A 140,932-nucleotide genomic window follows, 5' to 3' on the forward strand; every position below is an offset into this window, starting at 1 on the left:
TCAATCTACTTTTTCATGATATTCTAATTTTATGACCAGCACCTGTATATTTGTGTGGGACAAGTTACCAATTCTGAAGGCTCGTCTAAAAAACATGAAACGTCAAACTGGAAGGGAAAAAACACTGAGTGGATTAGACATATTATAGACAATGCTTTTATATAGAAGCTACTTCAGTAGGAACTTAATTCCCATAGCTTGATAGCGTCTGTACATTTCTATTTTCTAACCAAATTCTTTTGTTACACAAGTAGCACATAAGTAGCACATTGTGCGTCAGTGTCCTCAGTGATGGTAATTTTAGCTGCTGTTCCCTCATCAGCTTACAAATCTGCACTCAGCTGAAAAGTGCAGACTGATTTAACACAGAGAGTCTTTCATGCTTCCTTCACTCGTTAAATTGTAAAAGTATCTATCCTGCAGTGTTTATTTTTGACGAGTTAAAATTAGAGGTGATATTTCAGTTTGTGAGATGGACAAAAGATAAAACTTAGTTTCACTGTAACTAAATCCCGTCTCGCTACACAGTCCTGTTTTTAACTTTAATAAAAACATTTGAACTTATTGTTAGTCCAACAAGGATGTAACAAAATGTTTCTTGAATTTAACCCAATAAGATTATCGTTTTAACAAAGCAGGGGATGAGCTTGTTCTGCGTCCGGCGCTCAGAGATCACAAACAGCTGTCATCTCGTCTTTTGACATAAACATCCAACCGAAAATGATTATCAAAAATGCAAACTCATCTTATACACAACAGCACTTTTCTTTTTCAACTGAGAACTGTATATATATGGGAATTATATATAAACTGAATAAAAAAATTACCCTTTTTAAATAGATTTTTAAAAATCTTATTTGAACTCTCAAACATTCTTGCACTTCCAGTGACACAACTGGAGCTGGGAGGGAAAAAAACCCTTTCAAAAGACAAATGTTTGAATAAAAAAAGTTGGGCAATAAAAACCGACAATGAAACAGAGCTGACCTCGTCTCATCTGCAGGCAAATGTTTGTTTGACCTGTGCTTGTGTGTCGTGGTCAGTGAGGAAACGTGCATACTCTCAAATAACAGGCTCCAAAAGTGCAAGAAATGTACGTCATCTCTCCATACTCAGCACCTACAGGCATTAAACAAGAAGATGGCATTAGACTGAGTTTGAAATACACATAAAAGTGGAATGGAAAAGAGGAAGTTTAAAATACTATAATAAAAACACTGCTGGATGTTAAAAAATTAAGTGAAATAAAAAGTGTGCTCTAAAAAAGCAGCTTTAGTGTTGTATCAGAGAATGGAGGAACATTATTAGAATTTGCAGCATTGATATAAATATATAATATGTAGTATTACTGCTTCTTTGTACTGCACAGTATTACCTACATAATTTCACTTACAGCTTTGCTTCCAAACTCCAAATTCACTCAAATGTATAATCTTCAACTTTTGGCAGCTTTTGAACATTTAAACAGACAAGAATATAAAAGGAGGTTAAACCACAAAGTTTATTATAAAACACAGATTTGTTATTTGAGCAGGCTATTGAAGCAACATGAACAAAATGATACATATCAATGTATCTCAAAAATCGCAACAGGACTTCTAAAAAACGTGAAGTAATAGAGCTTCAAAGGAGTAATAAAACACATGAAAGAATCAGGGAATTTCATTAAACTGCTGGATCACTTTAGATTGTAATCTGAATCTGAATTAAAACTTGATTGAGGTGATGTTGATTTGGAAACTCAAACATCTAACACACTTTCGGTGTAAACAAAAACTCAAAAGTCATTACTTCTCTTGCTTGACTCTAAAAAAAAACGAAAATACAGAAGGTGTAACACTTCTGCTGCTATGTCTTATAAAAATAAACCTCTACCTAAAAAAAAAGGTCAAAAATCCTTAAGAAATTAGTAAAAATCCCAGAGAAGTATAACGACTTGTTAGTGTTTTGTATCAGAAGGACTCATCATCTGACTCACCCAGAGATCTGATCTGCTTCAGAGCGGCCCTCCCAGGATAAGTTTTTCTCTCTGACCTTTCTGACCCCGACTGACTGACTGTCACCAGCCGTCCCATTCCACGATTTCTTGACCTCACTGACCCCACAGACTCTGCCCTGTCACTAATAATCTCACTGAGGCTGTCAGACGAACCACCATGGGACCCGTTGCTCTGGGTGACGTGACTGTTGTTGAAGCCGTTTTCACGGGAACTGTTGCTTCTGTAAGAGCTGGCTTCGCCCCTCCGGCTGCTCGGTTGAGTCTGGAAGGTTTTTCCCAGGGAAATGTTATCAAAGGACTTGTTGCTACGGAAACTGCGCTCAGACCCTGAGTCAGGCTGAATATCAGGCCTTAAATATTGATGCGGTTCCCCTTCTTCATCCACAACAGGGTCTCTTCTATCGCCTCCAGCACGACTAAAGGTCACGTCTAGTAGTCTGTCTTGATGCAAGGGATCCCTGAGAGGAGGTGGAGATCTGTGAGTGGGGGCGTTCACTGCTCCACCAGGGAGATTAGGCACCTAAAAACAAAAACAAATGTGGAGGTTTGCTGTAACTGTCAAACAATGACATTCTCAATCCATTAATAGTACAACCAGCTCATTTTTTTTGGCTAGTAAACATACAATACTCTAAGAAATGTTCAAACCACAAGGTTATTTTTATAAACTTAGTTCTGAGCAGTAACGTTTAATTTTTACTTGGAGTCTAAAAAACATTGGAAAAGAACATACAGCTGCCATTAAATCAATCGATTGTATCTTGTTTTCAACACGTTTCAGTTCAGCTGAATTACAAAGCAAATCCTAATGAAAGTACTGAGGTAAAACTACATACTGATACAAGGCTACACGCCATAATAAAATACAACTGGTAAACAGTAGCTCTCAATTTAGTTTGTATTATAAAAACTACAAAAATATTTCTCAAGTTGTGCGTTACGCGCCCTTACCAAAGGTGCAGCATCAGTCTCTGCCTGAACATCCCTGAACTCCCCGATGGTCAGTGACGCTGCACCATCCAGATGTGGTCCTACTGTGGAGGAGAGCTGAGGTTTTCCTAGAGGCTGGAAATCCGACGTGTTAATCCCCGCCACCGAAGCTAGCTGCCCTAGGCTACGTGAAGAAACACAACTCACTAAAATCACCGAAGATCCAGAGATAAGATATGCACTTTGTTTAAGAAATACTGCAAAAGATGCTGAAATAAATGACAAAAATAGGTGCATACATAGATGCAAAGCAAATGAAAACTAAAAAAGGTTCTCAACGATGTAATAAAAACTTACACTAGAAACTAGAATCAATAGGAAAATCTTAAATATACCAAAATAAATAAATGAATCCAGTTTGTCCCTAATTTACTTTGGCTTTGATAGGGAGATTTTGACAATGCATAGTAGTTTTAGGGAAGCAAATAAGACCTTGTCAATAGTGATGATATTACAAACTTTATGACAAACATAAAATTGGCCAAATGAGTGGAGTTTCTAGAAGTGAGGCAAACTGGGATCAGAATGAAACTGTTGGCCTTTTACCAGATATGCAAATGTTTGGAATCCAACAACATCATGTAGTTTCATTAAGAGGATATCAGAACGAAACTGAAGTGAGGTCATTCTTTTAAAATGCAGGTTTACAAGACATGAACCTTATTATTTTAGAAAATAAACTTGTCATCTTACCCAAAGTCATATGAGAGGATATCTGTCATCTTTTATCATTTATCCTAATCTTCTTACAGTTGAGCCATCATGCAGCTCAAATATTAAATGCTCCATGCAGCAATTTTTGCCAACAAAGCAAACATAAACGCACAAATACCGACATAAAAACATAAAATTGTAAGCACAATCAACATGTTTCAGCTACTAGTTGGCAAGATACAGTATGCCTTTTAAGTGCTACTTCAACTTGCAGCCTCTTTGGACTTAAATAAATGAATAAACACGTTGAATGTTCATGATAAACTTTTGTTCTTGTATTTTAAAAAAAGTAAAGATATGACAAAATAATTTAATTTAATTTAATTTCATTAAATAAAATTAAATTAAATAAAGAGAAGTGACCCCACAAATAAACACAATGACCAGTGATAAGTAATAAAACCAAATGTTCAAGAAAAAGCCTTCAGCTACGAGGACACCGCTGAGTTTAGAGGAACAAAGAAAGCCCATAATATTTACGACTACCCACCCAGCATCCTTGAGGAGATCCAGAAAGGCATGGAACTTGGTAAATGAGTTCTCAATGCTCTCGAGGACTGCCTCATCTTCCAGAGCACTGAAAGCAGGTGGTGCAGCTGCAGAGCCAACGACTGAAAGTGCTTCTGACAGGGAGCGGTTGGCATCATGAAGTCGGGAATTCTCCAGTTCATACTAAGGAAAAAAATCACAGCACTCTTTAATCAAAACTGATAGTTTCAAATGCATTTCTGTCTTCAACAAACAAACTGAAAAAAAAGGTAAAATTTTTCAGGTCTATTTACCTCCATGAGCCTTGACTCAGCTTTCAGTCGCGCCCTGTGCTCTTCTGCCAGCCTTAGACGACACTCTTTCAGCTCCATCTACAGGACAAACATGAGAAGACAGGCTCAAATTAAACAGCTCCTCGGTCGACTTCTAAAACCAGGCAGCTTTGAGCAAAAACGCCTTGAAATTATTTTTATTTCTGATTAACATGTCTGACCTGAACCCGCTCAAAATGTCGTCCGGTGATCCTGTCCTGGAGACGAAGAGAAGACAGCCTCTGTTCTACCTGCACCACCACGTCTTCACCCTCATCACTGTCCTCTTCTTCCTCTGAATCTGACTCCACAGTAACCTTTACAGAAGCTGCGCCCTATTGCAAAACACATGCCGTATAATCCATTGTAGAGGGGTAAATCTAATCCAGTACCGTCTGGAGAAATATTCTTTAAAGGAGTTCTTGTCCAGAAAAAATCCTTGCAGTGAATGATCCGAAATGCTCTTTGAACTGGATTAAGATCATGTTTTAGCAATGTTCATAATAAGCTTACCTGAAAGCTTTGGTTCTTAACAGTAATTCCAGGAGGCATACCTCTGAAACAAAAGTGTCCAACATAAGTTTAGTTCCCATGTGACCAAAATATCCAGATCACACTTTAGTTACTGTACATTCTTTAACTTTTAAGAAAACATCAAACACTCAAAAACTAAATTACACAAACCAATCAGTTACTTATTTGAACTGTAACTTCACTGCTGTAGCTTCACCTCTGGCGTCCAGCCCGTGCAGCAGCTCGCCACGGCACATAGGAGGAGTGGGAACAGGACGTCTTTGTCGGAGCAACACCTGAACGCCGTCCTCCTGTAGATGTTCCTTTGTGAGTGGCTGAACCAGAGAGAGAGAGCTTGTCAACAACTGGGAAAAATCACAAACACGAAACTTTAATGCCTGCAAGGAGTCTTCTATATGACAACAGGTGCATATTACAAAATTCTACTTTCTTCATTTTACAAAAAGTGAATGAGCTTGAACAAGTGACGCTATTAAAGACATTTGTCACTGAGATCTGAGAGGGTTCAAATCATTTAAATAGTTTGAAACTAGAAGTAGATTATGTAAAAGATGGGAAGTGACTTTGTTTTCCGTAAATTCTCAATTTAACTGTTGAAATGAAAAAATAAATAAATAAAAGTTTGTTTGACACCTCAGTGTCTTCACCTGAGAACGATTTAATTTCTGTCAATTTCTTAGAAAACAATTCACTGACACTAAATGACACGGCTTCCTACAGAATATTGATTCATTTGTTGTCATTTTCACTCTCTTCTCCAGACAAATTAGAAAACTGGCGCTTTCATCACGCTGCTAGTAGAGCTTCTTCTTGATCTGCGCACCTCTTCTTGCATAAATCGTTTCATTTTGTTGTTTTGATTTATGTGCAGCTTATGTGTAAAGTTTATAGCCGAGTCTGTAAACTAGCTAGTGTTGCTCACACCAAGAACACTGTTTTGTAATCTCTCTTTGGAAAGAGACAGACTTTAAAATAGTATAAGCCATTCCTGTCAGAGTAGGTTGTTATTCCTTCAGTAAAAGATTACCAGGTGAATGCTTGGTGAATTTATAGTCACTACCACAAATGTCTATAATCTGTTTTGATTGACAAGAAACATTGATTACATCCATTTGGAATCACACTCAGGAGCCTATGCTTCTATGAGAAATAAAAAGACTGCACGTACCCATTTTAAAAGCAGGTTTTCCTTTTACTGTACTGGGTATGGCTCGCCTTTTTGGACCAGATATTCTTGGTGACTCTATGGATTTTGGTTTGATCCAGCAGTACTGCAGCACAACAGGAAGAAGACATGAGATGTACTAGGCACCGCTGAAGACTAATACAAAACAGACAAGGAAATGCTAAACTCATTCCCTTAAATTAGGATTTATTATTTCCTTGGTATTTGAATGATGACATTACCAGAAACTCACCTCAGGTGACTGACCTTCTGCATTCATTAGAACTTTTTCTATCACAGTTTTAATGAGGACTTTGTCTGTCAAAAAAGACAAAGTATTTTTAGTTTTATAAACCAAATATAGAATTTTCCCAAGAGAATACAATTCTAATATTTAGCAGCTAAATTGTTAAATTAAAATCTACCAATGTTCCACCTAGATGCTCCATAAGGTTCACACAATATTAAGTGTTGCTTAGAATAAAGCCCATTAACAGACTTACCGACTAAAGGGTTATTACGAATATCCAGCACACACAGAGAAGAATTAGTTTTCAGTGCCTCCAGCAAACGACGAGCTCCTTCATTGGACAGACCACACCTCTGAAGATCCACCGCTGTTAAATAAGTCACAAAAACAGAAACCCTGAGCACAGTCCAACAAATAGTATAACCGTAACTAATTCAAAGTCTTGTCACCTTTTAAAACTATGTACATCTACTAACCTTTAACCCAGAGGTCCTCAGCCAACTCATGCGCAAGAGCAGCTGCCCCTCGATCCCCAATCAAAGTGTTAGAGTTAAGGGTGACACGACGAAGACCTCCCATCCCCTCGAACTGTGGCAGTCGGTACCTCAGGGACTCTGCCCATGCAGTGCCATGCCTCTGCATTCCCTGATGCTTAAAACAAAAACAATGTGTGCATAGATGTGCGTTCGTTTTGAGTGCTGATAATTTCTGATATAATTTCACATAACTGCCCTTATAACACATTATAATTATAATGGTAGTTAATGTTTAAAAATATCTGATATTACACCTTAATAATGTTGGCCATATGCTCTGCCCCTCTCCATGTAAGACTGCATCCCGTGAAATCTATTGTCCTGATACTTGTAGAATACTTAACACTTTGGCAAATGGCTGGAACATAAGGAAACAAAAGTTAGGAAAACAACAAACTGATGCACAGGAGAACGTTGTGAAACTTCTTAGATTTACAGTACATACTCTCCAAGCCTTCATCAGAGATCGGACAGTTAGCCAGAGACAAGTTTTCCAAGGAAGGGCATTTTGCCAAACCCTGGAACAAGAGAAATGTAATGCTTTTTTTTCTTAACTCTTCAAATAAACAATTGTTCGACAATGTTTTTGCTCAGGTTTTACATCCAACACATAATTTAAAAAATGAGCGGTAAACCACAGTTTTCAGTAACCACTCTTAACAAAAGGTGGTCCAGAATTATTCCTCAGACTTTCTAAATTAGTGAAAAGCTAATGAATGGTGTCTAGAACATTAATACTGACAGAGCAAATCACTCAGCTTGTGTGTTTTTACTTTTGTTAAAGTGATGAGGTCCCTCTCTCTCAGCGGAAGTCCATTTAGTTGTAGAGTCTTGAGGTTGGGAGAGACAGTCAGACACTCTCTTAGTGCTTTGCACAGTTTAAATGTCATGTCCTTGGAGCGAATGGCTGGGATCTTCCTTTTGAAAGTAGACTTATGGTACCTTTTATCTAAAATTGATAGTAATAGAATTTGTGTTTACATGTAAAATTGGTTGTCATTAAAGATTATTTTTGTAATAAATGTAATTACCATACAGTGGCTGTAAATTATACTTTAGTGTCATTCCTTACCTACATCTCCAGAAGCTAAACTAGCTGTGCTGCTTATTGCAATGTGGTGCAAGTGTTTGTTGATGGATATAGAGTGGAGAACAGGTGTCCAGTCTATTAATTTGAGCCTGTCTCCATTAAAGTCCAGCATTCCTTTGTCAAGGTTCGTCTTAACAGCAGGGAGAGGAACTGAGTCCTGTCGGGCGCAGGCAAAGTCATAGTACGCCATGAAGTCATGAGCACCCTGCCGCCGAATCTGAGCACCATCTTGAACCATCTCTCACCTAGTAAACAAACAAAAACAAGTCATGACACTCACCTCAACGTTTAAAAGACCATGAGCTTTTATTCACTACCAAACACTTGTTTATTGACGTTTTGATGTCATAAAATGACATGAAACAGCTGTCTCATTTTAAACCCTATTTGTGTTATTGTTAACAATGCCTTCAAAACGTCTTGCAAACTATAAACACTTTTTATTAAAACGTATTACAAAGAAGATGCTCAAAATCAGCACACCAAATATCAGAAGATTGCGAGTGGTTTATGTACCGTGTACGGATCAGTAAAATATATATATATTTCTACTTCCATGTTCACTTCACTTTAATATTTGCCACAAACTGATGTTAGCTAGCTAAGCTAAGCTCCTGGCAACCGTTGTTTTTTTTTGTGCCGTTTCTAACGGAAACGTTCCTAGCGGGATTTAGACACTTTAATAAAGCGCATTAAATAGACATAAAAAGACACTTACACGTATAATCCGATGCTCTAACAGCGACACTCTCAAGTGTGTTTTTGTTTTGTGGACTATTTACAACTTCTGCGGTCAAGTTGTTGTGGATTTTTAACGACCGCTTAAAAGTGGCGCTGTTGGGCTAACGGAGACCGCGCCCACTTTTCTTCCTCTACGTATTGCGCGTGTCTCCATCGAAGAGCTGCCGCCATCTACCGGTAAAAAAGTGTAATTTCCTAAAATAAAACGGGCATTATGCTAAACTTTAGTTATAAAAGTTATTAAAACAGCTTTTTTGTGATAAGTTAATTGAGATGCTAAGTAAACTGAATATACGAAATTCTTGTATGTTGTATGTTGACAAGTTATAAACATTTTTTTAAAGCAAACGAGATCTCCATCATTTAAAAGTTTTCATAACCTCTATTCAGGATTTAGCTGAAGGACTGAACATGTGTATATCTATTCCTTGTATAGAAATCATGAACATTTCTATGAATACTAACTTGAGCTTCTAATTATACACTATTGATAATCTTATATTACATATTGGTGTGGATTAAATCAGTTTCCACTTTTCCTACTCCTTTTCGAACAGTTATAACAGTGGCAAACACAGTATTTTTTTTCCTTCTTCTTCACTAATTTTATTGTGTTTTCTGATTTTGTATGGGTCTTTTTGTGTATGCGTGTGTTATTATGGACCGTTTTAACCTGTTTAAAATTAAGATGTTCAACAGTATGTTTAATACAAACACTTGCTGTCAGTGTCTATAGGGCACACAAGTGTTTAAATCTGAAATGAACATAAATCCACTCATTGATGCAGAAGCTTGATGTTGTGGATGTGTTCGTACCCCCTCCTTATTGCACAATGAATTACCTCATCACTGTCTCGGCATTCTCGAAGCCCATTGGCTGACGCGAATGTCAATCAAACGCCTGGTTCGCCCTTTTCCAGGAATCCCAGCCCCCTTTGGAGATGTTGGGATCGGGCGAAACTGTACACCACCACCGTGAAGGTATCTCTTCGTTGACTGCGTTTAGCACGCTTTTAAAACCTCGGACACACCGTATATATAATCGGAAGGGCCCTGACAAAGATTTCTGACTACATCAGAGGTATGTAGTGTTATTTGTAAACCTTTGTGTAACAATTTTGGCTAACTGGAGTTTGTTTATGGCCGCTATTCGGGGCTAGCAGAGAGTGTTTTTCCAAACATCAGTGGCCTGTCTTCATGCGTGAACCACTCGCGAAGGAATTTTTTAAAGAACTATAAATTCAACTTAACTGTTATCCACATAGCCATTAAAACAAAGTCATGAAATGACAGCTAAAATCTCAATTTCATGCTGTACTCTGAGTGTTTTCTTGTGAGACTAGTCTGCTCTTATCATTATTATCATCATGTTGCCCAGCTGCTAATGCTAATGATTTAAAACGTCCTGGGATGATGCAGTCCGGGCATGACTGCTACAAAAAAGGGTATCATTGCATTAAATAATTGAAAAATAAATATTAAGCCTTACTGTTATCAGTAAGTCAAAACATGTTGTTAAACCCCTTCAGGTTTATGTGGGATGGCAGTGTTTTGTTGTGGCAAAGACGGCTTTAATTATTTTTTCCCCATTTCTTTTAATTACACATTAAGGTTTTTCAATCATAGGTGTGGGTTTCCTCTCTTGGTCTTACAAAGACAACAGTGTTCATTTTTACACCAAGCTGTGGAAATATAGCTTTAAAAATTAAATAAGCTCTACAAGAAACCCTTTCCTAAAACCTCTTTACCTTTTGACACCATCTGGGAGGTTTTACTTTATAGTTTATTTTAAATGATTTGATGTGTTTATATTATCTATTTATTGTACTTTACTAGATAAAGCTGGTATGGTACGGCGCGTACACAGAAGAATAGCTGTTTTTCTTTCTGTAAATGTGCAGCATGTGCACACAGGGGAGCTGGGTGGGGCTTTCTCCAATAATTTAAAGCACTCATCTTGTAAAACCTTGTTTAAAACAAACAAACAAGTTCCTGTTCATCATGTAAATCAGAACAGAAAGAGTCCAATACTTTGGCAATTATTTTGGCTCTGAATATCGAAGCGAGAAGTTCTGTATGTGTTGTGTTTTTAAAATGTCAAACGGTTGTAAAACTTGTATAAAGATTAAATGAGGAGGGGGGGCAGATGAAATTTAATATTTTACAACTTTTAAAGTTAAATATTACCTGATCATTGACATTACTGGCCGTAGGAGAGCGTCGCTGTGAGGCTGAGGTTCGGCTTCAGATGGAAAGATGTAGGGGAGTTGACCATTCACTGAAAAAATGTGTGTGTGTGTGGGGTGAGAATAGTTCCAGCAGTTTGAGAGAAGACCGTCTGTTTTCTAAAGTTAAAATAAATCCAGGGATTTTATGATAAACCCTCTGAATGATGAATAGAATTGAGTTTGTACATGTCTGTACTGAAAGAAAAAGCCTGGAGACCAATATTTCACATCTTAATCTTCAGAAATTTTCTAGCATTTTAAACTTTTATTTAGTGTTTCTTCTATTTCAAATAAATGTATAGTTTGGCAAAAGGTCATGACCTATTTTGTACTCCTATTATAGTCCCTTTTATAATAACATGCCAGCTGAGTACTGAGTACTCTGCTGACTTGTAGTAGTTCCTAATACAGGATAGCTTATTTAGTAAATGGTCATTTCAGAGCTTTAAGTTCAAAACCGAAACAATTTAGGTGGATCAGAAAATCCACTTTCCTCCTGAGACAATGTAACTTTACAGAGGAGGTGGCTGATTGTTTAAACCTTTTCAAATATAATTTAAGTAGATTAAAAATCAAGTAAAATCATTTAAGTTATCAAAGTCTATTCAGATCTCACTCGTTTTTCTTACTAAATCTCCCTAAAATGTAAATAAGAGCTAATTTATACATTTGACAAGCAGAAAGGATGATTATTTTTCTGTGTGCAGACTGTTGATCTGGTACGAGTCAGCACAGAAAACTCTTAGCATTAGTCAAGGGAGCAGATTAGATAAATGCTGTTCACGACTCATACCCAGCAGGACAGTAGCTGCCCTGTTGTTCTAATTTGTAACCAGTCACTTAACTAAGTTTGTTCTGGCGGGGGAGAAAAAAAGAACAAATCTGGTTCATATTTTTCTTGGTTGCGCTCTAATTTGAATGTAGATTGTCTGATTTTTAAAGTGAGTTGCTTCATTTCCTGACGCTTCCTGCTGCATTCATAAAGGATTCCATGGAATAGGAAAGAAGGAAGGAAACAGTGTTTGGTTCCCGGCCAAAAACTACACACTGAGGACTCGATGTCCTTTTTTCCACTGAGGTCACAGCGCCGACGTTTCACACGGACGCTTTCATTTGCTCACTTTCCCTGTTTTCCAGTGCTTCTCTCGGCAGCTTCTGGACTTCCTCTTGTTTCATTCAAAGGTCAGACATAATTAGCAGCAGCTTCAGCCCGTGTTTTGAAATATCCCCACGCTTATAGTACACTGATTCCACTGCATGCTTATTTAGTTGCTTCTCGTGGTCATCGAATGACAGGGTAATGACAGTGCTGCTGAGCGTAGGCTGAGAACTAACACAAAGCTTTTCCCTGAGTTTGGCTGAAGAAATTGCTCTCTGAGGTTTGGATTGTTGATGAAAAGGATGGATGTAATAATACGTTGCTTTTCAGGTGGGTTACTGTTTATACGGATAGACAAACAGAACTATTTTAATCATAATTGGGTCTTTCTGTGGGGCAACAAAGTATTAGATTGTAAAAAGTTTTCAACACAATCGGAGAAATGTGTATGTTGTGTTTCCCGCCTGGAGGGTAATAATCAGCAACGAGAATGAAGTCAATTAAGGAGGGTTTCCCCATTTATCCATCCGCTGTCAATTCTACAACTGTCGACCCAAGTTTAAGCACCACTTTAGGCGAACAATCCTACGTAAGACCCTACAACATTACATGCAATATACTCTTAAAGTAATACTCCAAGCAAGATCGGGGCTCAGATGTTTAAAGTTAACAGCAATATGGAATGTCTGTATTCTGGGAAGTGACCCGAAAATGAAAAGGACATACAAAAATAAAAATAGTTAGTCCGCCCTCACATATAGTAAGCAGAAACAAAACACAATCCAAAAGCTGGGCGGACTAACAAAAGAAAAACACAAACTCTAAAGGATAGCAAGAGGCAGTGATAGAACTGCAAAAACACAAAATACTAAAATGACTAAATGCTTATAATAAATACTCTAATCAAATCAATATAAAACAAATTAAAAACACTTTTTACCCGTGTCGCATAAACCAACCCTCAAAATCAAATCCAAAGGATCTGGTGTAGCCCTAAAAACAACAGTATAAAAAACAAAAATATACACTGCCATCTGATTTAAAAACACAAACATCTAAAGCCTACCTGCAGCGTAGAATAGCCACACGCCCAGACCATGCTACAAACCAGAACGTCACTCGTTGTGTGGCCCTACATAAAAACACCACATCGGCACATGTTAAATTATTAAAACAACCGATTTAAAACAGTTTTCTACCACAATCACCAAACAATGGAACGCATGGGCCCGCACACCTGTTCACACACACCTGGTCACACACACGCAGGACACTGACACTCGGCCACAACCCTGCCTGCTTCCCTTTGTATGGGAGCTGATACCATCAGGGGGGTGCGACAGCGACACCTTGTGGTGCCACCTGTTACATGTATTGAAAAAAATTTGTCAAATATTGTAGTGTCATTGGGTATTTTATTTTCTTTCACGTTGCTGGTAGTTTGGAGTAGTTTTGTAGTTTAAGTCTACATTTTAGGATGTAATTTGGACGGACTGGAGTGTTGAAATGGCGTTTAGATTTGATTGTAGATTAAATATTAATTAATTGCTTTACTAATGTTTCCTACTAAAGAAAAATGTGCGTGTGCTGGATACTGTTTGTCAGGCTAAATAAAACCACTGTTTTGCGCTAGAAAATTGTAATAGTCGCTCGATTTAAAAAAAAAAAAAAAAAAAAAAAAAAATTACTCTCAATTCTTGTTCAACATATAAAAGACCAATAGAGTAACTGATGATAGACCTGTGTAGACAGTGACAGATGCAGCCAGGTGTTCTGCCAGTAAACACGCATGGTGGAAATGTTTGCTTTTGCATATACCAGTAACTGTATACTGTTTGATTTGTGCAATCCAGTAAATGCTGGAAAATGTGCCAATGCACACATTGGCAGTCTTTTTATTTTTATTTTTTAGTTCAGTCTGTTGTTTCAAAAATAGGATTAGAAGCGGCACACCTATTAGTTTTCTGTGGTTGTTTTTTTTTGTTGTTGTTGCTTTTTTTTAAGTAACAACATTATCTTTGTGGGTTTTGTAGCTTGCGGTCACATTTGTATCAGCTGCATGGACAACAAGCAGAGTCCGGTGAAGAGGTATTGATTTGTGTGTTGCTGGTGTGTGTCTGTAGCTATCACTTTCTTGATGAGATTTCCCAGAATCTGCAGCTGTTGCCCCCCCCCCCCCCCNCCCCCCCCGGCTTCCCATCAAAACGCGATGTTTTTTCAAGACTCTAAGGGGTTAGAGGATACACTGTAGGTCGAGTAGCATTTCAGGCTGGTGTGAATGTCTTAAAAACAATTTTTCTTGGGGATTCAAAGCCACTAAAACACAACAGCGCTTTTGTGAGAAGACCCACAAGAAGTTTTTTTGGCTTAGGTAACATAAATGTGCCAAAGTACGGCTTCCAACAGCTGTGTTTGTGCCCTGCCTCTGGTTTTCAGCTGAAGCTGGTTTAGATTTTAGCAGGAGCGTACAAGAACGCTTTTATATTTAACCAGGAACAGCATTCACACAGCATTCTGGTGTATTTCTTTTTGGTTCTGCATGTTGAAACAAAGAAGCCATATTAAGACTAAGCGAGCTGACTGTGTTCTCCTCAGTATCCCGTCCTTCAGTTTGGACATGGCCGTAACATGGCCGAGACACGAAAGAAAATCAATATCTTTGCATGGAAACTCAACACTTGTTTGGAAAATCTTTAAGTTAATCTATGTATGGTATATCTCTGAATACCAACCCTTTAAAAAAATAATAATAAATTTATTGTTTTATAATGTCCAAGCATGGGAAATTTAAAAATTCCTGCAGTTGCTGCAAAATGCCAAACGAAAAGAAGTGTTGCTTTTACAAAAACATATTGCTTTGGCTCCTTTTGTGTAAATAGTTGATCAGAAATGGTTATAGTTTCCAGCATGCTGGGAATCATTACATTTTATCCCATGATTTGCACAGTTGCCACACTTTAGTTAAAAATTAAGCCGAATCAGGTTTTTCTTATAAATATGGTGCAATCACAAGAAATGAGTGGAGGCTTGCATATTTAGGCTGACCGTAATCCGTGTAGGTAAACGTTGCAGGATCTGACAAGCGTTGAATCTCAGAGAGCATGATTGGGTGGGAATATAAGGGGACGACTAACCGTCAAGAATAAATGTCAGGGATCAAGCAGACATAAAAATGGAGCTCGGCTTTCAAACACAATTTTGCGCAACTTATCATAGACAACTTATCATAGTTTATCAGTTTAACCTAACCTGTCGTTTTATCAACAAATCTGAGCATAAATGCAAACCAATACATAAGAATTGTTAGACTTTTGGCTGTTTCTGTAGGTAAACAATCAGAAGTCGTAGTTGGCAGCCGTTTACAAATTTTGCTCAAAATTTTTCTAAATTTAAGAACACATTAACCACAAATAAGAGAAAATAAAATTGTTGATTTTGTTCATGATTTTTTTTATTGTTTTTGACTGGTCTTCATGTCATTACAGTGAGTACCTTTTTAAGTAACCTAAAAGTCATTATGTCCTCTAACACCATAATATAAACATACTTTTGCAGCAATGTGTTTGTTTGTAAGGCCTCCTCTCCTGTTACATTATAAAAATACAGTCAGAAGAGTTTTTTTTCTCTCACTGCTTTAAAAGGGTTCGTAATAAGGTCCTAAAAAAGGCAGGATGACAGAATTTTAAAAGAATTTCATTCTTGTCTCGTGGTTTGTCACTGTTAGAATGATCAAAATGCTGTCATTTAAAAAAAAAAAATCTTTAACAGTGTGTCTCTTATCTGTTTGTAAACCAAATGTCTGCAGACACTGATAGGTTATGAACCAAATGCAGAAAAAGACACGTGATGTACTAAATTAATTTCCAGTTGGACAAGGAACAAGCCTTACAGGAATACATGATGTTTTAGGTCAGGTTGAGGCTTAATTTGTCAGTTAGACTTTGTGTTTTTGTTTTCAGTAAGTGTCGTTACTGTAATGGGCAGGGATGTGGTTTACAGAAATGTTTAAAGCCTGTCCTGGCATGTCTGAGAAGAAACCAGGCAAACTGCGAACATCTTAGATTAACAGAAAGCAAAACTAAATGCAGTTTGTTTGTTTTTTTGGCACATGTAGTGTTTCATTTTTTTGGACTTTTGCATGTTGTGTTAACTCTTTTTTTTTTTTAATGTATATATAACGATCTCACAATGAAGGCGTTTTGTAATAAGATTTTCTGTAATTCAATGTTCATTCTGAGTCTGAGCGCCTTTGTCTGTTTTTAGTTAGGCATTTTCCTTCACTCTTTTTGCAGTATTGTTGCAGTTTTGTTTTGTTATTTTCATTGTTAGGATTTATACCAGTTCAGCTGAAGCTGCAATATTGTTTCTGATCAATAAATTATTTGGTATAGGGGCAGGCAGGTAATGTTTTCTTCTTTTGTTCCCAAATAACAGAACTTGGACACTAAAAATATACAGACGGTAGATGAGCATCAGTTAACAAAAGTAAATGGTGGTTTGCAGTAAGCTGTCTGTAGCTGTTGCTCCTGCATTGGTTTTTTTTTCCCTTGCTCAGTAATTGGCTAAGTATGCGCAGACATGGTCAATTTATTATTAAGTGGCAAATATTAGCAGGCTAATTGGTCGGCTGCTTAATTAGCTTACCTCTAAATTAGATGTTTCTGGCATTGTCAAATTAGCTGAGTGATTGAACCGTGTAGGTTTATCAGATGGACTGAATTTAGATGAAGGAGGACTGGTTCTATTTTTGATGCCATTTTTTGCACATTAGCAGAAATGTAGCACAACAAGAATGTGGAATATTTAAGCGGCGGCGCAATAAAACCTTTTTTCACCCGCTCAATTTAAAAGCAACCAAAAAGTTCTGATCAAACCAGGGAAATCAGCTGTCCACCAACACCAACATAATGAACACTTTGTAAGAACAGAAATGTAGGTATTCTGAACAGAGAAACATGCGGCTTACAGGAAGCCATCTTTGAAAAATGGGGAGAACTGACATGAAGCGTAAGCGTGACCCTCATGTGTCACCTTCCCAACACAGCATAGCTTTGACTTTTCTCCTCAGGAACTTTCACCGCCATTCACAGATTAAATTATTTGACTTAAACTTGTCACGTCTTGCTCAGACAGGGAGACACAAGGGACAAGAATGCTAATACACAGGATAGTCAGGTGGGTCAGTGAAACCCACAAATGACTTCCAGTGACTTTCTTTTAATATCCCAATGTGTACCGTTTATAAGAGTCCCATGCGCTGAGGGACAGGGGTAAAAATCTTTACGAACAAAGGAAGGAAGCCCGGTAACATGTTGTTTAAGCAATAAGGCACTGACTGGAACAACCCTCGTCTTTACCACGCTCTGTGCTGTGTTCCCTTCTTATAGAGGATTTGTAATTCTTTCCATTGTTTCAAGTATTTCGGCCATGTTTCCTGTCTGTCATCCAGCTTACTTATTTTTATACCTAGACTCATGCAGGTATTTATTTTTAGAATGGGCCCAAGGTTATTCCAGTCTCTGTTTTTCACTTCATCAGAAAACAGTTAAATTTTGGCAATGTTTTTGTTTGAGATGTGTTTTTGCAATGCAAGTTTTATATTTGATCTTATTTTTTTAATCAGTGATTTATTTTTTTTCTTCTACAAAATAAAATTTAAAGTTAAATGCAATGATTCCATATCTTTCCAGGCTTTATAACACCATTTATAAGCTTTAAAATAACAACTTTTGACTTGTGTGTTTAGCATCTAATCTGGCAACAGCGCCCAGAGTGGTACTTTTTTTTTTTTTTTTTCTTGTTGACTTGAAATGTTTCCTGGCAGTCTCACTTGTGGGTTTGGTGTTTGTTCATGAAAGTAGTGTTGCAGAGATTTGGAACCAATGAGCAGACACCAGCCTCCCACCGTAATTTAACGGTGTAAGGAGCAAACCTGCTAAACCTGTCGGTGCTGTAATACTTTGAAGACTTGAACGTTATGTTTTATCACACCCTTACTATAAAAAGATCTCGCATGAACGCTTTGAAATTGTTTTCACGCCGGATGCCCTTCCTGCCACAACCTGGGCTCAAACCTGCAACCTCAGGATTACAAGATTGCGGCACTGACCACCGAGCCACCATGCGAGTTTACTGAGGCGACCCCTGAAAAAGGGAGCAGCCGAAAGAACTGATCTTTTACCATAAAACGATCTGAGTTAAGAATCATACATGTCCAGGAGCTTTTTTTTGTGGTTGTATGCAATATTTTTCCAGGTATCCCTTTTAAGATAACAAACTTTAGTGTTACATTTATTTATTTTATGTAGTTTTCTATTTTTGAAAAAAATCTCTTTAGTGTTCAAACACATTCATGATGTTTCTGTGTTCTGTGGTCCTTCCATTGGATTCTGTTTTTGTTTCTGTTGTAAAGTGCTTTGGATCGCCTTGTTGCTAAAAAAGTGCTATATAAATAAATCTCACTTCACTTCACTTCCCTTCCTTACAGGGCTCTTCTGCCTGTGGCTCTCAGGATGTCTTAACGTGGTGTCCCTGTAGTTGAAAGGACCTTCAGATTAAGATCAGAAGACCTTGACTCAGACAGATTACAGTTATGTCTCGTGGAAGCTCCATTTCCCCGTCAAAGCCCGACCGTGACCTTGTCTGGCTCATCTGTGTTCTTCTTGGCATTTCTGGTCTAAATGCTCAAACTAATATTGGTAAGAGGAGTTTAATTCTCAGCTTGAGAAAATGTAAAAAAAAAAAAAAAAAAAAAAAAGGATACAATTTAAAGATGGAAGAAATATCTTTGATTCCATTGGATTTTATTAGTTTTAAATAGAAACACTCCAGTCTGTAACTTCTGATCATTTTGTTTTCCAGTCCTTACAGCGCCCCGCCAAGTGAGCCTTTCACCGAACTTCTCCACACAGCAGCTCTCCGTATCCTGGCTGGGAGGAGCAGCCACAACCTTTGACCTTATCATCCTAAGAACTGAGTTCAATGAAACTGTCTTCTATGTAAGTACATTTTTCTGTTTTAGTTTTATTCTCAGGTTTCTTAACATAATTTAGTTGCATTTTTTTTTTTTCAGATTTTGAGGCAAATTTGGCATTAACATTTTAGAGTGATCAAAAATAAAATACTTTACATTGTTTTATATTTAGTCCATACCACTGTTATTTGCAGGTAAAAGTTCCAGTAAAGAAATGTGCATTCATGCACTTTAGTTTACTGTTACTGATTGGGCCAAACCTTAGTACTAATAGAGTTTATCTGACCTGTTTCAGTTTATTAAGCAAACAATAATTCAGAGTTTCTATTCCTACTCTAGCTACAACTTTCACTTCCAAATATCTAGCATTTCCATGATGTTCTGCCTCATTCTGTGTAATATCTGCAGGAGACGGTGTCTGCAACAGTGAATCGGGTGAGCGGTCAGCACCAGTGGACTTGGACCTCTAAAGAACCTCTGGAATGTACATCGCTGTCTGTCAAAATCTGCTCCAGAGATGGCCAGACAACAAGCGAATGGAGCGAAACTCAGATACTTCAGGGTCAGTTGAAGAGTTAAAGCACTGAGGTGTAACGGCACACGCCAGCGGTGCCTTATCTTTTTGTTTGGGATTGACTTTTTTTTTTAAACTATTTTCTTTTTCATATAAATGCATCCAGCTGTAGACTCTGCTTAAACTGTATTGTTTCTGTTTATCATCGTCTCTTTAGGATATGATCTCCCCAGTAAGAGGGATTTCCAGATGTATCCCCAGGACAGAGTTGTTCCTGTCGGGGCCAACACAACCTTCTGTTGCATAGTGGAGGAGGGGAAGACCCTTAAAAGAATCTCCTACGGCTCTACAGAAATGGTTGTGAAAAATCTGAGTCGGCGAAGTTATGCAGTTACAGCGGTTAACCAGGGACCATCTCGTCCATCAGGAGCAAATGTTATTTGTCAACTAACAGAAATTAATAAAATAATCGGAGCCGTCGTGTTCGTTGGATGTAAGTTACATTTGCACGTGAATGGTTGATCTAAAATTGGGTTAAATGTAAAATGAAGGAAGTTGTATTCTACATTAACCTCTTCAGTGAATTAATGTCGTTAAAGGGAGTTAAAATCAGATATTGTGACATATTTTATTTCATCTGATACCTTTTGAACATTGCAGAATTGGTCAGAGTAAACATCAACATAAATTGTTTTCTTATACATATGTTCTGTATATATTAAAGAATAAAAACATCTACATTTTTAACTGTACCTCTCTCCAGATCCACCACTGCCCACTGATTTTGTCTGTCAGACTCATGACCTACAGACCTCTGTGTGCCAGTGGAATAAGGGACGAGATACTCGCATGTACGGCAGACGACAAACTCGCTACTACGTAAATGGCAGGTACGAAGTAGCACTCAAAAAGTATTAAATTTTAAAATATTTTTTGTTAGAATTTCCTGAATATCAGAGATTGTTGAAAGGCATGAAAAATGTAGACATTCAAACCTGGTTTTGCAAATTCTTTTACTTGATTTTATCACATCTTTTGCACACCCCGACAACCCCTTTTAAAATACAATCAATTGTCAAGACTATTCTTGTTTTTAAAAGATAAATAAAATCCCACATTTATTCAAGGATTTCTCCACACTGTCATTGATAGTGTTGCATTCAAGTACCATGTATGTAGGCACATTTAGATGACAAAAAGTTATGCATAAAATCATACACGACTTCTAGATAAACTGTTATAATGCCCGTTTCGTTTCACAACATGCGTAAAGAAACCCCACAAATGTAGAACTGTCACATATAATAAACTGGAACTGGGAGGGGGACATCCTACAAAATATAAACTACAGTACAATTCATTTTTCTTGAATAGTCTGTCAACATTTTAGCAATTTGGAGAGCCAAATGGGATACACTCTTAACTGTTCACACTCACATTCAAAATGCTACAAAAAAATAAAAAAGTTATTAAATATTCTGTCTATATTTTAGGAAATGATGTGCCATCAAAGAGGTGGTTACAGTCTGTCACTAAGCACTTTAGATAATGGCTCTATGTTATTATAGCTTCATCTGATTAACCCTTAAAAAATGTTTTTGTACAGAAAATAACAGTGAGAGGAAGATGAGAATTATAAAGCTTTTAGTCTGAGTAACTCTGTTTGATAGTCATTGGCTGTCTTCCAGACCTTTTACAGGAATGATCTGAAAGCTGGCCAGAAATATGCTTGTGCCCTTTAGTCTAGTTTAGATAAAATTTTTTGAGGTGATTATGTCTTAAATATTGTTATAATATGTCTTTTTTTTTCCTGGTTCCCACACATCTCTGTTTGCAGAAATTGCACTCCTCCACAGAGGTGTAGCCTGCCTGAGTGGTACGGTAACTGGACTCTGGTCGCTGTGAATCCTGTTGGTCAGTACAGCCTTACTGACTCGGCTGAGCTTAGTCACAGAGGTAGGCAGCTGCTCCTGTGAACTTCATGTGAACTGATTGTGATTTGATACACAAGTGGAAGGGGGAAAAAAACAATGCTTCGAAAAAAAAACGGAACATTTTTGCTCCGGATTTGTTATTATTTTTCTGTTTCTCCTCAGTGTGTCCAGTAGCACCAGTTAAACTGAACCGTGTCGTCCACGCCTGGAACGCAACCGTCTTCTGGGAGTGGACATCTGTCAACTACTCCTCCCTGGCTCTTGTCTGCCAGGTGGAGCTAACTTCCCAGGGATACAAAACAAAGGTAAGAGTTTGTGTGTCTCCTTCGTGTATGTATTTATTTTCAAAGCATTTATGGGTTTTGGTAATTACGTCTGATGTTTTTGTCCAGCGTGTCTTCTCTGGTTCGGGTCTCCAATCTGTGGTTCTGTTAGACCTTCAGCCCAATGAAAATTACAGCGTTCAGGTTCGCTGTGGATCCCAGAAGAACTTCTGGAAGTGGGGAAACTGGAGTGAAGTATTACCCTTCACAACCAAAACCTATGGTAAAGGATTTAGTTAAAATATTACTATTATTATTTTGGCATAAACCTTAGTGAATGATGATTTTTCTTTGATTAATTTATCAGTATGTTGTTGTTGTTTTTTTTACCAATTAAAGACTTTGCAAATGATCAACATGGTTAATCTTGTCATGCTAATATTATTGAGTAATTGCTGTTAAAAGTAAAATTGTACTATTTGGATCATGAGCAATAATGCTGTATTTAAGTTCATTTGTATGTTTTTTTTGTTTGTTTTTAGTTCCAGACGCTCCTGATGTGTGGATGTGGATGAACAGAGACAACACTGGGCTGGTTGTTTGGAAGGTAATGTTCTTTCTTGTTTTTATCAATGAATATATTTGATGTAAAGGTTTACAATTATTAGGTAATTCTTTTAGGCTGTTGTGTACATTTTAGTAGGATGTAGTATAACCTGTTACTGTCTTTGCTGCCAGGTGACGAACAGTGTGTTGTCATTTTCTCTCAAAAACATTTTAACCCTTCTGAATATCCACCATGAACATCAGATAAATTAAAAAGGGGTTAAAACTCATTTCTGCTAAATTATGATTTCTTTTAGCGTCCAACACCACAGCAGAGCCACGGTCAGATCACGGGTTTTGAAGTTACTTTATGGAACGCTGAAGAAAATCTACAGCGTACACAAAGCCTATCGCCGGACGATTATTCTTTGCCAGTAAACCTCACACAAATGGCTTCGTTTAGCAACGATAACGAGGTCATAGCAACCGTCATTACACAGAACGTGGAAGGGTCGTCTCAACCTGCAAGTGTACCGCTACGCTTGATAGGTATGTATAAACAGAGTGTGATGCGTTTTGGATACAAAAAGAGGGATATAAAAAGATTTAATTGAAGACACAAAATTTAGTATTTTTTACCCTTTGATTGCAATAACATGAGTTGGTCTTACATGCAAAACACTGCTGTCCTGTTTAAAATATTAACACAGTAGTGAATTACTTATGAAAAGAAACTATGGACAGTTATACATTCTTTTTTCTTTTTTCCAGATATGGACCCCCCTGTTTTCTCCAGAACAGCTTTTACCGACAGTGGTTTTCCTCTGACCTGGCAGCAGAATGCCAGCACCACATGCAGTTATCTGATCGAATGGCTTGATGCCTCGTGCAGACATGACTGCCAAGTGGAGTGGATTCGAGTGAACGCTGGAAGCACTAACGTCTCTATTGAGACAGGTATGTGGGGCATTCAGGCTTGTGAAAGCATACAGTTTTCCCAGCAAGATTCAAAGGAACTGTTTGTCATTTTTGCCGTCTTTCCCAAATGCCAAAACACAAATCATACCGTAACTACTTGTCAAAAGAAAGTTGTACAATTTGTAATTTTATTATATAATACTTGATAATCATTCTTTTGTCATCAGACACATTCCAACCTGGTGTGAGATACAACTTCTCCCTCTACAGCTGCCCTTCAAGTTCACCACTACTAATTCAGCGCTGGCAGGGATACCTGCAGGAGCTGGGTAAGGGTGGAAAACACTCTTCTCAAGTCTAATTCTGTATTTTAGTCTTTATTTCCAATCTTTGTGCTACAATTCCAACCCTTCTTATTTGTTTTATTGTCTTTATTTCTTGTGATCTTCGCAGTCCCGTCCAGTTCTGTCCGTCTGTCAGTCAGTCAGCAGGGCTCTGATGCAGTCCTTACCTGGGAGGAGATTCCTCTGGCCGACAGAAGAGGTTTCCTTCTGGGCTACAATGTTTACATCAGTCATGGTTCCGAGCTCTTACCTCTTGGTAAATGTTATTTTAAGCAGCCGATCTGTTCAAGTAAAGGGCTTGAAAACGGAGATATTTGCAAACTTTTTTTTTTTTTTAAATTGTAGGCCAGTTTTGTTTCCTATTTGTCTTACTGTATTTGTCTTCTTTTTGTTTTTCCACCTGCCCTTTCAACAGCAAAACTGTCAGACCATGGAACAAGGAAGTACATTGTAAAGGATCTCGATGTAGGCTCCTATAAATTTACGGTCAAGGCCTACACATCAGCAGGCGAGGATACAGGCACCACCGTTTCCATTATGATGGAGCCAGGCAGTACGTGTTCAAATCATTCAACTACGTGTAGCTTTTAATAACATTTAGTTTCTGTTTACTTTTTAAAGCTACAGAATATGTTCTTGTAAAAAAGATGTTTACATATATCATAATTGTTGGAATATAAGACAGTGTTTTACTTTGTAAATTTTAAATATTTCGTCTTAACAGGTGAGCTAATCCTGAGCATTTTGGTGTCTTTGGGAATAGTAACATTATTGTTGTCCATCGTTTCCTTCATTTGCTGCAAGAAGAGAAAATGGTGAGACTTTTATGTTTGTGCCTAGTATCGTTCTTAAAAGATGAGAAAAATACATGCGAAGCTACATTACTTAGGGTCCAAAGATATCAGTCATTCTGGAGAAAACTGTAACAATTAATGTTTTGTTTGTTTCAGGGTAAAAAGGGCATTCTATCCAGATATACCTGAGCCTAAGCTGCCCGGTGATTGGTCCAGGACTCGGGTACAGTACCAATCTAAACCAGTCTAACAATTAAAGTAGAAATGTTTTTTGATCATATCTTGTGAAAATGCAATCTAATGGGCAAAATACTTTTTTACTTCTCTCTTTCAGGGGCCTTTGGATGTGAAGCCGTCTCCCCACAGTATGGTCCACATTGTTGAAAAGTCAGAGCAGGATTCTTTTAAGGACGCCCTTGTTGTCATTCCTGAAGAGGAAGAAGATGACGAAGGGCAGGGCATTGGAGACGAGCCAGTTGACACTGATGAGCCACAGTCGTTACGCTACTACAACCAAATGGTGGATGAGCGCCCAATAAGGCCACGTTTTCCTGACTCCTCTGTTTCCTCTGCGTCTTCTATGGATTCAGCAAGCACAGATGTGACGTATACAGGGATCCAGACGTCCTGTTCTTCTCTGGTCTTCCAGCAGGATCCACAAAGTGCATCTGAGGGCCACCAGCCTGATGCTGATCACTCTGTCAGCTGTGGGAGTGGAGGAGGGGGGTACCGTCCTCAGATGCACCCCATAGCTTTGAGTGATAACATTGGCCTAGCTTCACCTGAGCCTTTGCTAGAGCCCCAGGCTGTTAGTTCTGGGGGCTACAAACCCCAGAACTCCTGGCATATTGACTCTCCTACTGAAGAGGAAAGGAACGGCCTTGCCCCCTCCCTTGGCTCACCTGTCTCCGTTGCCTCCACTCAGTTCCTCCTCCTTGATGAAGAGGATCACAGTGAGGAGAAACAACAACCGCCATCATCGGCAGCGACCTGGCTCAGCAACCTGCTGTCATCTTCAAAACCGTAATCTCATCTCATTTTTTCTTATTAGCAGACAGGCAATGGGAGTTAACAAAAAAAACTGTCCTTTTCTGTCACCACTGTCATGTAACAAGAAGAAAGAAAGAACCGTGTTTTCAGATGTAGCACAGCATTGTTGTAACTTGCATTTTAACTGCAGTTTAATGATTCTTTTAAAAGGTGTTTATACTAAAATTATACAAATATATTGTTACATTTCATCCAAATATAGATCAAAATGTATATAATGCAGAGAAAGTCTATCCTGACATCAGGTCTCTTTAGTTTGGTTTTACCTTTTTGCTCGTGTTTAATGTACCCCCTGGAGACAAAGTGGCTAACTCCCCTTTGAGAGCCTTTTTTTGTGACATGCTGTAATGGGCATTTAATTATAGTGAATGTTATATTTCAGCTATGTAGGTTTTAGCTTGCATTTCAAAAAGAGGAGTTTCAAACCCAGTGTCAGTAACAAAAGGATAGTTCATTTGTAGAAAGCAAACCATTACAAAAAGCTGATAAAATATAAGGGGTAGTTGGTGGCAGCTGGAGTGTTTGTGAAAGGCTGTCTTTTGTGTCTTTTCAGTGTTTGACGTACCGTCTGCTCTGTCGGACCCCATTAATGCATTTTTAAACCAGGTCAACGTGTTAAATGGACGTTGGCCGAATCATTGGCAGAGAGCTGCCTGATTAGCTGTTTGATGTCATGAATGAACTCGGGAACAGGCAAATGTGACGTTTACTGTTCTGAAGCTTACCGAAACCGTACAAGTACACATCGACCTATATCCCAGTGTTTTGTGTGAAAATGCCTAACCGTGATAGAATTACGTGGGATGGAAAAAAAACTGAATAAATTATAGCCCAAACTTATACACTACATTTTTAAATCGTTTACCTTGTGGAATAAATTATAGACTCCTGCTCCGTTTGTGGACTGCACACTGTGCATAGTTCTTTTCTTTTGCGCAGGTATGGTGTTGTATGCTGTGAATGGTTGGAGGTTGTCTTTGTTGTGTGTTCAACTGCAATCTTTTCTTCTTTTTTTTTAAATCAGACGAAGTGTCTAAAAGAACCTTAGGATAGCAGATACCCATTACAATATATGTGGCTTCCACCATTGGTGTCATCTTTCACTGCTGTCAGCTGACGAGGCACTAAAAGAAACCATGTCAAGTTGCTGTAAAAGGAAAAAAAAAAACCAGTACTGAAGCAGCTTCCATTTCTAATTACTGTTTTTTTTATTACTGTCTAAATTTTGATGTATTTTTTTGAAATGCACTTAGAGATCATTTATTTTTTACACAAATAAAGGAGTGGTGCTCTCTGTTATGGTCTGGAAATCTGAACTCATCAGATATACACTAATATAAGCTAGAACATCACATAAACTGATGTAATTTAATGAACAGATAGATTATTGTGGAGTATTTCTGTTTAGTTTTCTTTAACCTGTAGTGTTTATTTCAGGCCAGTGTCGTTTTTTAACCTTGCTTGATATGCTGTTAAATAATTTTTTTATTCATGCTATCTTTTGTGTGTACAGTGAATAAATTTTCATGATAATATAATGCTTCCAGTGATTTTCACCAGATCCCTTTTTTTTTGTTTTTTTACTGCCTTACCCCTAAATGTTTAAAATTTTTAAAAAAAAAAGCAAATTTCAAAATGCACTGTATGAAGCGCATGGATTTTACTGGAGTGTTTTGAGACAAGGACTTGTGAGCAAGTTTTTTGCTTTATTTTAAAGAAATTTTTTTGATAAAGATGTCTACACTACCTTTTTTATTTTTTTTTATTTTTCTTGTCTCTTGAATGCAAAATGGCACCTTCTGGATTTTAGCTATTGGGGGAAAAGGGACCAAAGGGAAAGCAGGTGTTGGGAAATGAGTTTGACAAACCTTTAAAGGGATCGGCATCTCTTTGGGACTGTGTGTTAAACACATTTTATGACAAAACCCTAAACAGCATTCATATATGAAGTTGGTTTCTTTGACATGGTCAATTTTCTGGATTTTATTTTGTTTGTTTGTGTCACTTTGTGTTTCAGAGTCAAGCCACAGATTGTCTTTTGTGGCTGACAGTGCCTCCAGCAAACAAGCTTTAACTTAAAGTACTGTGACATAAATGATTATTTACTTAATTGGATGTCTTCCTAGATTTGGTGGGCAGTCGGTTCTTTTTGACAACTTAAAAACAAAATTAAATGCATCTGAGTTTCTACTTGTTGAATCAGGAGAAAAAGCTCAACTTCATACCAGTTAATTTGAGTGTTTAAAAATGGCTGCAGATTGTTTTTCCTTTTGAAGATGCAATCCTAAACGAGCATTATTTTGAAGAATATGTGAGATTATGTTGTACAAGATTTTTGTAATTTGCACCTTTTTTTTTTTTACTTTTCCCTAAGTATGTTTTATGTGACTAACAGTACATAAGTTTAATTTTCTTCTTTCTTTCCGACAAAACAAACAAAAATAAGTAATTAATGGCATCACAAAGTTCTATTAGAACATGCTTAATGTGCTGAAACACAAATAGTTTCTACAAATATTTATGTACATTGAATTAAAAAAAATTAAAGTGCCCTTTTAATAAATTGCTGTGTTAGAGAATTATCAATTTGCCAAAATACTCACCATCCATACTTGGCAAATTGCAGGCATTTTTTCTTTCGGTCTTCTTTCTTTTTTTTTTTTTTTTTGAATAACCATTAGAAATAGTAGAAATAGGTCATTTCCATTATACTGGCTCAGTATATTTTTGTGAAATTGATGCATGCTGTCTAAACAAGAAACACAAAAAAAGTGGCTCGCAAACTCTTAAAATCCTTGATCATGTTACACACAATATAGCTTTAAAACACTAACACATTGCATGATGACAAGGCTTAAGAACTTTGCATCTGTTTAAAAAAAAAGTTTTTGTTTTGAAAGTGATGTAAAATATTTTGAAGATTATTTTAGTAATGAACTGAACAGACCACAAATTGCCTCTGATTGAATATATAAATGTTAGCATTACCAAAAGTTGCTATGTTACTTGTTTAAAGGCAATAAAGTGATTTGTCTGGACATTTGTCACTTTGAGAATGAGGTTATTTTTTCTTTAATTAATAAAGAATTGAGTGTCGCCATCTTGCCCCGTCGTGTGTCCCTAGGTAACCCTGTTTATGCGTCACCATGGTAACGAGACGTTAGTTTCATACGGTAGCGTCCAAGTGTTTAGCCGTTACTGGTGAGCTAAAAAAATGACTTTACTCTTAATTAAATTAAGTTTAAAGTGAAATTTACTACACATATACGATGTCAGATATATTGTGCAAGTGGCTGAATCAGGAGCTGAAGCTGTCAAAAACTTTAGGTATGTGTGACTGCGGAAATCATCGCTCTCTGTCGTAATTAAGCTAATGCTAACTCTGTCATTGATGGGCTCGTTGTGGGATTAAAATGTGTTATTCTGTGTTATGTGACAGACAACGGGAAGTCAGCGCATTTTATTCAGATGTTATGAAGCATAGATTAAAAACATGTTCGGCTGAGCCCAAAATTTCAATTCGTTTTGAACGTGGACAGAGCTCCACACATTTTGACATGGTTCACGGTATTCACAGACCCCAGGAATTTTGCCAAGGATTTTTCTAATGGTTACCTGATTGGGGAAATTCTTCACAAATACCAGATGCAGACTGATTTCAATATGTTCCTGAAGAGGGAGTAAGTTGGTCTTTTTCAAGTTACTCAAGAGAGGTGTCTAATCCTGCACCTAATTTATTAAAGTTAATCACATGTTTTGTTGTAGTACTTCCATCTCCAAGGTGAATAACTTTACTCGACTTGAGCCTACTTTAAAGCTGCTGGGGATCTCCTTCGACATAAACACAGCCCAGGATCTGATGCAGGAGAAGGAAGGTGTTGCTGCTCACCTTCTTTACCAACTTTATGTCTCACTTGAAAAGAGGAAGAAGGCAGAAATCAGCAGAACAATGATGGAAATTAATCAACCCCCAGGCAGAGCTCTTCTGCACAAAAAGGAGCACGAGATCTTCTCCTATGTAAGATTTATTTGTAGTATGTGCATGCAGTTAAAGGCTGTTGTCTGTAGATAACACAGTTTGAATCAGTTAAATAACTTCTTGCTCCTTATTGATGATCAAAAGTTTAGTAGGATTAAAATAATTTTCCTTTTACATAGAGGCTCCCTCAGGTGGTGAGACGTGATTCAGACATGAAGCTTCACAAAATTGCTCAGCAATTTGAGGATAAATGCCAGCAAGTGATCGACAGATCTATGGAAACCCAACCTATTCAGCAGAAAAGACCACTCAAAGTCCACGATAAGAAAAGAATGGAAAGTAGAGAGAAGGTACTGAAGAACTTCCAGAGTAAAAATATGTAATTACAGAATGTATATAAAGCTGTCAGTTTACATCTTTATAGTTCTTTCTCAGTGATGCAGTGCAAAGTTTTAGCTCTTTGCAGTAGTTTGTTGTTGAACAGTATTGTTATTTTATAATAGCAACACATGCCATGACCCATGTTGAGCAAGGAAGGTTTGTAATGTTGTAGGTGCTTCCTCAAGATCACAGCGACGTGACTGCTAAACAAACTGATGTGCCAAAGCCGTCTTCCTGTACTTTACATTTTAATATAAAGCAGAGACAGCAGCAACACAAAGAAAGAGAAGCCCAGGTTTGACCAGAATACAAATACTTATGTAAATAATATGTTACTTTTACAATTTACATCGTTTTGGTATTAATGCTTTGCTTTCATGACATTGTGTTCATGCAGCAAGTTCAAACTGAAATTGCTCTGTTTGAAGAAAAAAAGAAGAAACTTGTTACTTTTGGCTTTTCATGCTCCTCAAGGTAAGGGAAAAGGAAACCTTTCACTAAATTAGCACTGAATTAGTTTTATTGCTTTGCTTTTAAAATGTTTTATTAGCTAAATTTACTTTTACTGCATGAAATTTTCATATGCAAACGTTTTTTTTATTTCTAGTTGTCCACTTTTCCATGATTGTTCTCTTGATAGCATCGAACAGGACTGTGAAGGCCTTGGAAGTGAACAAAAGTTGATATTACAGTCCAATAGCGAGTATATTCGGGAGATCCGACGGCGATTGAAGGAGAATGAAATGACTTATGAGCAGAGGCGAAAAAGGGTTGACAGATTTTTGGTGGAGCAATTTATGGCTCTTGAAGCTCAGCAGGTGAAACTTTAAATTTACCTTTTTGTGAAGTCACTTGTTCATATAAAGACTGAAAACCCACAATAGAATCATAAAAATTAATTCCCCATAATGTGGCCTTATTCCTCTATTCATTTTTAGAACTTGAAGTAAATATGAGTTAAGAAAGCCTACATATTATTATCTTATTTTTTACACTTGTTATTTAACCCTAAATGCTTACTCTACTTTAGGAGGTGCAGCGAGAGGAGCAAATGGTGAGGCGTCTGACACGTCAGACGAAACAGGAACAGCGTTTGGCTGCTCAGCTGATGCAGATACGAAGGCAGAAAGAAGTGATTCTGGAGAATCGCCTTTTCAGAGAACAGCAGCACCAACAGAGAAGAGAAAAAGACTTCCAGGAAGCTCTGGACAGGGAGGCGGTAAGCTGGATTGCAAAAGAAAAGGAATGATAAACTTTCTTTTTTGGCTGTCTTAGCGATTGCATGGGTGGTGTCACAGGGAAAGTAGGAAAAAAGACACTTTTTGTGATGTGTATGTACAATTTTTTTTCGTGGTTAACACTTTGCTTAAAATGAAAATCAGCAACTTATTTTAAGCAGACACCAGAAACACAGATGCAGTATTCTCGTTAGTGCAACAATATATCACTCCAATATAATATAATGGATTTTGGGGAAAATGAGGCTATGTTATAGATTAAGGATTCATATTACAGTAGCAATATTACCTAACATTGCCTGTAAAGTAGACAACAGGGAAACCCCTTTCTTTATTCTTGCTTGTCTTGACACCTGTTTTCAATAATAATAATAATAACTACAACAGTCACTTTTATATACTTTAAAACTGATGTAGTTATAACATCAGTGAACAGTTATGCCGAGCGTCCTCCTCTGAATCCATCTTCATGCCTTGGTCTGGTATAGGTTTTGGCTCAGCAAGCTAAGTTGGCCCGTGAAGAAGACATCAAAAAGGAGCTTGAACTCAGTAACAGGATTGCTGCTGAGCGTTCTCTGAGCAGACACAAAAAGCATTTTGAGATCTGCAAAGACATTTTGGGGCAGATAGTGGACTTGGCAACCAAGATTGGAGAATATCGTCAGCTCACTGAGAAGTATGTAACACTTTCTTTAAAAAAAATGCATCGTGAATATACATATTTTATACATATATAGATATTTTGAACATCCTGAATCCTAAATCCCATCTGAAAAATGGAATTTAGGAGGTAAAGTTCAAATTGTTTATCATATTCACATTCAGTCTGTTTCAGATTGCAGTTATTACTCTCTCTGTTTCCTGTCATAATGAAATATGATATTTTTGCATATTCAATGTGCACTTCCCCCACAACTCTTGGTGATCTCTATTTTTACATTATGTGCTACATGATACTGTTTGTTTTCCACTTTTCTAAACATGGTTAGGCTGGACATTTCTGTTAAATGTTAAAATAAAATTAAAGAACTAGCTGTAAAATAAACTATTTAATTAAGATGTCACATTACATGCAATATAATTCCTTGTTCAAAGAGTCTGAACCATTTTCAGATATGTTTTCTTTTCTCAATCTTATCTTGGTGTCATGTCGTTCTTTATGCTGTTATGTTCAGTTTAATTCCAAAGAAGCTGATGAAAGAATGGAAGGAATCTTTCTTCAGAAGTCTGCCTCTTTATGAGCCCCGCAGCCAGCCAGAGTACGAGTTGTCCACTTCACAAGACCCTGCAGAGCTTAAGAAACAGAAGATTCTCAACAACCTGGATTATGATGAATACAGTGTGAGTTTAAAACAAAAGCTTAGTAATTTAAAAAATATTCACTGTCCATGTTTGTTTATATGTGGTCTGTTTTTGTCAATCATATACATTTTTCTATACAAATATAGACCAATTAACTAACTCTAGTTGCAAACATTGATAAACGTATTTTATTTCTACTGAATGCAGCAAATCTGATTTGCTTTTGGTTTTTAGAATATGGTAGGTGAATGGGCTTGGCCAAAGGAAGCAACTGAGACAAAATTACCACCAAGCCCCAGCAACATTCTTGTACACGTTGTTCAGCGACTGGAGAAAATTGTTTATCCACCCGTTATCAAATCATCCTCCCCTTCATTTGCTCACACTCCCATCAAGGCCTGCATACTGGGCAAATTTTGCTCAGGCAAGACTACCTGCCTGGCTAAGATTGCTGAAGGTATAAAATGTAAACAAGTCTTTTCTGAAAAGATTTATGCTGTCACTGAAAAATTAATGTTGAGTATGTGTGTTTCCCTACTTTAGCACTTGGTATTTGTGTTTTATCGACTGACACACTGATTGAGGAGGGACTGAAGTCTTATAAGAATGAAGAGGAGGTAAATCAGTAATTGTGCTGTTAATATAAAAGTATCTTTTTCCTTTAAGATAAATCCATAGTTTTGATTTTAAATGATTTTCAAGGACAAACTTACAATTTTTCATTCTGAAAAGTAAAAACATTTGTTCTTTAGTTTATTGTGTCTGTATGTAAAGAAAAATGTAACTTTTTCACTTTTTTTCATATGGCTTTTATACAGCTACCTACTTGTGCAACACAAGGAGTCACTGCCGAAATAGATATGAGGAAAGAAAATACCATCCCAGATGAGCTGTTAGTGGACGTTATGGTAAAAGCAATCAGGTAAAGCTAACAAATGCTGTGATACAGTCTATAAAATGTACCTATTATTTATCATGATGCTATATGCAATTGTTTTCCTTTTTGTGACATTTTTTTGTATTAAACTGAATGGAACAACCTTTTTTATGTATAAAAATAAACAGGAACCTTAAAAATACTGAAATAGTTGCTATGCCCTCAATAGTCAGATTCCAGCTCAGTCAGGTTGGATCCTGGATGGCTTTCCTTACAACATCACCCAGGCTCATCTGCTAGAGAAAGCCCTGGGCGGGTTTGTAGATGAAGTAAACGAAACTGTGAGCAAGACGACAAACCTTGCTGCAGATCCGGAGCCACCCAAACCCTCACCACGCCCTGCGCCTGTGCTAGATTTGGCTCTTCTTCTGGATATCTCCGATGAGTGTGTGGTCAGACGGGCATACAGCCACGGTGGTATGTTGCAATGATTGGAGCTTCATGCTGCGTATATGTGCGCACTCAAACATGATCTATTTGGCCTGTACATGTATGTATCCACATATGTAACTTAAACGTTAATTTTGTGTGGGTTTTTTCTCCAAACCTGGTACAGACACAAATGCAGCTGCTACAGCCTCCCAGCCCTCAGATCTGTATGTTGCACAAATTCAAAGCAGGTAACATGAACGAATCGGGTGGGAGTACTAAAGAATGTGACTGACTGTTGCTGCATGACTGTAATCACCAGTCTCTGTTACATGATTTCCTCTTAAAGGATCACAACGTTTCAGGATGCCTGTCCAGAGCTGGAGAAATGGTTTGGTGAAAATCAAAACATTTTGGCCCGTGTCAGTGCAGATGTAGATGAAGGGGAGCTTTACAGCGTGGTGGAATCCATCTTGAAGCAAGTAATCCAAAAAAGACATGAAGGTAACTTTTTGTCGTATTAGTACCCTCTCAAAAACAACTTCTCTTCATAAAAAATAAAAAATACATTATTATTAGCTATTCTTTCTACGAGACACTGATTGACCTGTTTGAACATTACAAGATGTTTAATTGTCAATATATTTTCTAAGCAGAAACATAACATTTGCTCAAAGCATTACATCATATTTCTTTTTCAGCACTTGCTGATCCTCCTGTTGAAGATGTGGTGTCCGACAATCCAAAACCACCAGAAACCCCTTTAACTCGTGCAAACCTACCAACAGCTTTTGCTGATGAAGAACCCGTCTTCACAGAATCCTGCTCCAGTCTTAAGGAGGAGAAACTCCAAAGTATATTACTTTTTTGATCCAATACTTACTGATCAAGAGCTGACTTGAACAGTTGTGATTGAAAAACACATTAGCATTGTTAATTTAAAATAAATTATTGGGTTTTTTTTTGCTTACACAATAGGACACACTGGAAATGTGTCACCTTCCTCAGTGTCCAATGAGGACAATCATGAAGTTTCCAAGGACCAGTCAGAGACCCCCTCTTCAGCCCCAGGTTCAGCCTGTCAGCTCTTCGTGGATGAACCCCTTCCTTTGGTAGGATCTATCTTATATATATATACTTCTAAACTCTGGCTTTTCTATACGCGTTAGTTATGTCTGTTACATAAAATACAACAATCAGATGTACTCTACCATGTCTCCTTTTTACAACATTTAGTTTGTTGGCCTGCAGTCCCCTAAATGTCAGCGTTATTGGACAGGGAAAAAAAAAAAGTTAGAATGTCTTTGATAAATATGCTGTTATACATCTTTGTTTTTTTTTTTGTTTTTGTTTTTTATTTCCTCTCCTTACCTTACCCCCAACTTTGTTCATGCCTTCCTCTCCTTCTCTACTTCCAGGAGACAGCAGAGTACCTTTGCTCTTACTGGGACATGATATGTGAGTCTTATGTGGACAATATAAAGCAAGTAATGGAGCAGCTGCGCTCACAACTTACTGCTATTGATTTGGACTTTTTCAATATCAGGTATTATACCAAGCCTTTTAGGTAGTAAGATTTACAGCTAAATATGGATATGTGTAAGAACTCCCATTGTATGCATTTTTCTACATCTTATTTTGTACAACATCCATCCATCCATTTTCTTGATGTTGTTTAGAGAGAGATACAAGCATTACTTGGGTCGCCCTGACTTGAAGCAGGAATTAGTTTCTCCGTGGCAGAAGGAGTTCAATAGCATACAGGATGATATGAGAGAAGACGAGGACACCAAAGCAGAGCTACATCTGAGACTGGATGTGAGATGATTTTGTGATGTTCTGTATTTATAATACTAACGCAAACAAAGTAGCCTTTTGTCTTTTAAAAAAATAAATAGACTGAAGTGGTTCTGATATGTGAGCAGGAATTACGTGAACGACTGTGGGACATTATTGATCACCGTAAAGAGGAAAATGAGCAAGAGAGGGCCACCCTCACAAGTAATGGCTGGCTGGAAGCACACACTGCTCTCCTTTTGAACCACCACTCTATACTCATTCAGGTAATGTCACAACTTTGATTTAACCATTTGGTTAAAGATTTTTAGTTGCCCATTTCAATTCTGAAGTTTAAATGCTGCTTAAAACTGTATTAATGGATTGATTATGTTGTACAGATAGAGCTGAACCGTTTTTGGGAAACACTCTGTCTTCTAAGGGTCTACTATTGGAGCATGCACATGCAGGAGCCTCTTAAACCAGTCTCCAACTTTTGTCATATCTCTTTGCTTAAAACCCCTGGAAATACAGATCAGGATGAGAGGCGAGAAACTCACTGTTAATACCACCTTACAAGATAATGAAAAGACAAGTTTGTAAAAAAAAATTATGAATGTTGATAGTGAAAGTTGTTGTTTTATTAACAGTAAGGAGGCACCAAGCAGAAGGGCACAGAGTCAGATGGATAATAGAAGGGACAAGAAAACAAAACTGTAAGTAAGAGGAACAGCTACACAGTGTTATCTGTCTGTTTGATGTCCAACCAAACGCTTTGACATATATCACACAGTAAATACACAGTATAACAGCATATAGGCACAGTTTTTCCCTTTTATAAAGTGTTCTCTCTCACAGACGTCCTGACTCTACAGAGGCGACCTCCAAGGTGGCAGGCCATGCTCAGCCAGAACCTGAAAAGGTCAGATTTCCCGCCACGCTAACATGAAATAATTCATGGAGCAACATTTTGATCCACAATCAGAATAGTGACTCTTTGCATTGCCTTCTCTAGCCATCACATGAGAAATTCGTCTCAGACTATGAGGAGGCCCTTAAAGCCATCAGCACATCGGTAATGTTCCGTGTGTGTGCGTAAGTGCTAAAAACTATATGCAGCATACGTTTTATTTCTGATGTTTTTGCAAATGTGCAGGTGGCAGCAGAAACCCAGCAGAGGGAGACAAAGGAGCAGAAGGAAAAAGAAAAAGAAAAGACAACGGACAAGAAATCTGCAAGTGCAAAAAAAGCTAAAAAAGAAAAGAATTCAGCTCAAAAACAGATGGGTATGAATCTAAGAGAACTAAAAAGTTATATTATAACAAGACATTGTATTTTTTAAATTGGTTTTTCCCATCATTATCTTTTTTCTCTCAACTTTATTCTTTACTCGAACCAGGGGATGACGCAGAGAAGACACAGGCTCAAACCCCCTCAGAGATGACTCATGATCAAGAAATTAGAGAGAAAATACATAAAGAATATACAGCCGCACTAATTCATGAGGGTATGTATGCACATATAAACACTTTAAACTGTCATAATAACATACTTTCAAATACTCAAATGTTTATGTGGCACTCTAAAACATCCAGGTTTGTATGTGTTAAAGTTTGTTTATGTACTTAGTTGCGCTTGTGTACACACAGTACATGTGATTGTGTGTTTATAGTCAGTTTTTTGTGTTCCTCTTTATGTATGATTGTATTTTCTAGAGGATGCAACAAAGGTGCGCATTGAGCTGGTAAAAGATCACGGTCTGGTCATGGTACACTCCCTTGAAACCAGAGCACATGAGATTTTTACAAACATGGAAAAGCGGTTTCAAGGACGCTATCTGTCAGAAATGAAGTGGTATGATATATGAGCACCTATTATTATATGTTACATGTTGGATGATTCAGCCCAGTGTGCTAGAATATTTAACATAACATAATTTAACACAATTGTTTATAATTAACAGCTCCATTTATTTGTTCACCTTGTTTTCTCATATTGTATATTGAATGAAAACTTTAGTTTCAAATTCACAAAACACAACTGTTATTAAAAACCTTTGTAAATGTTTCTGTTGTGAGACATTTTGTGTGTCACTCTCTCCTTTTCTAGCATTGACCAACTATCAGAGGTGGTTCGCCATGTTATAGAGACTGGTGCTAAGCTGCAGGATGAGCTGGTGTTGGTTTGTACAGCCTTTCAATTGTGTTAATGTCTATGTCATTATTCAAAATTCAACTTCTCAAATGTTATTTGACAATGTTTTTTTTTCTTTTTTTACTCCAGGAAGGCTGTGATTTCTATTTGAATGGAGACTGTCATTTGGTAGCAAGTCCAACCCCTCCTCCTCGTCCACCTCCTTTTGAGAATCCATTGCGATCCACACCAACTATTGCTCAGTTGGAATCACTATACCATCAGCTACGCAACATTGCTCCATCAGGTGCAGACAAAGAACAAAACTAGTTACCGTAATTGTTAAGTTTATGAAAGCCAGCATTAATTTTCTCTCTCTGTTTTTTTTATTTATTTTCAGGTCTTATGTCCAGCTTTGAGTTCTCTGCTTTACTTGAAGACACAGTTTCCACCAGCAGAGGCAGAAACACCCTGCCTCAGCCCTGGATAAATATGAATGAAACTCAGGTATGCAGAACAAAATCTTCTAAAGTTAAATAAGTGGTGTGATACTGTACATCTAACATGTTCATGGAACTTCACACAAAGATGTATTTCTTTTTCAGACTTTTTTTTTTTGTTCTGTAGTCATCTTTTTATATCCTTTGTTGTCATATTACTTTATTCTAATGAACAATAAAGAACTTATTATGTGTTTTCAGTTGATAGAGATTGTATCTTTGATAATGGACGAGTTTGAGCTGATAGACTGGCGGCGGTTTCTACTTAGTGCTGCCCTTCCTTGGCCGTTTCCCTCACTGACACAGCTGCTGGATGTGCTGCAACATTTCAGAACAGCAGATGCTGATGGCACAGGCTATGTAAACCAGGAACAGTATCTGCAGGTCAGTGCTATCCTGGATTCTGGTTTACTAGTTAGACATTTTGATTATGTTTACATGAAATTCTTGTTTTATGGATAAACTTGCATGTTAAAGTTTGAAACCCCTTAAATACCTTGTGCAATAACTGTGCTAGGTCTCTTTACTGCAGTAAGTTTTTGTTCCTGTAGATGTGAGATCATATTTTTCATTAAACTGAATCAAACATATAAGGGAACATAATATAAAACTGTAACTCCCCAGTTATAAAAACTAATTGCTAAATTGCCCTTTTTTTCTCATTTGCAACAGACAGAATTATGGTTTTCCAGTGAGACTGTCCAGAATGTTCCTGATGACCCGTCAGAGCCTTTACCGTACAGCCGTCTGGCTAACCTGCGCAAGGTAAAAGGTCATAATATCACTCAATTAATCATCATCCTGAAGATATTTAGAGGGAATACATAACCATATCAAGATATCAGCCCATGTAGACAGAACAGTTCAACTCTCTTTCACCACTTTCATCCACTTTCTCTTAAAAAACAACCTAAACACAAGCTTTACAAAAGTACAATCAAACAAAAGAAAAGACTCCACTTACTGTAAAAATATAACATAGTACTCAAACTGAGAAATGTTTTAGTCCCTTGTGTTTACAGTTAAAATAAAAAGCATCATCATCAAAGCTGAAGGCAATTAGCAAAGATGTTTGTGTCTCCTTGTCTTCTTCTCGTAGTTCTTTTTCCAGCTGTTTGCAGACCACTCCATGTCTCCTCCTCGCCTGGATTATGTGTCCATGCTGCAGTACTTTGCAGCTGACCCCAACCCTCGACAGGGTTTCATCAGAGCTCTTAGTTTGGTGTTAGGACAATATCTTCATCAGCCTCCATCAAGCCTTCTAGTAAAGGTGAGAAGATAAGTGAATAAAATCCAGTTCAAATACTTTCCTCTTTTTGACTTCTGTTACCAAATGCAACATTGTTTTCTCTCAATAATGAGCTTAAAGGGGCCAAAGTAATAACAGAAACAAGTTAAATGATTTTCAAGTTGATTTTCTAAGAGAATGTTCTAATTTTTTTTATGACTTGTCTTGTGTCATGTATTGTAGTCTATGCCGAGTTTAGAAGAAGCCTCCTTAGATTTTAACGGAGACTGCCTGGAAGAAGATTCCCTGTTTGTATCAAGCTGTTTTTTTAGGGATCAGGAAGTGTCAATTCCTGCTCTCCTAAATGTTATCTGCCACAAAGTTGTCAAGATGAAAGACAACACCCCCCTTCCTCCTGGCTGCCTCAGTCAGGAGGAGCATACACAGGTACTCCCTTTGGAATTTTAAACAAACATTTATCGAAATACAAAAAAAAAGATACATAAGTGCTAAAACATATATGTTGCTTCTCAGTGCAAAGTTTTGTCTACAGTTTCTTTAAAATTAAATTGAAAATAATTGCTTACCATACTGTTAAAATAAAGTCTTCTGTCACATTAATGCAGTTTATCTCTGCTGTCCTTTAGCACCTGGTTAATGTGTTCAGAGAGCTGGAATATAGTCCCGAGGACTCTGTCCCGTTCTCTGTTCTTTCTAAGCATCCTTACACACAAATGCTGATAGAAACCTCAACACAATACCAGCTTGTTGTAAGTTTTCCATATTCACTTGTGTATTATTATTTGTCCCCTTATTCTGAAACATGTATTTGATTGGAGAAATACCCAGAATCATCACCATCATGTCTGAAAAGTTGTTTGTCTCTGGTTCATCTTTTGTCTTTCAGAACATTCATAACGTGCTGCTTGGATGAAGAACGCTGAAGGAGAAGCTTTTTTTTTCAGTTTTCACTTCATTGTTAAATAAAAACAAGATATGCCAACATACCTTGATTCATTACACAGAAGTGACTGTAACTGAATCTGATAGCTGGAATTACATCATGTTTGAAATGTCAACTATCACCTCAGTGATAGGATTGACCCTTCTATCTTGCCTTTTCTTTTTTTTCACGCATTCCAGGAGTTTTTCTGACTGACTTGCTTTTCTAATGACCTTCCTAAAGGACCAGTTGCACTTACAATGAGGGCATTGTCCAGGATAACCTGCATGTCAAGCTCGACTTGCCAGTTACGGCCCCAAGACACATGCAACACTATCAGCCCTAACACAAATATGTTCTTCACATTCTGCATTTAAATTAGGAACAGAAATGTGAAGGATGAACTGCATATTTGTGTTACCAGATTAAAGAAGGTTTAGATATTTATATGTGTAAATAAATGTATATAATCTGTCAAGATGATCTCATCTGTTACCAAAGTAAAAACAGGCAGTTTGTTCATTCATTCATTGTTCATACCTGCTTTATTCTGCTCAGTATCACAGTTTATCCTGGCTGTCAGTGAGCATGAGATGGACTAAACCCTGGACAGATCGCCAGTCCATCCCATCAATCATTACATCTAAATAATTCTCATCATTAGGATCTTTGTGGTTTTATTAAGTAGGTCAAAGTTGTTTTCACTGAAAAGGCTTTAGAGATTTCTACTCCTATCATTATTTCTGTTTGTTGAATTTCATACAATGAGGGTTTGGGGAAGCCTTCAGCCCCCAGTCACACCACCCATTCCCTCCCTTTCACTGCAGGTCCAGCGCTCTTGGTCTTCTCATTGTCTGATTTTAGAGAACACAGAGCAACTCACATGAGACATATACACAAAAACGTACTTGTGAACAGGGAAAAATCAGTTCCTTCACATTGGACTTTTCAGATATTTTTACAAGACAAATCAGAATGAATACATTCTGAATATTCTAAATACGGACTGGGAATTTGGTTAAAGTAATGTAAAAGTTTACTTTTTGGGAGAATTGTTCGTTTTTTTGTCAGCAGGGTTTTCATTCCAGCTTACTTTTGATCTGGATAAGAACAACTTTGGCTGAAGGTCATTGCTTGCTGCTAATAACAGCATGGGGATTGTATTTTGGACATTCTTTCTTGTGGTTCTTCCAGTGCTTCAGTCTGCCAAGATTCTGACTGTCTGTCTGATTGGTGAGTAAAATGGAGTAGGAGTTGTGAAATTGCCCTTTACCATTTGTAACAGAAATCTTTTTAGTTAGGAACAAAATTTAGGGAAACACACTATATGCTACAAATTATTACAATAATTAAAAATGCTAATTTATAAGAATTATTTTAGGCAGTAAATCAGTGAAGGAGTAATTATCATTCCCTTTTCTCTTTCACAGGAGGAAGCCACTACTTGTTGTTAGATGAAATATCTCATAACTTACACCAACAAGGTCATGACGTCCACATGCTCTTGCAGCTGGGCACCCCAGTTATTACAGGTATTTTGTTTGTATTTAGAATCACTTAAACTTACTAAAACTGTAATATTGTTGAGAATGAAAGCAAACTCCTGCTCCTGCCAGGTTTTTCCTACACAGCACGTGCAGACAGTTACAAAAGAAGCACATGGTCCTTAGGAGAAAAGTACATCAACGAATACAATGACTGGTTTCTGGAGCAACAAACACAGTTTTTACTGGGAAGGTAGCTCATATTTTAGTGAACTTGATTGGATAAAAAGACAACATCTTGTGGCTGTTGCATTAGTGACACAACTTGTTTCTCAAACATTTTTGGTTTTCCTTTCTTCCTCTCAGGGAGAGCTTTAATGGCTTTCTAAACTTCATGAGGCACCTCTCGTTCCAGTGTGATAAGCTACTGGGGGACAAAGAAATAATAACTTCCCTCCAAAAGGAACAGTTTGATATCACCATCCTTGATGCTTTTAACCCCTGTTCCTTCATCCTGGCTCACAAACTGGGTATCACTTTTGGTTATGTCATTGTTACACCTCATTTTTTTAATTTTGAAATACAGACACCTCATGAGTGAATGCACATTTTTTCACACAATTCCTTTCTTTACTCTTTATTGACTTCAGGTGTCCAGTACATAGCTTTTTATCCAGGTCCTTTGAATGGTCCTCTGTCCATCACTCTTCCCAGCCCAGTGTCCTACGTCCCTGTCTTCAGCTCCCAACTGTCCGACCACATGAACCTCTGGGGTCGGGCAAAAAATTTCTTCTACTCTCTGTTGTCACCTATAGGTAAGAATTTTGTTACAGTGAAATTCATGTATTGCTAAGGGTATTCACATTTTTATAATACATATCTTCATGACACGCTTTATCACTGGCACTTTGTACAAATTAATATTTTAAGTGTGCAAACTTATAGATACCAGTTATATATCAGAAATTCTACTCTACGCTCACTGATTACAAACTCCCTCTGGAGTGGTACTTCTACAGTAGTATTAGTATTAATTATGGGATGTCTCTCAGTTTGGTTTGTGTCTTCAGTAGGCTACATTGGAAGAAAGATTTCTCTTATTTTCTAGCATCTCCCTATTTTAATTTCCCATTTCTTACAAACAGAACGCTCTGAGCTTATTTATAAAACTTGCCTTAAAAAGATTTAATTATAACTTTTGAAAAAGAAAAATGCAGACTCATATTCTTCAGTTCTTAGGATTATTATAACTTGAATTATTGAGAATATTTAACAACATACAAAAAATAAAACTGTTATACATTATATAGCTACGCTTTTTGTAAGTTTACACTATTTTATTTTATGTCAAAGGACAGGAACTGGTCTGGTCGGTCTTTAGGGAGGTAGCTGAGCGTCACCTTGAGTCAGGCCCACCCTCTGGTGGGCTGAATGAGTTACACCAAGGAGCAGAACTCTGGGCTTTCAACACTGACTTTTCACTGGAATACCCTCAGCCTCTTATGCCTTACGCTGTGCTGGTGGGAGGACTACTGGATAAAGTCGCCAAGCCTTTGGAGCAGGTCTCTTCTCTTAATATCTATCAAAAATGTAACTATCAGCCACCAATTTCTAATCTAAAGTTCATTTTTGACTCTGGGTGCCTGTCTGTACTCACATCATGTTTATTTGTCAGCCTTCTCACTATATATTTTTTTACTTTTCCCATCCTACAGGAGCTTGAATTATGGATCTCCAGTTTTGGAGAGACAGGTTTTATTGTAGTGTCTCTTGGATCGATGGTGTCCTCGGTGTCTGTGGATCCTCTGCTTGTGGAACTAGTGGCGGGCTTCTCCATGATCCCACAGGGGGTACTCTGGAGGTACATTAAAGTTCACATAGGGATGAAAAGTATCACTTTTAACATTGTGACGTAAATCTGAAGGTATAAACATGGATGAATAAAAAAAATGTACAGCAAAATCTGTAATTTTAGCTCATTTCTAGACGTGGAATGTTTCTTCACTTCTGGTATTTTTTTGTTTTTAGGTATGACTCTCACAAATGGCCGTCTCATCTGAACAGACCTCCCAATCTCAAGCTGTTAAACTGGCTGCCTATTAATGATCTGCTAGGTAGGAACAGTTGCCTTCAGTAGACCGATTTCAGAGAATAATGAGTAATGAATTAACGTACTTAAAATTGACACATTTTGGGAATGCTTGAGTTTGCTTGGTATTAAATAATGACCTTTAAGGCAGACTTCTCTTATTTTTAAGCTGATTCATGTTTGGCTTGATAAAACCCTCTAACCTTCTTTATGAGGAAGTAATTTTACTATATTTTCATGTTTTTATCAGGGCACAAAAAAGTGCGTCTCTTTATCACCCATGGGGGGCAAAACAGCCTGCTCCAGGTAGTGTACCACGCGGTTCCTGTGCTGGGAGTTCCTCTGTTTGGAGATCAGTTTGATAATTTGGTGAGAGCTGAAACAAAAGGACTTGGCCTCACCATCAACCCCAAACACATCACCAGAGAACTGCTCAGAACCACCATTCAAAGCCTTATACAAGACCTCAGGTACATGAATGGATGACTGGGTGTTTGTACAGTGTAGAAATGTACAGTATGTAACTTCTCCGTCTTCTTCTTTCAGGTTCAAGTCTTCAGCTTTGTCCCTCAGCAGGATCCATAGATCCCATCCCATCCCTCCTGCCCTTCGGTTCACCCAGTGGGTGGAGCACATTCTGAACAGTGGAGGCGGAGCTCATTTGAAGCCAGTTTCACTAACACAACCATGGTACCAGCGATACCTGTTGGACCTGGTGCTTCTTTTCTGCCTGGCGCTTTTTGGACCTGCAGTTCTTTGTTGGACTTTGTGCAGGACCAAGAATAACACAGATAAACACAAAAAAACACAATAGACATTTCACTGATTTCTTTTGAGATTCTTTAGATTTTCACCTCAGTTCTGATTTATTAACTGTACAAATACAAGAACGTGTCAGTTTCTCCATTTGCAAATTATGCAAATGCTCAGTAAATAAGCTATTGTTATCACAAATCTTTAAATTCATCTTTAAGTAAATAAATCAGTGCCGACAAATTCACTGTTCCCATTTTCCTCACAGCCTCACCACCCCCCTTCTTCACTTTTTATTTTACTTTAACTAAAACCTAGAACCTTAGAAAGTCATACTTTAATGCCTAACATTGTTTTGATTTAATCACATACTCTTAGTGTAATTTTTTTCATTTTCACTCGGGGTAACACCAGTAATGCTAAGTGTCCTCCCCTCTCCCCTCCCAGCGCCATCAAGTCTGACAGACATCTTTTGTGTTGCAGCGCCATGTTGTCCAGCGCCTCTGTGTTGCTTTGACCTGACAGCATCGCGTGCAGGGATGGCTGACAGTTTGCAGACAAACCTGCCTGAAAATATATGCTTTAAAACACAAGTTTTGTTTTTTGGTGTGTGTGTATTTTTGCAGAGTTATTAACAGCAGCAAAACCACATCAGGTAGCTGAATGATTAGCTCGTAAAATTTGCTATGCAGATTTTGTTTAGTTGTGTTTTGGCAAACAAATCATTTTAACAGTGGTACCACACACCTGAATCCTTAAAATCTGCAAGGCCTGTGTACGACTTATGGAATATGATAGTAGTTCAGTGTTATGGTCTACTAGCTCTCAACCAGCAGCACCACCTGCAAGTCTCAACTTTGACCCAACACCCTCCTCTGAGTCTCCTTCCCCTTCTTAAACAAGACACAAAAGCACACAACTCTGTTCACGGTCAGTGCTCTGGTCATGGTTAAAAACAGCTTGGACCTTAGAGGACCCCATCCCCTCTCTGTTCCTCTCCTCACATCTGTGTTGGGGGTTAGCTGCTGGGAAAATATAGATTAGCACAGAAATAATGACCAATTAGGACAGCCTGTTCTCTGTCCATTCAGCTGTCCGATCCTTCATTCCTGTCCTGCGTCTCATTTGTCTGTTTGTCTGGCAGCTGGTGGTGCCAGTGAGTCTTCCTCTGTCTCGCACGCAAACCAAAACAGGCAAAGTATCAAGGACAGAGCCAGTTGGAGATAAAAAAAGGAAAACAAAACCAAACTAAGGGTTCCAAATTAGGCACCAATCATTGTAAATATGTCTGGTAAAGGACAGGAGTCTTCCCCAGCTGGTGCAGGTTATTTCCTGCATTATAAACGCTCACACCTCTTATAAACTTTAAATGATCGGTTTAACTAGTTTCTCAATATTGAAAATGAAAAATGGAGAACCAGAAAGAACATACAAACTCCCCACAAGGACCCCATTTATGAAAATTTCAGTCCCATATAGAGGTATTATTACTGTAACTTAAAATACCTTTAAGTTCTTAAGTATTTTTTTAATGGGGTCCTTGTGTGGAGTCTGCATGTTTCTGAAGCAAGTGGACGTTGACCATTTATCTTCCCTGAGAAATATCTTTTTCTGTGTGTTTTTTAAGGCTCTAACATTACCCATATTTGCTGCTTGAGTAATTATTATTTTCTGACAGTAAAAAGTAGACTGTAAAACAAAGTAAGATCTGAACATACAGTACACATTAAGACTTTAACCAGTGCCGTGTTCTGATGTTTATGGCTTAGAGCCCCATCTACTGACTTTAGGGGAAAAAAAGTTGATCATGAAGCTGTACTTGAATTGAGGTTTGCTAAACCAGTGCAATGCAGATATGTTTCCTAAATGTTATAATCTGTTACATTGCCATCATTATGTGTTATTGTACTTAAATAACGATAAAGATACAGGTTTTTCATTTTGATATCTACAAGATTTCAGAGCAGAAATTTTGTAGTTTTTACTTTTATTTTTTTTTAACTATTAGCTTTAATAAAATGGGCTTTCTAAAAGTTTGAAATTTCTGTAGTTCAGTATTTATTTACTTAGCACCTTTCATACAAAATGTTTTACACCAAAATTATAAAATAAAAATATTTTTCACACCTAACTTTTCAAAAGGATATGAAATTTTAGCGAGGTTACTGTTACTGAACCCTAAAATTATTAATTTTAAATCGTCCAAAATCAACCATGAAGGCGCAATTTTATTTTATAGGATTTAAGTGGGTCTACTCTATTTCTGTCGCCGGCGCACGGCCCGGCTAGAAAGGACGATGACGCGTTAAGAAGATGTAAGGAAGGAGTTTATTTATTTCTTTTGACGAAAAGGTGTCGGTGAGAAGAGCAATTTTTTTTAACTTTTATTCTTTTTATAAAGTTTAATTTTATTTTAAATACAATCACCTGTAGAGATCCACCAAATTCTCTTCAATTCCTTCACAAACACGTGTCTTTTAAAAATCTGCTTCAGCTCTATTTTTACCCTACTATTCTACCACATTTAGCTTTTAGCGCCATTTTGCTACTTTTACCTTTCAGCTCCAGTTATACAAATTTTAGCTTTTAGCTCTGATTTATCTAATTTTAGCTTCTAATTACAGTTTTACTATTTTTAACTTTTGGACACTGCAGTGCCGATTTGAGTTCTGTTCTGTTTGTTTTAACAACTCATTTTCAGCTTTTTATTACACACATCTAGCAAAATCACTCTGCATGTTTCTCTAGTTATCCCTGCTTTATTAACAGATAACATAAATTAAGACTCAGGAAATCATTTGTTAGGTGATCCACAGCCTGGAATTTGTCTTACTCAACAGACCAGATGACTTAGTTAATTGGTGTTATATTAAATTTTGATTTTGGCGTCGAAATCAACCTGTTATGTTTGCTAAAATGTATGTAATCGTTTTACATAATGTGTAGACTCCACCTGCGCGCCTGCGCGTACGCCGGGATGTGAATGATGCGTACAAGTGTTCACAGGCTGGTGACAGACGACCGTGATTGGACACCGTGCTGCAATTTGATTGGTCGATCTTGACAAGCGAGCGCGTCTAGACGTCAATGTTTATGTATCCCTCTGTCTGTCCGTGCAGGTAGCCGCACCAAGGTCTCTGCAATGTGATTTCCTGACGTTTTTTTTTTTTTTTTTTTTAGATTTTCTGTTGTTTTGAGCCCGTTGTTTTAGTCGTATTATGCACCAGCCTCAGTTATGGGGCGCCACTAGCGGGTGAAAGACGGAAGAAAACGAAGAAAACGCCGGAATGGCAGGCGCCTTTGGGTTCAAAGGCTGCCAGAAAATACGCGGTCCTCAAATCAGAGGTCTGCTCGAGGCCAAGGACTTCTTCCTCTTCGACTGCGACGGGGTCATATGGCACGGAGAGAACGCGATCACGGGCGCGGCGAAGGTGGTCAACTCTCTGATCCGCCACGGGAAAAACGTGGTGTTCGTCACCAACAACTGCACCAGGCCCCGGGAGAATTACGTGCACAAGTTCTCCCGGCTGGGCTTCACCGACGTGATGCTGGACCAGATCTTCAGCTCGTCGTACTGCTCGGCGCTCTACCTGCGGGACGTGGTCCAGGTCCGCGGCCAGGTGTTCGTCATGGGCTGCGAGGGGCTCCGCAGAGAGCTGCTGGAGGCGGGCGTCCCCTGCGTGGAGGAGGCGGACGACGGTCCCGACGCCACCATCTACAACTGCACCCTGGCTCCGGACGTGAAGGCGGTGCTGGTGGGGCACGACGACAAACTGACTTTTCTCAAACTGGCGAAAGCGTCGTGCTACCTGAGGGACCCCGAGTGTCTGTTTCTGGCCACCGACAACGACCCCTGGCACCCGCTGTCAGGTGGGAGGATCCTCCCAGGTGAGGCTCGGTTCCAGGTTCTGAATGTGTTATTGTTAAACAACAAATTGCATTTTTTTTACCTACCGTACAACTCTGACAGACTCTTGAGAATATGAGTTTTTGTCTGATGCAGAGGCGGATCTAGACATTTTATTTTGGGGTGGTAAGCGGGGGGGACTAAATTTGTTGTCAGGAAAAGAGTTGATATTTGTCATATGATTTGCACAAACTATACAAAACAACACTCCCAATATCATGTCATTTTAAAATTTTAAATCAATTCTTTTTCACTCAAGACATTTGCAATGCATTTGAATTTAAATCTAGTACTGAAAATGTTCGAGTGGTACACAGTGTATAAAACAACAATACAAAGACTGCCTGAAAACTTAGTTCAAGTCTCTTCTGACCTCCTACTTCATTGGTTATAGATGTGCAGGAAAATCTGATAAGGCGACAGATCCAACTGGAGGTCGATCCAAACCAACTTTTAGAAATCAGGGCAGCTGATGGGAAATTTACATCAACCTGTTTTAATATTATTATTATTTCTGGATATTATGTATTTTCCATTTGACAAAAATATAACCTAACTGGAGTCAAAATATGTGATTTTCAATGGTTTTGATTAGAATTTTTTTTATATATGTATCATCCATCCTTCCAATTTCTTTATCCACTTCTCCTTTCCAGGTCTGTGATTAAAAACAAACACTAAATATGCATCATTCACTACCAAAAGTCTACCACATAATTTATAATAAATGAGCAAAATCAGCAGGGTCAGGCTTTGTTGCCAACAAATAGAGTTGTTTGTTTATGTTTGATCATTGAGGAGTTCACTTCAGACAGTCTCGGCGCACGATGGATATCAGGTCGGTAAAATAATCCCCGGATGTAAACAGAGTCAGTGGGAGAACGGCAGAATCAGAGACGTCAGGTGGTAAGAGAAAAGGTGAAGTTCTTCTTCTGAAGAGAAACGGCGACTAAAAGCTGTGAGGATGAAGAGTCAACAGGAGGAGAGTCATTCTGGGGAGGAAATCAAGCGGTGGGGAGCGTTAAAGCTAAATTTGTGGCCAGGATCCTGTTCAAATGATCCGTGTTGAGATATTCTGAGCTCTAACAGGAGAATTATCGTAACTGATTGTCGAATTTAGTTGTAAACAAAGGTTTGAGTTACATTAACCCCTAAAACAATCATCTAATGATGTAGAAACTGTGTTAGAACCATAAAAATTAAATCAAAAACATTGAGGTTGCACATTTTGACAGCTTTTATGGCTTTTTCAGAAAATCTTGGACCCTAAAACATATAGAAGAGCATTCGAGCTTAAAAAATCAGTAGTGGGTTACAGTACAGCTACCGGCTGTAGCAGCTGCTGCTGCGTCTTCCTACTTGGCAATCCGTTAAATACACACATGAGTGGCTGATTGCAGATTTATTTGTTTTTAAATGGCAAATATCGGCCAGTTAATTGATCTACCTCTAGTATAAACTCTTAAATGCTTTGAGTTGGCTGTGATTTCTGGCTGCACTCCAATCTCATTTAGTCACATCCGGCTCCTCCTGACTTCCAGTCGTCTCATTCTGTGTTTTTGCACCTCTCCACCCATAGCTGTACACTACACATACACACACACACACACACTGTAGGCTACTTAATAAAGGTTATAATTATTTTTCATCATTTTCTTCCAACCTGTACAAACCATTAGGTAATAATGCTGGAGCTTTGGCTCCTGGACGTCCTCCTGTAAAACAGACTCAGGTTGATATAAAGGAGTTGGTTTCTGTAAGCTAACCCTGCTTTTATCTCCGGCCCATCCGTAGGTTCGGGGTCCCTGACTGCAGCTCTTGAGGTGGCCTCGGGCCGTAAAGCCACTGTGATCGGTAAGCCCAGCCGCTTCATGTTTGAGTGCATCTCCAGCCAGTTCCGAGGCGTGGACCCCGCCCAGTGCCTGATGGTCGGGGACCGGCTGGAGACCGACATGCTGTTCGGGTCGAACTGCGGCCTGGACACCATGCTCACTCTCACAGGCGTGTCTCAGTTGGAAGAGGCTCAGGAGTACAGAAACAGTGACCTGACCACCAACCACAGCTTTGTGCCTGACTATGTGGTGGACACCATCGCGGATTTCCTCCCAGCTTTTGAGGAACTGGAGGAGCAGAACGATTGATCCGCCATTTTGCTGCCGCCGCGGAGCACAGATTGCTTCTGCTACATTTCAAGTGCGACATTAAAAGTCTGGCGTTTGCACAAAATGTTCCTATCGACAGTTATAATAAATAACAAGGCGCTGTTTATGTTTGTGACCAAGCACTTATAGGACAAAAAACCCCTCATCAGTGCATTCCTCAGTGTTTCTCAGTGTTGTGACCATTTGTGACTTGACAGTTTCTTGTTGTTGTTTGCTGAATATACATTTTTGTCATGAAGTCCATGGATAGTATTTAATATTAGGTTTTTGAACATTTAAAAATATTTTTGTAAAGCCATGAATTGTTCTGAATTCATGTGTTTAGAGGCTGGTAATTCCTTTTTTGTTTTGGCCAAAAGGCTTAAATATGCAGAAATAAATCCTCCGATGTGTTTGCCCGAGTGTCACTTTTAGGTGATAAATGAAAAAAAAAGCAGTGCGAGCAGCTTTTCACAGCTTTGATAAAAACCAAGCAGACAATCTGCTAGCCAGAAGGGTGAAGTGTGAACTCACCTCTGACCTCTCCGTCACGTCTGTACTACTTGTGCCAATATTCATCTAATAAACAGCTCTCTGAAGTTTATATTTAATGGTGGCCAGTGTTACCGCACTGCTGTGAAGTTGTAATGTTGTGAATGTTTTATCTTATACAGCATGCCAGCGATGGTATCAACAATAAATACCTGCAAAGTAAACGAAACTCTGTTCATCTGGTTTTATATTCTGCTGTATTCCCATCAAACACGTTAAAAACACAACAATCAAAATGCAATATTCTTTTAATCGTTTCAACTCAATGTTTAACACGAACAAAACACAATTTAAAGACTTGATTCAACCATTTATTTAACCCCCCCTTAAAAAAAGAAAAACAGATCAGTCCATTATAACCTGAAATGTCAGATTTAAAAAGTAAAACTCGACTGAATACCAAAGCTTCCAGCTTGTGTTTTGGTATGATTGCATTTGTTGTGGAGCCAAAACAAAATTAGAATATTTTAAACTAAAATAATAAAAAGAAAAAAACAAACCTGTTTTTTGAACTGCCAGAAAAGTTAAATTAAGAAGCTATTTTAATGGCTTTTCCGTGCGTCTTACAATGAAATTACTGTTTGTTGTGAACTTAAAATACACAGCAATCATCTAAAAATAAACATATGTACATTTCAACAGGCTTCATGTAATTCTTTATTCTACACGTCTTGTGGCATCGGGATTGTGCTGATGAGCAGATTAAAGACAGACTGATCTCCAACAGATGAGGACATTGGTTGCAGAAAATGACTTACTCAGGTCCACCACGCTGCAGAGACGACAAGTCAAAATACAACATTAGTTGAAAAACAACAACACAAATTTACTAATTTTTGTGTCATTTATGCACATTCTTTCATATTGAACTTAAAGTACATATCCAGTTATGTAACTGTACAGCTGTGCATCAAAGTTACAAGCTCACAAAAAGAAACATTGGCTCTTATTTTTAACAACCTCATTAAATGATGTTTGGATACAACAATGTGCAGAAATATGGACATAAAACTGCAGCTGTGAACAGCTAAATAAGCATGAGCTGCCCCAACGTTTAACAAACAAAAAGTTAGAGAAATATACAAGTTTCCTGCCCTACAGTTGTGCTTCTGGTATGGTCGTACACAAGTTATCACCTTTGGCAAATATCACGACTTCTAAATGGTTTTTAGGAGCCACGAGCAGCAGTCAAGATGCTTTTAGGTCTGGAGTTTTTTTTATTTTCACCAGTTCATCACTGGAAAGGTTCTGGTTTTGTAATACCACTGAGCCATCTACATGAACTGTTTATCTTTAGGTTTATGCACCAAATTTCAAAGAGCTTTAGGTCAGATACTGAGAACTGGTAAAAACAAACAATACTCTTTCTTTCTTCAGCATTTAAAGTAGTCCAGTGTGTATTCTCAGGTGTGTTTAGTCTTCAGTATGTCATGTGATGCACAAAGTCATCATTTATTAGCTAATATCTGTATCAAACAAACATATATGTTACTCAGATCTGCAAAGATTTTACACGATTCTCCTTTATTTAAATTCTTTCCAAAACACAAAATAAAACAGCAAAGACACAAAACAGCAAAATTGTTGTTGTTTTTTTTATTCGCACATCATGAAGGACTCCGTCCCACCCCTCACCTGGATGTAGTCCATTTCGTCCACAGTTAACGGTCTCCTGCGGTACCTCGCAGGCAGCTGCTGAATGGAGGCCAGGGTGTCCGACGTGCCTGGGACGGGAGTCAGAGGTGCGTGAGGTCTCGATAAAGGTGCTGACGCTGCAGCCGACGGGGAGCTGGGAGCGTCGTGTTGTGGAAAATTACCCGCCAACATTTTCAACACTTCTTGAGCTGGAAAAGGAAATCAGAAATCCTTAAAATCCTTATTAGCTATTGGATATAAACAAAAAATGAAGAAGAAATTACTTTTAGATTGTAAATATTTAGTTCTATGTTTAGAAAGAGTGTTGCAAACAGCAGCCAGAGTCAACTCCTGCAGCGCTGACCCACATTTATAAAAGGCAATTCAAACTAGATTTATAGATGCTATTTATAAATTTACTTCACAAAGATAAATGTCCAAAGAAACTTACCATTGGGCTTTGGCACACCCTGTCTGTTGGGGAACTTGATCAGAGGAGCGTGTGGTCGTATAGCCTGAAACATTTAAATTAAACCAATAAAAAGCTAAGATTTTGTTATCATTTTATCAGAAATGTTAAAGATCTCTTAATATGGTGAAACCTCCTTTCTGTACGAGTTTCGCTTGCAAAGAGTTTGACCATCAGTGTAAACCAACAGCAGATAAGTCAAAACAGGAACAGATGGGATCGAAAGGAGCCCACGGTTCTCATCTCTCTGTGCAGAGGAGTGATGTGTGTTTTCTGCTGATGACCATGAACAACACAGCGAAAACAAGGAAGGGAGAAACAGAAGTGGGTTGTGAAGCTGAGAGCTGTGCCTGTACACTTATTCTGAAAATACTGCTGTGATTTAAAATATATATATATATATATATATATATATATATATATATATATATATATATATATATATATATATATCTCACAGTGTTTGGAAAGCATTGACACATGTTTTATAATCACAATAAATAGGAAACTTGACTTTCAAAATATGGTTCTGAACATTGCTGTGATTTATGATCCATTTTATGGAGTTTGACACTTCAAACTGGACAGAAAGTAGCAAAAAAAGGGAGATTTAGATCTTTATTAGTGCTAAGACAGTTCATGAGTGGTTAGTTACCCTTAAGACATTTATAGTTGTTGTTTTTGACTACGTAATGCCACAAAGTTTGAAGTTTTAGGTCTTTAAATGTAAATGTTTGCTTTCCAATCTCAATTTTTTTTCCTTCACAATAATCAGCTAATTAGGAAACTTATCAAACAGGTTAAAAGTAATTCGGGTTTGGAGATGGATTGATTCATTTTCAAAGGAAAATGGTGAAAAATATTTATCTTTTTCAACAAATAAGAAAAATTAATCAATGTTCGGGAAACTTTAAGACTTAAGTTTGAGAAAAGGGGTGAGTTCTTTAACAGTATATTTGATAAATGCAGTCAGATGATATGACAGGATGTCACATAACTTTGCCAAATAAAGTAAAATGTTAGTCAATCTTAAAGCTATTTAAACTTTGTAAACATCAGAAATGACTGTGTAACAAAGGACATTAACAAGGGTAAGAGTTGTAATTTTATCAAAAAAGCCTCGCGGACTTTGATAGTTAGCTCCCCAAAACAAAATTAAAACATGTTAAAAGTAACATTCTACCGTATAGCGTTCACTGAGGAAACAGCACACAAAATGTTAAAGATATATTTAGATTTTCGCAGCGACTGTACCTGAATCACTCGAGCGGTGGGAGCCGCCATTTTGGAGCTGACTTTGCTCCCCATGATGACCTCACAGGGGGTTGACTTCCGCTTCTTGTAGCTGCGCAAACACACCACAAGATGGCGCTGCTGTCAACGCAAACAGCGAAGTTTACAATAAAAATGAGTGGTTCAGGGAACATGCAGGGAATTGTAAAGGTTGTAGACGTGAGGGACGTGTGAGGATGGGATACGGCACTATTCAGTAAGGGCTATTTTATGAAGAAATCACGATGACCACAAGTTACCGTGAGCCGTGTCAAGCAGTCCACAGAGTAGATTGTCAAGCGAAGGTCCAGCGGTCAAACAGCCATGATACTACCACCCTTCAGTTAGCCTTCGGACACGCTAAAAGGTAAAATCAGTCGAGGTCTAAGCAAGGATTGGAAGACAAAATCAAACAATCATACTAAAAAATTAATAACGGTAATATCAGCATAAAATACCCGTTAGAGGAAAAACAGAAATCTACCTTTAATTTCACTCCGCCTTCGAAAGAAATTGTATCCAGATCACATGGTCAAAGCTCGTCCAATCACAGCCAAGGATCGCAACATAGATCTTTTATAGTTAAAGACGTGTCACTACAACAATATTCAGTCCACTGTAAATAAAATTATTTCCAAGAATTATTTGATCAAATGAGACAAACCCACAAAGCCTATAATACAATATTCCCGTTAAATAGAATCAAGTTCAGTTTAATTACAGAATACAGCAAAATATACTTATTCAGAAACAGTGAAATATTCAGACTTTTTGCTCCTGCAGTGGCTATGGGGCCTGCAGTGCTGTTTAATATCCAGATTGCTAATGGCATTTTTCTTTTCTTCTCTATTTAAAATGAGTTGATATATCCTCATAAACTAAATATGACTATGTGCAGCATGGACAAAGGATTTTGAATGAGTTATATCACATATAATCCTATATGTGATGAAGTGATAATAAATGGGTCACATGGAAACAATTTTATTCCTCTTTTATTTCATTTTATGCTATTCTAAATCAGTGGTATGCAATCTTTTTTGTAACAATTTAACAAAACCCCTCTACTATAACCTTTATTTATTTATTATTAAAAGACTTGTGGCCACCTTGAGTTGAACTATTATTGTGTATGATGGTTTTTTTTACCTCCTGTTATGGGTTTTTCTTATCGTTATGTAATAATGACTGTTTCTGGTAAGTCTATGAATCAGTGTGTCCTTTGACAGTCCTTTGGGAACTGTTTAGTTTTATTTGTGCTGGCTGGGTTACATTCATTTGTTTATTCATACACTTCTGTCCTTTTTTATTTCCTCCTGAAAATATAATACAATTACTTGTGTATTCACCTTAGCTATGCAGCTTAAATTAAGTTTTTATTGCATTGACTTTTGTTTAATTTCAAGAAGAAATCTCAGCAGTCAAGTAACCAATTTGAATTTTATTAGATGTAATTTTATTATACAAACTGGTCTGGGGCTACAGAAAACAAACAGGTCCCTATTTTCAAGATGGGCCAACTCTTAACTTAAGACTCTGTGGCCTCATTTTTACAATTATCAGACGTATAAAACAGTGCAGTCTCAAGTGAGAATTTGCTGCTTGACGTTACGTTACTTAGTCACCACACCTTATACAGAACTGAACACCACAGTATGTCAGAAGCTTCCCAGTACAGCTGTTTGACTCATGCTTGCTGCCAGATGTGGAGGAAATGGGAGGATTCAGTGGGTCTTTGACCTGTCAAACAGCTGTTTGAGTTGGTCCTTTGTCGTAGCCTCTTTCTGCTGCAGGAGATCAGCATGGCCCCTGGTAACACCCCAGCCATCAGGGACAGACAAGGAGGCACACAGGGGTCGACCAGAGGCTGGTTTCAGGTTCTCCCAGTAATCACGACGGGCTCTAAAAGATAAATAAGACATTAGCCGGTGCTTACTGGTGTAAATGAACCAAAATGACAAGTTTGCCTGAGCTTAGATGGATATCCAGTGACAGAGTAGTAGAAAAGTTTTGCTTCTAACCTGGCTCTGACCCATGGTTTGGTGTGCATCTCCAGCCCAGCACCCCAGTTGCCATGTTTCTCTGATGCAGCTGGAAGGAAACCTCTCTCAGGGGCCAGCTCCTCTGCCACAGCCCTGATGTGATAGGGCTCAAACCCACAGCAGCCGCCAATAAAGCGAATGCCAGCATTGTAGGCCTCCCTGGCGTACTTGTGCATGTCCCAGCGGGTCAGGATTCTGGGCTCCAGACCTGACAGGAAAATGAAATCATGTTTGCGGACAAAATGAGCATTTACACAATGATCTGGATTAGATTGTTTTAAGTTAATCCAGGACACCAGCAGGGGGAGTCTGTGCACAGGCAGTGAGAAAATGCTTATTTTTAGTGTGTAATTTTACACATAGAAATTGAGCGGCAGAATCTAACAACATGATGTGTCATTACCGAAGGGGAATTCCGGCAGATCGATGAATCCCTGGCAGCTGCAGTCAGGAGTGTGGTAGGCCAGCGGCTGCACCATGTAGTGAGCCTTCAGCCCGGCCTTCTCCACCGCCTCCTTCATCATCTTCACAGCCTTCACACAGGTCAGGGGGTCGAAGTGGCAGTTGACTCCCACAATCTGGGCACCTAAGACATATAATATACTATTATGTGTACAACACATATGCTTTGTGTACAGGTGGTCTTGATTTTTTTCTATTTTCTTTACTTTTTAGTGGCAAACCTTTTAGATCTGGTGACTGAACAGAACAAAGGGGCACAGATCTGAACTTGTTGATCCCAGTTAAAGTTTATTACACCAGTAGACAAAAAAAGATGTGCCATATTTAACTGCTCTTAGCTGGAAATGATCTTAGAATTTACTCTGCTTGCTTGATCATAAATAAGAGGCCTAATTTCAGAATTCTATTCCAGAACCAGAAGAAAGGATACACCATTTATTCACTTTGAATAATTAGATGTATCAAAATCTTTGACTAGTTTAGTATTTGAAGTCCTGAAAATCGGAAACTTCCACTTTAATCAAAAACCACTTCACTTACCAGCTTTGACGAGCCTGACAGCACACTCTCCAGGTGAGACGCCGTGCATGTCTCCCTCAGGTCCAATGCACAGAGACGCAGCCACAGGCTTCCCTGTCTCCTTCAGCACCTCCACGGCCCACACAGCCTCTTCAACATGCTCAAAGTACTGCAGGACAAAGCTCTCAGTCAGGTCGTGTTTCCCTCAGTATTTAAGAATAATTCATGCAACCAACATTGCTTCCACACTTAAAAGTAATATGAATTTAGTTTGCTCTATGGTAGTATGTAATGTTCAGTCTGTACCTCAGCGATGAGGAAGTCAACATTCTTCTTGATGAAGACGTCCAGCTGTTTCTTGAAGGTGGCCTTCACCTCCGTCTCACTCTTGCAGCTCAGGTAGGATGGAGTCTGGGACACTCCTCCTGCAACCAGAGCGTCGCCCTCATTGGCAACCTCCCGGGCCAAATCGCAGGCGGCCTCGTTGATCTGAGCTCCCTGCAGATAAAAAAACACAAATACAACGTATGTAAAAAAACATTTTCAGTGACATTTCCCTCCTTCAGCCACCTGCAATATTTCTTCTTTTTTTTGAAAGTGGTGTGATGTCCTGATTAGCTTACAGTGAAGGTGAGCTTGTTGCCTCTGTTCTCCAGCTTGTCATCACTGGCATAGAAGGTGAAGGTCTGCATAACGTTGGCCCCGGCCCGCAGGAACTCCCTGTGCAGCTGACGCACTGCAAGTCAACAGGATACACCATCATAAGGTTAAAATAAGTTAGGAGGTGAATCGAATCAGAGGACAATAGAAAATCGACTTTAAAGACTCAATATGAAGCTTATTTATAGATCAGTAGTTTCTGTTTAAGTTTTGCAAACATTAATAAAAAAGTGCAATATATGTGGAAGAGAATTGATTTGAACTTTGTAACTCTGCAGAACTTCCACATGAAACAAAAAGCTTAAAATCAATGATGTTAAGAGATAAACTCAAAAGACATGATGTGATCATTTCTTAGATTTAAAAGCGGTGTTTAAGTTAATGAAACAACTTGTTCTCACCAGCTTCTGGGTGCTCTGCTGCAGCCTCAGGGGTCCAGGGTCCAGCCTTCACGTAGCCTCTCTTCTCCAGAGCAAACACAAAGCCTCCATCGCCGATGACGACCTCCCCGGCGTTAAGACGCTCCAAGATACCCTGAGATAATTTATCAGTGTTAGCTTAGAAAACATTGAAGGGATATGACAGTTAGTCAAGCTGCAAATGTCACAGATGCTCCTCTAAGGCCAAATAAAGGTTTCAGTTGAGGCGAACTTAAGGAAAAACAGCTGATTTCAGTTTATATCAATCAATCAATGATGTCTTGCACAATGAATGTCCCAAATCGTGTGAAACGTTCAGCTTATCGTGGTGAGAATGAGTCATAAAGTAGCAGCTTGTCTGACTGATATGCATGCACCCGTTGACTCCAACTTGTTTATCTAGGGTTAAAATGTAGACTTTTTATGTATTTTTCCCACTTAAGACTATGCAAAAGTAATTTGCATCCGCATCTGTTAACAAGAGTAAAGAGCTGAATTATCAATTGAAATAGTCAGTAAAACTTTACCAGGGGAGTCTATAACCATCATGATGACTCATTCTTACAGTTAAGATGTTAGATGATCTTTTTCTCATGCACGCTCAAGTCCTGAGACGTCAACAGGTCTTTTAATAGTTCTAAAGCACAGAGATTCAGATTTTAGAGCTGTGGTTTAAATGCAGGGCGGCTGTGGCTCGGTGGTTGGAGCAGTTGTCCTCCAACGAGACAGCTGGCAGTTCAGTTCTACCAGTATGCCACATGTCGACGTGTCCCTGGGGGAGACACTGAGCCCCTTACTGCCTCCGATGTGTGCCCCATTGGTGTATGAATGTGATCTAAAGCACTGATTAGACTCTATAGAATGATTTATTCAGATTAGCTTTGTAGAGATGTAGCAGAGTGCTGTGTGGATGTGTGTGTGTGTGTGGATGGGGAAATGAGGGCACAGATTGTGTTGTAAAGCGCTTTGAGTGGCCTGATTGGCTAGAAAGGCACAATATAAGTGCAGTCCATTTAACTTACAGTAATTAATCTTTTTTTGTCACCAGTGGAGGGGAAGTACATTATGTTTCTCATTGAAGTCAATCTTAAAAATAATAGGTAAAGAGGAATTTTTGTCTTTTCAAAGTTCTCAAACTATAAAGGCATGTAATAAATTGTAATTTGAACCACTTTAACTAATAGATATTAAAAACTTCATATGAGACACAGGAGATCAAATACATCATGGCAGATTTGAGAGTTTATTGTAAGTGTCAAGCAACAGCTGGAATATTAGCTGGTCACAGAAATGTGGCCTGACATGCCAGTTATGTAGAATATGCATCAGGATCACTGAAGCCCTCTGCCCAGAATACACCTCCCTCCATGAAAACACAACCATGCATTCACAATATGGCCGCCAACACCCCATACTGTGCATGTCCCAGCTCACTGAACTGGAAAACAGAAACTTCTGCAACCAATGTATCAGTGAAATATAACTTAGATCAATCATCAGTAAAATAAATGTTTTTTTAGGGTAAGAGGTACTATTAATGTTGCACAAATCTATCAGCTGTAGTGTCCTGTGTGAATATTTCCCTGGATGAGCCTGCTGAACTTTCACACTTACCTTCTTTGTTGGTGCCATTATCCTGCGACTGTGCGGACCCCTGACGGCTCAGGCTCGGAGAAGCTGAAGTGACATTAGAGCGGAGCAGGGGGCCACAATAAATCTCCCTGAAGCAGGGGAGGGGTCTAAGTGGGAGCTGCTCTGATTGGTAAGAAGTAAGTTACACAACTGCAGTGTTTACTCCCTTTCCTTCTCGTTGGACCTGAATGACAGCATTGTGAGTGTGGGCTTCTAGTTTGGTCTGGATTACTTATGGTTCTCGGTGTTCTTGTCAGCCACGATGTTTGTGAGTTGCAGGCAGGATTTCTAAACCAGCAGCATTTGTGTTTCATGCAGTAGCCAAGTAACATTTGTCCAACATTAACAACACAGAGCTGTAAAATATAGTTACAATTTCAAGTTTATTGAATTGGTGTTGACATTTTCCACTCCGCAGTGGGAACGTCGCTGTTACAAGTGCTTCTTATTTCTGAACTGAACTGGGAAAATACATTTCTTCTCATCCCTGAACTGCTGACCACCTAAAGGGACAAGTTCATTGTATTTTTTCCACCATGTCTGGCTCAAGCAAAGGATTTGGCCTTCTTCTGCATCTCCAGCACGTGCTTCATTTCCTGGGTGCTGGTTGCCTCTTTGTGCTGCAGCAGGTCAGCATGGCCCTTGGTCACACCCCATCCCTCTGGTGTGGATAAGGACGGGCACAGAGGACGGCCAGACGCAGGTTTAATGTTCTCCCAGTAATCACGGCGGGCTCTGGAGGAAATAGAGGCAATAAAAAAGTTGCATTATTTTGTTTTTAAAATCATGAGCCTATCTATTAACAGACAGTTGCGGATGTTTTACCTGGCTCTGACCCAGGGTTTGGTGTGCATCTCCAGAGCAGCTCCCCACATTCCATGTTTCTCTGACCCAGGAGGTATTATTCCTCTCTCTGAGGCCAGCTCCTCTGCCACAGCCCTGATGTGATAGGGCTCAAACCCACAGCAGCCGCCAATGTACCGAATGCCGGCCTTGTAGGCCTCTCTGGCGTACTTGTGCATGTCCCATCGGCTCAGAATCCTGGGCTCCAGGGCTGAGAGCAGGAGGAACAAAGGAAACAAATTGTGAACAGCTGTTTAGAGGACAACTGTCAGTTCTTTTTTCTCTCTCTCTCACTCTATTTATTGTGCAAAAGGAATAAATTACCGAAGGGGAATTCCGGCAGATCGATGAATCCCTGGCAGTTGCAGTCAGGAGTGTGGTAGGCCAGCGGCTGCACCATGTAGTGAGCCTTCAGCCCGGCCTTCTCCACCGCCTCCTTCATCATCTTCACAGCCTTCACACAGGTCAGGGGGTCGAAGTGGCAGTTGACTCCCACAATCTGGGCACCTGCAGATGACAGTGACATTGTGATTATTTCATCAACATAACCCCAAAGGTTATGGGTTATGATAATGTATTGAGGACATACCAGCCTTCACCAGCCGGACAGCACACTCTCCAGGTGAGACGCCGTGCATGTCTCCCTCAGGTCCAATGCACAGAGATGCAGCCACAGGCTTCCCGCTGGTCTTCAGCACCTGCACGGCCCACTCTGCCTCCTCAACATGCTCAAAGTACTGCATTCACAACAACAAACAGACACCGATGATTCCTTAGACCAAAGTGGATTTGACTATAACATTTAAGATTAAAATACCTTTCAGTAAAACATGAATTTACCTCAGCAATCAGGAAATCCACATTCTTTTTCGCAAATACTTCCAGCTGTTTCTTAAAGATGGCTTTCACTTCTGTCTCACTTTTGCAGCTCAGGTAGGAAGGAGTTTGACACACTCCACCAGCTACCAGAGCATCTCCCTCATTGGCTACTTCCCTTGCCAGGTCACATGCAGCCTCATTGACTTGTGTTCCCTGAAAGAACAGTACAGGAGATAAACACCAATAATGTTTAAAGATAAGTCTTGGGGATTTTTTTGTTTCATTACAGAGCATGGTTTGAATACTCACAGTGATTTTCAGTGTTTGACCTCTGTTCTCCAGCTTGTCATCGCTGGCATAGAACGTAAACGCCTGCATGACGTTCGCTCCGGCCCTCAGGAACTCCCTGTGCAGCTGACGCACTGATGAAAACACGGTAAACTTGTGAGTTTACGTTTAAATGTGGTTTAAATTAAGATACAATTCAGTGCAAAAGTCCTGAGTCATTCCTCGTTTTTTTATTTTCGTTCAAAAGAGTCAGACTCTTGTAATTTATCAAAGTGGTTTTGATCAATATTTCTTCAGGCACATGGAGATCTTTCAAAACTTTTCCTTGGACTTTGGACTTTGGCTGTTTTTTTGCTTATTTTTAGTCCAGCACCTGAACTCTGTCAGATGAATGTTTGATTGTTTTTTTGTTAAAGCCACTTAAATGTGATCTAATGATCATTAAGACAAAAATAAAAGGCTCCTAAACATCAAAGAATGAACCAGTGTTGCGTCAGCCGATAATACACAACTAAATGAAGAACAAATTTTAAATTGGATCTTTGGACACTTTGTTGTTAGCAGCCTGTCGTAAAACTTTATTTTATTCACACTTTTTAAATGATCAAAGATAACACAGTTTGAAACATAAATGTTCATTTGCTGTAGTTTTATTTTAGACCTAACATTTCTTCTTTTGTCCCCTAATCGCTCATCTTTTAACACACTGGACAATTTGTTTTTATGGTCAGGTTCAAGACGTGGATAAAAATTCTACAAAAAATTATCTGTCAAAGTCCAAAGGAAAACTGAAAGCTCTTCAGAAAGAGTGGAAAACTATTGATCAAAACCATTTTTAAAGATTAAAACAACGTACAACTCTTTTAAAGTAAACTATAATGAAATTAGGGCTGTTTAAAACTTTTGCACAGTTCTGTCTAAAGTGTTTAATCTGTCGTACCGGCTTCGGGATGAGTGACAGTAGCCTCAGGAGTCCATGGGCCAGCTTTCACATATCCCCTCTTCTCCAGGGCAAACACAAACCCTCCATCTCCAATAACAATCTCCCCAGCATTAAGACGCTCTAGGATTCCCTGTGAGCAGAAAGATGCACTGACACATTCAACCTGGGCTCTACGCTCAATCCAACTTATGCTTGTAAATACATTTTAGCTTATTTCAAAACCTTGAAATTATTCAAATAAACCATTAACAAAAGATTTGCTAAATAGGAAAGCAAAGAGGATGCCATGTAAATGGTAACATGGTGGAGAATTGAACAAAAATCACTGTGCAATGACACAAGTGTGATCCTGCTTGAAAGAAACTGACGCTCCAGTACAAAGGTGGAAAGATTAAAGCAGTTTTTAGCCTGGGGCTTTCCTGCAGCGGCTGCTTCAGTCCGGCTGAACACCTTCACTTACACCGTCCTCCTCACCAGCTGCTGATAGCACAACTGTCCTGAAGTTTCTGCACAGCCTAGTGTGCTGCATCAGGAAAATCTCTGTGCAGTGACAGAAAAACACACGTGTTTGCAGACAGCTTCATTACCTTCTTGGTAGGTGCCATCTTCTCCCCCGTCTCAGTTGCAGCACAAAGCACTTGGTAACAGCGAAGCCCTCTGTTGGCCTGAAGAGTACCAAGAGTTGCTCCTCAGCACTTTTATATCCTAACACCACAATGGGAGGATTTCATGCTGGGGCAAAATTCTTGGTAAATTGCTACATGTCTGTTTGGACATTGTGCAACACTGTCTGACCCACAGTTCAATGAAGATGAAAAAAAATGTACATAAAAAGAGAAACCTGCCCAGTTTAGATTACTTTAAAATCGGTTCTCTGCCTAATTGAAATTCATGATAACACACAAGACATAAAAGGAAACTCCGGTTCCCTATTAACAGACCAGAACATCTTTATTATATTTATTATATATATATATATATATATATAAAACCAAGAAAAATAATGATTGTGGTTTATGTGTGTTGTGCTTTCTGATGTGGTTTTAATTGGAGATTGCAGAGATTTGTCGTTTAATGTTTCAGTTTTGAGCCAAGCAAATATGCGGTGGTGCACTGCAAAGAGCTGCAAGGAGATCTTAGACATTTTGCTGTTAAAATAAATTTAAAAAACATGTTTTTTATTTTATGTTTCCAGCTGGTCATGTACAATATGTTACCCACCCTTCAGTAATAACAGAAAATCAGTAGTGTTCTTGCATTTAAACCACAGCTGCATTTATCTGTTAACAATTGTCCAAGTTAACTATTACCACCTTATTTCTTGCCTCTGTCTCCATTTTTAGCCCTTCATATTGGCTTTACAGAGACACATCCATCTTACAAAACTCCACACATGTACTTGGTCACACACAAAGATACCGGGATTGATGACCTTCAGCAGAACGGGGGGTGTGTGTCGTTCTGTCGGCGCCGGGTTTATCCAGTTTCAGGGAGAATTTTACAGTCAGGCTTTCCTCATGTTTATCAACAGAGTCAAAGTTCAGGAGAACTGCCTTTAATCCCGAGGTCATCACTGGATTTCGCCTGCTGGTGTCGGAGCTCTGTTGTGACACAAACGTGTTTCAGCAAATACTAAAATATAACACTCTATCTCTTGTTTAATTGATTTTTTTTTTTTCTGAGGTAAAAAGGTTGCAACATCCATACTACAGCAGCTGAGGATTTTCAGCTACTAATAATAGTGGAATTGTACACATTATGCACAAAGTTGTTTCCTTTTTTAAATTATTTAATTTGCATTTTATGTCTGAAGAGGTTTCTCATGATAAAACTGCTGAAAGAAAATGTAAGAAATTTTACTGCATGTTTTACTCTGATCTAATAAAACCTTAAATATTTCTCAATGTAACTCATATATAATTAAAAGCCTAGAATCACTAAAGGAATGCATATCGCCCGCCGCCTTTCATACCAGAGTTTTATACCAAGATTGAGATTGAGAAATGACAGAATTGTAGCAGTTTTGGTCAAATCTTGAAAATAACCTTACAATATCACGAGATGTCAAGCTCAGAGTATGTTTTGTGAACGACTCTCAGCTACTACCACATCATGTTTTAGCTCAACAGCTGTAAAACTGACTGAGTTATATTTAGTTTTGTATCAGTTAATGTTTATTATCTGTGGTGGCCATCTTGAATTGACTACAAAGGTTAATCTGTTGAAGATGGACATCCATTGATAACAAATCTAAAACTGGCAAAAGTCTTTATTTTTCTAAGGTTTAATATTTATCAAGCAGAAAACTGAACCAAATGACTGAATGTATAAAATTGATCCTCTCCTGCTGCATTTAGAAAGGAGTGACTTGTTTACAAAAAAGGTGTAGTATTTTTACTTGTAAAGGTGACACTGTGAGGAACCCGCTGACCTCCTTCAGTCTCCGCAGTGAATGCGTCTGCTTATAGTTGTGTCAAAGTGCCGAAACGGTTCAGATGTGGAGTGCCTGATCAGGGTTCTGATTCAGAAAGCTCCTGATTCAAATCCAACATCCAATTCCGTCTTTGGTCTAAAAAGAGTTCCAGATGTAATAAAGTGAACTCTATTCACCCCCACCCACCCACTTCACATCATGTTCACTGCCCAAGTGACTTATGTAACATATAATCAAAGCGCCACAGAAACTTGGAATGATCTAGTTAAGTGAGCAGATTTTTTTTTAGCTTGACTGCAGACCTTTGTCTTTTTTTTAATTTTTTTTTTTACACCTTGTAACACTGATTAACTCTGTTTTCAACTCCCCCTCAGCTTTCCTTCTCCTTTCTTTGAAAGGCCACAGAAGCTACATCAAGGTTTACACGTGAAATTTCTCCGCATTCAGTTCTCAGAAATCGATGGTGTATATATCCAATTTCTCCTGAGTTATTCCAGCTATTCCAGTTGGAGTGTCAGCCACTGACCACCAGCCGTACTCAGTTAGATTTCTTTCTTGTTGCTGCAACTAGTTCCTGCAGGCTGAGACTGGAGCTGTGGCTGTTTGTACTGTTTCAGTGACCAAAGGCTGATGGAGAGGGTGAAAGGAGACAGGGGGAGCGATTAGGGGGAGGAACTCTTCACATTTTGGGTTAAAGAACTGGAGTGGCTTCAGATGTGAGCGTGGGGAGGGAGGCTAACTGGGAAAAAGGCCAGATTTGAGTCTTCAGGCTGGAAGAAGTGAGTGCACAGAGCAGCTTGTTTGCGGGCTTTCAGATCTGTAGTGTGAGCGATCCAACACTGATAAACTTGTGGTTAACTATTGACTCCTAATGAACTGATCAGGTGTTACACTTATCACATGCTCCTCTGACCAGATAGAATCAGAAATGGAAAATGGGGAAAAATTGGTTTACAGTAACACTGTAAAACATTGCGTCTGAGTTTTCGTGGTGTTTTTTTTACTGCGACTTTAAAAAAAACACATTTGTTGTTAAATTTCAACTACATTATGAGCTACTGATTGCACACTCAAAGGATCTTTACACACATGTTGTTTTCTGCTTTGCTTCAGTCAAAGGTCTTCTGTTTAAGGGGGGTGGGGGGTACAACAGCCCACTTGTTAACCTCCACCTCCTCCTCTGGGCCAATCATGACTCATATTTAAAAAAAACATTCTGCTGAAATAATATTTTTGACCTGTCCAAAGTGTACCCACCTCACTGACTACTTGAGGCACCAGCTTCTTGCAATCCTGCATGGAAAAGCAGCCAGAGAAACTGGACAGATGGTCTTTTTTGTTAAATTGTGAGAAAACTGAACAATCTGATCAACCCACTGCAGTCTTTGTATATTTATTTTTGTTCTCTTCCATCCTTGATAATTACAAAAATTCAATTTGGTCACAACTTCCTAAGCTTTTTTTTTATTTAAAAAGATTTTTCAAACAAAAAGGGCGACATGTTACATGTACTACAACTTTCAGACACAAGAGGGAAACATTACACACTTATCTTGACTTGAAGACATGAATCCTGAAGCTGATCAGAGGAAAAAATGGGAATCTGAGCAATTAAAGTCTCTAAAAGTCAGACTGTACGGAAGTGTTAATGCTTTCTATTTCTATTGACAAAATAACAGTCTTACTGTAGAAATGGCTTTCAACCCAGACCAGTATTTGCAGGCATTATTAGGCTGTGGTGGTTAAAAAAAAAGAGGCAATAAGGGTTTCCAAAATGACTAGATTTAAGAACAAGGCCAGGTTATGAAAGGCAGCAGGAGTAGTAGTTTAACTTGTGATGCTTTTGATCGCACAATGTTTCTGCCCATGTCTGTGTGTCTGTGCATGTTTGTTTGTCTGTAGCGTTAGCAAAATATATCACAAACCATTGGAAGGGTTTTAAAGGAACTCGCAGAAACTAATCATTGGATGGGCATCTACAACTGATCAGCTTTTTGAGTCAGCCCCATTCAAGATGGCTGCTACAGCTAAGCAACATTTGCAAAAGCAAAAACGGCTATAACTCGGACATATTTACAGACACTGAGCTACATTTTGGTGTGGTAGATATTATATATCAAATAACATCATTTATATGGTTTGACCAAAGCAGCTCTGTTCCTTCTCATCAGAAGAGATCTTTAGTTTATCGTAGTTCCTGACTCCTTCAAGGAATGCTCGGCCTTTAATCAAACCTAGCACTTTCACACAGGAGTAACGTTTGCACAGTTGCTTACACACTACATCAGAATGTGCTCCTAACTCTTCTCCTTTTTAAAATAAAGACTTCTAACAAATGTCAAATGCTGCAGCTTTAAACCAGCATCCTGTAAGGGATCATAAAAGCCTTCAGGAAATCAGCTTTTAGAATAGACTATATGTTCAGAATGGCAGCAGCTGCTTCACAGCCTCTGAAGATAAATTCTGCGTTACTCACAGTAAAAATGCCGCTGCAGTTCACCGTAATAAAACAGCTGCACTGCTTCTCATCATCTGTTAGGGAGAGGACACCCTAGATGTGAAACGTGTAGTCAATATAAGTTTTATCTTTTAATTGCTCCCTCTAATCTTATCATAAAGCAGAGCTACTTGGTCTGTCATCACTGAATGTACAGAATGCAATCTGTGCAGGAAAATATAAAAAAGATTAAAGAAAGCGTATTGTATCACACTGTTTGAGGGGTTTCCCTCTCGTCCAGGGTGGTATTAAACTAAAAGGTCTGCAAGGTTGTAAAAATCAAAGTGCATAAAAAAATAAGTTGGACGGATGATTTCACAAATCCCTGTTAATAATAGGACTGGACGGGAAAGTGTCAGATTTAGTTTTGTTTGTTAGCAACCATAAATGTGTTTCACTGGCATCCAAGAGTTGTGTACATTTTGGCAAAACAAAAAACAGTGAATTGTTATTATCACCGATGCTTTGTGTCTGCAGGATGATTCATTTTATCAGTGAAAGAAAAGAGGAGTTGCCAACTAACAGAATGACAGAAATCTGATACACAAACCAAACAATGTAGATTTATGTGTTTGAGCATTTAAGTCAGACTCAAACTGAGCTGGGACGTCGGAGCCTTTTCTTCTAACCTCATTTGCAGCTTAAAACTGTAAGCTGCCGGGAAATTCCCCAAAACTAAATAAAGATATTTAAGCTCTATTCTCTTTTTGTTCCTCAAATGCCAGATTCTTGACCACTTCATTGCCAGTTGCAGGATTGTGTTCACTCCACTGAGGATCCCATAATTGCATAAATACTTTATCATATGCTGACGTAGTAGAAGTCCACAGAGAAGTTAATCTGCATGGTCAATATGATTATTTCTTGAGCGTTAAAACTCACAAACCACATGGAGCCTGATGAAATAGGTGCAGTGTGAGCTTGTTTTCCCCACTCTCTAATTTCTTCACTTATCTCAACTCCGGGACTTGTGATGTTTTTTTAAAACCCAGTACTTTTATATTGATGAGAAAATATTTTATCGAACTGTGTTATCTTTGTTTTTGCTAACAGACAGACAATGCTGACTCTAACAGTGAATGTCAAAGTTTAAAGTAGAGACATTAAACAATGTGTAGAGCTTGAATTATGTGTTGGGCATGACTTTTAACTACTATCAGACCAAATATGAGCTCAATATCTGTAAAACTGACTAAGTTCTAGTCATTTTATGTTGGCTATGGTTGATTAGCTGTTGATTGAACTGAGGTGACTCCAAAGGTCAATCAGTAGTAGATGTACATCTAATGATTACTTTCCGAAAGTTTCACAAAAATCTGAATATTGGTCTGTGAGATATTTTGCTAAGAGACAGAAAAACAAACACACCTAAAGGTAATTACACAATCACAAATCGTCCTCTGCACAATCCTGTACCTAAACAAACCCAGGAGAGTTGTACAAATGAGAACACATCAAGAAATCTTAAAAGAGAAAAATTGCACAAACATTTATTTAACTGTGATGTGATGAAACATGTTTTCAGTCATGGCTCAAACCTGCACAAATCTTATTGATTCACACTTACCAAGTAATTTCATCTAATTTATTTTTAACTCACTAGGCTTATTCTTTAAGCAGTCATGAAAAGTATAAATTTAACCAACAGTGGGTAAAATTTACTTTTTTGTTCATATATTCAAAAACTGTCTTTAAATTTAGCTTTCAACAACTCGATCATGGTCTCATTTTGAACTGAAAAGTCCACCGTTAAATAACTTTATAGGCAGAGTGAGAACCAAGGAACTCTACTGCAGTTAATACAATCATCCCAACGCTTTCACACATAGATGCAACTATATAAACATACAGTACGCACCAAGATTAGCATCAATAACTTCCTCCCACAACCACTAACCATCAAATCCAGTTATCTCTCCCAGTGTCTCCTAACTTCTGGGTTTCCCATGAGTTGCTCAGCAGCCAAGAACATCTTTACGTCTCTAGAGACTTTGGTGACCGCACGTCACTATTTACAGACTTTTCTGCCTCCCACGGTGTTCTCACCAGGAAGACTCACACAGACGGCGTGGTGTGGACAGAGGAAGTCCTGAACATGGAGCCGACTAAATGACACAGTGGCACAAAGGCAGCGCAGAACTCAAGCATCCCATGAGTGACAAGACAAGCTGGTTTCAGGCTGCGAAGAATGTCAGGAGGGCGGTGTGCGTTAAAATCCACCACTGCAGAGAGGAAATGAATGAGAGCTGGTGCTGAGACTGGCTGGGAAGAGGAGCTGTTGGGCTTTTTTAGAATGTTGTGTGGAAGCGAAATCACACAAACAGCACAAACAGTATGCAGCAGGAATGCAGTAAATAACAACGTGGTGAAGCTTAAGTCGCACAGTCACAATCACGAAGGCAAAATATAGAAAAAAACAGGACAGAAGAAGAATTAGAAAATTTTAATTACTCATGTGAAACACATAAAAACCTAACAGGGTCAGAAGGGAGATTCAACACTTTGCATTCTCTTTAATTTCATTTAAATCCAATTTTACTTCATCCAGAAAATATCAAATAAATCAGACTTCATATTGTTTGTAGTGTGAATAAACAAACCTTAGGAAGGCTTATTATTTGCGTTTTTACAGAAACCCAACTTAGAGTTTTAACCTATTGCTTAATTAGAAGCACATTTATGATCATCAAGACTCTTCTGTGGAAGAATTATAACTGTTTCTGTTTTTCTCATGACCTAAAATTAGAGTCACTTGGATGAAAATGTGTTTTTTATTGAAAACACAAATTTATATATGTATATATTTGCAACATTCATGAATAAAACTGAAGAATTCACTGTACTTTAACCAGCTTGGACAATCTTTTCTGAAAGTCTGAAATCAGTGACAACAAGAACAAACTGACCCCGTTTATATGTCTTGGCCAACGCAGATATTTAATTTCAAAGTATTTATTGGTCCAAACAGAGTCGTTACTCAAGTTATTGCACACAGGGCTATTGCTGTGAGAAGAAATGACCTTCTGTACCAGCCTTTGTTGCAGCGAATCTGAAGAAGTCTCTGGTTGAACACAAGCATTTGTTTAATTACAATGTTGTGCAGAGGGTGTGTAATGTGCATTAAATTTAACAGCTTGTGTAACATTGTTCTTTCCACGATCGGACCTCAGCGCCAAGGCAGTGTTTTGTATGAGCTCGCTCAGTTTTGTTATGTCTCTTAGTTTTGACATTGCTGCCCCAACAGATGGTTGCAGGGCAAGTCACACGCTTCGCCACAGGTTTGTACAACACATAAAACGTTTCAGTGGAAGCAACTAAACAACCTCAGTTTCCTCAGTTAATATGGTCGAGAGCAGAAAAACACACTGATTTAAAAGGCTTAAGAGCTGCAAAAGCTGACAGACTGTTTATGTCTTTCAGATCTGTTCAGTAAAATAAACATCAAGGAAAAACATTTCTACTAATATTGAACACATATATAAAAATGACTATTCAAATCTGTTTTTTTAGCATTATAGAAAATTTTCTTCCTTCTCTCTGACAGACAGGCAGGGTGGGGGGATGGGTGAAGGTGGCAGGAGGAGGGAGGGGAGCAGCTGATGACGTCAGATGGCAGTGGGATGTCTTTTGCGTGAAAAAGGAGAACAGTCCTGAAGGAGGGAGACACACTGAATGAAGGGCCGGAGAAGCAGGGCTGCAGCAGGAAGAGGAAGCAGGGTTTCAGAAGTTTTCCTCCTCTCGTCCTCTTCTCGTCTCTCAGGTCCATGTAAGTAGAAAACATGCTACAAGGAAACAGTCTGGCTGTCAGAGAAACTCTGCTGAGAGGGTCATGAATGAAACTGTTGCTTTTAGGTAGTTTTAAAGCTGTTCTCTCACTCCCCGTCTGAAAAACATCTGAAATAAAACTGCATTGCATTCATTAGCAGCTGAAGGCAATTTGATTTTTTTAGAATTTTACATAAACTGAGGTTTGTTACCAAAGAAGGACTGTTGTAAATGAGATAAATAGAAAATGTATTCCCAGCTGAAGTGAGCTGGTTAGATTTGCAGAGATGACTGTAACACTTTGTGATGTGATGTTCAACTGTTACCACATGTTGGATCTGAACAGAGTCTGTTAAAGAAATTATCTCCATGTGGGGGGGAAAAAAACGATGGGTTTTACTTCTTAATCTGTCTTTCATACATGTCCCCACCGCCACACTCTTTGTACCACAACTCTCTTGTCCTTGAAGTACAGGGAGGGGGTCCATCAATGCCAGAGCCACCCATGGAGGCTTGTTGTGCTGCCTGAGAGGGGAAGTGGTGCTACATCAGAACCTAAACAAAACCAGAACCATCTGTAGTGTTTATACAAGCTGAGTTCAAGGACAAACTGGAACAAAACAATGACAGGAGCGAAACGACTGCTCTCGGCTTTTCACTGGTGGGTTGATCGAATAAACAAACTTTAGTTAAATACTCATTTATAGTTCGTACAAACTGATGGATTCAGTAGATTCCAGGAGTTTGTTTTAATGTGCTGTAAATGACTTTAATGGGATGCCATAACTGCTTAATTTTATGGAAGTTTAAAATAAAATAAAACAAAAAATGCCAACCACCCTGTTTTGCATTTAACTTTTTAACACAATCAGACATTAATGGTTCTAGAGGCCATTCAGAAGAGGATTTTGTGTCTGAAAAGCAGGAAAGGTTCTACAAAAGCAAATGTTTCTAACTGTGTGATGAAATGACCCTACTGGTAATCCAGCCCAGTCTTGTTTTGAAGTTTCTCTCTTACAGATAGTATCACATTAGGCTGCGACTGTCAAAGAAGTCTTCAAAGTGGCTTGAAATGTTCGCAGTTTTTTTTTTTTTGCTTTATGCATTGTGTGTCAGAGTTGAAGGGTCAGTGTGAAGCTGGGATTGAATTGGTCATTTGGGGTGGGGCGGGGGGTGGGGGGTGGGCACACAGTAACCTGCCGCTGAGATTGACGGAGAGCATTCTTGGCAAACAGTGGCACGTCTTTGAGGGCTCAGGAGTGGAGTGAAAAGGGCTGGTGTCGGCATGTCTTTGTGCAGCCTGGAGTCCCACCAGATGAAGAGGGTTGATTTTTATTGAATCTTTTTTTTTTTTTTTTTTGGCACATGCACACACACACAAATAAACACACGCTCAGATGAGCCTGGGTGATACTTTCCCCAGGGGAAGTCATGCGTTTTGATGTAATCATGCATTGGATGAGAAAGCACAGCCTTGCATCTTTCACAGTTTATGCGTGTGTGTTTGTGTTTGGCTTTGTGTGTCTGTAAAGTGTGCTGTATTGTTATGGCAGGCTGTTGGAGGCATTTCTTTTACTTTTTGCTTTTGTTTTTAAGTCTTTTTGTAATGTCATCAAAACCATAGGCCTACTGGTAGCACAGTAAATGAGAGCTGGAGCTGCTGGGATGATATGATTCTTTATGCGCAGTCTGGGAATTATGTTTAATAGCCTATCACAGCTTGAACTGTTTTATAGTGTTTAATCAGGGTCTGTAAAATAAACCTAACTAGCTCTGGAGTACCAAACATGTATTTGATGGTATCCATCACTCACAGGCTGAAGTTCTGAGACACAACTTGTGGTACAAGCCTAGCCATGGGAAATATTTTCTCCTCTCGCAGTTCTTTTATTTCATGTTTATGGAGGGCAACAAAAGTAGTGTCTCACATGGTTATGGTTAGCAAGAGAGGGCTTTTGAAAAGAGCAGCCCTTGTTTCATAATTTATGGGACAAGTGAGAAGGTTTTGTGTAAACCAAACAAACACAGCGTCTTTTTTGCTCAACTTCTTCGCAATTTGGGACGCAGTTGTTTTTTTGGTTTTTTTTTTGTCTTCATCGTAGATACGAAGAGAGCTCTGCAAAACCACACTGAGAAGTTCCTCCTTGCAGCTGTAGATATATGTGTGACTTATTCACATTGTGTGCAACGGTGCAAATTCTCTCGTTTTTTTCTGAGGGGAGGGTTGTTTGATTTGAAAAGGCTACCACCACCTCCAAGAGTGTTTGAATTTCACAAGTTCCTAAATCTACACGCTCGGAGGCGAGCAGAACTTTGTGTTGACTGATTGCTGTTCAGCAGATAAAAAAAATGACGAAAGTTTGAGAGTCAGCACTGCAGGGCGTGAGTTTCTCCGTTCTGCTTTATGTTATCTGCTGTGCCAAAACAAATTCCCAACAAGGCAATGAGAATGAAGCTTGTCTTTTTAAAATTAACTGGAAATGTATTGGAAAGTTGAGTCTTCCCTGTGAGTTTATAGTTGCTGTTGAAGCTTCATACGTTCCCTCACTCTGCCTTCATTTACCTTTAGCTCAGCTGCTTGCATTTTTTTTATGAAAGAGGGATATGTTCGGTCCTGCCCAAAGCTAACTGCTGTAATACTACTCTCACATCACATGGCCTTTTATTTTTATGGTTCTTGGAAAGACCAACAGAAATAAGACCTTCATTAGTGGACTGCAATTTGCACACTGTCCTTAACATCTCATTTGAGCAGCTGTGTGGCCCTGAGGATAAAGATACTGCCTTTTGTGCGGTTTTGGTTTGAGGGCCTTCCTCTTGGCTGGTCCAGATGCATGACCAGACCGTAGCAGAGCGGAGCTGGCACAGCAGCTTAGGGAACAGAGTGCTTTGGTTTGAGGTTTCTGGTTGAAAACCTGCAGTCAAACAAAAAAATGAGCTAATAGAGTCCTCTCAGACTGCATGAAGAGGAAGGTAATTTGATCTGACTGGTTGAGCTTCTAACAGCCTCTCATGTCTTACAGGTTTTTGCCCATGAATGCGATAATTTTCCTGAAATGTTTAACGGATGTGTCAAAACTCTCTTTATAGAAAATGGGTCAACGGACTCTCAGAGCCCTCAGCCACCCAGCCTCAGTTCTCATTCACTTCATCTCCTCACAACATGCTGCAGTGGCCAGCAATCATTACCTCAGCACCTTGGCATGCTACCAGCACTGCTGCTGCTATCTCAGACCATTTACTTCAGATTTACTCCTCAGCTGCCTCCGCTAACAAACGACCGACTGACTGACCCACATATGTCTTAAATCTGCAGCTTTATCTGCAGCTTTGATTCAAACTGAAGTTTTGTCTTGAATAGCAGAGACTTTTATGAACAAAGTCCACATGACTGGCTGTTGCTTCATGGATTGTAGTTTTGGTAAATTCCATGAGAGAAAATTTGTCTCACATTATTAAGGAGACTGTTCATGTTGACTCAGTAAAAGAATAATAAGAAAACTGGGTGTAAGATAGCTTTAGACCCCTTATTACATGCATTTTATTCTGCGTGGTAGACTTGGTTTCTGTCTGGGCAATGTGGGATGAAGCAGATCCAGATCAGATGTAAAACTCTTTTATCTTGAAACATATCGGCTGTAAAATCAGTGAAACTCAGCATCATAGTGGCTTCATGGAATAAGTGCAAGGCACCAGGATCTGTCACTGCTGGTGTTGATACATATATTATTTTAACGGGGACTGCATAATAATATAGAGAGCTGCAGAAACGAAGATCTGAAACAGTCTGAGGAGACATATTTATCAAAACCAACGGGGAGCTTGAGACCTCCCACCCACAGCTCCTTGATCACGACATCATGAATAAGTCATAATTCTGAGCATCTGATGTGCTGTGAAGTGTAAAATATTCCCCTCTCAGCGCTTGCACAAACACAAAGAAAAGCTTGACAGGGAAGCACAGCTCAAGCACTTTCCCAGATGTTTGTTCAACAACCAGCAAACAAGCGGAAATTATTCATCAGAATCAGGATGTAGTGACCTTTCTGCTCTCTAAACTGCAGCACAGAGGCCGACAAAAGATATATACATGTATTCAAACAAAACTCTTATTGTCCTCAAAAGGCTCAGCGATCAGTGCCAGAGTGAAAATAATGAGGAAACCCTTCTATAATTGTTCGTGTAATATAAACTATAGATTGTATAAGTACACACCTTGTCTCATTGTTGGGAACTGAAACCGGCAGGACGTGGTTTACGGGAGCTGTCGTGTTGTATATTTGGAACCAGAGTCTGGGCCTGTTCCCCTGCACACAATCATGGTGTCACGTGACCTTTCTTTTAAGCACTAAATAACTAATTAAGCTATAGCTAATGGAGAGGGTGGTGATTAGTCAAATATTTCATGTCTAGTTAAAGGGGCAAATTTGAATTATTAATACAACGTTGTCTTTTTATTTGTTAACTTCTTTCCAGCGGCACCTGGTAGTTGTTGTTTCCTAATGATGTTTTCCTTTTTTGACACAGGTAGGAGAGTTGCTAATTTGGACATGGTAGTCTTAACACACAGCAGGCTTGTTAGACCATAATTAGCAGCAAACTTAAAATCCAAACTGCAAAATACCTGAGAGTTAAGACTGAGTAAAAATAAAAACGCCTGTTCAAACTAACATTTATATGTATGATTTGTGAACATATAATGTTCTGGATATACATTTATTAAAAAAATATGATATATTGTAATGTTTGTCATAAATAGAGTTGCCTGAGGGGTAAGCGTGTGCAGTGTTGTGGCTGCTGCAGAATAGAAACTGTGATAAGAATAAGAAAAGCCATGGTGTGTGCAGAGGCCTGGAATAAACTCAAGGACTGTAATAGAAAAAGGGGCACTCCTCAAGCTGTCCTCAACCACATAAACACAGCTCAGATACCTGATTGTATTTTTACTCTGGCTGCTCTTCATGGCCACGTTTCCCTGGAAGTAAACCTGCTTCTTGGGACATTCCTTTATTACGTTTAGCTAAATTTATTTGATGGGGAATGGTTTAGATTAGAAGGAAGGTAACTACCAGATCATCTTCAGAGGTGCAGACACTGATGCTTCCTGTTTATTTTTGCGACTTCCTCTTCTGACATACAATGAACTATGACATAGCCACGTCTTATTTATCTTGTAACTATAACTTAACTGAGCTTGGGTCTAATTTAAAATGCACTCACTCTGTTTATCTTCGAGCTGGGTAATTATATGCAGACACTAGACAGTGTATTTTGGCTGAGGTTTCATGTGATCTCTAATTAGGACAGGGGAAAAATGTAGAATGAGAATAAGAAAAGACATGAAGACCCTGAAATTTTGCTGAAGACAAACATGAAATGAGATAAATGCATGTAGGAATTTTACAGAAAGGCAGCACAACCAGAATCAAATCAAAGCAAACTTGTACAAAAACTAAAAACAAGTTACTTTAAAAAAAAAAACTTCAACATAACTAGAACACAACTGTGAACAGCAGACACAACTGAATCCTCCTAACTTGAGTCATATTTTTATTTTAAATGCTTTAAATACCAAATGTTGTCCTGACTTTGTCATCATGACCCAGTCAGTCCTGTGTTTGGATGAATCAGTGATTGTTCTTTTTTTATCTCATGAGACAATACTGATAAGCCTTGACAGCGCCTGTAATATAAAGTGGGTTAAAAAAATCAAAATCCAGATTTTTATTTATTTATCCTACTTATTAAAGTATTCCAAGTTTTGTAAGCAAACAAAAATACTTGTTTTTCCTAATACTAGAATCGTGGGCATCATCTGTCTGTATCTTGCAATCTGATCTGTAAAACATTGAGCAGATTTTCACTGTTGACCTGCTGGTGGAACCGTTTTGGCAATTTGTCAGGCAAAAAAACAACCAAACAAACAAAAATTTGAAATTTGAGAACAATTTAAATATCATGTTAAGTCATATGCTCCACATGGAAAAAAGATATCCCTTTCTTTTTTTTTTGTTAGCTTGAACCTAATCGGAGACAGACCTGTTAATTGGCTGACCAATCTTAATTGGTCGATATTGGCCACTTTTTAAAAATCAGCGCTCGGCCACGGCTGTACAAACTGAATCAATTATTGAGTAGGAAAATAAAGATGAAGCAGCTGCTGCTGACTGAATAACTAATATCAACTTTGATATCTACAGTATTTCACAAATAATGCTTTTATTACAAAAATTAAGAACATAAATGTATTGTACCATCAGTAACAAAGATTTCTCAAACTGTTCAGGCCTGTAGAAACTTCAGTTTAGGAGATGACTTTCCCACAAACTTTGCAAAGATTCTTAGACTATAAATTACTGAGACCTTCACCAGTAAGGTCTGCTAAAGACCACCAAGCAGTTTGTAAACCAGCTTTTGCACCGTTTACTGTGTGTATCATCAGGTTGCACTGGGATTTCAGGGAAATCCCTTCACTTCCAAGAGACGATGGCTGTGGTGGGGTCAGCGCGGCCACTGCAGCTAAATTATGACACAGCAGCAGTATAACTTCTGCTTTTAGAGGGGCCTAGTGACTCACATAAACAAAAGCTTTTTCCACACAGCATGACCGAGACAGGGTTGATGCTGCTTAGGGTTCTTCTTTGCAACTATGTCTCTTTTATTCAGCCTGTTGTTGCATCTTATGTATAGATTTTCTTCAATTATCTACTTCATGTAATATATGTTTGCCATTGGAGTGACTGGCATACTTTTGTGTTGTTGTCAAATGTGGCATGCTGCAACAAATCTCTGCAGTGATCTGTCTTTACAGTTGCTCACTCACCAGCAAAACACCCAAGGCTTCTGTTATTTTGCAGATGAGCTCACAGAGGTCTTGTTTTGAGGGATTAACATTTTGACAGTATAAACTTTGCAGCCTCTAGAGGTTTTGTGTGTGATTCATCATGACTGTTCAATGAACCATCTGGAAGGGAAGTTCACGGTCTTCTCACAGCTGGCAGATGGTGAATTTGAAGTAGAATGAGACTGTTTGATAACAAAAAGATAAATTGGACGTCCTGTGGGAAAATGAATAAACATGAGGAAGTCTGATAATTCATTGTGGATGAGGAATTGTTTACATGTTACGTAGTGCTCACTCTGTACTTAAACAGCTTCTTTATGACTAACATTTATTATTGCTCTGTTCCTGTAGGTTTCAGGCCGTACAATGACTAAAGGAAGCCGTTTCAGTGTATTGTAGCTGTTTGGGATGACCAAAGCATTACTGCGCCTCAGTAAAAAGAAGGGAAAAGCGAAAAAGAAGTTCTGCTGGGAGGACGGACAACATCTGCTTTGAAAGGATAAGATCAACAGTCCATCTGGATCAACAAAGGGAACCTGTCTGACCTTTCTGTTTGAAGGGAGAGGAATTTAAACTCCCCCCCAAACAGTGCTCTGTCACTGGAAACCTTCAAAGAACTTCAACAAACTGAAATATTCTTTTAAACTGGTGTCCTCAGACCCAACGCCATGTGTCACGTGATTGTAACGTGCCGCTCCATGATGTGGACTCTGTTCAGCATCGTGGTGGCCTTTGTGGAGCTCGTCGCCTTCATGAGTCCTGATTGGCTGCTGGGTTTTCCTCGACCGAACGCCAGTGGGAGCAGTGGGGAAGTGAACTTGTTGGACTTCCGACCGTCTCTTGGCCTCTATAGCCGCTGTCTTCGTATCGACTCCCGAGGTGTGGGGGTCAGCTGTGGGCCTTATGCTAGGAATTTCGGGGAAGTGGCCAGTGGCTTCTGGCAGGCTGCCATGTTGTTTCTGGCAGCCGGGACGTTAGTACTCGGGTGTGTGGCCTGCATCTCTATCTTCAGCCTGTGTTTCCAGAGCATCAAGAAAAAAAGCATATTCAACATCTGTGGGCTGCTCCAGGCCATCGCAGGTGAGACATTAACCTTTGTGGTCAGACATGGCTGTTTGTTTGTAGTCATGTACAAACTGTACTTCATAGGGAGGCTGGTTCCTTTTAAGATTATGTTTGTTTTAGTGTTATTTTTTTATTCAGTAGTCTCATTGGCTGTATAAGAGAATGCTAAATATAACATCCTGCCTTCTTTTGTGGTTAAGAATTAAACAAGTTTGTGTATTATGGGAGCTGCCATGTTGTATTTTTGGAACCAGAGTCTGCCCAGTAGAGATGTGGGATTTTAAGTCTCACCTACTTTCCTGCATATGATCATGGTATCACGTGATCTTTCGTTTATGCATGAAATAAATGATTACAGCTAAATCTATTAGAGGATGAATATTTGAGCATAAGACAGCAAGTTAAGAACTATTTGACTAAATAAGAGTCAGCACGTAAAAAATTATGAGTGGTATTTTTATTTCTTAATTCTTTAACAAGGGCAATGTCCCGTTTGCTAATGTAAAGGTGGCAGGACTTCAAACTTGTACTGAAACCAGCATACAGAGACACTGGTCCCATTGTGGCTTCAACTTCCTGGTCCTTCTGAGGTGTCTGATATTCTTTTATACTACTGATGGTCACTTGATGACTTGATTAAAAAGCTTTCAAATACAATAGTTGAAATGGTCAGCCAAAACAATGAAGTCACTGTAAAGCTTCTAACCTTGATCTTGTTTTTAGAAATTAATCTCTTTCTATTCAATCAGATGTAATTTTAAGATGTTACAACCGGTTAAACATTTTTTGTCTCACTGCACATGGTTGGAATCTCAGTTAGTAAGGATGTTGTCTTGAATTTTGTTCATTATTTGTATTTTTACACACACAGGAATTTCACCTCTGTACTGAACTCATCTGTAAGATAGTAATCTATACTTGAAGCAATGTAGGGCTGAGCACACAATGCAGTTAACACAGCCTTTCTGCCGTGAGCAGGTACTGCCTTGCTCAAAGGCACTTCTATTTGTGAATAATAGAGCTATCTTCAATGTCACAACTGCTACAAAAGTATCATCCAAATCATATTTTCATAATGTAAAGTTCAGTTCAGGTAGCACAGGGTTTGTACAAAGTTTCTAGTTATAAAAATCTTGTCTACTGTTTTACAATGAGAACAATCTAATATGGATGTTTAAATGTAGATTAAGACTTAGACTTTTTTAAACTCATCAAAATAAAATTTTACTAAGTGACGTAAACTTTAAGTGTAATAAACACATTTTATCTTGCTTTAAAACCACAATCACACCCTCACCCAGTAAGTAAAAACACTTCAGAAACATGTTAAACATGAAGTCACTTCTTATTACCTTGATGTTTTTTGTGTGCACTGATTTAAATTTACCAGTTTAAATAGAAAATGGAAGACATTTAAAAAAAAAATAACATGTTTTAAATTTAGTTATGGTACACTAAAAAAGAGAGCAAACCATGGACAAAGTATGCTTGGAAAATTGGGAACTGTGACTTTAAAACCAAAACCATGTGCGCACATTACTGAGCAGAGCCTGCGGGGAATTTCACTGTTGTGACTTGACTTTGCAAGCTGACAACATCTTCGCTGCCCTTCTCAGAATGGAATTTTCTTTTTATGTACCCACTGACATTTTCCTTGTCTTTTTTTTTTTCATGTTTCTTTCAACACATGACACGTGTCTGCTTAGCAGGACACACTTGAGCTGGTAGAAGTTCAGCAGATAAGAGAGCTGGGGTCAAGTTGTTCCTCTGGCCTCAAACTCCTGTCAGCTGAAGAATAGATGTTATCTGAACCAGAGCTGAGTCACCGAGTCAACGCGTGCCCATCTGCACCGGGATTCTTTTTTATTTTTAGCTGAGATGTTTACCAAACCGCTCGTCTCACTGTCTGCTCTCCCTCCAGGGCTGTTGCTAATGGTGGGCCTGATGCTGTACCCTGCAGGCTGGGGCTCCGACAAGGTCATTAGCTACTGTGGCTCCGAGGCCTCGCCCTTCAAGCCCGCTCAGTGCTCCCTCGGCTGGGCGTTCTACGCAGCAATAGGAGGAACACTGGCAACCTTCCTGTGCTCTGTCCTGTCTGCACAAGCTGAGATTGCCACTTCCAGCGATAAGGTTCAGGAGGAGATCGAGGAGGGAAAAAATCTTATCTGCCTGTTCTGAAAAGAGCAGGAAATCACCTTTAGTGACATTTCTTGGGTGTGCACACATGAACTTCTCAGTGAAAGAAGCACAAAGAGGATTTTCTTTTCCTTTTGATTGTCAGGATAAATGATTGTTGAAAAAGAAAACCCCTGGGTTTAACAGCATTTTAATTTTCTTTTTTTGCTAAAGCCTTTTTCTATGTTGTTATGTTCAAGTCTCAGATTCAGAACTGATAAATGAACATTATTCATGTTGTTTTGTTTGTTTGTTTACAAAGGTCTATTTTTATAGAAAGTTTCGCCTTAAACCACTGTATTAAAAAGCTGATTTGTTAAAGTAATTGGTTGTGTACACCTTTCTAAACCTTGCCACGGACAGGACACAGTACCAGTAAATTGGTGTGCAGGTCTGTAACGTCGTTGTGACGTTTGGTCTTATCGTTCACCTGCAAACCCCAACAAAACACAAGCACTATTTTTTTCTCCACTGAACCAACCAGCAGCTTGCATATGTTCTGTGTGCGACTTAGATCTTTACTGCTGAGGTCTTTGAATGTCCAGTAGCTCAGATTAAGCTGCGCAGTAGAACAGCAAGTCCTTTTCGCTGGGTTTCGATGTGCACCTCATTCCAAAAGTGTTCCTCCTATTAAATGGGTCGTGGGTGCATTACAGATTAATAACTGTCAGTATTTGCACAATAGGTGCCAAATGGACTGTATGAACTTTCAGTAGGGTTTTTTTTATTCACATTAAATGCCTTTTCTTTTCCACTGATAGGATCATTTTTGATACATGAATGCAGTGTTTTTCTACCTTTTTTTTTAGCACATCACGTTGCATTTTGCACTTGGCATTTCACTCATTTTGTAATGCTGCATTCTTTGTGATCCTTCTTTCTTTAGGTCATGCTTTATAAGTCACTGTAACGGCCCAAGCAATGCTGTGCTTTTATTCATTGTAGATAAGATGTGCAATAATTCCTCTGTAGTGATTTGCTGAGTGTGAATAGAAAGAAAGTGAAGTTATAAAATCGATCTGTTTCAAAAAGTATTTCTGTGCTGCAACAGATTTTGTGTTTACTGTTTATTTTTGTTACATTAACAAAACAGTTAACCACATCTGCAGCATGATGTACGATACTACACAAGAGAGGCCGATATGTGCGACGAGGTCATCTGTACTCAAATATCTCATCCCACCTTCAATAAAGTTATGTCATAAATGTGTGAACGCTTGTGTTGTTCTCAAAATTTCCAAGGAAACATTGACATCTAGAGACAGAAAATGGTCAACACAGGAAGTTATCTGGAAATAGATTCAAGTGGTTCAGTGATGAGGTTTAACAACATTTGAGTTAAACATTGTCAAAAAAAAAAATCTTATTTTAAACAACCACAATGATATGCAAATCTTGTAAATCAATATTTTACTTACAACTGAGCATATTAAACATATCAAATGTTTAAATTAAAATATCTGATGTTTAGTCTGATGGCAGCGACACGACACAACAAAAGATTTGTAAAACTTTGTGGTACAAATAAGAAACAGCTGGATGAGCATTTTGAAACTAATTATTTTAATTGACAACAGGTCAGTAAGAGGACTGGGTATTAAAAAACATTTTAAAGAGGCTAAAAAGGTTCACCAGTCTGTGACAAACTCTAAAACTAGTGAAACAACCTTAAAATAATGTTCCTTTAACTATCCCATCATCCACAGCTCATAATATCATCAAAGATTTCAAGAATCTGGAGAACTCTCTGGATGCCTGTGATCTTCAGGCCTGCATTAAAAACAGGTCTGATTCTGATGCTGTTCTGGACATCCCTGCCTGGGTGAGGTCTATCGTACTAAAGTGGAAAACTGTTCTGTGGTCAGATGAATCTAAATTTGAAATTTATTTGGAAACCATGGACATTATATCCTCCATACTAAAGAGAAGGACAGTCCAGCCTGTTATCAGAGCAAAGTTAAAAAGCCTGCTTCTCTGATGGTATGGGAGTACATTAGTGTATATGGCATGGTCAGCTTATACATCTAAATGGGCACCATCATCATCATTTATACTAGATGCAGTCAAGCACAAAGTCACAAAACTTACTTAAAAGCATTTGTTTGTGATCTCTCGCAAAATGTGATAACTTATGAGTTAGATTTCATAGAAAAATGTTATAAAAGGATTGTTTGTCAAAAAAACCCCAATAATTTTAAAACATTTTTTGTAAAATTAAGCAGACAGTTGTTTCTTTCAAATTTTATTTCATGTTAATACCATAAATATACAAAACTGAAACTATTTCACATGCGACAAAAGCCAGACAGTAGTGCATTATTTTTTTTTCTTTTTACATGTGATTGATAATGAGGATCAAACTTTACAAAATATACAGGTGTCCCTTTTCCTCTTCATTTCTGTCCAATAACACGATCACAGGTCAAAAAAAACACAGTTTTCTGTCAGCAAACTTCAAAACACATTGTTCTGTACTTCAAATTAGCTCGCCAAAATACATCAAAAAAACTACCCACTGTGGCAAAGGCTTCATAAAACGGTTTCAAAGTATGGATGCATGGAAATCATGAGGGTGTACGCAGCAAAGTGTTGTAATAAGTTAAAGGTAAAACAGAAGGGAACGCATCACAAAGCAAGATTTGAAAACAAATTTATGGACATTTTGGTAGATTTCTCACAGCTTTTCAGGAAATAAAATAACACTTCAGGAAGTATGGTTTTCTTCTTCTTTCATATCCATCATATACACACACACACACACACCTTCGTACAACAAGCACACATCTCACAAGGCTACGCTGCAAAACCACTGAACACGCTGCAGCCTCGCTACCACACAGACCAAAAATTTTTTAAAACAAACGCAATAACTTAAATAACAGCATAAATAAAAACATGATTTGCACTGACTTTACAGTAAATGTGCAATGAGTTGAAAAACAAAAAAAAATGCAATACTGCCAAGATATTATTATTAATTATTAGTAATTCATGAGAGATCGTTAACTTTAACAGTTTCGGGAGTATTTAGTGTAGTTACAGCAGTACCAGCTATCATTCATCTGTCATGCACATCTTCAGACAATCACGTTCACTATGAGTAACAAAAATAAATAAATCGCACACTCATATTACACTTCAGTGACAGCAGTTTGTACAACTTTAGTGTATTTAAATAAATGCCTCATAGTGATAAAACTGAATGAGCATCAAGTTGAATCCCTGTTTCGTTAATGTTTATTTTGGCTACAAGGTTTCTGTTGCCAGTAATCTAATACTGACAGAGGAGCACAGGTGGAAATGGACTGTTTGCCTATGTGGTTTACATTTACACAGCATCATATGGACTCAAGACGAACTGAATCATTGTCCGGGTCATCTACTGTGACAAAAGGCAGCTTAGTTCTTTCTATGTATGACGTGTGCCTCGTTTTTTTTGTTTTTTTTCAACACGAAACATGATAGCAGGAGGCCACGGTGAAGCGGCTCTCAGATTAATAGCAGCGTAAGTTTTCAAACGTGTGAATGGCTACAAATAAAACTGAGTGAGAGCCACATACTTTAGTAGTGTGTTAATGTTAAACGTACAAGAAAAAAAAAAAAAAAAAAAAGAAGGAAAACGTAGATGTTTTCAGACCTTCTGGTTGAATGCGCCAGGCCATTACAGTCAAAAGCTGAACCAACTTTTTCCCGTCAGGACATGCAATCACTTCTCACAGAAAATTCTGGGAAAATAAGGCGGCAAAGGTTCCCCCAAAACTGCCTGTGTAGCCTGATGAACGGCAGTGGAGAAAATAATGGTGCTCAAAACTTTTTTTCTTATTTAGCTTGAGTGTGCTAAACATGCTTAGTACTATCATGCTGAACCAGCCCAACCAAAGAAGCACACAGAGCAGGAGTAGATATTCCACTGAGAAATATCCTGGGGCAGGTTCTTAAATAAGAACATACATATTCCTATCTCTAGGAAACCATTTTTCCATAACGAGAATTATACTGTCTTGCTACAAAAGTACAGATATTGGATAAGGTATAGTGTACCTTCAATGTCCAAGAACTGGATTACTAAAATAAATTAATTAATCAGAGTCACTTTTGTCTTTTTTTTTTTTTTTTTAAGTGAAGCGCACACTCACACAGAGATTCAGCCATTAAAAAAAACAGAACTATGCACACGCCACCATAATCAGATTATAACTTCTCATGAGTCTACACTGAAGCTGTTCGGAGGTCATCACCATGACAAACACAAGGTACGCTAGAACTCCTGCCTGATCTGGGACCACTTCAAGGGAAGTGAAGGACAAGAGAAGCAAAGGTAAGTGTGTGAGATAAAAACCCTCCCACACACAACACACCTTGAATCACTTAGCGGATGTGAGCAGGCGGTCGGTCACCTCTGACTGTAGAGCAGATAGGGTGCATGTTGTAATGTCTTTACTAGTGTTTGATTTAATATGAGGACAAACAACTCTGGTCACCTGTCTGTTGTTTTCCTTCATACTTTAGAAAAGAGATGTGCAGATGAAACATTCATGAATGCAATCTGTTTGATCTGAGAGCCAGCGGGACCAGAGTTGTGTGTCTCCATAATGATGTTGTTGCGTGTATAAGCTTGTATGGGTCTTGTCTGAGTTTCTGTTTATGGCTGAGGTTTGAAGGCCCCACGAGCAGCATTGGATGCAGCGTTAGCGGCTGCATTAGCTGCTGCGGTTTGAACGGTCTTGTTAGACATGACTCCGGTCGCAAACTCCTGCTGAGCCTTCTCAAAGCTAGCACCAGTGGTACGGTACAGTGCGTGCACCTGAAATAAAACAGTAAAAAGAGTCAAATTAATTGGCAATAACATACAAGGCTGTTAGCAGACATTTCTTTTCCTTTTTTTTTTAAGTCAAAAAATAAGTTTGTGATTAAAAATCTTAGAAGACACACCTGTCCACCCGTAAATATTCAAACTATGTTATAATTATATCAAATAATGTGCACTGTGGACTGGAATTAAGGGCCTGTGTTACCTTTTTGAACATAATGAGGGATCCCACAGACAGTGCAGTGAACAGAGCTGCAATCAGTAGCATGATGATGCCCACTGGGATACTGGTGTTCAGACCAGTTAGAGCTGCAATCCAGCCACTGGCAACACAACACAAGACAAAGGCAACATGAGTGAACCCCACAACAGGCTCACACTGGGACAAATTCAGTCAGACAACAAAATACTCACCATGTCCCCCAGCCAGTGATGCCGATAGTTTGAAGGACGTGAACGCCGAACTGACAAATGTAGACGAAGAAGAAGACAAAGAAGCGGAATGAACTGTCACTCCTGCAGCGAGGAGAAGAGGAGGATCAGGAGAAAAGCTATGAACACTGAGCCCTTTCTGCTTCCACCAGACTGATAAAGACTAATTATATGCACCATTATGTTATGTTTACATCATGTTCCAAGACAGCAAAAACACTGAGAATTGGCCGACCCTGTTTTATTTAGTTTTATAATTGGCTTCATCTCCTGTAGAAAATGATTGCCCGTTGAATAGGTAAGCATCACTTCCTCCATTTCTGCTTACCTGAAAGCCCCATAAAGTGGTCTGTACCAGCAGACGAAAGAACACGGGGTAAACAGCAGAAACCAGAGCATGGACAGGCCAAAATCTACACCACGAGATGCATCCACAATGAACCACGCCAGGCAGCCAAACATGTTCACAAAGAGCGTGCCTGCATGGACTGGCATTCAAAGAATAAAAAAAGTCCAATTTTATTTATGAATTCATCATGAAAATGCAGGAGAAAAAAAATCTGCTTTTCTTGTGGTTTAATAAATATGTCATGCAGTAAGTTTTTAAAGAACTAAAGTACAATAATATGGATTTTCATTGTTGAATAAGTCTGTAATTTATGTTTTGCTGTAAATCAGACGGTGCACTCACACATCCAAAGGTTGTACATAATCTTGACGGTCTTCTGGAACTCTATAGGAATGTCCACGGCAATATCGTGATAGAAACACGGGCCAACTGGGAACTTTTCTGGTAATGGAGGCCAGTTGTTCTTACGCCCTGTAAAAAACGAGGCAAGCAGTAAAATATATTATAGTTTTTATTTTCATCTTAGGTTTAATGAAGCTCATCAAAGTCATGTGACTGAGAAAGAATATGAATACATACTTTCGATCAAAAACTGTTAAAGCTCTGAGTTTTAGCTCATTTGTTTAAACCTCAAACCGTGTTATGACTATACAGAATATATCTTATAATGAGAAGATGTCAGGCAAAGTTGTGAGAGAACTGAATAATGTTTGTGACTTTTCATTTTATTATGAAACTCTGAAAAATCACAAAACTTTGGGAGGACTAAACTTTTATTTATTTAATTTTACACATTTTGTTCATTGGGGTCACAGCCTATAATGATTTTAAACTTTTCCAATCAGCTTTTTTAATTCTTGTAGTGCTCTTAAATGCTACTCTGCCTGAAGCTCAGATTTTGTTACTTTTTTTAATTTTTTGAGCCACATTATGTGGTTGCCATGCCAATTACTGTCGTCAAACTTTCTGAACCCAAATGTCAGTAGTCCAGCTTTGATTAACAGTGACCATTCAGACGGTGAGGTATATAAAACAGGTGATGAGTGACTAAAGGAAAGGCCTGACTGACCTGCCACTCCGTGGGACTGTAACTCTCTCTCCCGACGATCAAGCTCTGCAGCTTTCTTCTCCAACTCCTCCTGCCTTCTCAACAACTCAGCCTGAGCACGTGCCTGGTCCTGAGACAGACACAAAGATTTGCTAAAAATTTACTTTTCAACATTTGACAGTTTGCTACAATTGCCAAAGAGACCAAAAAAAAAAACATTTGTAATGTGCTTGGATGTTTTAGTTTGGGAGGGAAAAAAAAGGGGGTCATATTCAGTTACTTTAAATCACACGCATCTTTGTTTATTTGTAATAAACTTGCTCTAAAATGGAACTGCAAATTGAAAGCTGCATGGGAAAAGGGCATTAAGTGAATCCACATTATGTACAACAATGACATGAAGGGGTAAAGAAAATGTCCGAATGAAAACAGTACCTCATTATGTCGCTGCTGAGTCAACACAAAATAGAAGAGTACAATATACAATGGACAAGAGAAAAAAAATGAACCAAAAGAAACAAAGATGGAGTATCTGTTGTAAATCTTTGTTTCAGACCATAAGCGGTTGGACAGTTACACATTTTGGAATACTTTGTTAAAAATATTTACATTGTAAAATATGTGATTTACCCAATTTAAAGACCTGGAAAGGACCAAATAACTTATTTGTCCTGATGAATCAAAATTCAAAACAAAAAAAAGAGGGTGCAGTTGTTTTTAACATGACTAAATATGCCACACACAGTTGTTTCTGTACTCAAAACTTAGGTAGATATTTAAATATATATATATATATATATATTACTGTCCAAAAATGTACAGTCTGGATTGTAAGTATTTAGGAGTGCAAACAAAGAGCAGTTAACAACAGATGTGACTAATGTACAAAAATGATGATATTTCTTTATGTGGTACCTGAGTCTGGTGCTGTGAGTAAGCTGGAGGCTCTTCTGTTGGCTTCATGATGGCAGGCTGTGTGTTCTGGGAAGGTGCAGGAGTAGGTTTGGGGGCATTTCCCGGTGCTGCCTGCAAACCAGCATAGATTGTCCATGTTAACATTTATGAAACCAAAAGACACATTGACTAAAAACTGCAATTAGGCCACAGTCATATTTTGTAAGCTAAATCCTCTGTGACTGAAAAAGTGTAGAAGGAGAGTGGGTAAAATGAGGTCACTCGGAGCCAGAAGCACACAAACGCATGCACACGCTCATCACTGGAGATGCTCGTTAAGCTGACCGTTCTGGCGTCTGTGAAGGGGTTATACTCCTCCAGGCCACCAGGAGGGGCTGACCGTGTCACCTGGGTCACTGAAGGATCCTACAGGGGAGAAAGGACCAAAATCAAAACATCAAACAAGATGTACATGCAACACTTCAACAAGGTCATGCTCTATTTGAAAATAACTTTTGGATCCTGTGGCAATATTAAACAATTTTGTTGGATTGCACCAACAAAGAATAATTTAATAGTTTTAAAGTTTTGCAAAACATAGAAACAAGTTGTTGTTTGTGAGCTTGTATCTTGTCCTCTTTGATTACATGACCACCACAAGTTAGACCACAAATCAATTGTGTATAACAGTTTATTCTTGTGGAGGAAACCCAACCTATACATTATAGACAAAAGGAACTAGAAAAGGCCACTCATGACATGCTTGAGTTTTAGCATGTGTGCGAAATGAGCCAAGACTGCAAGCAAATATTTGTGCAAATGTGAGGGGAAGCAACAGTTAAAGCACCTTTAATTACCCAGAAGAGTCTTCTGTGTCCTGCTACTCTTTGGGGCTCATTTTCTATCAATGCTAGCGTCTATAGTCTTGTTTGTCTATCTTGTATTGAAATAATTCAAAAGTAGTAGTAGCAAACATGCATGTTTTTCTGCTGTGATGTTTGAATAAAGGCCATCATCCCAGCGACTTTTGTAGCTAAGCAAATTTATATAGTACCTAAATAATTGTAAGAAACAAATAACCTAATAAGCAAGTGTTTACAGTCAGTGGTCACAGCTAACGAATAGCTAATATTATCGGTTACAGCACTGAAAACAGACATAACCAGACAAAATTATGCGACGAAATTGATTGTTTATTTCCCTATACTATTAACAGCCATGTTAAATGTTAGTAACATGGTAAACAGCTAGTTCTGCTTATAAGGAAACACCTCTGGATGGCTGTCAAGCTGCTAGCTAAGGCACTTAGCATGGATGCTAAAGTAGCCAAGTTAGCTACCTGAAAAGGATTGCTGAAATCCGGGTCTGCGAACGGATTGCTGTCAAAATCCGACATCGTGTCGCCGTTCTAATAACAGTTTCGCCTTAAGTAAGGACTCCCCGACTCTACAGGAAAGCCTCGGCCTTTTGATCTGACTGCCTCTTATTCTTGTCTGCAGTCCTCTACGCCTCCTGCTGATGGAGACCTCTAGCTTAGCCCGTTAGCTCGTAGCTTGAAAATGGCAGGAGGAGACTAGCGGATGGTGATAAACAGCGTCACGGTTTCAGCATCACGTCTGGACAGGTACAACTCTGTAAAAAATCAACACAACCCCACGCCTATCTCTATTTTTTTATTTCTATATCAATAATATGTTTATTCCGTGTCAAAGTGGCATTCTTGTTAGTCAGAGTAAAAATAATGATTCCTACTAATGCAAGTATTTCAACCTATATGGCAGGTCGTTGTGTCATATAATCAAATCACAGCTCTCTTTTATTCAGTTTTTAGATATTAATACTTGCGTGCCTTCTATCTAAAATAACAATATTACATTTCCAAGTTTTCCAAGTCAACTAAAACTGTTATGAAAAACTAAGTTTGATATCTAAAATAAAACACCTTAAGATGTTTAAGTGGTCGTTTTAAAATGTAATGACTAAACAGTATATTTATAGCAGATATGGCCTATCCAAACTCTGGTTGTTTTGTGTCAAAAAGAAGATTTCTATTTCCTTGAAAGTTTTTTTCTCCCCCAACTTTTCAACATTTCAGATGTCTCAACAAATTACCTTTCAGGTCCACATATCTGCAAGCCAATATTTTCTATTTATATTAATTGTTACAAAGTAGTTGTTTCTAGTCATAATTTTTATGTTAAATTAGCATCCTGAGTTCTTATTAAATATCAAAATATATTTTTGTGTAACTACGTTGTTGCTCATCATTATTCCAGTTACTGATGTCTAAAATGGCTTTTTAAAAACTAGTCATAACATGAATGCAAGATATTCATAATGACGCTTTTACAAGTTAAAGTGATTTATTTTCTGATATTCTAAAATATTTGAGAAATATCTTAAATTGTTTTTATTTTTGATATCTAAAAAGAAACTTACCATTACAACTTAAACCTTGAAACTTGCTATGTATGTAGTGGTATGCTAAAACACAGTGTCTTGGTGAAGTTTCGTTTGTTTGCTTTTGGGTTTTCCTTTTGTTTACCAAACCTATTTAGCATACCCCATACAGTATCTGATTCTACCTGTCCCTGGGACTCCACTGAAAGCGTGAAAAATCATTCTTCTAAAATATATTGAGCTTAGCATGAAAACTCAACTGTAACATGTTGCTTTAAAATAGTTGTATTTGTTCAGTTGGGCTGAGATCTTAGTCTGAAATATCCCCCACAATAAAAGAAGAAAAAGAGAGAAAGAAACCTACTTTAAAAAAAACTGTTTAAAAAGGGGAATGTTTGTAAAGGTTAATGTTTTCTATTCAGCACTGGAAGTAGACTTAAAAACACAAAGAAATAATTTTCCCAGGACTTATTTTTACAGCGTTCCTGTGTTCTTTCAGTAGATGGTAGGTTAAATGCCACAGCAATCTTCACTACCTAACACTCAAGATGATTGTGTTGATGACTGCACTTATGATGACTGTGATGTATGAAAATGTCAGCCACCTACTCAGTTCTTAACATGTGTGAAAGAACTGGAGAAGCCACCAGACTGCCTTAAAAACATGCAAAAGTAACCTCTTTCTCTGTTCTCCATAGTGATTGCATATTGTAAATATCCTTACTTTGCTTGTCTTTACAAAAAGTATGAAAGACCTTATGAGATTCTACAAACGCCTTAAGATCCTTTCATTTATCACAAATGCCCACTTGGGGGAGCTATGATTCAATAGGTCCCCTCACCTCATTTTGCAGAATCCTTCCTAGTTTGCCATCAATTTATTTTCATTCAAACGAAGGGTGACCATGTGAAGAACATCAGATCAGTTGACAGCCTGTAAATGTGATTTAAGCATTTAGGCACCATTTACCCAGATTAAGTTTCAATTGAAGAACAATTGCTATTAGGTTAAAATCTTGCAGTATGTGGTAAACGATGGAGGTAAAACTATTGCTTTACTCTATTGGAATTCTGTTGCAAATTTTTAAACAAAGACACAAAACACATTTAAATTAAACTAATGTGCTTTTTGGTAATAGATTAATAATTTATATTATACCTTGTTATGGTTTGTCTCTTTTAACCTGTTTATTGTACATGCATAATATTTTGCTTTGATAGACCCTGAATTAACTCAAACTGTCCATTCATTACAAATCACCTGCAGTCCACAAACTAACTCACATACACACACAGTCACACACGCGCACACAACCCTACACACGCATACACACACAAAATGAACATCGGTTCCTTCCCTAATCTCGTATTAATGGACCCAATCACAGACTCTATGAATAATCAATGGCCAGTGGTCTGCAACCGCAGTGCTGAGACCTTGAGTGAAACTGAATTTTCCTAATAGGACACGCGCACACACACACACCTTGAGTCTCTAATAAGCTCTGCACTGTGGGTTGAATATACGTCACATGGTTTGTTTGCTGCAGAATGTGAAAGATAAACATGCTATGTCAAGCTGTGCAATTTGTGTATATACTGTATGGAAAGGAGTAGTTGTGAAAACAGTGTCTTGTCTGCATGTGCCCGCTCCCTCCTGCCTCTCTAATGCTGCTTTCCTCAGATGACACCGGGTGGAAACAACTGCTTTGGTTAATAGCTGCTACATTAGTCTCTTAACCAGCTGGTCATGGCCATTTAGAAATGTTCATTAGCTCGAGGACCAGAGTGGATAGTTGTGTTAGTTCACTCCCTGACTGAAAACGGACACAATAAAGGACAGGGGAGAGCAGAAAAAGAGAGGCAGAGCGATGGACGGGGAAAATAACAGAAGCAATTTACTGCAAGATATGACAACCAAGTGTAAAAAGCCACAGATGCAATAATCATCATATTGCCCTGAATAAGAACCTTGTGCTTAATTAGATCTCATTAGGGTCTATGAGTGTTATTTTAGGGCGCTAAAAGGTTGGATGAGCAGCACTTGATATTATGGGTTATTAATGCTGCAACATCTGGTGTCATTCTGGCTGACTGACAGTGCTTGAATAGGCTGGAAAATTGAGTATTCAACTGAGGCTATGATTGGATGGTAAAATACAGCATTTTTATGCAGCATTCTTGCATAAAATACAGATACAGTATATTGTATAGGTTTGTGTTCCTATATAGTTTAATATAAAGTGTGTGTTTGCTTGCGAGATTGTTTGCGCTGATGACCAGTCAGAACATATTACACACCGTGGAGGGAAGCAGCTCTCTGTAGCTGGAAAAGCAATTGATTCTCTATTTCCATATTAATGAGCAGATTTGTTAAGAGTCTGCAGGAGAGGAAGAAAATAACAGGGTCTTCATAGGGCACGACATTTATAAATAAAGCTGATGCAGAGAAAAATGGAAATTAAACCTTTTAGTTTAATAAATTTGAAGCGTCCGCAGCAAAGCGAGTGATTTGCATTTCCATTTGTGGCCACATAATGAGAATGCGGTGCCATGATGAGCCTGCTAGAGCTGCATTTTGGGTCTCAGACAGTCAGACAATCACTCCAGCGTGCAGCCCTTCACATCAATGTCATTAGCTCAGGCCTGTTACCTCTGCTACTTGACTTTCTAAGATTATTTAGAGAGCTAGAGATTCTTATTGTCACTTTAAAAGAGGAATAGAAGTGTGCTTAAATTTATCCGCTGCTTTATTTCCTGCATTTTGTGTGGCTTTGTATTTTTCTTTGAATATTTAAGAGCTTTTATATGTGTAGGTGTCACTTTAAAATGATGTTTTTGTCATTGTTCTGAAACAAACTATTAAAAAACTTGTCTTTTTGCTTTGCCTCTTACGAACACATTGGTGCACACACACAAACACACCCATACACACACACACACAAAGCATCACTGATTGAATTTATTGCGGAATGGATGTTGACTAGACCACTCCAAGTAGGCTAGATTGTTGTTGTTCCAAGATTGACAGACAGACCCAGAGTGGCTGATTGAAAGTGCCTTTTAGCTTGCTCTCACTGTATATTTGATTTGGCAAAATGGAAGAGGGAGTCCAGTCTTTTCCCAGGATGCAAACACAAGTCCTTGTGTTTGTGTGGGAGTATTTGTGTGTTTGTGTATTTGGAAGCGTTCTGCGCATGTTGACTGGAGGCTGCTTTAGTAAATGCTGCATAAAATGTACCCTTTCAGGTATTAATTGAATAATGCAGCACTCCTCTTGTCAGCCATGAAGTGGGCCACTTTCTCAGTGGCCCGGTCCTGCTTTCTTTGCCTGTGAATTGACTTGATTTATCTGTGTTGTTCCAGCCAATGGATGCCATTTGTTCCAAATATTTGACATAAACATGCAAAGAGCAGAGGCGTGCACTCATAAAATCAGCTTTTCGATTGTTGTTTTACAGCCCAAAGGCACCAATGTGGGGAGGGTGGGGTGGCTCGCACCTTTTAAAATCGCAGGGAGCTCTTGCTGAGCCAACAGCATGTTAAAGCTCTCTTTTAACCAGTGATGTGGTGGAAAGGAACAATTGCTGTCATAAAGAAAGAGTGGAAAGACAAAAGGGAAGAAGTAAGAAAAGAAGGAAAAGGTGTGTGGAGGAGAAGAGAGTGCAGACGGATGTGCAGTGTCCTGCTAAATACGTGCAGTTATTTTCCATGCATTTAATGGGACACATCTCATTGGGTGCCTTATGTCTGCTTCCAAACCGTAAAAGATATTTAACTTCACACCTGCAGGAAATTCCCAGTTGTAATGACAGCAGCAGCAAATTGAGTCCTTGCTTGGAAAGAATAAAACTGAAAGTTACATTTGACTTGTGTCTTTGAGAAGAAAATTGCATTAAATAGACTGAGATCAATCAGGATATCCTTTAATTCTATTCAGATTTCATCTGAAGAATGTTTGCTTTATGGATTTGACTCATTTGTGCGTGTTGCTGCACTCAGGTTCGATTTGCTGATTTAGCACCTCTTTCATTTTCGACATGGTAATATTTACCAAATACACAAGCCATTTGTTTTTATTATCCAGGTTGAATATGTTTGTCTTAGGATATCAATAATCATAAACAAAGCCACAGCTCTTTTCACCTCTCCTTCTGTCGTGCATGAGGCTACCTTCTCTTTATGTTTCTGTTGCACGCTGTCAAAATATTCCAATGTGTAAATGGTAAAATCAAACATTTTCAGTCCTAATTTGAGTCAAGCAATGTTCACACATGCAGCATAGAACTGCACACACATAAATTCACTCCCGCTGCCCGTGGCTCGCGCCTTGACTGAATGTGTGCTCCCCTATTACAGACAGTAATTACCGTTAGTCACCCTGTGTGTCCATAACAAGCCGGCATAATGCCCTAATCAGGCCTGGATTAATCTAACCCTCTCTCTAATCACTCTAAAAGTGATTTATATTGTTTTTCCTGTTCGGAACAAATGAAATCTGTAGCCTAAATTAATACTGGCTTTTCATCACTGGGAAGCTAAAAAGCCAGTAACCATCACATTCTTGTCATTAAGGCAGCTTCTGTGGAGGCATGCACACACACACACACGTGCCCCCCCCCCCACACACACACACTTGCCCAGTATTTAAGTTGTGTTGGGAAAAATGTAATATAATATTCCATTAACAGAGTAAACTAACGACATTAGTCTTCTGCTAAGAGGCTTTCAGACCAAGCAAATGGGGTCATCAGAGGGAGAGCTAAAGTTTTATTGCTATTGTTTGATATTACATAAGCTGCTTTGATTTAATAATAACAATCAGGAAATGTCTGCTAATAAATTACTTTTGGGTGCAAGAATTGAATTTGATTTTTATATAACTTTTTAGTTGGAAAAAGAAGTGAAATATTATTAACTAGTCTCACTTTTATCCCCTCAGGATAACAATCACACGGACATTTTTTGAACCATCTCCCAATTATTTTTTTAAGTGCCTCTACATCACTTTGTACAAGTCATATGTAAAACTGTATCTGCCGCAATCTTACAATTTCTTGGTCTCGAGCTCTTGTTGAAGACAGCATGCGTCTTGTTTTGGTCCATGCCTCCTACTTTGTTTCATTTCCATTGTTAAACAAATCAATTCCAACCCTGACTCACGTCCCGCTGTTTTTCATTATGAAGACGAAGGCCGAACGCGAAGCCTGAAATTTCCAGCTCACTGTTCGCCCTGTGCGCGGAATGCAGACAAACTTAGTGAATGCAAATTGGAGCCAATCTGGTGGAGCTTTCTGGGCCCCTGGTTCCATGTTCATTTCCTCCACCTCACTGTGCTCAAACCCCAAAAACCATTCCTGCAGTTAACCCGAACGAGACACAGAATGAAGATCTGACACTGTCCACTGTCTCATTTTTTCTCATTCGTGTCTTCTCGTTAATCTCTCTCTCTTCCATACAATGTTTCACCTTTGCTCCTCTCTCCTTCCTCCTCTTCCCTTCACTCCTCACCCCCCTCAGTCCCCTCTCCCCTGTTCTCCTCATGCTGTGTAATTCTCATCTTACACACTCTGTTGCTCTGGAGTATGAATAATGCATGGTGTGTGAGAAATCCTCAATCTCATGCTTGGCTCCCAGCGAGCATTACGGAGCTTGCATCTCTATTACAGAGATGAAAAGCAGAGGGGGGAATATCGCCCAGGACACACGCTAGCTTCATTGTTTGTTTTTAGCATTAAAGGTTGAGTAGCAAATCTCTATAATAAACAAGTGCTGGCTTGTTAACAGAAACAATACTGTCTGAATTTTGAAATCATTACGCTATGAGTGTAATTTTACATTTATCCACTGCCATGATACTAATAAATATAAACCAAAACAAACTTTAGAGCAGATAATAAATGTATGCTTTTGTTTGCAGCTGGCTGTAGAAAAACTGTTGTTTGAGTGAAATAATTTCTGTGCTGAAATAGTTTAATTTCACTATAACAAAACTGTACAATTGAATTTGATTCTGTGTTGTTTCAGTTGTGTGAGATTTTCAATTTTTCCTCAGTTTTGACATGGAATCAATAACATGAAAACTGCAGACACAATGCATTTATTATTACCCGTGTGTGTGTGTATTTGTCTGTACCGTTAGCAAAATATCTCATGAATTACTAAAAGGATTTTTATTGAAACTTTCAGGGAGTAATCTTTAGATATACATCTACAACTTATTAAAGTTTGAAGTCAACCCATTTCAAAATGGACTTTTTTTTAATAACAAGTTCACTTTGTGAAACCCTTTTACTAAATGCTGCACTGTTACAAAACACAATATATTTCTGGGTTTGGTTTTAACACCTTTCTACCATTGTGCTAGTGTTATAAACACTCTTTCTGTGTGTCTGTACGTGTGTGTGTGTTACTATATGTCTAAACCATCTCACCACATACACCCATGTTTTATGGAGTGTGTACGTGCGATAAAAGCACTCGAGAGTTAAAGTGCTTTTCTACCACGCTCAAAGCCATGTGTCAGCACTAGACCACTAAATCCACACAATTCCCTCGAACAGTTTCCCTTCCTCTGATAGTCTATCATTCGTCTGTTTCAGATGGCTGGCTGCTGCGGCTGACAGGGCCAAGTCCTTGAGGAGATCATGTGTCTGTGGAAAGTACAGGACAAGCTCTGATGTTTGAGCTCTCTGCAGTGTCTTTATTGTTGCCCGTTCCCTCCTGTCTGTGAGGTTTTTCCTTACCAATGTCTCTACGATTTGTTGAACGGCTCTGACAGACACAGCGCAGGGACTAAAGTGACACGTATGTTATACATTTTTAGTGAATATGATCTCTCTGGTGCTTGGGAATATGCTCTTTAAATTTCACCAACCCTTTTATCATTTATATTCATGATCTCCTTCAACCATTATTGTGCACTTTTTCAATTTAAAGCTGTATTACCTCCTTAATATTACATCATGTTAAAATCTTACAGAAATATGCCTCCCATTTTTGTGGACAAGGCTCACTCTTTTGTCATTTTTTTATGCCAGTTGTGCATGAACCCCTGATGAATCCCACTAACGACCAAGTCCCCATGCTGCAGCTCTGCTATAAAATTAATATCCAAGGAATGGAGATATAGGGCAAATAGACGAGAATAGGAATCCAGTATTCACCCATGGGTACTACGTGCTTAGGCGCAGACACAGACACACACACACACACACACATGCACTCACATATATACTGCACACACAGCCTGACAGGCAGGCTATTATCCCCCAGTTCGCACTGCTGTAATTGGCTATCGCTTTTTACAAATGTGGCTCCCTCTAACTCACATATCAGCTCCCATCTCATCAGATGTGTAGGGGTCACCACGTCTTCGCTATGTGTGTGTGTGTGTGTGTGTGTGTGTGTATGTGCCTTTATATGTGCAAGTATATATGTAGGGGTCACTGATGTGCCCATCCCTCTCGTGTCTTCATTTCACACACTCATTTATGTCCATGCTAAACGAGCTAACAGATGCCAAGTGTGTCAGTGGCTGTATCCTCTTTAGCAGTGCCGAAGCATTTAGCCATTAGTCTGCTAATAGCTTCAGGATCCCTCGCACACGGCCTGGGTGATGATGAAATATTAGCTTAGCTCGAGCCATCATTAGTTAGCTGTGGCTTGCCTTGGAGATCAAGTTCATTTTATTTCTCTTGTAGAAATCATACCCAGTTAATAACTCAATATGCAGATTTAGTTTCTTATTTTGCTTTTTTAATTAGTAAAAACAATAATAAACGTGTAGGCTATTTATTTGTTTTGATTTAAACAAAATGTTTTACTTTATTTTTTAAAAGGAGCATTTTTTCCTTTTGTTTGCATTGGTATTTCTGATATGCATTACTGCTATTTCCTCCTTTATTTTATATCTCACAATTGGGAGATGTGGTAATGTTCAAAAAAAGCCTTAAGTTGAAACTGTGCACAAATGATGTTATGATCTATGTCTCTTTATTGGTTACTCTTTTTAAAAATGGGAATCTGTGCATTTTTTGTCATTGCAATGAAGAACAATTCTTACTTTTACCATTACATCTAATATAGGTTTAGTGAAAGTAGATCAAATATTTTACATAATAAAACAAACTAAAATAAGCAGAAAACACTTTAGAAAACAGATCATATTGGAGTGGGGGTTTTTTTTGTGACTGGTGACATGTCCAGAGTGTCCCCAGCCTCTCGCTGCTGGAGACAGGAACCTGCTCCCCTGTGACCCCGCACGGAAAAGTTGGTGAAGAAAATGGATGGATTCTTTTTGTTGGTTTTGTGTTTTTTGTTGTTATGTTATTGTTTTTGTGTGGTCTATCTAATTAACGTATGCTTCTGTAACAGAAAACAGTTCAAAAAGCAACTATATATATATATATATATATATATATATAAAAACCTATATTGTATAACACAATACTGAAAATACTATATTTCACTAAATACAGCAAGAAATCAGAAAACAATTAATAAAACAATTTTATCTGCACTTATGGACTCATTCTAAGTACACAGCCTGTATAGTGTGCAAATGCTTTACTGTTAAACGGTGGTACAGTATTGTATTGTATTGTATTGTATTGTATTGTATTGTATTGTATTGCTCTATACCACCAGCAGGAAACAAATTCCTTGTGTGTTCTTCACACACTTGATTCTGATTCTGATATGCACACAGGGTGGGAGTGAAGGTGTAACAGACACAATTAAAGCAAAATAGCACAACTGAAAATGCAGCGCTGGTAATACATTCCTAAGCATTTAATATTTGACATCAGAAATAGTTTAATCAAAGGGCATTTATGTTGAGGTAACTGCACTTTGAGTTGCCAGACTTTTGCCTAAACTCTGAGCACGAGTTCAGAGTTTGATTTGAGGCCCTGAAGGTACCACATAATTACCGTCCCACTAGGCGGGGCTCTGGAGCTGAGATTACACGTAATGGGGTTGATTTAATCCCATATTCAAGAAGCCAACTTCTCACCCATCATATTCTTGCACCTTGTTAATCCTTAACCAATGAATTAACCCTCATTACCACTGTTGGAATACAGACGAACATGTTTTCCTCCCCCCCTCAGATTCTTTTTCCTCGTTTCATTCTTGCCTTTCATCTAGCTTTCTGAGATGGGGGACGTCTGGGGTCAGTGATTCTGTCCTGTGTCGCCCATGATAGTTCCTCCTTCATTCAGATTATTCTGACCTCAGATCAGCCCTGTCGACTGGCGGCTAAAGCTCTTTAAAGCCCAACCTATCTTAAATCCAGCTGCTCCCCTCGGAGTGAAGATTGCCTCATATCTCGCTGCTTGTTTGTCTCCTGCGAACACAGTAAGACTAAAAGAAGACCATAAATGCTTTTAGCTCTTTCAAATGATAACGTAGTCACATGCTGAGCAGCAGTGTGGGATGACTCTTCTGCTCAGGTGTTGTTTAAACGTGGGATTATCTTGTCCCCACTTTGCAGAGAAAAGTTCAAGTCCTCTCAGCCAAGATATTATATGGGTGTGTTTGTGATTTGTCTCATAAATCAATTCATCTTTGAGAATTTTGTCCAACTCTGAATAGCTGACTTCAATTGTTTTGGTCTAAAAATCCAATATGTTTGTGGATAGAAAATCTGCCTATCAAAAATATGTTTTCCTCTCTGTGAAAAAGGTGTTTTTATAGCCATCCGCTAAAAACAAAGGTGAAGTGTTAAAGTTTTAGCCTGCATCTATGTGTGTGTGTATATTTGTATAAATATCTCATGAATCACTGAATGTATTTTAACAAGTACTTCAGAAAGTAATCACTGGATGAATCTCTACAACTGATGTTGACATTTGGAGTCAATCCAGTTCAAGATGGCCACCACATCATCAGCCAATTTTACAGACAGTGAGATCAAATTTGGGGTGGTAGTAGCTGAGCATCATGCCCAACACATACTTTGAGCACAACACATTTTGCAAAACTTTGCTGAAAACTTTGGCATTAGCTGTTAGAGTCATTCCCATCTGTCTGTTAGCAAAATATCTTATGAACCATTAAATGGATTTTAATGAAACTTTAAGAAAGAAATCATTGGACATACATTTGCAACTTATTAACTGCTGGACTCAACCCAGTTCAAAATGGCCACCGCAGATAATCAACATTGATCTACACAAAGATGGATATATCTCAATAAATTTCACAGATATTGACCTGAGATTTGGTGCTGTGGTAGCTGAGAGTCATTCACAAACCATAATAATGTCATCATTTCTCAATATAAGATGCTCTTTTTCTAAATCTCTGGCATAAAAGGTGGAGGCCAATATGTATTCCTCTAAAGAATTGCTAGGCCTTTAATATTTGTTACTGTTTGACTGACACCTGCCACTGAAACGAGGCTTATCACTGCAAAAAACAAAGTCTATTTCTTTAATAGGCCAAGTGCTGAAAAAACTTAACACAGATCAACCCAGATGTTTGATGGTTTTCTACGTTTGCCTTTTCATTCGTGCATCCTTTGAGAGATGTTGCGCCTGTGCTCGCGCATCCAGACGTACACCCAGTCTTATTGCGTGTGACCTCCGTCTCTCTGGCTGTTTGCTGTCTCGGATAACATTTTGACATTCCAGTCTCCTCTTTCAGACGCTGCGATTCCTCGGTCCGAGGGTGGATGGGGGGCCCAATGATAAGGCTTCACTCACAATTAGCAGGCAGGAGCAAGGAGGCGAGCGGGGGAAATTGAACTGTCAGGAGAGAGAAGAGGAGAGAGGAGGACTGGAAAAGGGAAGAGGGTGGGGCTGAGGGGAGAAAGAGAGAGAGAAGGGGGGGGGTGACCCCATCCTATAAAATGGAGCCCGTCATAATTTGTTCATTTGGTGCCCATCAGACTCTACCCTCCTTCACTAACTCTGCTCTGCTGACCTTCCTCCCTCTGTGTCACCCTCGCTCGTCCCTCTTTTTTCTCTTCCCTGTTTTTTTACCTTTCTGCTAACGCCGCCACTGCTTTCCGTCCTTATTGATATAATTGTTGCCGATGCACTTTCACCAGATTCTCACTTCGGCTATTAGCAGCATTATTTCTAATAAATGCATAAATTGATGGTTTAAGAAAAAAAAAATACCAAGAGGCTTCAAGAGCTGGGAGTCAAGAGAAAATGAACTAAAAAGGACGAGGTCTGTACCTGCTCTGCCTCTCCAGAGGAAGTGCTGGATGTTAATGTTAAATAAGCAGACAGGCTTTTAGCAGCTCTGTATTTAAATGTCAAACGCTGATGGGCCCTAATGAGATAATACTGCTCAGAGCAATTAGCCTGCGAGATGCAGATGGCTATTCACAAAAACACACATAGACTAACACACATGCAGCTGCTTTATACATAGTTTAGATATGGATATACCCATCTGAGTTGGACACAGAAGACACATTAAAGAAGATGGAAATAATGTTTTTTGTTCAAGGTCTATTTTTAGGGCTGATAAGTTTAAGGAGGTTATGTCAGTTTAGTTTCTCACAATGCTTTTAAAAAGGGCAAGATTGTACATTTTGAAAACGATCATTATGGTGAACAGGTCACACTCCCATCTCATGCTGAAATACACATTTTACATGTTGTGATACGTGGTTTCTCTCTCCACTGCAGATGTAAAGCTAGTTCTGGTTTATTGTTAGTCATACAGTTGATATACAAAAATCAGGTATTAAATTCAAAATAATAATAAAAACTTGTCTTTAAGTATTATTTAGTTTTTTTTATCCAAAATGAAGGAGGTTTTTCTTCATTACAGTCAAGACAGATTATTAAACTTTTTTTTTCAACTAGACAAAGTCTATTTTTTTTTTTTTTTATCACAATAGTTTTCTGAAGAAGTCTAAATATCACTTCCTCATTTTTTCTCATTTAGGCCTTCTTATGATCAGACTCTGGAGGTGAGAACATAGTCATCATGACAAATAAATACACAATTACAAGTTTATCTTTTTTTTCCCTAGAAAAGTGTGCTTTTTTGTCGCCACAATACTCCACACAATACCAATACATAATAAATAAAAAACTGGACCATCCATTTAAAGTTATGAACAAGTATTTTAATGGCTTTTTGATAAATTGTACTTCAATTCTTTTAGAGACTTAAAACCCGTAAGCTGAGAAAACAATTACTATATGATTATTTTACTCCAGTTTGCTTCAATGATCAAATGATCAGAACATGTTAATTCAACAGAAGCTACTTATATCATATTGCCACATTTAATATAGTAACCTCTCAGCACAATGTTTATATGATCGCTGTAAATCATCACAAAAGACCAGATAGACAAATCAGGGCTTCAGTCTGAAACGTTGTATGGTGTCACTGAGCAGCTGTGTACTTATTAAATACAACTTAATGTGTTATTTTTTAGCTAAAAGTTGACCTGAATTGTCACTGCTGATGAGTTTTAAAGGGGTTCATCTTTTTTTTTAAACCACTTGCTGACTCTTTCTCTCTACATGATAAAATGTGTGTGAATTGTTTTATGTCAGCAAAAGTGTGTGTGCGTGTGTGTGCGAGTGTGACAGAGAGGATACAGGTGTTGTTAGCAAGCTCTGAAGGTGACTGCTGGTCTCATCCATCAAACAGGCTTTCCTCGAGCCGATCCCTAATGGATCCCCTCAATCAGAGCCGCTCACTGTCAGTCGCAGCGCAACAAAATGAGAAATCAGGCAACTGGTCGCTCAGCCAAGGTTGGGAGTCATATAAAGGGGACAAAGTGATAAAGACCAGTTCGTGTCCAGCCTGTTGATTAGTATTGAGTGATCTCAGCCTTCCAGCCAGTCATGACAGAAACAGGACATCAATCTGGACACAACTACTTCTTTAACAATTCACTTTCACAATATCTCTCCTGTAAACTGACCACGTTGTGAGGAGACACGTTGACTACACATTAGTAGCTACTGTCTATCACGCTCCTTCTTTAATTCCACTTTATTTTCCTAATTAATTCATATGATGCAATTTGAGAGCTTGCACTGAAATTTCCAGAGGGATTGCTTGTATTTTATGCAACTTACAGCAGACATAAAAATGGTAAATGGACTAAATCCTTTCTGTCTCCAAAAAAAAAAAAAAAAAATCCTCCGGCTAATGCAATCATCAAGTGTTGACACACCTCATTTTCCCCTAAGCCATTAACATCTTTGAGGAGAGGACACAGTATTCAAGCAGAGCACTCACTTTATTTCTCTTTGTCTGGGGCACCTTATCATATTAAATGCTGGCTGTGTGTTCCCTTCATGGTGATTTGATTTGGGAAGTTAATATACTGAAAGCCTGCTCTGGCTGCTTGTCTCCAGCTACACGCTCTCTCTGTTTTAAAAGCCAAAAGCTGTAATATTGAAAAAGCTTCTATTTGATTTTAGGGTCAAACAAAACCACGGACCGCATTTTCATCCCTGAACTTAGAATAAAAAGACTTCAAATGTATCTTCAGTTTCTGAAACAGATTTATTAAACAGGTGAGATACTGTCTGTGTTTAAAGAAGCAATAGAAACTTTCTCTAAGTGTCTGACTAAATTGTTCTAAATACTGCAAACTCATCAAGGTTTGAAAAACAGACAGTTAAAGATTTATTTATTTTTCTTTTCCAGATGTCATTTAATTTGCAATCATTGGGTAAACTGCACATTAATACAGAGCTGGAAGAGCTGGACTATGCAGAGCATATGGAAATGCTTCATAAATAAAAGAAAATTAAGCAATTTTGGATGACAATAGTATTTTCATGTAATAATGCTATATGTCCTCAAGATCAAAAAGATCAATCTCAGCACACATATTATGGACGGTATGTTTCTGCTTACAGAAACAAGCATTTTATTTGCTTTTTAAGGAAGAAATTGTAGACTTTGCACTTTTTAGCCTGACAAGAATCAGTCATTAGCAGGTCAACAATAACTAATGAATTTAGCAACAGTTTTTGTAAACTCTGGAAGTCTTTTTCACATAGAGAATAAAACCTGCAATAAAAATGTTTCAATGATCCAAACTTTAAAGCCAGTTTGAAACAGCATATAGTTTTAAATAATGAATGCATATTCTATTTGAATTGCCAAGAAATTATATAACTATGAATATTTATCCACATAAGTTTGTGTTCTCTGACAAATAATCACATAAATAAAAAAAGACTAACACAGAGAATCAGATACATAGAATAGTTTTATTCATTGTGATTTAAAAAAATATATTGCAAACAGACTCCTGCCTACGTACCTAAATGCAAACATTAATATTTACTGGCAGTATTGATTTGTGGGCCTGTACACAGTCACATATACAGCTGTGGTGGGCTCAGGAATCACCATAAGTCAGTGTCTCGCTGGGAACACCAGCGTAGTGCAAGCTAATAATTAATCATCCTTCCTTTATTTCTTTTTAGCAGCTTGTGCAGTTATCTTGTGTATACTTTACATATATTTTTCATTTAGCCTCATATAATTGTGCTTTAATACTAGTTTTTAATTTAAACAAATCCACTTTATGAATGTCGCTTGCAATGTTTGTGCAGCATTAAGCGCAGATCAAACACAAAGTTAACTCAAAAATGTGTGCTAAAACAATCTCTTCTCAATTTATTGTGAAGATCAGTGAATTCTACGAGAGTTTAAAGCCGTCCTGCTTGTTTGCAGCTTCTTTGTTTTGTTCCCTGCTCTCACTGAAGCCAGTGCAGGCCGCCTGGCTACAGTCCATGATTATCATACAGATAGGATCATATCCCATTGATTTTATGTAGATGATCACCTTTCTGTGTATGCAGGGCTGATGGTGGTGGTAATTTACAGAAGAAAATCAATTACCCTTCTCGTCTGAAGGAGTAATTGTTTATTATTTTCCTATTAGCCAAACTGTGTTGATCAATGTTATGGAAAGATTGCCCATGAATACTATCAACATAAATAGATTTGCCTTCGACATTAGTACTAGTTTTTCTTTAATGACCTGGACAATGTCAAACCAATGGCACAAGCAGAGATTTAAAAACTAACTTCATGTAATTGATTTATGCATGTAAGTACACACACTTGTTTTGTGGGTGGAAAGCGATATTCTTTTGTTTTTAACTTTTGGAGAAATATTCTATAAGGAGGGATTTTAGTTCCACCTACAAATATTTGGTACTTTGGTAAAACAGTTGCATCCAAGACACTAAACACTGCATCCTCCATCGACATTGTTGTTGTTTCACAAATATGCGGCAAATCTGAATAGTCAGTGGTTCCCCTGGCTCTGTCCGCAGCCTCCCCGCCTGTATCAGTGTGGATTGATCTAGACACAAACTAATCACTATTACTCACTGAGGTAATTGGGCCCGGCCCATATCACAGAGTAGCAACCGATCGACTGGTCCGGGGATCAATTCTCTGATCAGAGGAGATGGGAGCCGAGAGAAGGGATGGAGAAGCAGGAGGAGGGATGTTTTGTAATGTGGCAGATCAATCTGGATGAGCAGCACAGTTTCTGGGTGTGTTCTAGTCCACTTATCACATTCGCTGTAGAGTCTGTGCTACTGAACTACTTTTTTTTTTTTTTTTTTTAGGTTTATGCATCTTTTCATTCAGAAAAGGCTTATGGTTGTTACAAACACTAAAAACACTTCTCTCCTGTCAGACTCACCAGGTGGCAGATCCCATCCAAGACAGCACAATGTTAGGATACTAAGAAGCCTGAGGTTTTCCCACCTGTTACAGCTCCTGAAGCTAATGTTAAATTATAAAAACAATGACTTATAAGAGAGAACTTTAGAAAAAGGAAATGTTTTGTGTTTTCAACAAATTACTTAACAAACTGTTACTATGAAGCTTTTCAGCTGCTAAATATTAATTAATTCTTGTTGAGTACCATATATTGAGTTTTTTTTTTATAATAGAATGGATTTATTTCACCATTTTTTTACTATTCTTTTTGTAATTTAGACAGTTAATAAGTTGACGGTGATTATTGCCATCAGTTTCCTTTTAGTAAAAAGTTATCAGCCAACATGGCCATATCTGAAAGCCCATTTCTATATTCCAAGAGTCACAAACCTTCTCGTGTGCTGAAATATAGAAAATGCTCTCGATGGGGACCTGTTTTTAAAAGATTCCTCACTGTTTTCACCTGCTCACCGTTTTTCACAGAAAAAGAAAAAGCAGGAGGTCCTAAACATGTCATGCATTCAGTGTGTTTGCAATGCCTAACCCTCCCCACCCCCATACACACACACACACACACACACACACACACACCTCCCTCTCCTGCCCCTTGCTTATTCCTTATCCCACCAGAGCCTATTTCTCTTTCGTCCACGCCGCTTGGCGTCCCGCTTTTAAGAGGTTCCTGCTCAGCCAGACAGAACACTGAGCACAGTTCCGGAGCGCTGGCCTCCCCTCAACATTTTCATCTCAGCGTCTCCCCTGATGCTCCTCCTGTCTCTATATCCCCTGTCCTCCATCTCCCACCCCCTTTTGCTCCTTTACCTTTTCCCCTTTCTTCCCCCTCTCCTCGTTTTTTCCCCTTTCCCTCTCTGTTTCTCTCTTGCTGTGGTTGTTGATTGGGTGTCTGAGTGCTTGTGGCAGCTGTGTGTTTGTGTGTAATAGAGCAGAGAGGTTAGTCTGAATACAGCAATGGGAGAATTTGTTTATGTGCGAGATGCATAGATGGAGACAGGTCTCCAGGCACCGTGGTCTCTTTCTTGCTGTCATCCTGCATTCAGGCCCTGACAGGAGATCTGAGATGGGCAAATATGCCAGACGCTCTGCCCAAATCCCCAAGCTGCATCCTGCAATCCAGCCGATGTGTGTTAGTGTTTATTCATATTTGACAAAATGATTCTGGGTGTGAATGTGTGTGTGTGTTTCCAAGATGGCATGCTTGATCAGACTCCCCTGCCACAGGCTTGGTCCAGAGTCCATTAGTACTGAGCGACAGAGGGGAGAAAGTGTACCAGCTCTTCTCTTTTTATCCCATCCCAGTGATCTCTTTCTCTTTCTCTGATAAGTTAAGTCTGTTCAGTGGGGCAGAGATTCAGAATCCATTGTTTCTCACATGTGCATGCAGCTCAAACAGCTCATTTAGTATTTTTTTATGCCCCTCTATTTGGACGTGCAGCTGCATTTGTTTCTGAATGTTTGCAGCAGTTTGTCTGAGTTAGTCTTGTCACTTTAACCTCACATCTTCTGGGACTCTTCGCTTTGTCTTCATGTCACCATTTTGTATTGCAGCGTGTTATTTAAATCTAGTGCTTCAATTGAATAACCTCTCAGGAGTTTCTTGACTCTTCAAAACACTACAGCTGTACACTGTCTCATTTGTGTGGTGCTCTTCTTCCTAAATGAAGATAAACTAATGACTGGAAATAATCTGCTTAGAGGTGAGATTCTAAACCACAATTAATGAAGACTAAATCTGAAGTGTCTGTAAGGTTGTTCCTCCTTCGATGCAGCTTGACTAAAACGCAAAGGCTGCACTCTGAGCAACCTCAGTCGGCATGTTGTGGCATTTTAACTGCCTTCAGCAATCACATTTGATGCTCCTTAATTATCCAACACTTTCCCCCTCCTTCTGCCGCTCTGCCTTCATTTTGCTCAGCTGCAGAGAAGGTGCGTTTGCTTACCGTTCTGCCTTGTCTAAGTGTTCGCCTGCATGTAAATTAATCTTGATTCACTTCACCCTGCCCTGCTGAGTGCAACAAATTACCCTATAGCAATGAAACAGCACATGCGAAAAAAGCCAAACAGCGGCTCTTGATAGGCTGTTGCTTCTCTGCTTTATGCCTTTGCATTAGGGTTACATAATGAATGCTCTCTTGTGAAAAGTAGTGTGTTGTAGGTTTTTAATTCATCATGAATAGGGGAAGGTTTGTGCATCTTGTTCAAGCGCGAACAGTGTCTCTGCCCGCCTGCCTGTGTAGAGGTTTTAACAAGCACTCACATCGCACCCCCTCCACGTCAGCATCCATCATTCCATTTACAGAAGCCTGACAAAATTAGCTGCCTTTGTACCATAGTCAGTCTAATTGGCGGAGGAGGAAAAACAGGCTTTTGACACAAACACAGGCAACACATTCACTTACTGCAGCACTTGCCTCTCTGTAGATGTCCATGTGAAGGAGCTTTATTTTTTAATTCACCAGAGCAGAATTGGCAGCGACTTGAGTGCTTCGTTTTCTGCCCTCACCGCTCCTCACAATTTTCCCTGCCGTCCTTTATTGCTTTTAAACAACAGTTTTATATCCCCCCCCCCCCAAAAAAAAAAAAAAAAAAAAAAACAAAAAACTGATGTTCATTCAGTACTTAGTTTTTTATTAGGAGAGTTCGTGTTTCTTGAAGGTACTCATTGCAATGTCATGAAGATCGGTCAAATAATAATAATAAGAAAATAAGAAAACAAAATCTGCACACTTTCTTTTCCTCTTATCAGTGGTTAGTGTTCTTAAATATAAAAATTTGTCCATGGAAGAACCATTTGGGATGAAGAAGTCTGACAATTTTGATGTATTGGTATGTATTTATGCTCAGATTTGTTGAGTAAAGTATGCAGATAAAAACACTGAAAAGGTAAACTTAACAATCTAGAAGATGTTTTACAAAACCTATATACATTTGAATGCCAAGCTCATTCTTTGTGTTGCTCCACTGTCCTGTTTGATCCTCAATGTTTATTCTTGATTGGTGTCTTACTCATTCTTTCCCTTTTCTTTCACATTTGGCAGCAGATTTGCTCTTATATTTCTATTTAAACGTCTTCTCCAAGATTCTACGAATGTCCAATTCCACCTGACTTGTTTACCTACACAGACTACAACCAGCCTAATGCTGGTCAATGACACGACACAAGCTTCCAGATAGTTTTTGGCTGATTCAGCAGATTGCTTCAATTACATTGAGTGCGTACCCATATTTCAGAATTTCATATCAATAAATCTAAAAAACTACTGGAATAAACTCTTTCAAACTGCACCATTTGATAAAGTTGAAGATGACCTTTTTATGTTTGGTTTCAAAGTTTGCAATGAGTAGCTTTGAAGAAGACTTTGTTCTGTCATCTAAGCTAAAAGTAATTTTGATTTGCTGCTTTTGATCTTGGTGTGTATTAGTCAAATATTCTTCTGCATATAATATAACCTTGACTATTGACAAAGCAAGGACACTCACTGTGGCTTTGCTCCTGTGTTTATGTGTGCAAATCAATGACGGTGAATGGGAGGAACCCCTCTACAAATGCTCATCTTTCATCTTGAATAACCGATATGATAAACAGACGCTACTCATCAATCTCACCTGTGTTCCCAATACAAAGCTGGGAGGCAGGCCTATTTCCCTCTCTTTCTGCAGACCTGGTGACATTTACTAAATTGCTTGATGTGTGTGCAAGTATATTTGTACATTTGTGTGAGCACACAGAGTGTGTTTACCCATTGTTTGTTCGCGGTGCCGTTTATGCAAACTTGATTTCTTTGTTTTTCGGAGTTAAGTGGACAGTTTGTGTTGGTAACCCTGCAGTTCCGTAGCCATCCACAGAGGGGCAGTGCAGCAGTTTGCAGCTGCTCCGGATCAGGAGGGGGAAATGAGACAAAAGTGGGGATAAATCAGCAAAACCAGCACATATGAAGAAGAGGTAAAGATTGAATTATGTTTAATGGTGTCATTTGGAGAGGAGTGTGCTATATTATAACAAATGATAAAAAGTGTGTTTTAATGAGAAGTCATAAAGACTTTGTAGACTCAAAAGGCCTCCTGCAAGGTTCCTCGGGGTTAAAAAAGAGCAAAGTGACTTTGGAATAATTATTGCATGTGTGTTTATTATCACTCCCTGATTCCAGGCAGCACTAAGTGTGTTGTAAATGTGTGTGTGTGTAGCCCAAGGTGATTGTAAGCATACATCACTGGCTTCAGGCAATAGTTTTAGTGCCTGTTTAAATAATAGATGGTGTAGATAAATTTATTAGCAAAAGAAGGCTGATAAGAATGTTTATCTATCTAATAGGGGGGATACTTAACAAATATCCTGCAGAGTGTTTTTGAGTGCATCTATCTGTCCTATAATAAAGATTACAACAAACCACAGACTTTTAGGCAATCAGCATATTTATTATCACATTTTCCTCATTTACTGTTGTTGTTCAACTTTAATATAACTTATTTTTACTAAAAGATAACCCCTTAGTTTATCACAAAAAACAAAAAAAATTTAATTGTAATTAAAAGCTTCTTTTTAACTACAATGTCTCAAGTTTAAATGATGCTTAATGAAGTGTTCTGCTGCCAACTGTTCGCTTCTGAACGAAAAACGTAACAAAGTTCCCCAGCAACTGCAAAGCAAAGAGCGCCACAACAATGAGTTGGTAACAATTAAATATCATTATGTTATAATTAATCTGCACACAATTCATTAAATACTAATTCCATATGAAAATTGGGGAGAGAAGAATGTCATCAATGTGCTGCTTTAATCAGCATGTGATTGACAGCGTGCTGGAATAGAAAGTTTTAGTTTGAGGTGCCGCGCCCTCTGTGTGTGTTTGTCAGCGAACGCAAAGTGGATCATCTTAAGTGTGTAAAGATCAACTCCCCTCTGTCTGTTGATGGTAATTAAGTTTGCTCCCTGCGGGGTTGCTGGCATGGTCAGGCTGGAGGAGGTGGGTGAGGGTAAGATCTGTGCTAATTGTTGTACAAGAGAGCCTGTTTTGGCTGCTGAGAAGCTCTGCACAGGGGCCCCTGTGCACTTGTGTCTCATTGCAGGAGTGTGCATGTGTGTGTGTGTGTGTATGTATGTTCAGAAAGTGTAAAACTGAATGGAGTCATATGACTACAGGTCACACCCTGAGTGCCGTTGCTAAGATACAGCATCTGAAGTATCATGGAGGGGTGGTGCTGGAGTAGTCCATCTTTAGCCTGCCCTCCCTCCCCACCTCCCCTTGGGGTTTGGCTGAATGGGCTGGGCTGACAGGGGTTGAATGGTTTGGGGTGACAGGAGGGTGGTGTCCTATTTGTCCCTAAATGCTTCTCTATAGACCCCTGATAATAGACCGGCTGCCTGTTCCCCTTCCAGCCGCCCCACCAAACCTCTGCCGCCTCATCCGCCACCTTCACCCACTCTGTCTCTGTCTCCTTGTCTCATTGTCTCCCCCCTCATCCCCTCTGTCTCGTTTTCCTCCCTATCATGTCTCCTTCTCTTCCTATCTCTTTCTCTGTCTCTCTTTCTCTTTTCTTTTCCTCTGGCTGCAAAAAAAGAAGAAAAAAAAAACTTTAGTACTTTTGGGTTCAGTCCCTTCCTTTCCTTGTTATGTTGCACATATGCTGCATTCAAGTGTCGCTGGTATACATCAAAAAAGAGAAGGCCAGCGCTTATTACTCACCTCTCCAGTCCTCTGCATTGTCCAGCAGCTCAGGGTTTGTCAGCGTTAACAGGAGCTGCTTTGATGTTGGTCTTTCATGCTTTGTTTGAGGACATAGCTGAAGATACCTTTGATAAATCAGAGCCAGTAAAAAAGGATGTTTATAATGACAGATTTGTGATCAAATAAAAAATAGTGTTTTTCTGTATTCAACACACAGAAAATTAAATTCATTGCATCTGATGTTTATGCTGCTTTCAGAGTGACAAAAGTCTGTTTACCAACTTGAACGTGCATGAGTGTGAGCCTGACTTTGTGTGTGTTTGTGTTTAAGTGTGTGTGTGTGAGCATGCTTGCCTGTGTTAGGGGTCAGCAGTGAAGATGTTACCCTTTGGTCATTCATCACAAGCCTGACACAGTCTCCCTTGCGCTCTGCTACGCGGAGGCAATGTTTTATAAAAGAATAACACGTCAGCGGGCACCCACTGGCCATCCATTACCGCCCTGTGCAACCTGCGACGACGTACAGTGGACTCATAGATTTTATGCACTCACTGTTTGTCATACTTGCTGTTTGCGTATGCAGAAGCACGTGTTGTCCCGACCAGCAGCAGAGGCCAGCTCCATTTTTCTGCTCAATGTAGGACTTTAGTGTCCTGTTAAGACAGAATGAGGGAGATTCAAGGAGAATGCCGAGTTGAGAACAAAGTTGGTTTGAATTTACTGTCTTTATGTCTAAATAATCCTCCAGCTTCCAGCACCTGTAGCTACATGAGTTATAAGCACACATCTTTAATTCATTTTAAATGAAAAGCTAGTATATGCATATTTATTTATGTAACATGATAATGCAAAACATTACTACATTACTATTACATTACTTTCAAAGTCATCATAGTTGCCTTACATAAGTAAGATTTTTTTGTGTATACTCACTCAGTGTCACCCATTTGATCTATTGGGACATGATCCGCAAGTTATGGTATTTTGCCAGAATGTGTTTGGAACATTACTATTTTCTTTAACAATAGAGTAGATTGATGTGAGAGATGTCTGTTTGTTAATACGTTAAAAAAAAAAAGGAGACAGTTAAAAAGTTTGCTAAGACAAGCTCAGTTCTGCAATTCATCCATCCATCCATCCATCCATCCATCCATCCATCCATCCATCCATCCATCCATCCATCCATCCATCCATCCATCCATCCATCCATCCATCCATCCATCCATCCATCCATCCATCATCNNNNCATCCATCCATCCATCCATCCATCCAGCCATCCATTTTCTTTACCTGCTTCTCCATTCCGAGTCACAGGAAGCTGGTGCCTATCTCCAGCAGTCTTCTCTCATACACTTATATGTAATATTGTTTTGTATGATTTATTTAAGTTTCCTTTTCTTAAATTTTTGTGGAGCTTCTCCTGCCAAGGACCTACAGATGGGAATGACCTTGTGACCATAAACATTTGTGATGGAGTGTTTTCTCCCGTTTGTTTGCATTTGCATTTCAGTTTACGCCGTAAGACCATCAGCGTTTTGTATGTGACAGCCTGTGCTGTGTAAGACAGAACAAGTTGAGGACGTCGTGAGTTATAGAGCTCTTAGACCGGTTTATGAGCACTATTATCTCTCAGTTAGTTTCAGTTTTATGTGCATTTTCTCTGGGCTGGCTTGAAACCATCAATTTAATGCTTTCATAAAGCAAGGTTAGATAGCAGTGAATCAAACAGCAGAGTCGCTCACGCTCTCCTCTGCTTTAGAGCTAAAGTCACAACGAGGAGACTGAAGAGGAAGAGGCTACAAACGATGGAGGGACAGTTTTATTATGCCTTTTTAAAGCCAATTTACAAGAAAAGTTTTCTTTCTCGCTTCGATAACAACTGAAAATGTTGTCACACACTGAAACCCAACAAATAGATTTCCTTCTTCCTGTTTGAGTGTCTGTTGGATGAACACTTTTATTGCGCAACATAAGTCTGTGTTCATGTACCAAAGGGGGTTATACATTTTGTGAGGGGACCCATCTTTGTAGTACTTATCACCAGTTTTATAGCAGGCCATTTCTTTCACGATGTTAGTCCATCAACGGCTGCTTCCTGTCAGCAGTCTGTGAGACAAAGACTTTGTCATCAGTGCAAACATGTACATGCCATTCTCCTCAAAACAAATAACAAGCAGAGATCGATACGGGTTGAAATCGAATGGAGCACTTATGGCCACCACACAGTTTTTTTTTTCAAGCAGGCATTCAATAAGAGTCTGATTCCATTTCAGCTCATTTATGATTTTTGTGTGTTACTGTGTGTGTGTGTAATCCATCTACTCTAGTGTGACAACTTAATTTTCAATGGTGGAGGCGACACAGCAGGCCGAGACAACGAATGGATAAGTGGATGAGGAAGAAGGAGAAAAGAGAAAAGAGATGCTAAAGACACCAGAGTGAAGATTTTGTTTTTTCTTTCTGTGACATGTATGAGGTTGCAGGAAGAGGAGATTCATCATGTGAGAATGTGAGAATCCCCCTGACAAAAACACAGATGTACCCTGATGTGTTCAATGAGTGTGTGTGTGTGTGTGTTGTAACAGGCATAGTGGATCTGTCTGCAGGTTCTTTTGTCTGGCTTTGACGAGCATGTCATTAGCAGAGACAAGGAGAGACTCTGGGACTTTTCAGTGTTTAAACAGCCTGACACTTCTGCCACCACGTTTCTACAAGGGTTTACTGCTCGTCAGCTTGCCTGTTTTTTATTTTTCTGTTCTTTTTCTAAACTTTATCAATCATTCCACTTCCATTTACACCTCCTTCAGTTACTTTTTCTTTGTCTTTGCATCAGAAAATGGGTAATTTATCCACTTTCTCTTATTTGTTTTAGGATTTGTCACAGAGTGCACATGCTGTGTTTGTCTACCTGGTTTGCAGTATTAGATTCTTTCCATGTTGGCTGCACTGAGTGAAATTTGGGGGATGTGAAATTCAGTTTATCAACAAACTAAATTGTAAATAAGAATTCACAACTTTCACATTTTTTTCTTTTTACAGCTATATTTCTCTCTGTGTTCATGTCTCTGCCCTGCATCAGCTCTCATGTTGTCTTGTGTGTGCATAAGCCGTGTTGCTACAGCTGTGAGTCACTTTGTGCAAAGACATACTCAAACCTACAACAGAGAAGACAAGAAAAAAGTGAGAACCACCTTAATTGTGATTCTGATTTGAATGAGAAAGCACCCGAATAAAAGGGCAGTTGGAGGCAGAGCAGTAAAAGGTTTCTTCCTTTAACAAGAGCTGCGCTAAAAAAACTATCAACCTGAAGAGGGGCGCTCTGAAAAGCATGCATGAAGCCCTTTGTTCGTATTTACCTATGAGTGTGTTTGTTATCTTTATTTTTGTATATGTACATGCCACACAAACCCACACACTGGGGTGATTTATTCCAAGCACAGGGCAGGTAAATTGGAGCAGGCCTTTCAGGTTGGTTTTCAGCTCCAGGTCTAATGAGAGCTACGTTTCCCCGTCTCTCCAAACAATGCGCTCCTGTCTCTTAAGAGCCCTTCCACCCGCCTGCAGCCTAGCCACTCTACATTAGATCTGTGGCCTGCAGCAGCCACTACAGTGAAAGGCCTCGGGCTCTGAAATGGCTGTTTGATTCTCTCCCTGCTTTGCCTCTAAATGAATGATTTATTGGCTGTCAATGAGGAGGCCAAGCGTAATGGACAAAAGCTGCACTGCAGAGCTGCAGTCAAGAGGATGCTGTTGAGGATGTTCTCTTTGAGGATCTCCCTGCCTGTCTGGATCTGTAATGAAGAGTAAACAATGTTGCCAGTACCAGACCAAATATAGTTGGGGGGTGTATTAAGAATCTTTTGATTCCAAGCTGAATGTTGACATCTTACACTTTTTAAAATCTCATTCACAGCTTTTGATAAAGGGTTTAGGCACTGTTGCACTTGTAAAAATTTTGGGATAGTGGATCTTAAACTGGCACCAATCATATAAATTAAACTTTATTTACTTCATTTTGTCTTTACTTCTAACATGTCCTCTTGAAATCCCTTAGGAGTTTAGTCCTCTGATACACCAGTTCTTTCTGCCGGAGCAGGTTTTCAATCAATTACAACAGATGAGTAACCTACCACCCAAACCGCGACTGAAGTGGCCACAGGCGGCAATGGAGACATGTTATTTAAAATCCCCGCTGCTTTTGTTCCTTTAAAAGGGGGGCATTAACACCCGCTCGTCCCTTGGCCTCTGCTTGTCATCCAAACAGCTAATTTCTGCAGATCTCTCTAATCCCCCAGGAGAGAGATCAGGGTTCAGGGGCCAGCAGGGATGAAGCAGGCCTCAGAGGCCCGACGCCTGAATAGAGAGTCGATGGGTGCTTTTAGAATCGACGTCCTAAAACGTGCCTTTGTTTGCATCAAGCTCCCTGGCGTCCCGCCTTTCAGTGGGTCTAATGATAAGTGACAGGCCATTAATTGAAGCTATTTAGGAAGCCATCATCAGACACACGTATAATCCCTCTCCGCTGAGACCAGTGGAACAGTTTTGCTGCACGGTAGATGAGGAAATTGTTGGGTAAGGAAGCCTAATGTGTTTGACTTTATTGGTGCTTGTAAATCAGGTGGTTTAAAGAAAATAATAAAGAGATTATTGACTTGAAAATATTATTTTCCCTCTCTTTCAAATAACCAACTGCTTGTGTGATAGGACATTCATGGATATGAATGTAATTTAATTTCTACAAATAAAACGTGGCGTACTTAATGCAAATTGCACCAAATAACAGTCTATTTGTTACTTGTAAAAAGGAGTCATCTGACTTTTATTGGTTTTATCACTTTGTCTTTCTTCCCTACTTGTTTAACTTTCCTGGAATTGTACTATTATTGATTGACTGCTTATTGCAAGGTCAAGTACTATTTTTGTGTTTTACACAAATCACAAAAACAAACACAAAGTATAAAGCAAAAAGCACTTAAGCTCTTTTGGTATAGGCCATAACGCCTACTCTTGTTTCAAATATTAGAGTATTGACACATGCACCACATTTATAAAACACAGCGTGACACAATAAAATGATTTTGAACTGGCTTGCCCACCAAGGAATTTAGTCAGAGATGATAAAAATAAATCATCCCATTGTCTTACTGCGCTCTTGGCAGATAAAGAGCTTTATTATTTCCACATCTGCAAGGTGAAAAAACATCACTGGGAATAATAAGCTCTGAAATCTACATTGGATTTGCTCTTTATCCCCAAGTCCAGTCATCCAGCTACAGTCCATTCCCCTCCAACCAATTTACCATCTGTTCATCTCTTTATCTTCCCCCTAAAACCAGGAAAGAAGCAGTTGTTGCTGTTTGGCTTTTAGAGGCTAAATGATGTCGCTAATCACCAGCTTCTAGTGGGGCTGATTTATTGAAGGGACAGGATTGTTATAGGCTGACTTATACATACATATGTGTGTGTCTTTGTGCGGGAGAGTGTGTGTGTATGTTTGGGTAGGTGTCAGAGAGGAAGCCTGTGGGATAGCCTAAATAGTCCTATTATTTATTGTCTCAGAGCGGCCTCTCTAAACGGAAGAGCGGCTCTCTAAATTGAAATATAGCTGAGTTTACCCTTCTGATTACTGCAGTAGTTTACTCCCAGAGCCCAAGGAGATCATTAAACGATGGCCGCCAGTTGCAACTCAGCGCCCCATAATGGCCCAGGATGAATGCTCCAACTGAGACATAACTAACCCTGCTGACGGACAATAAGTGTGCCTTACAGGCATCATTTTCCCCTCAAAACTACACCAGTTGTTTCTTCAACCCAGCGATTGTGCCAAGACTGATATGGTTTTGTTGTTTTATAGATAAGAAAAGGCACTCAAATTTCCAGCGAAAGTGTGTGACAGCTCTAAGTAAAATGGCCAGCTTTTGTTGTGACAAGTAGGGCTGTAATTGCTTCAAAATCTGACAAGATGATTATAATAGGATAATGGGTTTCTCAGCAAACACTGAGCACTTTACTGTCCTTTTTACAGTTCAAATGAAAAGATTAATTGTTAATGCAGCCTCGCAGTGACTTAATTCTGCTTTTTATTTTCTTATTTTGCTGTGAGCATCTAAAGAGTCAAGGAAGCCTCTAACGATGTCAGGATCACTGTGAGAGAAATGGGTTATCTTAGTGGAACCGTGTCTCATCCTATCCGAGCCATCACCATCATCCAGCATTTCCACAATGACCTTTACCGGCGTGATGATGGCCGGGGTTGCAGGCTGAGTCCTTCACACGCTGCTGCTCTGATTACTGCAACATCTGTAACATAAACAGTGGAGCAGGACATCAGCACAACAGACCTAACAGCCATGACAATGAAGTGACAGTGTCAGCTCAAGACACGATGACAATGATGTTTCTGTCTCAGTGTGTTGATCATGCACCATTCAGTGTGTCTCACAGAGCTAGAGTCTGTTCTGGATAAATGGGGGATGAAGTTCCAGCGTACGTCATGGCAGATTTTTGTGTCACAATATTAAACTTTGACCTGCGATTACTTCTGCGATTAATCAAAAACATTTCTGATAGCACTGTGTGCGCAGGCAGTTCTGAGCTGCAGCATGTTACCCGAGGGATGTCTGCAGCTTTATTAGGAATTAGTACGCATGTGTGTGCACCAGTCAGCCTGGACCAGCAGGAGAATCATCAACAGTAATAATCAGCCTTATTCGATAATAACAGGATAAGAGAAAAATGGGCTTTCAGAAACTGGAGCTAATAATGAGTTGGCTCTGGAGAGGCAATTATTGAACAAGTGAATAGAAGGCAGAAGCTTTGCAACACTACAATAGCTGCCTTTAATACACTTTTTTAGAAGCTAAAATTTGAAGAAATCAACTGCTTATGAAATACAATTTTATTTTACACCCAAACATGAGAATGATTATTAACAAGGATTCTGTTGTTTACCATTTCCAAGCATCTGTAAAAGAAAAGAAGCAGTTTTCTGCTGTTAAAAGGCTCCACATCTTCCAGTGTAGCAGGCTGTTTTTGTGCCTGTTGTTGCTGTCTGTCCTAACACATTTACCTTAAGCCATCAGCACTCATTAAATGCCTGCTGGTGCAGGGAAACAAAAGGCTGCCCGGCGAGCCAATATGCGCCTCTGACACGTCAGCCAATCCCCAGACAGTCGGCAGAGCCTGGCTGCGCCGTGGAATTCTCAAACATATTTTTCTAATTTATGGACGGATAATAAATCAACATTAAGGCTTGGACAACAAGTTATACATCAGAGGGAGATGGCTTCAAACTGGGCCACAATGCAGCAGAGGAGAACCGGCGCACATCTGCACTAAAATCACCTTGTGCGTGTGTGTGTGATGTGTGTGTGATTATGTTAAAATGTATGTTTCTTTGCTGCCAGGCTCAGTTTAATTTCAACCCTTAAGTTGGGGGAGATCATCATTGCATCTGATGCAAACAGTTTTAATGTCACTGCTTAGAGGTTGTGACTGCGAATATTATGGATTGAAAAAAAGACCATTAGGATTTACTACTGGAGAGATGGTGCTTTAAATGCTTCATAAAATTTAGCACTTTGAAATATGCACACGTTTGCATTTTAATGTCCATGAATTGGTCTTTCGCTGATGTGTTAGGTCACTGGTTCTACGATGGGCACATGTGCCTTCAGCTCTGCATTTTGTAACCAAGAATTAAATAGAAGACTAGCTATAGAGTAACTAAGTTTGGCTGTTTAGAAAACTGAGTTCAGAACTATCTTTGCTGTACTTTGTCATGAAAAATAGTTTTCATGTGGATGTTTCAACAATCAGGTACAGTGACGTTAAGCCTGCTCTAAGGCTCAGTTTAGATTAATTAAGCCGACTTTGTATGCTGATTTTATCCAACACCAGTTTGTAGGGCAATTTGTTTATTTTTTGTCCCTCAAAATTATTTTTAAACATATAATTTCCAGAAGAGACCATACTCATTGTTACTAAGAGACAAAAAATAATATTTTCAGAAAATTATTACTATTCTTTATTGCTTTGTATTTCTGTACAAGCAGGAAAACAGTTTGACTTTGTCACATTGTTTGCATTTTGTTTATTTATTTTTTGGATATTTTCTTTTGGTAACTTTAATGCTTTAGCCTGAGCATCACAAGTAAAACAACCTTAAGAATTTTAAAGCTTATATAAATATTTTGAAAATGTTAAGATAACATTAGTATTTCGCTCATAATTTTTTTTTTAATTTGTATTTATGTGGCGTTGTTTGCAGTGACAGTAAATCTGTTTTTTGGTGCCAACACACTTACTTTGATGTTGCTCTCACTCTGTTTAGCATTTAATGCATCGTGTGGATAAACTGAAGCTCCACTTTAAATTTATTAAACCTAATCATTCATTAACCTCCATTACACTGATAGGAGGGTAAACCGAATGCCTGATTACACTCTGTGTGTGTGTGTGTGTGTATGTCAACTGGTAAAAGTTTGTGTGTGCATACATAAGCTGTGTGATTGAATGTGAGCATGAATGATGCACCCTATGCATTCTTGTGATCCCTGGATATGTTTCTGATCTATTGATACACAAACTGTTTCCATGTTTGTGTGTTTGTGAGCATGCATGTGCGATGGAGAAGGTTTGTCATTCATTAGAGTGGAATACAATCAGAGCTAAACTAGCCATGGCGGCCTGACTCATTATAGGATGAAAGTTTATTCAAAATCTCACACTGCCTCATTCCCAATCCACTCACTGCCATATGCATACAGTAATTACACAAGTGAGAAGGAGGAGAAGGTTAGTGAGCTGCTGCTGCTCCTGTGTGCGTGTGTGTGTGTTTGTGTGTGTTTGTGTGTGTTTGTGTAGGAGTGTGTGAGAGAAAGTGAGAGGGAGTGCACAAGCTTGTGTGTAAAATTATTTTTCATTCCATGTTTCGCCTGAGTTCTGCCTCTATAACTGAGGATCTAATCAATCTGCCGGCTATTAAGTTTGTTAATTGATAATGCATACTAATTAGCCCCGGCTCCGTTGCTGTAGCAACGATGAGAAGGTGATTGTAGGCACGAGTCCAAATGGACTTTTAAAGCAAGAGACCATGAGGTGGAAGCAATCTTGCCAGCACATAAACACACATTGTTGTGGCTCTTGGACACAAATGTAAGTGGACCTCATCAGAATTCATGATATGACCTCAACATCAGGCACAAAATCTAAAATTTAAATCTAAAATTAAAAATCTGCTAATAAGAAAATTGGAATGTTGGATGAAATATAAGTCAGTGCCTTGTTCCTGCTTTCTGTATCAGCTTAAAACATGTCACAACCCAAATGAGGAGTGTGTTTAATGTCAATGCGTGCTCTTCCACTGTTTGTCCAGTTCATGACCTCTCCATTGGTTTGGTCATCATTTTAGTCGATAAGGTGTCTGTACAAACACATGCACATGCACGCATGCACACAAACCATTCATCACCTGCCTGAGACCCTGAATTATTATGTCTGTGCCTCAAGGTCAAAAAACTGCAGTAGGTAAATTGAAGTGTGAGGAGTCTGTGGGGTTTGATCTCTTTCTTCCTTCATTCTTGTTCTGAGGCATAAAGGCAGGAAAAGACAAGTGCTGTCCTTTTTCCATCCGTACTTATGGAGACATCTCCTTGATTTTTCTCTGACAGGGCATATCTCTGTCCAACATCTGCACTCGACAGAACACACCTGGTATTGCAGCTCAGACACAAGTATCCCCTGCTTTCAATGTTCATTCATTCAGCAGAGACTTTAATCTGGACATGTGTGTTTATAATCTGCTTGGATGTTTTTGTGCAGAGGAGGATATCACCCTCATTATCTCATGATGAAGAGCTCAGTAGATGGTCATATCACTGATTTATCCTGCCTGCTTTATCTGTGTGACTGATGGCGTTGTTCACACAGGCCAATCTCTCATCAAATTGTTCCGTCTTTGACAGCTTATAAATGGAGCAAACATTTTCAGCAAGACAAAACACTTTAATTGAGTCATCTGTATGCTTTGAGCTCCTGTTCTTCGGATTGGTCAGAACTGTGTTTCATCATCTGGCATAGAATTTTCATCCACACATCTCCCAGCTTAAATATGAAAACATTCAGTTTTCTCTTCACACCAAACTCTTACAGCTTCCTGTCTCCCAGATTTTTTCCCCTGCCTCACGTCACCTTTTTTTTTTTTTTGTTTTGTCTTGCTAAATGTGCATGTATTGCATGCTTTGTGTGTGTGTGTGTGTGGGTTTGTATGTAGTCATGGCTGCTTGCACATGTTTATTTGTTTCTCTGGGAGCATTGCATGCACATGTGTGTGTCTGCATGGTGTGTGTGCACGCTCCTGTACATGTGTGTGTGGGGCAGAGCAGCCAGCTGGGTTGGAGGGGTAATAAAGAAGGAGAATCAATAGGCCATGCAGTAGAGCCAAGGTGCTGCCATTTATCACACCGCCTCCCTGACTTCCATCATTCATCATGCCCAATGAGGCAGCAAATAGGAAAATGACTATTTGTATCAAACACATCTGCACTCATCCACTGAGGTATTTTATTCCCATTAACTCAAAGAGTAGAATACGCCAGTTTCAGCTGCTGCTGCTGCTGTTGTTGCTGCTGTGTTTGTGTGTGTGTGATTCTATTTGTTCAGGCTTGTAGTTGCAGATTCATTGGGAACACACTCATGGCTGCTGTTGTTTTTTCCCTGGGACTAAAAAAAATATAAAAAAAAAAAATAGAATATGTGCCGTGAGCCCTCCAATTCCTCAGTCGGTGTGTTCAGTCTGGATCTTCCTTTCTCACCTGAACGTCTCTCTGCTTTAATTCACATCTTCTCTTGTTTCAAAATCTTCCTTTTAGCTGAACCTTCGGAGTGATGGGGCGAATAATATCACGGCTCGAAGAAGCCATTACATTAAGCTTGCCTTTCATTTTCACCTATAAATTAGCCCCAGCTCTGGCCTGCCCAGGGGTTGAGGTGTATATCTCTATGTGAGTATAGCCTGTAGGGTTGTGGGGTGTAGAGGGGTGGACTGTGGTCATTATGGTCTAATATCCCATGAAATGGTGAAATTATTATGCAGCCAATTTTATGAGCTGCCAGTGAATATTAAAGGATATTTTCTGTGATGTTCAGACCATAAATTGTTGTGATTGTGTTTGTTTTTGTCTTGGATTATTCCCTCCTAATAAACAACAAATTGTTTTTTTTTTATTGAGAGAATCAGTTCAACTTTTTTCCCACTGTATTAAATTGTGATGTGTAATATTGAGTTATTGGATAACAACCTAACATTAAAAACAACCCATGTTTCAGGTATAAAAAAGAGGATGCAAAGGGGTTATTTTTAATTTGCAATCTGCAACATTTAATTAATTTGGGAGTATCAAAAACTTCTTTGAGAACAATTTGTGAAGTAGAGTTCCTATACATTTTCCAATAATAGGGGGGGGGGGGGTGTCAAGCTGTGTGTGTTTGTGTATAGTTAGGGTTAGCTTGCATCCCTCAGTTATGCTGCTATAGGCTTAAACTACTGAAGAACAAACTGAGCATATTTCCTGATTCTGCTGTCATTACTTTCTGTACTGTCTATGTTTGTATTTGTAATTAATGCTGTCATTAAACTGTTTTATTTGTTTTTCTTCGTAAAAAAACTACACCTGCAATCCTTCTATTTGTCTGTGTCTCCTCTCCAACCCCAGCTGGTGGAGGTAGATCCACGCTCATCCTGAGCCTGGTTCTGCTGGAGGGTTCTTCCTGTTTAAAGGGAGTCATTTATTTCCACTGTCGCCAATGTGTTACTCAGGATGTGGGAATACACTGAAGTAAAGATTTGTCACAATCTGCTGGCTTCCTTAGATAGATAACTTTTACTAAATAGCATTTCATAATGTACTGCATGTGAATGCATTATATTATAATAGGAATGAATTGACTGTAGTTGGATTTGGATGTGAATCTGACAAGGATTTATGCTTTGGACTTGTTTTAATGGTACACTGAGATGACTTTTGTTGTGAATTGGCCCTATACAAATAAACTGAACTGGACTGAATATACACACAAGCACACTTGACATAGTAAAATAAGACACCATCTTTCTTCCTGCAGCTTTGAAGGAGAAAGTAATGTACCAAGGTCACTTAACACATCTATCTCTCATACATTCATCAGTGCTCTTAGTGTCCCTCTTTACTGCTCTCTGATATACGACTCTCAGTGGGATGAAACTCTTACATGAGGAGGACGCACACTCCACCAGTGGTACTACCAGTTTAGTGGATATTTCATACTGAGTCCTATCCAAAAAAGGGAAATGTCCCTCTGTAGCTTAGCCTACTTTTTAAATTATTTTTACATTTTTCTTTAATAGTAAGAAACCAAAAACTGTAATCATACTTGAGGAAAAGAGATTTTCCTCTTTTTGTCATCTATATAATAGTCCATATTTGATATGCTGGAGATGGACTGTGTTAAGAGGAAACTAGGGTTAACATCATTACCTGCTCACAGCCTCATAATCATTACTGATTGGACAAATTTCTAAAATTACCTACTTTATTACCAATTACATAGAACACTTAGCTTTCTCAATATCAATCAGTGCGCTGTGATAATGCATAATTAAGTATTACAGACCAATCCGGACGAATTATCTAATATAAACCTAATGACAAAATCAAAGGCTTCTTAATAAAACCCATACAGCCATATTGTTTGTTATCTGATGGAAAATGAAATAGATAAGCGTGACTCTTCTGCTAATGCTTGTTAGACTAAGCAGGGGCAGAAAAAAAAGATTCTCTTAACCTACATTTTTACTGCAAATAGATGTTAAATAATTACAGTAATATTATGTTTTAAGGGACACAAACTCAATAAAAATGCTTAGAATGTTTTTATTAACAATGCATGAACTGTTTCAGCGTTTTCCTTGGTGGAGAATAGGGGAACTCTGGAGCGCACATGGAGACGTGACCGTGCCCTGCGCGCGCGCGCACACACACACACAACGAGCCCCCCACACATCCACACACCCTCCCCTCTACCACGTTTCCTCGGGGATCTGCAGGCAAAGTCACCGACCACAAGGGGATGGGCTTTCAGATTCATAAAATTCATAGAATTCTTCACAAATGGATGAACACAATTTCCTCCCGATTCTCTCATTATGCAAATATGCAAAATATCAAATCCGGCCCAATTAGGGACAGCCACAGCTTTAAATTTACCGGTTTAAGCCGTAATTGCAGAAACCCTCAAATAATTACGCGGCTAATTGGGGGAATATTTGTGACAGATACAACAAATTCTCCCCACAAATTACATTTCATCCGTGGAAACACCGCGTCCCAGTGAATCCGTGCTGAGGTCCAATTTCTCTTACATAATGAAAGGAACAGAAAACTTGTTATCACATTTGAGCACTACGGCGCTTTGTGATGTGAAATGATCAAATAAATTAAACTGAAATTCATACATATTTCTCTAATCTCGTTCGAAGCCACTTTATTTGTAAAGGAAATAACTCCGGTATGAACCATAACAGGCAGTAATAGTTCAGGGCAGCTCAGGAGAGGAGAGGCGCAAACATGCAGGGCGTTGGCATTTTTAGATGCAGAAGGAAAAAAAATATTTCTGTCACCTTCAAAAGTTTAACAGTTCACTGAAGTTTTATGCGTCCAAAAATCTGTGGATTGTCCTCTGTCTCTTCTGGATGGATCATCTTAACACAGAAGAACCCTTTCCAAGGTCGTCAGGCCATCCGTGGACGCATGGATTCACACACACACACATGAGCTACACACACATACACGGTCCATAAACGCGTGGAGCTGAAATGGAGCCGGTCTATGTAAACAGGCAGTGCGCAGGCGAAGCGTAACTGCGCCTATTTGTCACAGAGCCTCATAAATATCATTGTTCTTGATATCTCCATCTCTCTGTCCTATCAGATACTTTGTAAACAGGGAATGCAGACAGACACCCCCCCCCCTCCAAAAATAAAAGAAATTCCGGTAAAAAAAAGAAGAAATAACGCCTCAGTGTTTGTTTTCATGCGCAAAATAAAATGTACCTTACATAGGAAGGTTTATAACTTTATTTTGCGCATTTTTCTGTTTTTAAAATTGTTTAAGTTATCATATACAAACTACTTTTTAATTTCAATATCAGATAAACAACATGATGAAATTCTTAAGTTTTTATCTTAAATTTTACAGGCACGCATTCATTTGAATAATAATAATTCCTGCTACGTTAAAAAAAATCTACATTTGTTTCAGAAGTTGTCAGTCTTTGTTTTTATAATTAAATAATTATCAATTTTTTTATATTGTTATTTTTATTGATAATAAAAAACGTAAAAAAACGTAATTAAGTGAGAGAATACGTTGTTCATATGCTCTATAGAGATTAAATAGATCTCTGCAGATGTGACTGATGAACGGACAGAGCACCAGGGACAGGAAGTGGACCCTGTCGGGGAGGACTCGGGTGAGGTGTCTCTGTCACGTGGACACCCTATTCATCCCTCAGTCTCTCCCCAACCCGCACATTCCCACAGCACCGCAGTCTATTTCAGTCTGTTTGTATGAGTAATCAGATGACCTCTCCTTTTCTGTCTCTCACTCTACCACTCCCACTCTCTCCCTTACACACACACGCACACACACGCGCACACACCGCAGTCAGACCCGTTTACGCTGTGATGTTCTGGTCACTGACACCGGATAGATGAGGCTAATCTCACACTGTCAGACAGCTTTGCCGAGCCGCTGGTAGAAAATGGTGCACGGCTGCCCCGCGCTGTTTTTATTTGACTCTCTTTACTTCTGTCAGCCACACGGTGAGCAGAAAAAAAAATTATGGCTGACAGTAAAACCGAACAGACCTGAAAGATAGGGCAACCGAATGTGCAATAACTGCTGCTTGGAACTATTTTACTTTTCAAATGTCTGTTCTAAATATCTCCATGAAACAAAATACAAACAACGGTGAATACATAAACATATTCACAACTCGTTTAATTCGCTCGGGCACCATTTAAACAGGCCATATATACCATGTGAAGTGCGGACCTATGTGCGCGTTTTGGAGAGTGTGTGCATGCGTGTATGTCCTCTCTAATGCGCTGTTAATTGCCTGACTGTGTTCCTACACACACCTCTACTAATGTTCCACTTGCTATTCAGCCTGCGGCCTGTCTTCCTCCTGCCTCTCCTCTTTTCTTTTCTCTCCAGCACGGATTGTTCCGATGCAATCCCAGCATCCTTCACTGATTTGCGCCAGAGGCTGTGATCAGGTTATTGTGTGAAAGGTATCAGACTGAAGATGTGAACTACAGGCAGCTATGTTGGCCCGAGTTTGTGGTTATAGAGGTCATGCGTTTCTGCTAAAATCGTCAGCACCTCGGACAGCGCTTTGGTCCAGGTGGTGCTGAGAAAATTTCTCATGTCTTGTTTTTTTTTTTTTTTTCTTCAGTCATGGCAGTTTTTTTCCTGACAGACGTCCCTTATAAGTCTCTTTTCTTTCCAAGCGTGCCGCCACTCTCATTACACACCCTGATTAGAGCATAGATTAGCCAGCAGTGGCCCTCGCACTCCTCACCAGCAGCTCGCTCAATATCAATTAGTGGCTGCGCAAAAAGCAGCATGTCGACCCGTGGCCCTCCGTCTCCAGGCTTCCAGTTTCCTCACAGCGTTGGCAAGCCGCTGCTTTGACAAATAGTAACTCAAGGAAAGGTGGGGGAAAAGCGCAGATAAGGGGTTTGAGATTCAGAGTAACGATGAGAGAAACTAGAAAGCAAACATTCACAAGATGATGCTTTAACGCCAAACAGCTCCATATGAGAGTAATGTTATATATATATATATATATATATATATATATATATATATATATATATATATATATAAATATATATATATATTTGTTTCGACCTCTTAGCCAGGGCAGTTACCATCCTCTGCAAGGTTCATGGTGAAAATAATGAACAGTACGTGGATAAAGAATGAAAAGCTTCTCAACCCAGCAACAATAGGGTCGTTCCAGCTTAGACAGAATTAATTCACATTTCTCCTCTTCTCTGACCTCCTCCCTTTGGTAAAAATGAGGCTAACAGCTGCTGATTTCATTTGTTAGCTACATAAGTGAAAATATTTCCTTCTAACCTGAGTTTAAACACTGATCGGTTTAAATTTCCAGAGAAAATAAGATTTATTTGTAAATAACATCCTCATTACAGTTAGATTTTATTCATATTTGCATGTGGTGCAACACTAGAAACAGATAATTGTATTTTAATATAGATTTCTGAGTTTTCTTTTTTTTTCTTCAGAGATATGAATGTGTTAATATTGTGTAATAACTTCTCAGTGATTAGATTTGTTTGTGTGAATCCAGCCAAAGCAAATAATGTTTAGACTGTTCAGTTTTGGATAATTTGAAAAAATATTGCCCTCAGCATTGTTTTATATTTTAACATTTGTATTATTTTAGATGATGCAATCTCACATCAGTTAGATCATTTATAAATGACTTTTAATGAATAGACGGTGTGTGAAATGTTTAAATCATCCAGCAGGAGAAACTTCCAACGCTCCCTGCCTAGTTATCCACAATAAAGATGGGGTAAATACAGTGCTGCCCCTACCCACCCCCTGCACAACCTCCAGTGTCCACTAACAGACAGCTTGTCCAATTAAAAGTGGCCATCGATTATAGATAGCTACCTGCTGGCATATGAGGGAGACAATGCTGGATGCTATGCCACTGCCAATACAGGCTACAGTTAGCCATGTACTAACCAGAGCTGACACCGGCATATTAGATCTGGACTGGGTTAATTCACCTGCATTTGGCCCCTGTGTTGGCGCCATGGCGCCGTGGTTTACCCGCCCAGTCTAAATGCTGATCATTAAGTCACTTCCAGCGGCCATGATTGGTGCGGAGGGGCTCATATCATTGATTAAAAAGGAAGGCTAATACTGCAGTTATTCCAGGTCCTTCCTGTCTCTTTGCATCCGGCCGCACTGAGCAAATTTAAGATTTATTTAAAGGGATACTTCAGATCGTTTAAAGATGGGGTTCTGTGGAAAGGTTATGAACAATTACTGTCTTACCTGTTGTAAATAGCTCAATGTAGAAAGATCAAAGATCAGAATGAATATCTGACAAAAAAAACAGCTCTCATCCCCAAATAGTTTCATTTGAATCTATTTTATAACCTTTATGCACATTTTTTTAATTATTAATTTTGCATTACACTGTAGTTTACATTGTAAAGAACAAATAGCAGCAGCTAGCTGTAGCACTTCAGGTGCAGCCTGGGGTATCTAATAGGAATTTGATATTGTTGATGCTGAAATAATCCGTGCAAAAACAGATTTATTAATGCATTAGAGCATGTTAGTCCTGAGTTTGTAAACACTTTAGAAAGCAATAACAATCATTTATAAAACAGTTATAATGCACTGTTCATACAGCTGTTTGATATCTAGGATCTAAACTACGAAGACATTAATAAAATGTGATCTTACCAAATAGTGGGCTTGCTTCAGTCTATGAACAGTGTTTTATAATCATTTTATAAAATATAATTAATGCTTTATGAAGTGTTTACAAACTTACAAATAACGTATCTTTAACAATAATATATTATTTAGAAATTAACATTTATAACCCTCAGAACCTCACTTTGAAAAATCTGAACTATAAGGATTAATGTTTCATGCTACCATTTGCACATATTTATAATTGATTTTTGCCAATTTAGTTTTTATTTAAATACAATTTCAAACCCTGCCAACTGTGTCTGTCACCTTAAGGATGAAATGATGAATGTAAAACAATATTTTTAGGTAATGGCGTCAGGCTGCGAGGAAATGACAGCACTAATTTGAATGTCTGTGTGGAAATAGGCCCGCAGCTCATATTTATCCCTTGTTATTGTGTGTGAAAAAAGCCTCTGAACCTAATTCCATTTTTTCTCCCCCTCTTCTATTTTCCAGCAAGCTGCTTTTCCATTAACTTTGGGAAAACATGGTGGCAGGTCCATTTAAAAAGCCCCTGCCCCACCCTTCCCATAAGTGTCTCAGCTCCTGTGGAAAAAAAATAAGAAATTAAGAGCGGGGCCCATTTCATCATCAGCCCCAAACAGAGACGGCATCTCTCCCCCTCAGCAGAGCTCCAGGAGGGCGGGACAGGGGGAGCCTTACCTTAGCATATGTTAACTATTACAAGATGTCTTGATGGAACACAACGGAATGACTGGTAATTGACATAAAATATGACAAAGTGTTTGAGTCTTTCTCAGGAAAGCGTCGCGTATTACAGCGTATCAGCTCGGTAATGTGACTGATTAATGAAAGATCGGCCTCGCAGTCACTCAGCTGATTCTGTGAAAAATTACTTTTGTGTTGTCATCTCGACAAGCCGGCAAGCCACGACCGGAAAAAGACTATTAGCCGGAATCATTATCAATAGCCATATTTTCAAACTCTATTATGGCAATCAGCGTGGAATTTATTCAATAGATTTAGTTCATTTGGTTGTAATTGATAAATAATCAAAATTTATCAATGTACTCGCGCACATTTCACTAACAATCAGGGAAAACTGCCCCATTTACCAGCTGACTTGGTCCAAATTAGAGCTAAATTGATGATCAATTAATCTTGGGAGGGGTAGAGCGCCGTGTTTAGCAGAGACGCAGCAGAAATGTGGCAGAGAGGATGGAGAGGAGGAGGGAGGAGGAAGGAGAGGCACATAAAGAGAATGGATGGATGGGAAAGTGGGGAAGTGAGAGACGAGCTGAAGTGGAGGGAAGAGGAGGAAGCTGCAAGCTGCCTTCATGGTCTGCAACAACAGGAAAAGTGTGATGTAATGGTGTGTGTGTGTGTGTGTGTGTGTGTGTCTGTGTGTGTTTGGTATTATAAACGCTCAGTGCAAAAAGGCAAAACCGAGCGATAATGATTTTTGTCTATGTTTGTATGTGTGTGTGTGTATGGTTGTGTGTTAGCAAAGTACCTCATGAACCACTGGATGGATTTTAATGAAACTCTCAGAAAGTAATCACTGGATGTACACCTTACTGATTAACTTTTGGAGTCAATTCACAATTAAATCAACAGTAACCAACAGAGATTTTGCTAACTCTGTCAGTTTAACAGATATTGACTTTAATTTTATGTGGTAGTAGCTGAGAGTCATTCGCAACACGTTCTCTGAGCGAGACATCTCGCGATACAGCATGAGATCGAGCAAAATGTTATTTTCAATACGGTTACAGCCGTGTCATTCTGGCATGAAGGGCAACGGGTGATATGCAATCCTTCAAGGAATGTTAGACCTTTAATTTTAATCTGCGATCACGTGCATGTGCGCTGTACACCTGCAGGCCTTACAGAGTGTTTTCCAACGTCTCAGAGTAACTGACTCTCACACACATGAGGTATCAGGTAGATCAAGTTCGGCAAGTCAGACTGAGCAAGGTCAAAGAGACTGATCCCATTTATTCTTTAATTTGCTGAGGCATTAAACTGCATGATGTGGCTTTGCTGCAGTTTCATAATTACCAGCACATGTTTCTAATTTCAAGCTACTCAGAGACACTACTGACCCAAGTCCTCCCCCTTTTTCTGCTATTTCAGGGAGACAAATGTGTGCGAGCAACTTATTCCCAATATATACCATTACATCATAATTAATGTGACATTATACAATCATCTCTTACTGGTTTTGTTAAGTAAATAATAACAATAATAAAAATCATCACACATTATAAATGGTGTTTAGGCAGATTTATTTCTTCTCCCAGCATGCCTTTACTCTGACAGTTTTTGATTTTTGCAGGTTATATTGTGAAGAAGGGTTTCCTTCACAGTCTGAGGCTCTCATTGCCTTCAATGATGCATCACAGCCTCCTAATGATGGAGCCACAGTAATAGACCCACTAATGACCGGACTTAAGAACGAACATATTCTAACAGATGAAGCAGAACTGGAGGAGAGAGTCCAGATGACAGACAGGAGAGGCTTTTGGAGCTGGAGCTGTTGAAGGAGGCAGTGTTTTGTATAAATAATTTCAAAAATCTGCATTTTTTTACATTTGAAATTTTTAAATGAAAGAAGTGCCAGTAAAAAAAACTATGTAAATAGTTAAATGAAAGAATAACAAATGCATATAATTATAATGGTTTTGGGGGGCTTACTCAGTATATGTTGCTCTTTCAATTGTATAGATCTATAACTAAACTATTTATTTGTTTCTTTGTTTAGTTGACTATTTCAAAGCTATACATTTTCTCTCTCTCTCTCTCCCTGTATATATAAATATATATATACGTAAATAAGTTAGTTTTTTTGTTGACACTTTTCTTTCGATTCCCATCACCACAATTTTGTAAGTGTTAAACTTCCAAGCTGGTGATTTAGCTGATGTGTACCATTCATTGAACCATTTGCATCAACTCTCAGTGGAGGCAGCTTTATTAATTACTAATGTTTTACCCTACAATAGTGGTACCAGTGTGATGAAAACATACAGGGCTCATGATGACTCAGAATCAGGCTTTTATCAGAACCACACAGCACAAGCTCAGTAGATTTTCTCAGGCAATAAGCTGTCACAACACATTTCTGAGAAGATTTGTTTGACTCCTGGCTCTAAAGCCTGCATTTCCAAAATATCTGGGGAAAAAAATGTAAAACAGCAACAATTTTAATTTTTTTGTCACTTATATGATTGCTTTAATTTGCCACTAAATTAAAATAGTTGAGAAGTTATCAAAATCCGGAGTTTTGAATGTACTCTTTGGATATACTACAATGTTAGGTTGACATTTTTTTAAATGATTTTAATAGGTCATATACAATCGTTTCATATAGATTTGTATTTTTTCTGATTCAATCTTTTAGTCGATGAGACCTTTAACAACTGTGAGATGTTGTGATCATCTTAGAGTCATTTATGGTATCAAAATGTATGAAATTCACAGCAACTCCAATAATTTTGGCAGAGAAGTTATAATGTTGATGATGGATGTGTAATAAGCCAACTCATCGCATCGTAAATACTTTACTGAACATATTCAGGTTCTCTCTGCAGTGATTGTGGCACAGATGACATAGTTTGATTGTTCTAATTTCATTTATGTCTAAGTTGGTGGCAATTTGTTATCATTAATAGTCTAATATTACACAGAACTGTGAAATCAAAAGCTGCAATGGATGCATTTGTGCCACAGAGATTCATCTAGGTGATGATAAGAAGTAATTGCTCGTATTTTTCCAACAATCCTTTTTGATATATTTCATCTTTATTTTTTAACTTGGACTGCCCTGGGTGGGGGTCTTTATTTTACTTCAGTCTGAAGTTGCTCACAGAGTTTGATTTGAGCCTACTGATCATGTGGATCCAGATATTAAAGCAGTAATGAGACGTTTTGAAAGCTGCTGCTGACACTTTGAACACCGATATGTAAATGACATCTATTGTGGCTTTTATTCCTATTTTAATAACACCCCCACCCCCCCACCCCCAGACACACACACTCAAAAATAAACTAGTGATGCCACACCGCCTTCTCCGTGACACCAGCTCCTTCTGCCTCATTAAGGAAATGGCTCTTCTTCGCTGATTATTTTATTTGACGCCGTGATTACCACCCTGTGCTGCGCATCAAGCTGCAGCGGACATCAGGCGGAGGGCAGCGGGCCTAATTGGGGCATGAGATGCAGGGAGTGGTGCAGCCAGGCTGGGTGGCCGAACAGAAAAGCCTCTTATGGGATTTTATTTTTATTTTTTTTCGGTCTGTGTGTCTCTCGGGCTGTTATTTGTCTGCTTTCTTATTCCTCTGACTGTCAAATCACCTGCACAAAAAAAAAAAAAAAAAAAAACAGTATGATTTGCTCCACGGCAGTTTCTGCAGATGGAAAATCGATTTTCCTTTTAGATTTGTATAACTGACTGAATGCAGGTACCTGTGAGGCGATGCAATAGGCCTGAGCATAAAAAAGAATAACCAGCTCCCCTCCTGGCGCGCATGTTGCAATTTGGTTGTGAAGAATCCCAGCAACTGCTTTTTGTTTTTTGCTTTTTTTTTGGTACTTGAATATCTGTTCTTCAAAGCCCCATATGAGCAATGGATTTAACGCAGTTTGATTGCTAAAAAACCGCGGAGAGGGAGGACACGGAATTCTTGATCTTTGAAATTACTCTACAAAAATTGCATTTGTTTTTCTTTTTTCTTCCTTTTTTGGTGCGCTTCCATTAAAAGTGTCTCCTGGCGTGTAAACAGCCGTTCCGCACTCAGATGCGCCGCATTAACCCGGGAGAATCGGTGTTTTTATACTGGGGAAGATTGATGTGGTCCAGTTAGGGAGACTGAGTGAGACATAGACCCGTTTCAAGCAGGTTTTGCTCTTATTACAGCAATAAGTTCCAGTCTGAGGCTCAGACATCAGAGGGATGTTCACCATCCGGGGTGCCTTTATCACAAAACCAAAAACATTAATCCTGAAAGTTTTAATCACCACAGAAATCAAATAAAAACATTTAAAAAGTGAGCTTTTCTAATAATTTTCCTTCGTATTCCTAATGATAAATTCAAAATTTGCTTTTTGCACTGCAAAAGATCATTTCTCAAATTGCTTTATTATTATTATTATTATTATTATTATTATTATTATTATTATTATTAGCTATGGAGCAACACATTCTTGTTTATTCACCTAAAATATTAGACGGAAAGCTTTTTAAAGCGTTATAATACATCAATTATTTAGGCTAATATTTTTTATTCAAAAATAAGACACTCTTTGTTTATAAAAGTAGCATACAGTGAGTTAGGGTGTGATTTAGAATTAAATAAATGTACCTGGAAGAATAAATCTTCATTTTAAGTTGTGTTTTTTCAGTAAAACAAAATCGAAATAAGCTCTATTATTTACTTGAGGAGTTTATTTCACAAGGTTTTCCGCTGCAATATCCTGGAGATCAAACGTCCCCCGGAGCATACAGACCATCTCCTGCGCCTCAGGCCCTTTGTACAACGCTGCTCTGGCCTGACGTCTCCCAGCGTCCAAAGCTCCCCTCTCCTCTCTCCTATCCCCTTTCTCCTCTCTCCTGGTCTGAATCCTCTGCTCCTGATGATTTGCCTCTCCCGACCCTTCCGGGAGCCGGTCGGGAGCTTTTTCGTCACCTCGGCGGACCACGCGCCAGGCTGTTTCCTTAAGTTTTCACGCTGTGTGCCACATACAGGCTACGCGTCCCTGCAGATTGCTGTTGAGGAGCATAAAAGATGAGCCGCCTCCATGCGGTGCTGCATGGGAGAGGAGACGCCGCGGCTCCTCGCTCGGACGCCTCCTTTGTGGGGCTGCAAAGAAACCCATTTAGTCCCAGGCGGCGGTGTGTTCCGCAGGCTCCCCCTGACATCTGCCAGCAGCCGTCTCTAACCAGCACTGTCTGCGGTGCAGGGGCGCAGCGCAGATCAATGACCGTCCTGTTAATTATATAATAGACCTACTTATGGACTTCTGCTAAAGGGGGCACAGTCGTTTAGGGTCCACCACGTCTGATTCTGTTCGAGCCAAACGGGCCTAAATACCTTTAATGGCACCCGAGTTGATGAAAAGTCGATGGGAGTTAAAGCGGCCGATCACTAACGGAGTTTAAATCCATCTGTTCTCCTTTTACTTATTTATTTCCTCGATTTGTCTCCACAAATCACCTGCCATGGGGGCAATGAATGGGAGGCTATATTTGTTTTGTTTGGGATCCAAGGACGGGAGGGAAGCGGGGCTCCGAGGGGCTGAGAGGAGGTCTGCAGGGGAAAAGGGTTTCTTCTCCTCATCTGGCTCGGTTTGGTTTTCTCTTTTAGACAAAAGTCTGTGTGCAGAGGAGATGCTTTTCTTTGTACCAATGCAAAAAAATCATTTGTTTGTGAAATAAAACAGTCTAAATGACTCAGAATGATTTGGAAATAGAGTGTAGTGATTATGGTTCAGGCAAAATAAAATCATTTGGAGTCTTTTTTTACAGGTAGATCCATACAATTAGAGGAGTCCTGTCATCGCACAGAATATATGAGATTAAACAAACACATTAAGATGTTAAACATGGAATAATTTCAGCATGAAAAGCTAATAAATCAGAGGATGGAATGGCAAGATTGAATTGTAGTGTTTTGCGGGTCTGTGCGCGCATGCCTGCGTGCGTGCAGGTGTGTGTTTAAGAAAGAAAAAAAGAAAAAAGGGGGCAGGAGAGGGGGAGTCATGTCGCTGACATTTCCAGGCTCTTGCTCTGATTGGCTCCTATTTGAGGAAGCTCACGGGTTCTTTCAACTAATAAGCGCCTCCCCGTCGCTCTAAAGGACATTATAATGCAAGGGACCCCCTTTTTAACCACAAACCGCATTTTCGTTCATTTAGACCATATATACTTTTTAAATTTGCCCCTAAAGTTGCAGGATTTTTTTTGGGGGGGAGCACATTTCGGTCGCCCTGGAGCGGTACGCCATGCTCTCTCATGCCGACCTCCTGGATGCTCGGCTCGGTGAGTTATCATCACTAAACTCCGGCCCTAAACTCCAGTGTAAGATTCCAACTTCTTGTTTAACCTCCTTAATAGGTAGTGAAGTTAATTGTGTTAACTGTTTAAGTAATTTATCATTGGTGAAAGTAAATCTTGTTTTAGTAATTTATTAACAATTTGCTCTGACAGCAAAAATGACAGTTTAAAATGATGTGTTTATTTGTAATATTTATAATATTTCGTATATTCTAGCCATGCAATAGTATTTCGTGTTGTTTTAATTTCAAGATAAGATTAGTTTTGGCTTGAACCTGATTCTCAGGGATGAAGGATGCTGCGGAGCTACTCGGACACAGAGAAGCTCTCAAGTGCCGGCTCGGAGGTGTGGTTCCTGAGCAGGGACATCCGGGAGACATGGCCCCCGGTTCGGACTCCGTGGAGGGAACCACTCTGTTGCCGGGTGAAGACATCGCCGCCGTGGGCTCCAACTCCGCCGGCATGCCGGTGAACGGGAAGGAGCAGGAGAAGCAGCAGCAGCAGCAGCAGCCGCAGCAGAGCTCCGGACAGAGCGCCAGCCAGCAGAAACAGAAGCGGCACAGGACGCGCTTCACGCCGGCGCAGCTCAACGAGCTGGAGCGCAGCTTCGCCAAAACCCACTATCCAGATATCTTCATGAGGGAGGAGCTGGCGCTAAGGATCGGCCTCACCGAATCCAGAGTTCAGGTAAACACTCAGCGTGTGGACGACCGTGGGATCTAGATGAGATGACAGCTTTGGGTTCAGATCTGATTTGTTCAAAACCTCCTCTCCAAATGGTCCCGGAAACTAAATTAGTATACTGTTTTTAAAACCATAGTTTATATCAGGATGTTTGTCACTTACTTCAGTATTTTAAAAAAATAATGAGATAAATTGAATTTAGCCTAATTAAACGGCACAAGAACAATGATTCACCAAATAATACGACTGCTAAAAAACAGATCAAGCCATGCGTTAAGTGCGCTATTTGTCATTTAAAAAAAAATCATGTAGTTCGTGAAATATATATATTTTTTTGCTAACCGTATAAAAATGTCTTTAAATGTCCTTATGTTGTCAAACTATATTGTTTTTAATGGACAATCCTAATCTGTTTGTTAAAATATATATAAAAAAGTTTAAAATGAGTGTATAAATTCACTCTGAGAGTAAACAATATGTACGGAAACGCTAAGGGCTCTGTCCATGGTGCTGAAATATGATCCACTTGGAGGCAGAAATCTGGTGTCTTTACAGTCCAAAATAATTACCTATGTTTTACAACAGCTAATATTCTATGTTTTGGGGTCACATAATATTCAAAAATGTAGTTTAGTCTATTTTACTTTTTTTTATCCTAAGAAACAAAAGTCCAGGTCAAAATATGCCCATTGCTTTCAGCTAGTCTGTCAGAGAGCTAGACTTTTGTCTTTGAATCTTTAAAAATGTATCTTTCGAAATTTCAAGTTTAGGAATAAAACACAACATAAATGTATTTTATATCACAACAAACATGAAATAAACCGAATAAGGCATGCTGTTGCTTATTTTTGAACAAGCAGTTTGGAACATATCGAGCTATATGAAACCAAACACATTATCAACCAATTTCAGTCTTATTTATAACAGTGAACGGGTTATTAAGCAGTGATGTGAGATTCATGTAAATGATCCCACCGAAAGCAATAAAACCAGTATAACCATTAGTCAGCTTAATAATCAATTATTTGTATTCGGAGGCGCTTAGAATCCCGCCGACTGCTGTTGGTAAACATGGCCGTTCAGGTGCAGCCCTCAGTGGGCGTGTTGTGCTCAGATCTCCGCAGTATCTTCTTTAAAATGCTCTATCAGCGACGTCTTAATACGACCCAAGAATATATTGTAGCCGCTTTTTCCCCCTTTCTTTTTTTAATGGAATGAGAAATTGCATTTTCTTTCCCTCCCCTCCTCGGGTGTAATGGGTTTGGGCGACGTTTCACGGCTGGCTGAGCGGAATGAGAGCGAGATTTCACTTTTTAATACGGCTGCATCGACTCGCGGCCTCGCGCGCGCATTAATCACAGCCAAAGATGATGAAATCTTTATAAAGCTGAACGGGAGGCTGCGCGTGCGTCTATTTTTAAGCTTTGTTAGCGGCTTGGTGTGGAGGATGGGCATATTTTTTTTTATTTTAACTCGATTCTGTGGCGTGAAGCGCGACATTTGTATTTAAACTCACTTCATTTTCAGTTGATCTGCTTGCAAATAGAAATAAATAATAATAATTATTTCTTAATTTCTCTTTTGTGGAAATATACATACCGTGACCTCAGCAGGTTTATGTTAAACCCAAAGAATGATGTGTTTTATTTACATTGTTAGAATCCATCCAATGTTAGCACACTCTACAGGCTGCCATAAGAATGTAATAAAGGCTGTAAGTCTATTTTAACCTAAGATTGATAAATTAAACCAGCTGACAAAGGTCAGTTTCTCCAAATTGCAACACAAAGAAAACATATAATGTCCCGTTAGATTAGTTTGGCCAGGCTCTCAAACTAGGAACATGTTTGGTGTTAGCAATTTGTAATCCTTAATACAAAGCAGTAGTTTTATATATATACCAAAATAAGGCTAGAAGAGACTTGTGACCTGCAACTATTGTTGGTTGAAGCATATAATTATCTCTAAGCCAAATAAACAAGGACATAATGACAACACAAATAACTCTAATTACATTTTTATATGTTATATTCATTTTTGACTCATGTTTTTTTATTTCTTTTCCAAAAAAAAAGAATTATAATAGATTTTTTAATTATTATTATTTATTTAAGTGGTAGAGATCGTCTCCACTTGGCGTATCGAAATCCACAGTGGGATCCCGACCACAACTTTTAAAACCAATTAAAGAAATTCAACACACATACTGCTAACATATATTTTTATTTAATAAACTCTTATTTTTGTTCTCCAGTTTGCCAAAGTTAGGATTTTTAGAGGTCGATCTTTTGGTCTAATTACTGGAATTCCCTTTGCGTTTCTTGGTGCATTTAATGATGTGCGTCCTCCTGTTTGGCTGCTTTCAGGTTTGGTTCCAGAACAGA

General features: G+C 38.9%; 11 protein-coding genes across 18 annotated transcripts in view; 6 read left to right on the forward strand and 5 right to left on the reverse strand.

Annotated features, from left to right (window-relative positions):
* Positions 1-1,477: 1,477 nt before the first annotated feature.
* Positions 1,478-8,939, reverse strand: cep78 (centrosomal protein 78). Its single transcript, XM_017412145.3, has 16 exons — positions 8,797-8,939; positions 8,061-8,323; positions 7,762-7,937; positions 7,434-7,506; positions 7,243-7,346; positions 6,929-7,103; positions 6,706-6,819; positions 6,456-6,520; positions 6,206-6,308; positions 5,234-5,351; positions 5,017-5,059; positions 4,686-4,838; positions 4,486-4,563; positions 4,194-4,375; positions 2,951-3,113; positions 1,478-2,519 (listed from the first exon to the last, which is right to left on the reverse strand). Exons 2-16 carry the CDS (start codon positions 8,314-8,316, stop codon positions 1,953-1,955), a joined length of 2,370 nt encoding a protein of 789 aa, XP_017267634.1. The 5' UTR covers positions 8,317-8,323; positions 8,797-8,939; the 3' UTR covers positions 1,478-1,952.
* Positions 8,940-9,758: 819 nt separating this feature from the next.
* Positions 9,759-28,525, forward strand: lifra (LIF receptor subunit alpha a). 2 transcript variants are annotated; one of them, XM_017412430.3, is made up of 18 exons: positions 9,759-9,900; positions 18,634-18,844; positions 19,008-19,144; positions 19,528-19,681; positions 19,851-20,126; positions 20,397-20,523; positions 21,471-21,589; positions 21,730-21,872; positions 21,960-22,113; positions 22,373-22,437; positions 22,694-22,925; positions 23,148-23,333; positions 23,522-23,623; positions 23,748-23,894; positions 24,054-24,191; positions 24,363-24,453; positions 24,589-24,655; positions 24,767-28,525. In XM_017412430.3, exons 2-18 carry the CDS (start codon positions 18,739-18,741, stop codon positions 25,457-25,459), a joined length of 2,937 nt encoding a protein of 978 aa, XP_017267919.1. In that variant the 5' UTR covers positions 9,759-9,900; positions 18,634-18,738; the 3' UTR covers positions 25,460-28,525. The 2 variants fall into 2 exon arrangements, with proteins under 2 accessions (XP_017267919.1, XP_037831789.1); XM_037975861.1 differs by lacking the exon at positions 9,759-9,900 and adding an exon at positions 18,066-18,401.
* Positions 28,526-28,658: 133 nt separating this feature from the next.
* spef2 (sperm flagellar 2) lies at positions 28,659-40,359 on the forward strand. Of its 2 annotated transcripts, none has more exons than XM_025005062.2 (37): positions 28,659-28,809; positions 29,060-29,162; positions 29,248-29,500; positions 29,641-29,811; positions 30,015-30,137; positions 30,240-30,316; positions 30,450-30,660; positions 30,873-31,061; positions 31,569-31,756; positions 32,256-32,421; positions 32,617-32,839; positions 32,926-32,999; positions 33,201-33,304; positions 33,489-33,736; positions 33,876-33,939; positions 34,038-34,192; positions 34,390-34,542; positions 34,667-34,800; positions 35,107-35,234; positions 35,368-35,506; positions 35,614-35,751; positions 35,866-36,011; positions 36,115-36,180; positions 36,323-36,386; positions 36,480-36,539; positions 36,621-36,750; positions 36,864-36,971; positions 37,180-37,318; positions 37,574-37,646; positions 37,748-37,904; positions 37,998-38,104; positions 38,299-38,481; positions 38,770-38,862; positions 39,197-39,367; positions 39,569-39,772; positions 39,973-40,095; positions 40,233-40,359. In XM_025005062.2, the coding sequence occupies exons 1-37, from the start codon at positions 28,752-28,754 to the stop codon at positions 40,257-40,259; spliced, it is 4,950 nt and encodes a 1,649-aa protein (XP_024860830.1). In that variant the 5' UTR covers positions 28,659-28,751; the 3' UTR covers positions 40,260-40,359. The 2 variants fall into 2 exon arrangements, with proteins under 2 accessions (XP_024860830.1, XP_017267645.1); XM_017412156.3 differs by having other exon boundaries at positions 30,483-30,660.
* Positions 40,360-41,362: 1,003 nt separating this feature from the next.
* LOC108233592 (UDP-glucuronosyltransferase 3A1) lies at positions 41,363-46,629 on the forward strand. The gene is made up of 10 exons (XM_017412155.3): positions 41,363-41,501; positions 41,699-41,800; positions 41,885-42,005; positions 42,119-42,282; positions 42,403-42,567; positions 43,106-43,314; positions 43,468-43,613; positions 43,781-43,866; positions 44,092-44,311; positions 44,388-46,629. Exons 1-10 carry the CDS (start codon positions 41,420-41,422, stop codon positions 44,653-44,655), a joined length of 1,563 nt encoding a protein of 520 aa, XP_017267644.1. The 5' UTR covers positions 41,363-41,419; the 3' UTR covers positions 44,656-46,629.
* Positions 46,630-47,680: 1,051 nt separating this feature from the next.
* LOC108233719 (pyridoxal (pyridoxine, vitamin B6) phosphatase) lies at positions 47,681-51,675 on the forward strand. Its single transcript, XM_017412334.3, has 2 exons — positions 47,681-48,482; positions 50,296-51,675. Exons 1-2 carry the CDS (start codon positions 47,882-47,884, stop codon positions 50,640-50,642), a joined length of 948 nt encoding a protein of 315 aa, XP_017267823.1. The 5' UTR covers positions 47,681-47,881; the 3' UTR covers positions 50,643-51,675.
* On the reverse strand, positions 51,492-55,149 carry mrps36 (mitochondrial ribosomal protein S36). 4 transcript variants are annotated; one of them, XM_037975924.1, is made up of 6 exons: positions 55,055-55,149; positions 54,831-54,930; positions 54,553-54,643; positions 53,281-53,344; positions 52,830-53,038; positions 51,492-51,966 (listed from the first exon to the last, which is right to left on the reverse strand). In XM_037975924.1, the coding sequence occupies exons 3-6, from the start codon at positions 54,604-54,606 to the stop codon at positions 51,949-51,951; spliced, it is 345 nt and encodes a 114-aa protein (XP_037831852.1). In that variant the 5' UTR covers positions 54,607-54,643; positions 54,831-54,930; positions 55,055-55,149; the 3' UTR covers positions 51,492-51,948. The 4 variants fall into 4 exon arrangements, with proteins under 4 accessions (XP_037831852.1, XP_037831856.1, XP_024860822.1 ...); XM_037975928.1 differs by having other exon boundaries at positions 54,553-54,672; positions 54,831-54,954; positions 55,055-55,104; XM_025005054.2 differs by having other exon boundaries at positions 54,831-54,954; positions 55,055-55,103.
* An 847-nt stretch (positions 55,150-55,996) lies between these two features.
* LOC108233718 (betaine--homocysteine S-methyltransferase 1) lies at positions 55,997-60,442 on the reverse strand. The gene is made up of 8 exons (XM_017412333.3): positions 60,287-60,442; positions 58,655-58,787; positions 58,217-58,329; positions 57,900-58,091; positions 57,615-57,762; positions 57,016-57,198; positions 56,592-56,820; positions 55,997-56,472 (listed from the first exon to the last, which is right to left on the reverse strand). Exons 1-8 carry the CDS (start codon positions 60,302-60,304, stop codon positions 56,295-56,297), a joined length of 1,194 nt encoding a protein of 397 aa, XP_017267822.1. The 5' UTR covers positions 60,305-60,442; the 3' UTR covers positions 55,997-56,294.
* Positions 60,443-60,668: 226 nt separating this feature from the next.
* On the reverse strand, positions 60,669-63,922 carry LOC108233717 (betaine--homocysteine S-methyltransferase 1). Its single transcript, XM_017412332.3, has 8 exons — positions 63,785-63,922; positions 63,195-63,327; positions 62,276-62,388; positions 61,988-62,179; positions 61,737-61,884; positions 61,472-61,654; positions 61,130-61,358; positions 60,669-61,039 (listed from the first exon to the last, which is right to left on the reverse strand). Exons 1-8 carry the CDS (start codon positions 63,800-63,802, stop codon positions 60,850-60,852), a joined length of 1,206 nt encoding a protein of 401 aa, XP_017267821.1. The 5' UTR covers positions 63,803-63,922; the 3' UTR covers positions 60,669-60,849.
* Positions 63,923-71,750: 7,828 nt separating this feature from the next.
* Positions 71,751-83,187, forward strand: LOC108233580 (LHFPL tetraspan subfamily member 2a protein-like). Of its 2 annotated transcripts, XM_017412139.3 has the most exons (4): positions 71,751-71,894; positions 72,364-72,554; positions 79,089-79,817; positions 81,724-83,187. In XM_017412139.3, exons 3-4 carry the CDS (start codon positions 79,406-79,408, stop codon positions 81,978-81,980), a joined length of 669 nt encoding a protein of 222 aa, XP_017267628.1. In that variant the 5' UTR covers positions 71,751-71,894; positions 72,364-72,554; positions 79,089-79,405; the 3' UTR covers positions 81,981-83,187. The 2 variants fall into 2 exon arrangements, with proteins under 2 accessions (XP_017267628.1, XP_017267627.1); XM_017412138.3 differs by lacking the exon at positions 72,364-72,554 and having other exon boundaries at positions 71,757-71,894.
* A 1,019-nt stretch (positions 83,188-84,206) lies between these two features.
* On the reverse strand, positions 84,207-91,069 carry LOC108233540 (secretory carrier-associated membrane protein 1). Its single transcript, XM_017412081.3, has 9 exons — positions 90,850-91,069; positions 89,856-89,936; positions 89,532-89,642; positions 88,638-88,746; positions 87,911-88,039; positions 87,548-87,707; positions 87,202-87,303; positions 86,993-87,110; positions 84,207-86,781 (listed from the first exon to the last, which is right to left on the reverse strand). Exons 1-9 carry the CDS (start codon positions 90,904-90,906, stop codon positions 86,620-86,622), a joined length of 1,029 nt encoding a protein of 342 aa, XP_017267570.1. The 5' UTR covers positions 90,907-91,069; the 3' UTR covers positions 84,207-86,619.
* A 46,598-nt stretch (positions 91,070-137,667) lies between these two features.
* LOC108233599 (homeobox protein orthopedia B) overlaps positions 137,668-140,932 on the forward strand; it is a 4,574-nt gene continuing 1,309 nt past the window's right edge. The window contains exons 1-3 of one of the 2 annotated variants that reach the window (XM_017412167.3): positions 137,668-137,888; positions 138,151-138,551; positions 140,915-140,932. The exon at positions 140,915-140,932 is cut by the window's right edge and continues 1,309 nt beyond it. In XM_017412167.3, the coding sequence (XP_017267656.1) occupies positions 137,813-137,888; positions 138,151-138,551; positions 140,915-140,932 (495 nt within the window). In that variant the 5' untranslated portion in view covers positions 137,668-137,812. The remainder of the gene's footprint in view (positions 137,889-138,150; positions 138,552-140,914) is intronic. The other variant, XM_017412168.3, reaches the window with a different exon arrangement.

Source organism: Kryptolebias marmoratus, linkage group LG1 (genome assembly GCF_001649575.2).
Source record: "Kryptolebias marmoratus isolate JLee-2015 linkage group LG1, ASM164957v2, whole genome shotgun sequence".
NCBI lineage: Eukaryota > Metazoa > Chordata > Actinopteri > Cyprinodontiformes > Rivulidae > Kryptolebias > Kryptolebias marmoratus.

Excerpts from the sequence above, each read along its gene's own strand:
- cep78 (XM_017412145.3), bottom strand. The coding sequence starts at position 8,316 with ATGGTTCAAGATGGTGCTCAGATTCGGCGGCAGGGTGCTCATGACTTC. Across the intron at positions 5,060-5,233 it reads GCACGGGCTGGACGCCAGAG|AGGTATGCCTCCTGGAATTA; the intron begins GTGAAGCTACAG and ends CTTTTGTTTCAG. Across the intron at positions 4,376-4,485 it reads CTGAGTCAAGGCTCATGGAG|TATGAACTGGAGAATTCCCG; the intron begins GTAAATAGACCT and ends TTTTTTCCTTAG.
- lifra (XM_017412430.3), top strand. The coding sequence starts at position 18,739 with ATGTCTCGTGGAAGCTCCATTTCCCCGTCAAAGCCCGACCGTGACCTT. Across the intron at positions 22,114-22,372 it reads CTTCACAACCAAAACCTATG|TTCCAGACGCTCCTGATGTG; the intron begins GTAAAGGATTTA and ends GTTTGTTTTTAG. Across the intron at positions 22,926-23,147 it reads TGTACCGCTACGCTTGATAG|ATATGGACCCCCCTGTTTTC; the intron begins GTATGTATAAAC and ends TCTTTTTTCCAG.
- spef2 (XM_025005062.2), top strand. The coding sequence starts at position 28,752 with ATGTCAGATATATTGTGCAAGTGGCTGAATCAGGAGCTGAAGCTGTCA. Across the intron at positions 32,840-32,925 it reads CCTGGCTAAGATTGCTGAAG|CACTTGGTATTTGTGTTTTA; the intron begins GTATAAAATGTA and ends TCCCTACTTTAG. Across the intron at positions 39,368-39,568 it reads CATCAAGCCTTCTAGTAAAG|TCTATGCCGAGTTTAGAAGA; the intron begins GTGAGAAGATAA and ends CATGTATTGTAG.
- LOC108233592 (XM_017412155.3), top strand. The coding sequence starts at position 41,420 with ATGGGGATTGTATTTTGGACATTCTTTCTTGTGGTTCTTCCAGTGCTT. Across the intron at positions 42,006-42,118 it reads ACACAGTTTTTACTGGGAAG|GGAGAGCTTTAATGGCTTTC; the intron begins GTAGCTCATATT and ends TCTTCCTCTCAG. Across the intron at positions 42,283-42,402 it reads CATCCTGGCTCACAAACTGG|GTGTCCAGTACATAGCTTTT; the intron begins GTATCACTTTTG and ends TATTGACTTCAG.
- LOC108233719 (XM_017412334.3), top strand. The coding sequence starts at position 47,882 with ATGGCAGGCGCCTTTGGGTTCAAAGGCTGCCAGAAAATACGCGGTCCT. Across the intron at positions 48,483-50,295 it reads AGGTGGGAGGATCCTCCCAG|GTTCGGGGTCCCTGACTGCA; the intron begins GTGAGGCTCGGT and ends GCCCATCCGTAG.
- mrps36 (XM_037975924.1), bottom strand. The coding sequence starts at position 54,606 with ATGGGGAGCAAAGTCAGCTCCAAAATGGCGGCTCCCACCGCTCGAGTG. Across the intron at positions 53,345-54,552 it reads CCACCGCTCGAGTGATTCAG|GCTATACGACCACACGCTCC; the intron begins GTACAGTCGCTG and ends TAAATGTTTCAG. Across the intron at positions 53,039-53,280 it reads GGGTGTGCCAAAGCCCAATG|CTCAAGAAGTGTTGAAAATG; the intron begins GTAAGTTTCTTT and ends TTCCTTTTCCAG.
- LOC108233718 (XM_017412333.3), bottom strand. Across the intron at positions 58,330-58,654 it reads AGCAGAGCACCCAGAAGCTG|TGCGTCAGCTGCACAGGGAG; the intron begins GTGAGAACAAGT and ends GTTGACTTGCAG. Across the intron at positions 57,199-57,614 it reads TGTCAGGCTCGTCAAAGCTG|GTGCCCAGATTGTGGGAGTC; the intron begins GTAAGTGAAGTG and ends TATATGTCTTAG.
- LOC108233717 (XM_017412332.3), bottom strand. Across the intron at positions 62,389-63,194 it reads TGTCACTCATCCCGAAGCCG|TGCGTCAGCTGCACAGGGAG; the intron begins GTACGACAGATT and ends TGTTTTCATCAG. Across the intron at positions 62,180-62,275 it reads GTCAAACACTGAAAATCACT|GGAACACAAGTCAATGAGGC; the intron begins GTGAGTATTCAA and ends CTGTTCTTTCAG.
- LOC108233580 (XM_017412139.3), top strand. The coding sequence starts at position 79,406 with ATGTGTCACGTGATTGTAACGTGCCGCTCCATGATGTGGACTCTGTTC. Across the intron at positions 79,818-81,723 it reads GCTGCTCCAGGCCATCGCAG|GGCTGTTGCTAATGGTGGGC; the intron begins GTGAGACATTAA and ends CTCTCCCTCCAG.
- LOC108233540 (XM_017412081.3), bottom strand. The coding sequence starts at position 90,906 with ATGTCGGATTTTGACAGCAATCCGTTCGCAGACCCGGATTTCAGCAAT. Across the intron at positions 88,040-88,637 it reads ACAGTCCCACGGAGTGGCAG|GGCGTAAGAACAACTGGCCT; the intron begins GTCAGTCAGGCC and ends CGTTTTTTACAG. Across the intron at positions 87,708-87,910 it reads TATGTACAACCTTTGGATGT|TCCATGCAGGCACGCTCTTT; the intron begins GTGAGTGCACCG and ends TTTGAATGCCAG.